Here is a 144,179-nt window from a genome sequence, read left to right on the forward strand (position 1 = left end):
GGGTCTGGTCCTAGCAGGTAGCATAGCTTTGGCAGCCTATCGAGTTGGCAGGTGGAGTGAGACTTGTTTGTCAACTCGTCAATTTTAAGCCATCAGTGTTGGGGGTGCTGCTGGAGAGCCAGGAGGGCTGCGGAAAGGTAAGAGGTGACCCGGGATGCCGGTGGTGGGGGAAGTCAAGTGGGGCCTCGAAAAGCTTGGAGGCAAAATTACAGTTTGGTTTCTGGTCCTGGCGTCTCTCCTGCCTTGAGTGCTGGAGAATAGTTTTGTTTTTAAGACTCAGTTTGGCTCCAGATCCTCCGTCCCAAGGGACGAAAAGCTTGTACAGGGGGCAGAGACCGCAGCCGCCCGCCGGGTGCGCCCCCCACCCCGGAGCGCCCGCCTTGGCTCCCCCCCCGCCCCCGCCCCCACCTCTTTATTGGTGCTGGTTTGCAGCGCTCGGCTCCTGCGCCTTCGCTTCGCTTTTGAATCTGGCTCGCCCCTCCGTATTATGTCTGCACTCCGCAGGAAATTTGGGGACGATTACCAGGTAGTGACCACCTCTTCCAGCGGCTCGGGCTTGCAGCCCCAGGGGCCCGGCCAGGGCCCGCAGCAGCAGCTCGTACCCAAGAAGAAGCGGCAGCGGTTCGTGGACAAGAACGGCCGGTGCAATGTGCAGCACGGCAACCTGGGCAGCGAGACGAGCCGCTACCTCTCGGACCTCTTCACCACGCTGGTGGACCTCAAGTGGCGCTGGAACCTCTTCATCTTCATCCTCACCTACACCGTGGCCTGGCTCTTCATGGCGTCCATGTGGTGGGTGATCGCTTACACCCGGGGCGACCTGAACAAAGCCCACGTCGGCAACTACACGCCCTGCGTGGCCAATGTCTATAACTTCCCCTCCGCCTTCCTCTTCTTCATCGAGACCGAGGCCACCATCGGCTATGGCTACCGATACATCACCGACAAGTGCCCCGAGGGCATCATCCTCTTCCTCTTCCAGTCCATCCTGGGCTCCATCGTGGACGCCTTCCTCATCGGCTGCATGTTCATCAAGATGTCCCAGCCCAAGAAGCGCGCGGAGACCCTCATGTTCAGCGAGCACGCCGTGATCTCCATGAGGGACGGAAAACTCACGCTCATGTTCCGGGTGGGCAACCTGCGCAACAGCCACATGGTCTCGGCGCAGATCCGCTGCAAGCTGCTCAAAGTGAGTAGATCTCCCCGTCTCCGCCCGGCGCCCTCCCGCTTCCCGGGGTACCTGTGGCCACAGGTAACCGCTTGGGGTGGGGGAGAAGGGCGGGAGGCGCGGGCAGGGATGGGACCGCCAGTGCGTTTCTCCCCGGCACTCCCCCTCATTTGTAGTCTCCCTTTCCGTTCACTTGTATCACTTCGTGGACTCCTGACGCTGAAGGAGTCAGCCATGAGCTCCCGGAGTCTTTAAAGAAATGCTCCCCCTGCCCCGCTGCCTAGAGCACTTTTGATTTGCTGTCAGCGCGCACTGCTCAATTAAAACTGGATGCTAAAATGAAATCGAACAGCTTTTCTTTTGAAGAAATAGGTGGTGAACTCCTCTCAACTTTTGCTGTGGGCTTGGCTTTCTGTTTTTTGTCCTAATACTATTAGGAGTAGAGTAATAACATCTGGACCCAGTAAACTGATCTTGATCTTTTAAACACTCAGAAAAGGAAACAGTTAATAATGGGGAAGAAATTATACCTGGTTCTCTTAAAATTTTATTTTTACCAAATATTTTCCTAGAGAAGCATTCTGCGAAAGTTTGAGTGCTTTGCCTGCAGAGCCTCTTGTTATTATTGCTCTTAATTGCCTGTTTCTATGACGCTTTTGTCAATTACAGATTTCACTTGAAGCTTTTCAGCATCCATTAAAGAAGATTGCTTCCTACCATCAGTGGTGTAAATGCTAAAACAAATGGCACATGGAGTGGTTATTAAAGCCAGGTTCTTCTAGTCGTTAGAGGGCACCACCACAAATGAGAGTTGCTCCTCAGTCACTCATACAGTTGGAGTTTGGGAAAGAAGGATTAAGGGATTAAAGAATAGTTTGTTTGTTTGTTTTTTAGGTATCAAACTTTTTTCTTGAGGGATTTGCTTTAGTGTTTTTCTGTTTATAAATTGAAAGCGATGGCCTCAAATAACTAACTCATAAATTGAAAATTATTTATCTGAGATTCTATAGTGAGCCAGATTCAGAATTTAGCATTAATAAAATGACAATCTGACAAGTTATTTAAATTGAGGTTTTGCCATTGAAATTTTAGTTGTCCTGGTAGGCATATACATTGGCTTACACAGCCTCTACTTATGTTGTAGTTTAAGAGATCAAATGTGCTTCAAAAAGTTTTCATGTTGTGTCATTTTCATTATTCATTTATAAGAACGTGTTTTAATTGCTCTTGACCAAGTTGTTCAGTAGTGTTTGCATTAAAGAAGTTCACTTGGTCTGTCACTTCGCGTCATATGAGTATTAACTACACTACTAACATTAAGGCAACCAGCTCTTTTATATCAGAGTTTAAAATCATCAGCCTGATTCTGGTGTACCTTTCAACTGATATAACCATGACCAAATAATTTTAGTGGATTATTTTATTTTACAATGAATGAACTGCATACAAGTTTTAATATTTATCTTAGTATATTATTTTGATGACTAATGTACAAATTAAGCAGGTTGTTGGGTAAATCTAAGCAGTTGGGTGCAGACAGAGATGATGCAGTAGTAAATTGTATGTGCTTGTTTCTACGCATAGACCAAGATATAACTTCTCTTCTTTATATTATGGGAAAGACAGGAGCACTTTGTTAGAATAATGCCAAAGTCTCTGTCAAAAAAATCCATGTTTCTGTAGCACTTTGGACTCTTATGGAAGAGTAATTTATCATATTCATTGGCCTAGTAGAAATTGAAATTCACACTTTAAAGGCTATTTAAATTCCATTTAATATTTAATATTTTTCACTTTTTCAAAGATATGATATTGTTAAGATGGATATCTTTTCCAGATTTTAGGTATCACCAAATCTTGTTTTAATAAAATCAGGCATAATTAGAATCAGGCTATTTATTATTTATGCAGATATACACTCAATTAAATAGAAGCACTCAGTCTCTACAGTGGGGAAGGTTCCTGAAAATGAGGTTTTCTTTCCCATAAGGCCATGGACCACATACATTATAAATAGTGTCTTGATAAAAATTTAAAATATTTTTGTTATTGACAATTTTGGAGCAAGGTGCTATTTTAACACAAGGTGATAAGTTTCTAATGAAAATGATAGACTAATCCTAAATGATTCTTGACTGCTGATTTGTTAAGATGTTAGTGCTGGAAGTCAAAATGATTGACATGTGGCAGTAAATTTACATTTAAACCAAATTATAGTGAAATTCTCCCTTGGGTTTGTGAAGGAAGAGGGTTTCCGTAGTAGCAGTTCTTCATAGAAGCCAGCTAGTGTATTTTGTTTGAAATTGTTTTTTCCTGTAACCATAGTAATTAAATGATTTTTTACAGTTCTTGTCATTTCCTTAGAATTCATTAAAATAATCATGCTTGATAGAGGAACTAATAATTTTCAGCAAAATTAGAGGGTAGATTTGCCTTTAATAGTTGCTCATTGTGTATTAGGGACCAAGATGAAGTGACCTAAAACAGTAAGCTACATTATGGGAGAGAAGCTATGCAAAATCTCAAAGTTTCAATAGTTGATTATCACTTTTCTACACCCTTCTCATTTTATGTTAGTACATATATTCAGTTTTCTATTTTAAATTCCACTTAACATTTTAAATTTTATAATGATATGTTTTTAATGAAAAAATATATAAAATTTAAGGTAACAAGAACTAATATAATATTTAATGATAGTAATTATAGTGCATAAATGGTCTTTATATTAACTAGTTTTACTGTTTTTGTATTTTCTGAAAAAAAATTTATTAGTATAAATATTAAAGTTTTATTTAATAATCATAAAGCACTTTCATTTCTTATGAAGAGACAACATAGATATAACTTTCTAAGTTTTCCATACGTAATTCTTTCAAATTTTCTTAACTTTTGATGAAAGATTCTCAATCTAATTTTTAATTGTGTTTTTTCCTTCTACAAAGACAAGTTTTATTTCAACTCTACTCCAGAATTCTCAGCTTGAGAATAATGAAATTACTTTAGCAACCAAATATAGAACATCAAAATATATTCCTGGAGATGTAAGTCCTTTTTCTACTAAAGATAATGTAAAATAAGTTAAATGAACTATAAAGGATGTAGTTTAAACTTGTTCTTTAAAATCTATAATTTAATTATGAAGTTGTAAAAGCTGTTTGAAGGTACATATTCTTTATCCTGCCTTCACCATCACCATATCACCAGCACCTCCCATCATCATAAAGTTTACTTGAATTATCAATTTATTTTAGTTATCTTTTTATCCTAGAAAATAGAAATTAATATCATGGTTATACTAGCTTAATGTATCATCCTGTAGAAAGTTTTAATAAAAGTTCTTGGATTATGGCTGAAATGCTAGAATCTCAAATTTAGGATTGGTTTAGAAGATTTGAAAATGTCACTTGTTCCTGTCTAAAGACTGACTACCCTAGACTTATAACCTATTATAGGAAGAATTAAGTGATCTTTGATGCACTATTCAGTAATTTACAAATTATTATCCAAATGCATATACTGTATGTATGTATCATTTATATAGTTACGTTTACTCAAATATATTTGCATAAAATAAACATGAAGCCAACTATTGTGGCATCCATAGTTTGAAAGAAACAAGAATGAACTTTCTCATGCAGGGAAGATGTTATTTCTTTATATGTATATTGATTGTTCATAGTCATCATCTTTCTGAGGTTAGCTATGCAACCTTTAACTTCCATTTCCTGAAAGATAATGAAGGGCATTTTCTTCTTCTTTTAATATCACACATTATTTTAGTACTTTTTTATTCTCCATTATATTCACACTTAAGTTGAATGCTTTGTGGTTTCTCATAGGAATGTGATCATGTGCAGTTGTGTATAAAACCGCTGAGCACTGTATCTTCTTTTTATCTTTTCAGTGTGAGGAATCTAACCAAAGGTCTTCAACATGCTCAGCAAATACTCTGCCCCTAAGATATACCCTCAGTCCTATCCTAATATTTTATTAATCTTTTAACCTCAATGATTCCTGGACCACAGATTCTGGGACTTTTCTTATATCTTTATTACCTTGAATTCACTATATATCTTCATTGCATGTCACCCATACAAAAAGTGACTATATTTTATTTGATTGTATATGACCTATTTTTTGACTGACAGTTTTTTGATCCAGTTGATCTTTGTTAATTTGAACTTAACTTCATTTAAAAATTATATATGTATATAATTTGTCCTGCAGCCATAGTCCAAGATGTTGGAAAATACATTTAAGGAGTGTATGATAGAGGACTTCAAAACTCTCAAGAGCTAGGTTCCCATATCATTTTTTGGATTTTTAAGTGGATTTATTATGTCTTTTAAAATAGCACAATTCCTTCATTTTCTTTGAAAAATAAACTAATTCTCTAATAAGTATAGACCTTGGGTTCTTTCTAAAAGCTATGATTATAATTCTTTTTTCCAATAGCAGTACTATTTTTTTTTTAATTTATTATGATTCCTGAAAAGTACAGTGTGCTCAGAGAATAAACTATAAACAGCAAAAAAGGGCTTGGAGACCAACAAATAAACAGCAGTAGGTAGGAACAAATGATAAAGAGAAGCAGGAGAAAGCATTTGATGGACTGGAGGGTGTTGGGTCAGAAGGAGAATGTGCAAGGAGGCTTCCAATCCCACCCATAGTTACTGTAAATTCCACAAAAGGCCTTCAAGGAATTATGAACCACTGTTTCATTTGAATGCTATAAAAGCCTCACAAACTGTGTTACAAGTCAAAATATACTTTATTCTATAAAGAGTGTTCTTTTCATAAAAGTGAACATACTGAATGATTAATTAATCTAACATTAAAACTTCTTTATTTTAGACTCAGCTTTGGTCAGTTCTTTCTCTATTTATGGTGTCTCTAGCACCAGGAGTCTCCATAAATGTACAGTGGTATTGCAAATTTTCCAGATGCAATTGCAGATTTATACTTTCTTCTTTCTATCTTAAATTTTGATCTGAGTGTCAAAGATATTATTTTACTACTCTTCATATCAAAGACACTTTTATTCTTGATCCTGGAACCTTGTATTTGCTTATTTCCTAATGTTACCTTTAAGATATTACTCTGATCTCTCTGTTAATGCAATTTTATTTCTGACTTCAATATATACTCACCAAAATATGCACAACGATACATATTACACATTTAAAGAAAAACGGTATTTTAGATAAAATGGAGCAGTGTTTGTAAGTAAAAAAAAAAAAAAAAAAATTGGCTTATTCTCTTCATCTGAGCCTCCTTTCCTTTTGGTCCTGATCACTGGCCTACAGGGTCTTTTCCAGTATAGATTTATGAGCGATGATAGGGCTTAGATCAAGCTTTGAATGTGTCAGAGTTAAATCTGGAGGGTCAGGTGATAGTGAGTAAACATCTTACAAAAAACACCCTTTGATTTACTCTTCACTAGGAAAAAAAACATAGTCAGAGGCAACAGATGGGAGAAAGGCACCAAAGACAAGCATTGAATTGGTGCATTGTGTCTCTGGAGAATGACTTTGGACTTTTGTCCAAATACCATCCAGCAGGAGGAGGCCAAATAGGAGTTTAGTGCAAGGCAGAGCTAAATGTGTGTATCATGTGTGTGTATGTGTGTGTGTGTGGGGGGGGGGGTGTATGCATAAACACTGAAGAGTTTTTCATGTTATATGGTGGCTATTTAGCTGAAATTACCTGACCATGATGCTCTTTTCCGGACACATGTAACTTTAATATTTTTTCCACCTCCTATCAGAGTCTATCTGTATTATCTTGTAGGACTTTCTGGATTCCTTTCTGGATTCAAAGTCATTTGACATTAATTGCTTCTTTGTGGCACAAGTGTACCACTATGTATAGAACTATACATAGAAATCTCATTGCATGTAAAGAAAATGTGTACTATAGAAATACTTAAATAGTGTATTTTATTATGTTAAATTAAAATTATTGCAACAATCTAAATGATACAAAATCATTTTCACAATATAATGCTGTTAAAATTATAATTATTTTTGGAAAGTGAAATTAAACAAATTTTGAGTTTTTAACTACCTCAAATTTTCTCACATTTCAACAAGTTTCCTTTAGTTAACTTAATAAGTAAGGGTTTAAGATGATAGAATGAATTCATTTTCTTTTTATGATTCCATAAAAATAGAAAAAAAATTGCATGGAAGTGATTCTCATAGCTTTTCAAATTATCTTTTAAAATAAAAAAAATAACAATTTTCCATTCATTATCTTTCCTCCCACTTTGTTTTACTTTCCTGTTCTAGAATATTAAGGATTCAAAACGATTGTTTCATAGAATAGAAGTCAAACTTTTATAATGAATGTTTTGGAAATTTAAGTGCTTTAGTGCATCAATCTGAACTTTTACCTATTGTTTTGAATTTGAAAACACTAAGAGTTGTTGATCTAAGCCACAGCTATCTAAACTCCTTTATCTAGGAAATTATCTTGGTTCCATATTCTCTTTGAAATTAGGAGGTTTGTATCTGGTAAATAAGATAATAGTAACAATAGTAACAGTAAGTGGTAAAAGAGATAAGAGTAGTCCTAACCAATATTAAAACCAGTCTCTTAATAGCATAATTCTTATGGTGATGTAATGAAGAAAAGTTAAGTTGTTATTTGTCTAAAAATGGTCTATTATCAAATATCCCTAGATAAAATAAAGTAGCTGATACCCAGGGCGATATCAGTGCTACTGTTTTATTACATACACAAGTTACAGATCACAGTTTAATTCTAGAAAACACATACATAATTCATCTCTTTCTTTTTTATCTTTCCTTTTTATATACATGCATATAATATATCACAGTTCCTGAAACAAAAATCTTTCTTCCTCCTCTAATGTAATTTGAGAGACTTAAAAGTAGCATAAACTTTGTTTTTTAACTTTGCAAATCTCCAAAATTGCTGCAGAATTAGGAGCTCCTAGATTAGAAGACTAGGGAAGACTAGGGAAGATTTCATGCGTTTCTGATAGTGCAGTTAGCAAGCATATGTAGGTCTCTGGAACATCAGAAGCATTTGGCTGAGCACTCAGCTCCCTTCAGGAGCTCATACTTCAAATGGTTCTAGTTTTCCAAGCACCTGTCGTACTGTAACTGCCCTTCACATCTGACCCAAGTCAAAGATTTCTGCTTAACTCCAGTTATTACCAGGCCTCACTGTCTATCACAGAGTCAAAGAGGAAAAAACTCAGAGAAATTAACATATTAAAAGCTGAAAATTGTAATGGCCTAATGTAAACGAAGAAGACTTGGATGATAAAATTGTGATATGTGTAGTGTACCTCACTCATAAAAAAGGTTAGATTACATACTGCTCCTAGAAAATAATGTTTAATTCACAAGTAGAGAGCATCGCTTATTTGAAAAAAAGAGAAAATTGGAAAACATCTTACAAAAAAAAAAATAAGTTATTAGTAACTTCTCCATAGTGTCACAGGAGTCTTAAATGCAACAGGGAACATAGCATTGGTGCTGGGGAGTGGGGGTGGATGGGGTCACAAAGTATTATTTTGAATACATGGAAGAAATACTGCATTTAAAATCAGTAAGCAAGTTATATGTGAATGGAACATATTGATGCATATTTAGGGTTTAAATTACTTATATCTGAATAAACTGTTTTGTTAAAAAGTCAAGAATTTTTTTAAGATTGGAACTCTCCTGGATAGCCTGCCTGTTTCTAGGCCACTTCTGTCTTCATGGATTATTGAATGATTAAGGAGCATAAAATATTATGCTTACCTTATAGCCCTTTTTTAAAAAGGGCTTACCTTAATAGCTTACCTTACAGCCCTTTTTTAAAAGACAGCTTTTAGTACTGATGTATGTGAAGTACAAGCATATATTATTTGGGGGAAATTATTTTTAAATAAATGAAAAATTGAGATTTTATGGATTTATCATTGTCAACATTGCCATGTAGTGCATGAAAAGCAGAACCCAAAATATTCAGTAAATGCACCCAAATTTTGGCAATTAATTGGAACTATCAGAATACCACCTTGTGTTTTTATAGCACCTGTTTCTTACTAGGTAAGGATACAATGACACAGCATTTTTGTTCTAAATTTTGCTTTGTGGCTGGTTTTCATTTTATTTTCTTACTTCTTTTTATACAACAGTAGCAGGAAAAATATTGGTCTCATCCATGTTTTACTAATTTGAGAGTAGGCTTAAAAATATAGATGAATTGAAAAATCTTCTCAGAGTAATTTTTCATTTCATGCTGACTTATAAATACCTACTTTTCTCCAACATAGGTTGTGAGAACTGCTGGTTTTGTTTTTGGACCATTAGATTTTTCCATGGAGTTTTTCTTTGCAGCCATAATCCCTTTTTTCTGTTTCTGCCCCCTGCTGTTCCTCTCTCCTCTTCCTCCACCCGTGTTTGCGCTCCTCTTCTAATGTTAAAAATTACCCACAATGTACAGAAGTAAGTTCAGTGATGTCATTGGATTTTCTTCTATCCAAATATTTCTGAGTGTCACTAACCTAATTGACTAATATTGCTACTGATACCATAGCAATTGCTGCCATGATAAATGGATAATGATTTGAAAATTTTCTGTTTTATCAGAAAGGAAATTTTACTAAACCACTTTCTCAGTGTTTTTAGACTCATTTATTCAACTTTTACAGCTAATGTATTTTAGTAAGGGTGCAATCTTTAAACTACCTTTTCATTGATCAGATAAGTGATATAGATTCAATTTTGTTTCTTAAATTCTCTTTCTGCAGTCTTTAAAAATAGACTATATTCTTCAGATTCCCATTTGCCTAGTATTATTGGCCCCTCCCAACTAAATTTTTCTTTTCTTTTTCTTCTCTTTATATTTCCCTTTTCTTTTCTTTTTCTTTGAAAATTTCACTATGCAGTTCAGGCTGGCCTTAAATTCACTTTATAGCCCAGGCTGGTCTCAAACTTGCAATGATCTTCTTGCCTCAGCATCCTGAGTGCTAGAATTACAGGTGGGCACCACCATGCCTGCATCAATTAAATCTTTTTGAAATGCAACTGCTAAATATACAAATTTTACTACTACCATTTTATAAACTAAACTTAGATATTCATTTATACATGATTATTGTCCATGAAAGATATGGAAAACAAAATGCAAATCAATGGAAAATGAGTAAGTTAATTTTCATGGTTTGTTGATTTTATGTCACATTTCATTTTCATTTAGAGTCTATTAGCATGTGGATAATTTATGGAATTAATCTTAGAGTGATTTATGTTAAAACTGAATACAACTACCTTATGAAAATTTTTCTAAACTATATTTATCAAATAAAACTGTTCAAAATCATATTTTAATTATGCAATATTCAGTTTAGTACAGTTTTGTCTGTGATTCAAAGTGAACAAATATATTACAGTTCATTCTTAGTAGTTTGAAAGCCATTAGCTACTGGCACAGGTCTTTTATTTTTATAAAGTGAACTCGCGTAGGTAACATAATTTAACCTGATAAAATATTCATTCTTCTTTTTAATTTACTTACATTTGTTACTTTTCAGAAATTCTGAAAAATAAATCATTGTGCTTTGCTTTTAAATATTTCAATAAGTATCTTCTTATGTGATAGTCCCTCTTTCTAATTTTAACCAACTCTATAAGGTTTGCTTATTTATTTGCTTTGTGAGGAATGAAAAATCTGGCATGCAGTGAGTTATCATGCAGTAATTTGTGTCAGGTAGTGGCACGTGTACAGTCACTTCTACAGTGTATGCTAACAGCCATTGTTGGGCCAGGCATTTCTCCAAAGCTCACGAGTTAGGGAATAGTAATTATAGCAAGTTGTATATTATAAATAATGCATGTATGTTCCACATGAGCTATGTGGGATTTCAGCCCATTTGCTAGAACATAGCCGCATAATGATTTGTTTGGATTTTGTTGCAGATGATTGATAGTGCAGAATGTTGGCAATGATGTAAATTACTGTTGGGCTGCCTTGAAAATTTCAGTACAAGTGGTGATTTCTTCTCTTTTTCTGTGTGCTTGTCTAGTCTCGGCAGACACCTGAGGGTGAGTTCCTTCCCCTTGACCAACTTGAACTGGATGTAGGTTTTAGCACAGGGGCAGATCAACTTTTTCTTGTGTCCCCCCTCACAATTTGCCACGTGATTGATGCCAAAAGCCCCTTTTATGACCTATCCCAGCGAAGTATGCAAACTGAACAGTTCGAGATTGTCGTCATCCTAGAAGGCATTGTGGAAACAACTGGTGAGTAAAATCATAGATATGCCATCAAGTTCTTTATGCCATGTGATATTGTATTATATGCACACTATTTGACATGAATTAAGTTTGATGACTCAAAGTTCACAATAACGGAAATAATAGCATATCTTTGTAAGATAAAGTTGGTACTACTTTGAAATTAAGATTTACTGTTTTACTGTTTTTATAAGATTTATTGTTTTATAATTACAAATGTTCACTGGGGAATAGGGGACTGCAGTGATGTCTTAGAGATGATTACATTGTTCTGTTTTAATTATAACCTTGAGTTTCCTATAATCATGATTTTTCTTTAAAGATTTAAGGCTTAAAAGATTCAGGGTAATTAGTAAGCAGACTGCACTCAATGTGCATATCCTTGCCTTGGGGTTAGTAATCTCAGCTTTCATTGACAGCACTTTGATAACTACTATGTGCAACCTCAGTGGAAAATTCCTCGTGTGTGTGTGTGTGTGTGTGTGTGTGTGTGTGTGTGTGTGTATGCAGACACACTGGTGAAAGCAGCTTTTTAAATTTTAAAGCAGGTCAGTAGATTTTTCTAGCTAAACCTTGACTATAGTTTTACTTAATAGAGAGAATTTTCTTTTACTATTTCAGTAAAGCTGTGTATAGCTTTATCCTTAAGATGCATATATCATGGATTGTTCTAAATACTTATAGTTTGGAACTCTCCAAGGACATCTAGGTCAGAAAAGAAAAGAAATAGTAAATATGAGTATATTATTTGGGCCACACATATTGCCCATTTAATTTGAAACCTACTGGATAATTCAGACTAAATATATAATGCCACTATAAATACATAAGTTATTTATATGCATGCATATGTGAGTGTATCTTGAATTTTGTGCTGTCTCCGGGTAATAAAAAAGCAAGAATTTCAAAAACTATACATGTAACTATATCAATACTGAAATCAACATTTGCAGTACAATAAACTCAATCTTTACACTAAGGTAGATGGTATTTGATTGTGTAGCAGTCACTTTTGTCCAAGGAACAGGCAAGTCACTGTAATTTTTCATATGTGTCACACTATGCCTACCTAGAGTTTAAAAAGACATTTAATCTCTACAAGTTTCTTTTGTTTCCTTTTAAAATGAGGACAACATAGCCACTTTGAAGCTGTTCTTTATTATTATTTTCATTACTAGGGCTTCAATTTAAATTTAAAAGTATAAAGGATTCAGGAAATGATTTATTTCATCAATCTATCTGAAAATTGATTTTTGTGCACTATTTGATAATTTAAAATTTTCATTCAATCTTTCCTTTTTTTGTTGTCTTTTTCATTTTTATCGGTATCGGTGATCAAACTCACGACTGCCTGCTTGCAAGGCAGGCGCTTATGCCGCTAAGCTAAATCTCCAGCCCCCTTCATTCAATCTTTCCACGTAAAATTGAATTATTATCATAGTGTTTTTCTAAAACATATTGGTAAGCAATGAAATCACTTTATCAAGGCTTTTAGTCCAAAAATTCTGTACATTTCAAAAGCAATTTTTATAAATCCTATCTATCGGGGCTGGGGATTCAGCTCAGCGGCATAAGCACCTACCTTGCAAGCAGGCGGTCATGAGTTCGATCCCTGGTACCAATAAAAATGAAAAAGACAAAAAAAAAAAAAATCCTATGTATCAAAGTAATAATGTGTTATCAGAGCTTATACCATAAAGGTTTCTATTTTTATTTCAATATTTCTTATAGCAGATTTTTGTCATCCATGTATCTGTTTATGGTTTACCAACTAATTACTATTATTTTTATCACTGACATGAGTGAATTTTTCTTTTACTTAACAGCCTTAAAAATATTTTATTAGATCTGTCTACCTATCTATTTGTGTAGCCATTAATCATTTTTGTAAATTTTTCTAACACCATGCGTATTTCTTAAAAGTAGGAATATTTACTTACAAAATCCTAGTCTAAACATGAAGCCCTCCATAGCTTTATTTTGTGTTGACTGTGTTGTACCTGAAGAATATAGGGCAAGTATTTTGAAGAGTATTTCTATTTGGATATGTCTGATATTTCCTTATTCATTCTTTTTAGTTTTCGACTTCTACATGTGTATCTTAAGTCAGGTTGTTTTAAAATTTCATTTATATTTTGGGAAAATAATAATTAGTAAATAATATCAAACATTAAAATCATGAATAATTTGTTAATATCAATTATTCATCGGGTAACAAATTTTAACATCCCCTTCCTTTTGTAATATCTTAAGCAACTGACCTATAATACTTTGCAGAGAAAATGTGAAAACTTGGCTGGGGGTTGAATTTCTTATATAGAGATTGGCTTTTATGGAGAAGAGTTTAAAGTCTGCTTTCTTTACTCTCTTAATTATTAAGCCTGTTTTATGGATCTCATTTAACAAAACAAACAACAAATTCATTGCTTATAGTTTACACAATTTATTTGTGGAAAATGTGTATGACTTTGTTTTGTCCTGGGGATGACATTCTAACTGGAGAGACAGTCCACAAAGCGCAAATAAGTAAGCACAATATTTTCAGGTAAGAGTGAGTCAGGAATAGAGACCAAAGCCAAGGAGGTGACATGTGAAGAGCACATGCAGATACTTTAGGTCAGTGGTAGGGTGGGTCTCTCTGAGGAAGTGACACACTGAGCCCTGAGTGTCAAACTTAGCTGCTTTACTTCTCAGGGTGCACGGCCTGAACAGCACTGAGGAACAGCTGGTGCAAAGGCCCGGAGTTGGGAATAAACCTGATTTATTCTGGGAGTGAAAAGATGGAGCTGGTTGGACCTAAGTAAACAATGTAGAGTGAGATAAGAAGTGAGGAGAGGACATCTCACTGTGAAGGACTGTACTGCATGTACCAACAGGAGGTGCCAGGATTTCACTTAAAAATCAAAGTAATAATTTAGTAATTTCAAGCCATATATAAATATATAACAACAACAGCAAAATCATATTATTTTTCCAATGCTTTTCTATGGTTTGCTTAGTTATTTTAATATCTCAGAGAAACAAGGATTTGGGGCAGGTGCTCCTTCCATGTTAGCTGTGCTCCCCACCTTGCTCCCTTATCCTCCCACCCTAACTCAGTGTGGCAGCCCTCCTCTAAAACTCATCTAATCTCATTCACACTGTGCCTTTTCCCTTTCCTGTGGTCTCAGCATGAATGATACGGAGAGGCAGGTGAGAAATTAGAAGCATCTAATTTCTATGAAAATTTCAGGTTTCAATCTCGGCAGTGATCTGATGCAAGAACTGTTGCTCTCTGGCAAGTGAGTTGCAGTTTCCTGCCTAGCCTTGTCTGTTTTCATTGATGCCCTTTGCATCCTCGCTCACACAGCAGCCTCCTGAACGTAGATTACCTCTAACTCTTGCTCTCTTTGCTGCTTCTCCCAGGAGAGAGAGCACTGCTGGAGGCAAACAAAGCATTGCAGATTTGGCTCATTAGAACTGGATGCTTTCAAACTTCAATCTGGTTTCTGCTGCTATTTGGCAGTCTTTTTAATTGTCTTTTCTGTACTCTCAGGCTCACTCCCTATGGGATCTATTTTAGACCTTTTCTCTCTTCCCATTCCCCCGGTCCCAGCTGTCCCATCCTTCTTTGGCAGATCATCTTTCCACCTATTCTATTAAAAACAATGTGACACTCCAGTTTTTGTGCATTTCTTTACCCTCTTTATCCTCTTCTCATGGTTATATTCTCTTTTTCCTGCTATCTGTGGGAGAAATCGCCTTTGTTCTTTGCCCAAACCATCTTTTTTACAAGTAGCTGTGCTGCTTATGCATTTCTCTCTGTTGACTGTGGAATGAAGTCCAGTTCCTACCACACAACTACCTGAAAATTCCACTGACTTATCTTTGCTCTGACAATATTTTCAACTCAACGCAAAACAAATAAATCAGAAGGGCATTTCAGGTAGAAGAATGGCAGATTCCAATGCCATCACTCAATTTCTCTTTTTATATTTTGAGTATTTCTCATGGGATTTAGAAACACAGTATTTCCTGTCTATTTCTATTTTTATCTTTCTTATTATTTTTTGGTTTCCCTTACACTCTAATTCACCACCACTTTTTACACCTGCCCATCCTTCCCAGCTCTTTACCTTTGTCTTCAGTATTTTCTAGTTTATATATTTAGTTTTTAATTGAGTTTTTTAAATCTCATGATTCCACCATTCTTTTATCTCCAGCTATGAAATATGCTTCCCAGCCATCGTCTTGTATTCTCTATAAATGTCAGGCAATTTTTTTCACTTGGAAATCATTCTAATTCAATTTCTGATCATCCAAATATGAAGTCATCATTATAATCTACTCAAATTTAATCCTCATATGGAAAGTTTCTTTGTATTAATGATGACTATTTTATCATAGCTTTCCCATTTCCTTTTGATGGCCTAAATTTTCATTTCATGAATATTAACCAAATTACTGTGATAGGCTAAACACTATTCCAGACCCCAGAGAATACATTAATTATTGAAATAAAATTTCTGGACTTGTGGATAGCTGTATTTTTAAGTGGAGAAATAAAAAAAAAGAATTGAGTATAGCATCAAGAATGGTAGAAAGTGGTAAGTCCTGTAGGGGAAAATAAAAGCAAGGTGACAGGGATTCGGAGGTAAGAGACCCCAGGGAGGAGTGCAAAGAGGAAGTGACAGTTGGGTTAAAACTCAGTATTTTGAGCAAAACAAATAAATCAGAAGGGCATTTCAGGTAGAAGAATGGCAGTTGTAAAGATTCCAAGGGGGCAGGTGACCTGGCTGCTTGTTTTTGCAATAATCTGTCTATTTAGCTGCTTCACGTTAAGCCTGCATAATGGTAGTTCTAAATCATAGTTGTTCAGTAATGAGCTTAATACCTGTGGAGTCTCTGCTTAGAAGCATGCTGAGTACTACCACCCAGTAAATTTACATGCTGCAATTCTTTCTGTTCTTCCTATAATACTCATCCAGTGACACTGTTTACCTCCCATATTTCTGATCATATTACTTTGCAATGTCTAGGGTAGTGTTTCTGTTTTTTTCTCCTGTAAAATAAGAGCAGTCATTTGTGTGTTGTTGAATTTTCCTGGGAATTTTAGTCTGTAGTTTTACTTATAATTCATTAAATCAAAACTTTTTACCACATAAGATCTATTAAGTACTCATTTTATGAAAAAAACAAAATATAAATAGCAAAAAAGTGGAAAATTTAGTCTTAATTTCAATTACCGCAATGTATATTGTGGTTAACTATTTAGCTGTTTGTTTTCAGATATATTGGTATTATGGCATCTATATTACTTTAAAGCTCCTCCTGGGACAGCTCATAATTATACATCATTAGTTTTAGTAGCATTATTGTATGGTAAACAATATATCTTTTAACTTTTTTCCCTTGACTGGGCTTTTTAGTTATTTATCTTTTAATAAGGCATACATTCTTATTGTTTGTGATTTCAAGTTAATTACTATAAACTTCTTTATTTTAGATAAAATTTTAGGGATAATTCCTGTGTAAAGAGATCTATAAATTTACTTATTTCTTGTTATGGTTATTATTACTAGTGCTATTGTAGTGCTAGGAATCAGTCTAGGACTTCATGCACTCCCTAGGCAAATGCTTTGCCACTGAGTCCTATCTCTAAGCTTTTAAGACATATTTCAGTGTTGCATTTCAGAAAGGCAATATCAGTTTACAGCCGCTTATGAGGTGTCCATTTCTTAATGCCCTTGTCAAAATACACATAGTTGTTTTTATCTTCACCAATATTTTGTTACCTTTGGTTAGTGATAAAGATAAAATTACTTTATCTGCCTATTGGCTATGTGTTCTATTTTTAAAACTGTCTATTGGTCATTCCAACTTCCAACTTCTTTATGGATAAATTGTTTGTATAATTAGCATATTATTAAGCAAAATTAGCCCCTAGTACCTTTGTCTTTTTATGACAACTAGTCTTTTTTGAGTAGATGATGTGTGCTTTATTACATCTTCAAATGATCTGTGAAATTCCAACATTGTTCAAGGACTTTGTTTTATGGCTATTTATTTTGTATGCTATCAATTGCAGAAAGTGAAGGTTTGACTAAACACATGTATTTTATTTTTTTTTTAATTTTTTAACTGATTTTCATACAGTTGCTCTCTTTCTTAAAAAAACTCATTAAATCAAGAATTGTTTCTTATAGGAAAGCAATCAATAAGTGCTTGTGAAATTACCATTTACTATGCTATGTTCAAAATAGTATAAGGTTGTTTGGGAGAAAGTCTATAGTCCTGAGAGAAGCGAGTTGAGCTAAATTCAGTATTTTACAATGCACTGAAATAAATGTAAATCAGGGTAGCACTGCACCCTAGAATGGTGGAGTTTGGATTCATCCTCAGGAAGGTCTGAGAAGGTTTTCTGGAGGTAGGGGATGGACTGAAACCTGAAAATGAAACATATCTTTGGGAAGGAATGGGGAGCTGGACATTTTGGCTAGAGAGACAGCAAGTGCAAACACTGAGGATTTATTTGTTAGAGGGATCACAACTAATGTAGAGTGCGAAAAAATAGAAAAAATGTATGACTGTTAGTTGGAGATGAGACCAGAATCATCTGTGAGTAATAGTTTGGAGCTAATTATTCAGACGATAGACCCTATAAACAGGAAGGTGCTATATTAGTATGTGCATGCTAGAAATTTCTCTTTGGCAACATGTGGAGAATGGATTGAATGAGGCTGAGGTTGGAGAAAGGTTATTCATTAGGCTATTACAATAGGCCAACCCAGAGATAATTCAGTCTTGCAAGTAATTGTGTTAGGTAACTCCATGACTTGAAAATGATGAAAAAGACCCATGGTTTCAAAGCCAATCCTTGGGATTAAATAGGAATAGGAGAAATGACTCTAAGACACTTCCTCTTGAATTTACAGACATTTAAGAGAAGCTGATACCCTTTAAAAATAAAAATAACTAGGATAATAAAATAGCACTAATGAAGCATTGATTCTTCTTATTAGTGAAAAGCGGTTCAAAATGTTCTAAAGGAATAAATCTTAGAGCAGTATCTCAGCCTGTGAACATTTCAGATGTGCCTATAATCTGCTCAGAGTATTTAGCTTTATTAATTGTAATTAATCATTACTACCTAGCAACCTGTCAGAAGGCAGTGGTCAGCAAACTGCCTCATGACAGCATAAATGAGCTAACACTGTACTCGACTTTAGTTGTCCTCCCTAATTGGGGATTGCTGAATAGCAAGTATCTAAAGCAGTGTTGTCTCTATTTAACTAGTACATGTTTGCAATACATAATATTTGCATTTCTTGTATGGCACTGTGTATGTACATAATACTTTAATTCCTTTCTTCCTCCCTCTCTCTGCCTTTTGCTCCCCTTCCTGTATGAGAAAGATCTATCTCCCTACTTCCTAATATCTGCCTTTTATTTTGTTGTTTATTTATAATTTGAGTTTCTCATACAGGAAAACCATGTGATGTTTAAGCTCATGTGTCTGATTTATATCACGTAATGTAGTCTCAAGGTGCATTCGTTTTCAGACAAATGACTCAAATTTATCTTTTTCATAGCAGACTAGTATTCAGTTGCATTTAAATATCTCATTTTATTATTCATTCATCAATTTCTTCCAAGATTTAGCTATTATGAGTCATGCTGCTGTAAACACAGTATGTATATATCATTGTAATATGATATCTTTACATTTTTGGGAAGATATGTAGAATAGGATTAACTGGGCCAAATGGAATTTGTAGTTTTTGTTTTTTGAGTAATCTCCATAGTGATTGTTTACATTTTTATTATCCAATAAAGTCAAAATATCCTTACTTCCAAAATTGATGTACAGACTTAACACAATTCCAATCAAAATACCAACAGCATTCTTCACAAAAACCGAGAAAACATGTAAAATTCATGCAGAATCAGAAGAGGTCCAGAATAGAAAAGGCAATACTGGGTAGCTAATGCAAAGCTGGAGGCATCAGAATCCTGGAATTTAAGTTATATTACAAAGCTACATTGATAAAAACAGCATGTTACTTGCACAAAAGCAGACATAAAGATTAATGTAACAGAGGCTGGGGATTTAGCTCAGTGGCATAAGCTCCTGCCTTGCAGGCAGGTGGTCGTGAGTTCGATCCCTGGTACCGATAAAAATGAAAAAGACAACAACAACAAAAAAAGATTAATGTAACAGAAGATACAGAAACAACCCCAAGCATACTTAACTCTTTGATCTATGACAAAGTGACACTAAACATAGAGGGAGAACAATAGCCTTTTTAATAAGTGATGTCTGGTTTACCTTTCCAGAAAGCTGTTACCTTTAAAAGTAACTACTGGTATTTTAGAGGACTGATACTTTATTGGGTAAAATTCAAAGACTCATAGATCTGCATAGAATGGACATCTCAATGTGATCTCTTTGCAGTAACTTCTATGGTTAGATGTTTGTTAAACATGTATTGCTTCTTAATTGAAATTAATTTTTCTCTTTTAGAAACACCTTATCAATAATCCACTGAGACAAATCAAAAGTCAAACTTTCAAGGTTCTAGGTCTCTTTAAAGAAACTTTTACAAACCACTTTGTAAATAAAATGTTCATTATATTCATTTGATAGGTTGTTACAGAAAAATTTTCAAACTTTGTAAAGTTAATGGCTAAATATTAAAAGCACAAAGTAATGTGGCCATCTATCCTGATTTACCTGTGACTGAAGAGGTTTCTGGGAAAGTGGACTTCAGTGATAAAACTAAGAAAATCCTAAACAAGTGGAGATTTTTGGTTACCTGTCCAACATCTGGGAATGTTAGTTCAGGCTTCCTAAACGCCAGCCTCAGTTTGAGATTTGCTTTACTGGTAGTGGAATAAATTTGTTTTAGTACCCATGTTTGATTTCCTCCCTTGATTCCCTTGTTCTACCTTTATGGACCTTGAAATCTCAAAAATGAATTAAAATATTTATACTTAGGTTGTTTTTAAATTATTTTTCCATTGCCACCCTCTTGCAAATTTTAACTAAAGCCATACTTAGCCTCTTAGGGTGGAAGTTTCTCATTTCTTGTGCAGAAAGTTAATATGGGTAAATTAATAGAGGCGAGATGGTTTGGGGTAGAGTTGATTGTATTTTTGTAACCTTAGACAAGGGTAATATAAGTAAAAGAAGTTTGCAAGCCTCTTGATTAAGTTAATTTTTAAATAAAAATAGCGAGGAACTGTATTTGAATAAAAGTAATTTTGGTTAAGGTGCATCATAGTTCAGTGATTTAAAAATCTTTATAATTAAGACAATTTATTTTAAGATATTTTTCAAGGTGAGGATTTAGAACTACTTGTATTAGAACCTCATGAAATGCTGAATGAAATTCTGGTTTATCATCTTTGACTTAGACTTTCACTGATAAAATATCTGATGTTTGGGGCTCGGGAAATTTTCTTGTGTATGTATGTATGCATATATTATAGCACTAGAGATTCAAACTGCGGCCTCATGCAAATTAGGTAAGTCCTGACAGCTGAGAAATACCCATTGACCTGAAATACATATTCTTAATAAACATACAGATGATTTTTATTAGAAATGTAGAAGTATAAGAATGACTTCACACCGCTACTAGAAGCCACTGATATTTATTGAATTGACTATTTAATAGCAGTGTATATAGACCTAACCTTTAAGATGGGCACATGGAAAACTGCAAGAGAACATATAGCTCCTTTGTGAAGTCTTCAGAGATGAAGCCTTGTGTTGACTCAGACTGTGCTGATCAGTGTAGCCAAATGCAAATCAGTGTGGGTAGAAAACAGTGAAAATCAAGGAGTATGAATTAAAATGCACTGCTATTCCTCATGATAACCAAGAACAAAATGTGATATCTATTGTGGAACATTGTGTGAAGATGTAATATAAGTGCCAAACAAGGATATTAGAGCCACTCACCAATAGGGAATTGCTACACATTCATTAGGTCCAGGACACTGTGTACAATTATTTACTATTTCAGATGAAAGAATATCATTATGCTTATGGCAAAGTTCAAAAGGACAATTTTCATAATTTTACACTGAGATGAATACTAGTTATTAGTCATTACAGCTAAACAATTTGAGGCCTTTTCTGGGTAAAATTTTGTAGATATAACAGAGATTAAATAGGAATTGTCTCTTTTAATAGGTGATGATAATGAACGGATAGGATTTGAGAGCCAGGTAGGTAAGTTTATCTCCAAAAACAAAGATTCTACACTCACTATGACATTGCTTCACTTTGATTAGTTTTCACTTGGTCATTCTATGTGTCCTAGGGTCTGTCTGAAAAGAGCAACTTAAGATCATAGCAGTGACATTAGCATTGGAATTCTAGTGGGAAATCATTGCTGCTGTGGTATCTTTGCTGTTAAAAATAAATGTTGAATGAGATAAAGTAATATAAAATTGTTTTGTAAAGTGTGACATCTTAATATTCATTAGTGAGTATTAATAGAGTAACACCAGAGCATTAAAACATTTTCTTATGGGTCAGAGAACAGAAAAAAGAACAACAAAAGATGACTTACCATTGGAACATAATCTTAATTGTGTTGATTAAACATTGGCCATGTTTTCTTAGACTCTTATGCAAAAAGTATACTCATAAGCTTGAGAAAAGTGGTTTAAACTGTTTCTGTTGTCTGCTTTAGAAAAGAGCATATCTAGACTACCTTGGAGAGATGATTCCATCTTAGAAGCCTTTGCAGAAAGACCATCTTAGACTCCCTTAAATTACTGTGAAATGATATTTTCATATGTCTCTAAATTAAATTTTAATATAATTTAAGCCCTCTATTTTGTAAATTTATTTCCATTTTAGATTTCTAGTCACTAAAGTTGGAAAATGGTCTGTTGATTTTGAAAGCAATCTTTAATGGTCATGTAGTCCAAACCAATGTGCCATTGTTTCCCACTGAGGGATAAAATCTAATTCTATGGGACGAAAACTTCCTCACCAAAATGTATAATTATGAGGGGGGCTTAGAGAGAGGAAGTGTTCAGTATGTTGTGAGGACTAGACAAGGTTTGGACCTCATGCACTGAACATACGTGTCTGTTTGTGGATGGGCTCTAAGTACTTTTTAGTGCTTTTCTGCACCAAGAGTTTACTTTCTGACTCATGCTCCTGATTCAGCAGTTCCCCAGAAATGGCTTCAATCCTTCTGTACTTGGCAGCATTGCTTAGAGAATGTAGAAGGAAAATGATAGAGCCTCTTTGTGCATGTGTCTGCATTTATTTAGATTAGCATTATCAACTCCAAAAATATTTTAGCATGTGTTATCTTTCTCTCCTTTTTTTTTTCTATTTTTGCTTTGCTACACATTTTTCACAGTGGTCTTTTTTTTTGAAAATATAGCTTATTACCCTCTGTTTTAATTTTTGTGCATTGCACTCAAAGCCTTGAACTTATATGGTTCTGTCTATTCAATTTGTTGAAGTTTCAACATTTTATGGCCTATAAATAATAGAATGGTACAGTCTCACAACAATTCTTTCTGAATACGTCTGGATGTCTTAAGTTTTAAAAGCCGATATGCTAAATTTGATAACACACATTGGTCTTGAACTGTTTATGTCTTATTCTGTGTGGCACACTGATAATCTCATGGTCTGTATTGGTTAGTTTTTTGTCACTGTAACAAAAATACCTGGGATAAATCAATTTATAGGGAGGAAAGATTTACTTTGACTCATGTCTGAGAAATTGAAGTCCCTGGTTAACTGGACCATTTCTTTGGATCTGTGGTGAGGTAGATTAGTATGTCAGGGGCACATGGTAGAGAAAAGCTGTTTGCCAGATGATGTGGAGGGCTCAGAGACAGGAAGTGGCCAAGGTTCCAATACCTCCCTGGAGGGCAAATTTTCATCTCCTAAATTCTTCTCCACTTAGCCTCATCTTCTAACTTTCTTTCCACGTCCCAGTAATGCTTTAGCTGGGACCAAGTCTTCAACACATTAACTTTTTGGATAATTTATGTGTAAACCATGACATGATTCTAATTGTTATTTAGTATTATCAAAATTGAGTCTACCGAGTGGCATTCAGTTTACCTTTAAAATGCGTCTGAGATGTTACAGAGAGAAGAGAAATACATTTTACAGTGAATCTTCCTGTGTTCTAGGCTCTTTTAGAGGTTGAAATACCAGATAAATCATTGTAAGTTATTTGAATTGATTATTTATAATCATAATAATAGTAGTTTAGTTCAGTAAGTGCTGGCTATAGATAAATTCCACTTTACTTTTGAGGAAAATGCATTTTCAATTGATCTCGGGAACTAAATGTATGGATAATTCAATTTTTTTGTTACAGCTAAAAGGATTTCATTTCACTGTGTCATCAAGGTCAGTGTAAGTCCTTACGCATTTCCCACTCACACAGTCATTTTTACTCAGTAATCAAAAGTGAGGACGGAGCATTACCTGTGGAAGAATTCTTTCTCACATTTCATTTCCTGACATGGTGGCCAACATTATTTGCCATAGAAATAGTTTTTTCCTTCTAGCACTAACTTTGCCATGCCCCAATATAAAACAGTTTTAATTTGGAAAATGAAGATTCCACTGCCTGAGAGATTGAAATGTGATCTAAGTGGCCAAAGTAAATTGTATTTTACATATACATAGTATTTTATTTTAATTATTTATAAATATAAGTAAAATGTTATGTTTTATTTTTAACATTGATGCATACCTTTGATGGAGACCTGAGATAGGAGGAAATGTTATTTTACTGAAAGGATGTTTTAGTGATTCATCTGGACTTTTAATGGTTCCCTTAGGAAATTCTTCTGCTGCTTAATGATGCATGTTTCAAAAATCATTTTCTTAGAGATTAAAAACATATTTTTCATGAAATACGACTTCATTGGTATAATGTCAACTATAATCTTTTTAAATTTTTTAAAGATAAAAATCTTTCAAAGGTGTTTTGCTCACGTTCTTGCAATGTCACTCTTTGATAAACAATTAATGTTCATTTTTGTCATTTTTTTCCATGCAGAATTCTTTTGGAGAATTATCTACTATTTTCTGATTTTTGTATCTTGCGTTATCCCAACTACCTGCATGCTGTGGGAAGACTTTTCTTTCAAAGTTACCTCTTTTTGGAAACATAGTAATAATACAATTCTACCTGTAACTTTCAAAGTTGCCATGAGCATTTAGAGATGAGGTATAGATATTGAATTGCAAAAGCCAAGTCTTATACAGGAAGATGTTTTCAAGCTCAGTGTCGTTTAGTCTTCCATTTTTTACCTTAATGCCCTGCTGTCACCTAAATAGATACATATCTTTCACAATTCTACTTTCTTAGAAATATTTGACAATTTTTTTATGTGAAACTTAATTTCACTCGTTCTTGACAATACTTCTGATTTCCCATTTTCATTAACTTACTTGGTATGATTTATGTAGATATTTTAATAATATGATAATCATTTCTATTTATGAACAACGAATTAGTGTATTCTTATGTACTTTTTAATGTTTACAGAATGTTGTAGATATTATTACAAGATTCTAAACTTCTAAAATCTAACAGTTGTATGTGGTGTTAACAGATGTCATTTAGAATGTTACTGCACCTGCATGGTCAGTTACTTTTCTTGAGAAAATGTTGGATTGAATTCTAGCTTTTAACTGGCCATATCATCTTTGCCAAATCAAGTAGTTTCAAGTAAAATATTACTTATTCACAATCTATAAATAACTATATATCCTAATAGTTGTTAAGAGAAAGATAATGTTTATAAAATTATTAATTAACATAGCATTCTGAAAGTGTAAGTTTGTGAATGAAGATGACTTAAAAATCTTTTTGTTATTCTCATCTTAGTATTTTATTGATATTATTGTTTTTCTGTCTCATTTCCCAACTATGTGTTTTTAATTTCAAAATTATTTTAATCATACTGCATATATATTAGAGATTCATTCTTAGTTATCCATTCTAACTCTATTTTTAGTGACAGCACAGTTATAATCAGTAAAACCATCGATATCCTTGACCACTGTATATTATTTACAGAGACAGCTTTGCCACATGCTTTTATATACCCTGTTATATACCTATCTTTATATATTTCTGTAGTTTGTGGCTCTGATTCTTTGATGGGGAGCCATACAAATGTCTGGACTCTACTTACTGATGCATGTTTGGAAGTGAAATATCTTTATACAGTGTGTGTTTTTGAAGCCGTATGGATGTACCATAAACCTTTTTCATATTTTGAGAATTGACATGTTTGGTTCCTGAAAACACTGGAAAAATCTGTTACGATTAGTGAAATGATCCAGTCTTTGCAGAACTGTTTGAATTTCTTATAGAACATGATTCCTAGTATTTCAGTTACTGACTTTAAAATCTGTGAGATAGGCTGCTGTGCTGAAAGAACTTACACATGCACTGATTAAAATCAGACTTCAGATTCATATTGCTTGACTTGAATCTCTTTCTGCTATGCATTATTTGTCTCATATGAGGCAATTTGATTCACTTCTCTGTGACTGATATTCTCATTGGGTAAATATAGGTAGATATTATACTTAGCTCAATTTCCCTTTGAAGGGTAGGGGAAATTAAATTAACTTGCATTAGCAATATTAAAATAATAACACGTAGTTACCGTGTGTATCCTTTGTCTAACATCAGCTGTTACTTAAGAATTACCCCGTAATCATTAAAAATTATTATTGCTATCATTAAAAATCATTAATACAAGATTTTCAGTGATGACGAACATTTTAGAGTTTTCAGTGATACAAACAGCCTGCTACCTCAAGCATATCATAGGATTGTTACCACTGATTTACTCATTTTTTTTAAGACTAATATGTATTAACAAATTTTCTGTGACCAAATTTTAAAATCTCTTAATCAGGAATGGAAGTTGTAGAAAATTATAAATTTATAATGAAATGTTGTTAATATTCATCAGAAAGGGATTTCTACTTAGATTAGCATGTTTTTAACTTCCCAGAGCAGGTTTAGCAGGACTATAATAAATTTAACATTGTATTTTCTTATGCCAGGTTGGAAGTATTGCATGCAAAAGTGATATATTTTATAACAAGCGTTGCCCACCATGTTATACAATTCTACCTATTCTTTTGTTTTAAATGCTGTAAAATGTCATAAAGTAATAAACAGGGTAAAAGGTCTTCTCCTTAAATGATTAAATTTTGTTCATTTAATTAAGTTCCTTTTGAACTGAATCATGACCTGAAATATAATTGTTAATGTTTGTAACATCCCTCTTAGATCTTAGCATATGAACAGTTGGATATTTCATTTCTAATTGTCTTAGGCCATTTTTCTTTCATTTTTGCTACATAGAATTTTTTAGAGTTTGTCTCAAGATCATTATAGACATTATCATCAGTAAAACAATGTAACACTTTGTAATATCTGACAAAAATTTTAATTATGACATATCAGCAATGAGAAACAAGACTAAGGACTGAGAGCTAAAGCAATACACTATATACATTGGTTTTAGAAACAATATTAATATGAATAATAAATGTTTTATTGCAAAAATCATAACAATGTAATTTAAATAATTAACTGTATATTGGAAGTATTTCGTTTATTTTTGCAGTACTGTTTCTAAATAATATTTTATGAGTTAGGTATGCTTTCAGCTGCAAGTAATAGAAGAATCCAACCAATGTGGCTTAAAGAGCTAGGTGTCAAATTTTAATTTTTAATGTGAAATTAGGAAGCAAGCAGTCAGGATGGACCAGTCACTTAAAGATGTCCTCAAAGAGTCAGATTTCTGCCTTCCTTAACATTTGTTTTTCTTAATTGGGGACTTAAGTTGGATGTTATGCATTTAGTCCTCATTTCAGAGTTATAATTATAAAAATTAAGGAAGTCCAAAGGGCCAAAGAGTTTTATCTAAGGAGGCTTTTTCATTTTATTCAGAAAAACACATTGCCTAGGCTTAGGCCTAAAATTTCCGTGCAGGTGCAGATTCTCATGTGATCAGATGGGTTGTGGAAGGTAACTGGAACATGAGGGCGATGCATGCATCGGTGGATTAACCCACTGATGAGTTCATGGCTGACTGTGCTGCTAGGTCTGGAGACCTGGCTGAAGAGGTGCCTCAGTGAGTGGGCTCAAGTTGTGGGTATCAGGTATTTTGTCCCAGGGATAGGAATGTGACTATTGTTCTAGGAAATTAAATCTTTATTGGATTGCTCAGATTTAATTCCTCCCACCCCCTGCTTCCAGCTGGAAGAGTTTTAATAATGAAGTATTTTTAACTTTTCATATTTTGTTGGACTAAATAAAAGTTATTTTATTTTAAATGGAGAGTAATGGCATATGGGAATGAACAATCTGAAAAAAAATAGAAACCTTTGCTCAGCCAAACTTTAGAAGTTATGTTAAATCAATCGTGAAAAGTGTTATTTTGTGTTAAATGTCTGAAGCTTAATAATTTAAAGCTTAAATAATGGAATGAAAGAGTTCTATATCTTTTCTCCAATGGCTAATTGAAATAAGGAAGCAATAATGATGGACGAGCATTAAAGCAGCTCTGCAAAGTGACCTGGTAATATCCTGTTTTCCTTTTTATGTGAAGTAAGGTTAAGCGTTAGATTTAAAGACAAGCAGCATAATGCTGTAAACTTTTCATATATAAACATGAAAGCCCATGTACAATATTATAAGACTGGCAAATTGTATAATCAAGTGTGCATTCATACAAGGAGCTTTTATCTTTCCAAATACAGTTTCAGCCTCATTATTGATTAAAAAGGTTTAAAGGGTAGAATTTTCATGCTGTAGTTTCAGTTGCCTTTCTTTCTGCTCTGTTTGAAAGATTGTCTGTGACAGTTTACCTGTGTCCTAAGTAAAACTTACCCGCTTATCTCTAAGGAATTTCTTATTCCTAAAACACATGATTTATATGTATTTGAGTTGTTGTGAAATAAGCCAGAAAACTTTTGTTTTTTTTTTAATATGTAATATGTTTTTGTTTATAGAAATAATGAAAGTATCTATGTATTATTGTCATATGAAAGTACATTTTCAAAAATGTGGTAGATGAACAGACTTTGCTCTGAAGAACTAATTCCCCCGACGCACTAATTCCTTTTATGGATCATCACATTGCTTTACTGATAAACAAAGATAGTATAGCAATAATGTGTTGATTCTAATACACCAGAAAAGAGGCTAAATAGCATGAAATACCTTAAAGTGTGTGTTTTATTCAGTCACAATCTCCCCGCCAGTTAGGTATTATTTTCTCATTGTAGATAAGAAAACAGTCTGAGAGTAATTCACCTTTTCTGTCAGTTTTAATTTGAACCTTGGCTTGTGTGATGTATGTAAAGAAATATGTATATTAGCTTAAAATGTGCTGATAAGGCAACTTATTAATTTCCCCTCTCAGGGAATTTGGGTTATTGCTTCATAAAGAATCAAGCTTGCACCATTTGATTCTGCATACCTGTGCATTTTTAAATCTCTTAATATCTTTTTCATCCCTTGACAACTTTGTTGCAGTGCAATTTCTTATTATTTCCTTTTGAGATTTTTCATTTTCTTAGCTCTTTTTTCATGACATTCAATACTTTTTTAAATGACTGGTGTTTGCATAAATAAAAGGCAATTGCAGGCTTCAGTGAATTCTTTAGACACAGGAAAACAACATATAGGACCATATTTTGGAATAAGATTCAAAGATTTCTGGCTTCAGTGTTTTTTGCCTTCGTATCACCCCTTGGTTTCAGTCTTCGCATGGACAGAATGCTGTGTTGACATCTAGAGCAGCTCATTAGCTGTTCATTTCTGCTTTCTGTGCATTGGTTCACTAACTGCCCATCAAAATTCAATGTGTAGCTTTTGGCCTGTTGGAAACAATCTGGCAAGTTATCATTCAAAAGCATGTATTATTTACAGATCACTTGAAAGTACAAGGGATTAATCAGGGATGCAAAGTGCAAAAACACATTTAGCTTTTATCAGTGAATTTATTTTATAAGTGGAAAATAAATCATAAATTTAATGCATTGCTAGGAAATGAGCTGATTCTGCCCAGCATAACACTAAAAAAGGCAAACAAACAAAAGTTTAGTATTATGTTTTTAACTATAAATATAATACATTTTATTTTTCAAAATCTGCTTTTCTTCAAACAAATTTAGAGATTAACCCAGCCGAGTTGCCTACGATAAGAATTAATTTTGGATGTTAAAACAGATTCTGTCTCTAGTATACCCTGCCTTACCTTTTTCTGTGTGTTCTTTTTAAATACTATGTTTGAATTAGGTGAAGTCATTCTCTAGTGACTATTATTTTCTCCCTTACTCTGTATTGATTTAAAATTTAATTTTACCTGTGTAGATTCTTACCTTGTGCAAATAATCTTCAATGTTTTGTTTTTCACTGATGAATAATACATAAGAATGAAAAAGGTTTTCTAGAAATATTAAAATAAAATATGAAATAGATTTATCACTTTGAATATTTTCATCCAAGTGATGGAAGAAACCTGAATTTGTAATATCAAACTGTACTGTCTGAAGTGAATCAACAATTGTGTAAAAGAAACTTCTAGGAAAAATTCCTTGTCTTGAAATCTCATGGTTGAATTTCTAAAGCTGAAATTCTTTTGACCAGTACGATTTATGTAGGACCTTTAAACAGACAGAAAGGAGGACTAAGTGATCAGTAACCTCTACTACCTATTGCTATTTAAAATAAGAATTATTAATGTAGGATATGCGAGTTTACTGAAATTCATTTCCCTGAGAGGCATTTCTCTATCTTTATTCTATAAAAAAACTGAAGAATACAAATTCTAATGAGAGTTCCTAAGAGAATTTAATATATGTGTGTCCATATTTAGGTTTGGTAAGCGTAAATGAATACATATCCATAAGCACAAATTTGTGGACTCTAAAACTTATTCACTATGGACAACCTTCTTTATATTTCTCTTGCAAATTTTACAAAGTGTAACATATAAATATGTTTCTAATGTCCTTGTTAGCAATTTAGAAAGTCCCGTGCTGGGAATCCTACAATTTAAACTTTTTTAATTTCATAATTAATCTACTTGTAGTATAAACTAACATTTGCTTCCTGCTGTCTGAATTCAGAATCATGGAAATTTAGTGATGTCAATGAAGATAAATTTCCGCAAGACTAAAAGCAGCTAATGAATCTAGCATTTCATGTGGCTGCAATGCCCTATTTTGCCGTCGGCTACCTGTATGCTATAACAAATAGTGCGGCTTCATCTGTCCTAAAAGAAGTCTTGCTTTAACAGCCTGCTTGGTGAAGAGGGAGACATGTAACACTATGGTACTCTGAGATGACCCTCTGTGATCAGTATCTGAGAAAAAAGTCCCTATAATTATAGGTCTCTTACCTTTTGCTCCCTGTAAAGCAAGCAAATTAATGAAATATCCAGAATTAGAAACTGTGAGTGGTCTTAAAAATATAGAACGAAAACAGCAACAATTAACATATATGTGTCATAAAACTGCAGTTTCCAAGCCTGGGACCACAGACCTATATGGTCCATGGCCGGTTAGGAAGCAGGCCTTAAAGCAGGAGCCGAAGGGAAGGCCAGGGGAATGAATCTCTTTTATGTTTTTGGCTTCTCCCTGTCCCTGTATTATGGCCTGATTGTTGTCAGAGCAACAGTGGCATTCTATAATCATAGGAGTTTGAACCCTACTGTGAACTGTGCATGGGAGGGATCTAGGTTGTGTGTTCTTTGTGAAAATCTAGTATAATAGAGTTAGAAGTAAATTATACAGTAAATGTAGCATACTTGAATTCTTCTGAAACCATCCCTCCCCTCATCTCATTGTGCCCTGCCTCTTAACAGGGGGTTAGGTACCAACATTTTAAACATTTTAGTTTATTGGTACATGTGTATAGTGTGTCTGTTCAGTTTTACGTGTACACATCATCCTTTCTTTCTTCATCTTTTTCTCCTGTCTCTCTCTCCCCTTCCACTCTGTCCATCTTTGTGTGTGTTGTGTGTGTGTGTGTTTGTGTGTGTATGTCTGCAGTACATCATATTTATATTCTTTTTGTGGAGTTCTTAGTAAGCCTGCTTTATATGACACATACACAGTGGTTGTTGCTGTGTTGTTATTTCTAAGATTCCTCTCAATTTCTTATTGCCTTCCATAAAACTGGTTCCCAAGAGATTGAGGAATGCTGATATAAAAGAACCAGCATTTGTTGTTTACAAGATTGAGGATGAGAACCACAGTTTTTGTTCAACAAAATAAAATTAAAGAAGTTTCAATATTTTACTTTGTACCATCATTTTCCCACTCCTATAGAACTTTCTGAATTTCAAAGAGTCAAAATATGGAAAGAAATGAGAGAGGCGATGTAGAGAGTCAAAAGTCAGACCATATATTCCACTGATATTGAGTGGGAAAAAAACCCTACCTTTGGTTTTGGGTTTGGACAAGACTGACCCTTTGATCTGAGTAGTGAATTGTAGTTATCATCAAAGGAATTTTTCTGCACTATTAGGTTAGTTAAAAGATCCAAATGTCAAACTATTAAAATATGAATATCTAGCACAATAAATTAAAAGATGAATAATACAAAAAAAAGCATTTTTTTTTCTTTATGCTTCAAGTTCAGGAAGCTCAGCAAATAAATTCCATTTATGTTCAGTGAACTAATACTGATGGCTTTTGCTAGCTGACTTTGTACTTACTGTTCTTATGGCCCTCTTTCCCGACCACTGGAATGAATATTGTACTCTATGTTGTTAACAAACACCACCTGAGAGGAAAGAATCAGGCTCACAGGGCAAAACCAAGTCTAATTATGTGGCAGCCTTCTGCTGAATATGAAGGCAAATACAGGAAATACGTTTAGTAAAATCCTACATTATTGTATTTCTTTTGTTGTCTTAGTCCATGTTTCTGCTGTAACAGAAAACCACAGACTGGTAGTCATAAAAACATAAGTTTCTTTTGGCTTATGGTTTTGGGGATTAGGAAATCCAAGAGCATGACACTAGCATCTTTCCAGTGTCGTCCCATGCTGGATTAATAAGTGAACTCATAGAAGATGCAGAAGGGGAGCTGAACAATAACAAATCCTGTTCTGTGATGAGAACATTAATGCATTCATGAGGACAGTCTTCAGACCTACTATGTTCTTTAAAGTCTTATGTTTATACTGGCAAATAAGTTTCAATATCAGTTTTGCAGGAGATATGCAAATCAAAAATCTAAGATGTATTTCTTTAAAATGCTTAAATTATTTATGCTAGTACAAAATGTTTTCAAATGTTTAAAAACTAAAAGATCCAAATTTAAAGATCAACTATGTATATATAGTTACATGGCTAGTTTGTTTGGAAAATTTAGTTTTTGTTTTATATGTTATCATGGATGGTTTAATTGAATTATCAGGTTAATATTTATTTACTATAAAATATTTAAAGTTTTTTGAGGAAATCTATATTTGAATGTTACCCATTCCCATTGTCTTTTAGGAGAAAAAAAAAAAGAAAATTTGATTTTCAATGACAAGTCTCACACGGTTTCAAAGCACAATACTGTGGCTTGTAATTTAAAGTTCTCTTTAGCTTATCAAACTAGGTCCCCTTTTTCAATATCACAGCCTGGAGCATGTACAGGCAGTAAGCTAAGGAAGTTCTAGTATCAGCCCATTTGCCTTCTGTCTTAGTGGCCTTGAAGCCTTATAAAATTTTCACTTATTAATTAGAAAGGCTTTATTCTGGGCTTCTTGATATGGAAATATTTGAAGCTATAGTATATGAAGTTTTATCCAAATATTTCAAGGAAAAAGACAGACACTATGGTAACTACTATTAAATCGGGTTATTTGGTGATGAAGCACGAGGTTGCGAAAACTGTCTTTTATCATCTACTATTCTCCTGAAAATTGATGTTTCATAAATTTTACTCTTTTTGTGATTCCAAATAGGAGACCATACTTTGTCTCCTTTATTCCATCTTTGCTGGCATAGACGTTTGCAATTTTCAAATTTATGTATAATTTAAGAGGGAAAATCTGTTCTTTACGCCCACATACATTACTCATTACAATTTGTATCGATTCCTTGAATATGTACGATGTAAACTCACAGGGTTGGAAAGTGCCATAAGAATAAGTTCATCAAGGGTGGCAGAGCCCAGTTTGAAGACGTTTTGTTTTATTGTTCCCCCCCCCCCCCTACAGCGAGAGTGACTCTCTGTCACTTTCGTTAGAATGAAAGATATTTCTTATGACCTTCAGTTTCTCAGAGTTTAATGTAGTGGCAGTTTCTAGGAATTAAAATGAACTGCAAAAAAGTTTCAAACTTATGTTTATATTTATTATACCAAAGTATGATAAGCTAAAGAGAACTGTCTATAGTTTGTAAGACAGAAAGGAGTATAGTAAACAGAAACTCCAAATAAGATTCAGAAGACACAGCAAGTTTCCAAAAACCAATCACAACTAATTTTAAGAGATACGGTTGCCTTTCTGCAATATTTAAAAATTATAACCCATAGCTCAAAACTGAACCTATTATAGACATTAATGTATGAAATTAGGATAGAATTATTTTAAAATTCCATTTTATTAATGTAATTAACATAATTTGTTGATTTCTTGAAATTTGAATGCTTATGCAACTGTTCGATGGCTGCTTGCCACTGTGAATTTTAAGAGCATCATTGCCTGTACCTGTGCTGTTTGGCTGCAGATTTCCAGTCTTCACATTCTGCTTCACTCATTCATGTTACCTCCTTGACCTAGTATTCGAATTTGCTACCTCTGCTCCAGAAAACAAAGCTGTTAGCAGTAAATTTCTGATTCAGCCTAGTTTTAAAACATATTTCACCCCTGAAAAGTCTGCAACCTTAAAAGCAAAATACAGTATCTTCTTTGATAAAAGTAAAAATCTAGTGGAAATAAAAAATCCAAATTCAGTAATTAATGATGACTATAAAATATCTTTTAATAAAAGATCCCTTTTGGGGAACATAAATTCTGTAGTAATGTTATTGAGTACAAAAAATTTTTTTTTCATTTCTAATTTTGTATATTCCCATTAAATTTAACAGTTTTCAGTATCACATTCATGTCAGTTTATTGTTTAAAAGAGAGATTTCGTTATTGTTTTTCTGCGAGTCTGCACTGTGAGTGGAAACTATTTTTAGTAAGGATTCTATAATAATTTTTCTGCTGGATCAGATGCTTCCTGTTAATGCCAATGATTAAGAAGATACTTCTTGCTTTCTTGGAGACTTGTTCAACACAAATTTTATATCCCATCCCACAAACCAGTTTGTTCATTTTTGTTAACAGAATTTTAGTAGTATAACTATTTAATGGAAGCCATTCTTCATTAAGCAGTGCACTTGTTTTCTCATTAATATTTTGTTGCTGTTGTGGTGGCTGATGCTTTGTTAGAGAGAAATTATAGGACTGTAATGTCACGCCCTAGATGAGACTTTCCAGTTTTAGCATCTGTCCCCTTGGCATTTTTCCTGGTGTTGACAGTTGGGTAAGAAGACACCCCTGGGTTTTATGAAGTCCTCCTGCTACAGATGGTAGGGTTTGCTTTCAGAGTGTGTTTTAGCAGACTCTTTTTAATCTCCTTCGTATATTTTTTGGTTAAGGTTTTACATAATAAAAATGATGTCTCAAATAGAAAATAAGAACAAAATCATTTTAATGCAGTACATTATGTGAAATCAAAACCACAAGTTTTAAATTGGCAGTATCTATCATTTTTGAACTCTGTGTTTGATTTGCCTGACATAAAATAATCTACATTGTAAAAAATACCAGGGCAAAGCACTTTGATTACAAAGTACCAAAATAATTGAATATTTTGCTTAACTACAGTATAAATTTCCAGAGAATTTTGTAGTTAGAATTAATCTTGATAGGATTCTAAATATATATCTTTGGATAGTATTATATTCATACTATTTAGGAAATAGCTTTCAAAAATCATAGAAGATATTCATCGAATAATTACCTAGTAGTCATTATTTTAGGTATGCACTATTATCATTTTCTATACTTGATGACTCTACATGTCTAATACTTCATGTAAATGGAATCATATAGTATTTACCTTTTTGTGACTGGATTATTTTACTTAAAGCTTCCGTGGGTAATCCGTGTTAAAACATATTTTGTATTTACCTTCCTTGTTAGGCCTGAGGGTAGTGTTCTAGGCCTCTGTGAGCCCTCACTGATGTGTCTCTCTCTGGGAGGTTGAGGAGTACCATCTTGCTTTTCCTCAGGTGGCCTCTACTGATTCTGTAAGAATCAGTAGTTGATAAAAGTCTTGTTCTCTGCAAGGCCTCCTCTGATACTACCTCACAGTAGGGTATGGAAGAAAGTCCACGCTTCCCATCTAGTCTCCACTAACACAGCAGGGTGGTATGGGTATGGGAGATGGAGGTCATTACTCTTTGGTAGAAATGGAAATCATGGTGCTCCAGTCATTTTTTCCTGAGATCTCCCTGGTGGGGATATTGGTATAATACATTATAATCTGACAACAGTGACAGGCAATGTTTGTCTCTTTGCCTTTGCTGATCTGTGTGTGGTAGGGTCAGAATTTCTTCTGTGGTGTCCCACTGGAGTTGAATGATTATTATCTGCAAGTGCTCTGTCTTGTTAGATGTCCTTTTCCTTGTTCTTTACCAAAAAAGATGATAGAGGAGTGTGTGTGTGTGTGTGTGTGTGTGTTCACTGGCATTCCTAAATTGTCAATTCCTTTAATTTAAACCTAAACACAGGCATACATATGAGGCTAACAGAAAATCCAATGAGTTCATCACTGTGTCCTCTCCTGAGTCTTGAAGTCATCTTCTGTTTTAATTTATTTGCATGCTCTAACAAAGTATAATCAAACACTTTTAAATAATTAAATTTTATTTCTAGCAGTTTCAAAGGCTGGCAAATAAAATGTGAAGGTATTGAGAGAAGTATATACCTCATACAGGTTGATTTTTGGTTCTTACATGGTGCCTTTTTGCTTGGTAGAAAGCCCAAGGGTAATGTTTCTTTTATTAGTTCATTAATTCATTCATCAAGGTTTTGTTCTTATGACCTTATTGTCTTGCACAGTTGTTTTCACATATTTCAAAATATGAAATTTGAGATATATTTATTTAGCAAAACTCATAGAAACACAAAAACTTTTATAATGTTTTAGTAAATAACTTTTAAAATGTTGTAGTAAATTAACAAGCATCAAACTATTTCCTATGTTTTTGCTGTATCTTTCTGCAAAATCAATTATGAAATGTTCCCTAAATCATTACATCATAATGATATGGACAACATTTTACCTAAGTGGGCAATGATAACTCATAACTTTGATCATATGAATAAAACTCATGCTACTTTTTAGAAAGTGACAATAATAACTTCTATTCGGAAAAGTATTATTGCAGTTACTGTTGAATGAACAAGAAAGCTCTAAGAACATTACTTTTATATAACAAGTGGTGAAAACCAAGGTTGCACTACTTTTTCATTGTATGAAACACTTTAGAATAGTACTGTATAATTATTAAAAAGTGAACTTAAAATAATGCCTCCCTTAGGAAGTCAGTTTTAGAACTTATAGAAAATATACTTTGAATTATTAACAAATATTTCCATTACTTGTTCTGTCTGCGATTTGGGCTATGATTCTAGTTATGGTGTTCTTATGTTTGAAATAAACGGTTGTAAGAGTTAAGATTTAGTGATTTTTTTGAGAAGAAAATTGAGAGTGAGGAATACGTTAGAAAATTCTCCTTCACTTTCAGTATATTTGTGCATATTTATGTGCATATGTGTGTACATGAGTTAGTGTGTGTGTGTGTGTGTGTGTGTATAACTAGGTATATTCTTTAAGGAGAAAACTAACACACATTACTGTTATCCTCCCATTAAGGATGAATGATACTACTCTGTTTTCTAACCTCATTGCCAGAAAGCAGAAGTGGGGCACATGATTAACATTTCTAAAATTTAAGCTCTTCATAGTACCTCCATCTGCTTTATACTACAAATAAACAACTTTTCTATTTCATGCCCATTCAAGATAAGAGAAAGGAGAAGTTATTGCTTTAATTTGAAATGAACAAATGACTCCACTTGGAGGTAATTTCCTGAGACAAATGGTCTCATATTTCTAGGTGCTAGAAAGAGTAAAGCCTTGGGCTCATAATCCTATAAAATCCACAGGAAAGACCAAACATAATGAGTATCTACTAGGAGTTGGATAGCAGAGTTCATGACTTTGAGATATAGCTTTGCGATTCTAGTGCTCAAGGCGAGGAAGCAGCCCATCTTTGAAGGAACTACATAGGCTTGATCAGGAAGCATCTTATTAGTGACAATTTTTCACCGAATCTAATATTTTTCTTCAAAATTTATGGATAATATATGCCTCACCAGGATTCTAATAGTACCTTAGAGATCATTGAGGGTCCCTTGTTTCCTCATCCCATCTCAAAATAAAATAACTGACCAAATAAAACTTTCGTGTAAACACTATGTGATAAGAAATAAACAATATTAGATTGTTTTTGTTTTCAAAAGCTGTAAAATACTTTTCTCCCACTTCAATGTAATTCATGAACAAAATGTAGATCTGCTGCACTTATGCCTATTAAGTTGCACTATTCTTTTGATTCATGTTTAAATTAAAATCATTGATCTCCTTTTTCGGTTTCATATACTAGAGATACATTGATCTACAAGTAAAATTTGTATAAGAAATGAAAATGATATGGCATCTTAGAGCCATGACAACTCCTGTTGATTTTCTCCTTCAAATCTAAACACAGAAAGTCATATGTGGGTCATATGTGGGTCATATTTCCTGTGTGGCCTGGCACATGTACAGAACACATTACTTCTTCAATTTTTTTCCTTCATGCTATTCCACTTTTTCATTCCATTCTACTTACCAAAGAACTGCGTTTCATTTTTTCTGTTATCTGTCTTTGTTTTGATCTTTATTTGTATTTTTAGTTTCCCAATGAAAACATAGTTAGGTATAGTGTACTAAGAAACAAATCTATATTTTTAAAGTTTTCAAGAAATACAATTTTTAGTTCGTTGAAGTTTTCCATTATACATTTGCCATTTTTGTCGATTTTTTCCCACTTCTTCTTGAGTTGATTGTCTCTGTTTTCTTAGTATCTTGAGATGAAAGAGTACAGTATTGATTCTTGCTTTTCATTAAATTCAAAATCCCCATCAGGTGGTTTTAGAAGTTTTGTTGCTGAATTTCCAATTTGAATATTTTAATTAATCCAATATTTCATGAATTTATAGACATTGCTTTTCTTAAGGAATCCATTCAACAAGAAAAACTGAGTGTCTGTAGATGTGTATCATAAGAGGTAATCAAATTCAAATACCTTTGCTTTACATTATTAGACCGTTCCTGGCCATGGTTAGCATTTGATATTCATAAAGTCTGTCAGGTAGACAGGTGCATGTAGACATTTTGTATAAGGATTTTCCCTCAAATTGTGCTCGGAATCCTGCTTTTCTATGTTGGTTAAAATTGAATATAAATTTATATTTTTGTCACTTAAGTATGGAAATGAAATTACATAGAATAAATGTAGACAGCATAGCAGATCATTTTATCTAACAGTTGTGTAATAGAGTACATAGCTTGGATTTGACTTCAGACTATGAGCTTTCTAATATTGAGTAAACTTTCTGGCATCTTAGAGCCAGTAAACTTTGCTCCCCAAAATATACACTTCAGCATTATATTGTATACAAAATCAGGGATTTTCCGTAGTTGGTGTTCTGGACAATTGCCAAAAAGAAGAAAAAAGAACCTTTGGATGCATTCAATTATGTCTAGATTTATATTTTAATTACCAGGATATTTAATTGCTTCCTGAAAAATGCATACTACATTTAAACTTTAACACTCAAGACATACATTAGGGTATATACTCACTCCCCTCTGTCATCACATCTGGCACCATGAGACTTCTGGCTCTGCCCTAAACTCAGAATGACCACAGACAATAAAAAGCAGTTCAGTACATCAAGGCTGTCATGATATGAAAGCTAAAGAAAGACACTTATGTGAAAAGGCATCCAAAACTGCTTCAGGAAGTAACAAAAATGATAGGATAAATACAATTGTATCTAGAGAAAGAGCTTTGAGAGGGATTCGGGGCAATGTGTCTTTTACTGTAATATTTTTTAAATTTAAATCATTTACCACATTTTTATTCATACCTCCTAAACTCAGGCTTCAATATTTCCTACCCTAATTGTAAGTCATGTTTGATATTTCAGTGACTATCAAAAGAATTCATATTTTTATGTTGCTATATTAGATATCCATAAAATTGGTCCCAAGAAGAGTTATATTTTCATTAAAAGTATTATGTGATATAGTAAAGTTCTTTTTTTCTTTTAGGTTTAACATTTTGGAAAAAGATTTAAAAACTTTAACACTCAAGACATACATGGTAAAAACACAAAACTTGTGCAAGAAAATTTTGACTGAAATCCACTCTTGGGAACATATGATCTTGGGAAAATTATAAAATTATTCTAAGCTCTTTCCAAGTGAAATGATTAAAAAATACGTGATAGTAATACTTTTATTAGTTATTTGAAATAAGTTAATACATAATTTAAAATGTTTAAGTATTTTTTACAAGTATGCATTTTTCAGGAAGCAATTAAATATCCTGGTAATTAAAATATAAATCTAGACATAATTGAATGCATCCAAAGGTTCTTTTTTCTTCTTTTTGGCAATTGTCCAGAACACCAACTACGGAAAATCACTGATTTTGTATACAATATAATGGGGAAGTGTATATTTTGGGGAGCAAAGTTTACTGTTGCAACAGCTGGTTCACGATGTTCATTTATCATAAATAGTATTTCTAAACATCAAAGTACAAAATATAAAAATACAGTTTTCACTCATGAAAATTCTTTGTCCTTTTTACCTATTTAAATACCTCTTTATACCTCACAACTTCACATGTGTACACAGTTTCCTCCTTTATAAGAGGCCTTATTAGTACAAGCTAGAGAAAAAAATTAATACTTTGCTCTATATTACAAATCTATTTTTAAACTCCTATATCAATTGTATCTTCAGCCCTTCTGGCCCATGAAACAAAATGCCTTAGACTGGGTAATTTACAATAAGTAGAATTTTTCTCCTCACTATTGTGAAGTTTGGATATTCTAAGATCATCATGTTAGGAGCTGTGGTACCTGCCAAGGGCCTCATCTCATCTTCAAAGATGGAACTTTTTTTGCTGTGTCCTCACATGGTAAAGAAGGTGAAGCAACTTGCTGGAGCCTTGTGATGAGGATGCTAAGCTTGTCCATGAGGGTGAGGCCATGGTCACGTTCTCACTTTGCAAAGACTCCAGCTCTTCATACCATCACACTGATTAGTCGTTAGGTTCCCAGTTAAGAAATATTGGAGGAAAATAAGTACTGTGATATGTTATCTCAGATATAATTCCTTATAAATTAAAGACATAAAACACAACATAGTAATGTATGAGTCATGCCAAATCAAATATGCTTGCATTTAATGCTGGATATCTTTGATGAGATTGAGTTCTTGGACACCAGATGGGACGTGCTGAGAAAAAATTCTCATATTCTTGACTTCAACGAGTTCTGAAACTTCTATTGTATTAACTGCTAAACTAATAGTACAGTCAGATAGTTCAGTCAACTGGGAACCAAATTTGTTTTGGTCTGTTTAAAGGATACTTCTAAACTGTTTGTCATGATAGTTCTCTTTTAGTTTTATCTTTAACAAACCTTATTTATTGTTTTAAATTTGCATTTTAGACTATTGATTGGACACTTGAATTTTCTATAGAAGTCTCCGACAGTGTAAAAACCATTTTCATAAGCAAAGAAATAACATGGTTGATGGAAATTATGCTTTTGCTGATTCAGGAACAGATGGTACTCCTAATCTTTCCATTAAATGCCCATTTAAAATCTTCATGTTTTTAGTCTAGGCAGAAAAAAAAAAAAAAAAAAAAAAAAAAAAAAAAAAAACCTCTTAGCTGTAAAGTACAGAATTGTGTAAAATTAGATTCAACCCTGAAACAAACTAAACTCACAGTTCTGAGACATAAATGTTCATTCTTAACGTTTTATATAGTCCGGTATCGAGGCTGAGAAGGACTTTGCACCAGGTGCACCAGATGCACCAGAAGCAATTTGCAATTTTGAAGGTATCTGATTCTAAAACTCTGCTGCTTCCCATTTGCACTGGTTCCCTTCACATTATATTTAAAGAGTCTTCTTCATATTTGTTTTAATTCAGTCAATATCATTTCATTTACAAAATATTTGAAACATATAGCTAAAAAATTCTGTACCTATCATCCAGATTTAACAGTTGTTTATACTTCGAAATATTTGTTTCAAAGTTTGAAATAAAGCTCAAAGTTTTTGTTTTAAACTATATATATATATATATATATATATATATATATACATACATACATACATATATCCTGCTTCTATATTAAACTGTGTTTCCATTGAAAGAGAACTGCATATGTAATCATCACAACTACCATTCTGTCCAGCTCTTCTTTTCCCCAAATATCTTCAAAACTGTATGTAATCTCAATTTTCATTATGTTTGTATGTACTTGGAAAATATAGATTTTACTATTTTTAAATGGGAGCCAATAATATCACTCTCAAGAAAAAAAATCCATTGCTGGATTTTTTTAACTTCAATTTATATTTTGAAATTTAAAATTTTGTTCAAGTGTTTTAAAAATTCTCTCATATCCCTTGACTGAATAGCTTTCATTTATCAGTATACTTCATAAATTGCTTGTATGTTTTCAGTTTTACATGTTGCCAGTTTACCTAGATTGAATATAATTTTGGGATTTTCTTTAGATAATACAGTGTTATGCAATACATAAAGACTAACTGAAATACTACCTGATGAGGAATGTCTATGCGTAGATTTCCTAAGTAGGGTAACAAATTACCAAATTGTCCTCCAAAGTTATGCTCTTACCAGCTTCTCATAATTTTATAAATCAACACACTTAACACAACAGTTGATGTAATTACACTATTAAATTTTGGGGCCAGTTAGTGATTGTGGAATGTTATCTTGTTATTTTTTTTAATTCTCATTTCTTTAATTGTGAGGAAGTTTAACCTTTTCCCGTAAGATTAAACACTATTTGAATTTTTATCTTATCTATTTCTTGAAGTGGGAGAGTTCTTTGATTCCATTTATGTTTTTCTGAGATGTGTTTCTTATAGCCATTTTTGCCCTGATTTGGCTTTACATATTCATGGAGGCATTATTGTTATAGTGTTGAGATTATTATTAAATTTATTGGCTTTTTGCATCAAATTTGTTTTTATTTGAGGTATGTGTTATTTACTATTGTAAGGACATCTTCTGTTTCTAAATATTATATATATATTTTTTGTCTTTTTTTCGTTTTTATCAGTACCAGGGATCGAACTCACGACTGCCTACTTGCAAGGCAGGCGCTTATGCCGCTGAGCTAAATCCCCAGCCCCTCTAAATACTATAAATTTTCACTTCTTACTTTTTAATCTACAATCCATTTTGAATTATCTTATATTATATGGGGTAATAATACAATAATCATTTTCACTCAGAAAGTTAATTTTATTACAATAAATAGAGCATTTTTCTTCACCCAAGTATAGTGCCCATTACAGATTCACAAATTTCTGTTTATTCTTGTGTCTGTTTTTAGGTTTCACATTCATTTTAGAAATATATATGTCTATTCCTACAGGAATATTCACCTATTTAAATTGTTAGAGTTTTAACATCAGTCATGTCATATCTTCCAAGTCTATGCCCTCATTATTTAAGAATGGAACAAAACGTTTACTTTCTACTTATGTGCATTAGATTTAAAAATGATTAAAAATAGTAGGTTGTGTAAATTTGACTACTAATGAATAGAATAAGTAGCTATTTTTTGGCCAAGTTTTATAACGAAAAAAAATATAACAAGCCAGCAAGGAGTTGAGGATAGAAAATTAAAATCTCCACTAGCCAATTTTACCATTTCATTTAAATTTTTTCTTTTCATTGACACTATTTCTAATTCTTTTAAGCTATATTTTAATAGGTCCAGCTGTAATATTTTATGATATATCACTATAATTTGTGAAAAATTACGTGAGAAGAAGCGTAAGAGGGATATGAGTTGCAATTTTCCTCTGATATGATATTAAAGGATATCGTAGGTTATGAATTTTAGAAGAAATTTTCATGAACAGGATCCATCATTATTAACAATTTTGATTTTAATCCGATGTACCTCTCTGCTAAAACTAAAGCCTAACCTACTATCTTTGGGTGATAGACCTTGCTATTGCATCTACCATAAGGTTAATATTCTGCTGACAGTTTATTAATATCTTTGGTGTGCTAGGTAAGACTTTTGTAGGAATTTATTTAGAATAGATTTTAGCAAATCATTTCTCATTAAAGTATGTCTTTTGCTTTTTAGTAGCTGTCATTCAATTGTGCTATAAGTTTATAAATGAAATGTTAATTAAATCAGATTTATTTCAGCTGAAAATCCAGCCCTAGTTAATTCCTGAGGCATGCTTTACTTTTTTAATGGACTCTATATTTTAATTCCAACAACTGTGCTTATATGAATGACTAAAGGTATAGGTAGAGAGGAAACTTTATGAATATCTGTAATTAGCAATAAACTGTGCTTTTCATGTTATTAAATCCTTGTTTATTTTACACATTTTCATTGGTATATGATTTCAAAATATAATATTACTGAACATTCAGCTATATTCATCTGTCAGATTTCTATAGTCAGAGACAAACCCACTTGTAAGAAATACCAGGGAGATGTAATGTGCACACTTATCCCCCTATGCTGGCAAATAGCTGATACTCTACAAATGGATTCCACATAAGCTAACTGTGGGGAAGTTCCCTTATTGGTTTTATTTAACTGTTATTTTTATTTGTTTACATTTGTAATATATAAAATTGCATTCATCTTGGGGAGTTTACATGTAGGCATACCGTATCTTATCATTTTTGCTTCCTCTCCCCTCCTGCCCTGCTATCTATCCATTTCCCCTAGTGTCCTTCCTCTTTTCACAAAGTCTGCCTCACCTTTTTGATCATGTATCATTTGATTTGCTCTTTATCTGTACTAGGAATTTTTCCTACAAAAGAAATGTGATATTTAGTTTTCTGTCACTAATTTATTTCAATTAGTGTTATGACCACAAATGATGCAAATGTATCCTTCTTTATGGCTGATTCATTTGTTGATGGGCTCATAGGCTGATTTCAATGTTTAGTTATTATGAGTGGTACACCATAAACATGAGTATGAGTTTAACATCATAATATAATATGTAACTCTTAAAAAAACTAAATTTGGTAGAGTTGGTCAAATGGAATTTCTATATCTAATTTTTTTGCGGGATATCCATACTGATTTCCATAGTTGTCATATTAGTTTGCAGTCCCACCAACAATGTAGAGGGATTCCTTTCAAAATCGATAGTTTTAATGAAGTAATTTTCAGCAAAAAATTCAAGTTTTGTAAATTGTATCTATATGGTGATTGTAACTTCAAAGTAGTTTTACTAGTCTTAGGAAAAGTACTGTGATAACACATTACTTTTCAGAAAGTTGCACACCTTTACCTTTTTTTTTTTTTTTTTTTTTTGGTGAGCTTGTCATTGAAAGACATTTCAAAGTCCATAGTTCTCAGCAGCAAATATATTTTCCTGGGAAGGAGTAGGGGGGCATGAATGATTAAAGTATGTTCTGTGCATGTGCAAATGTGTCAAAATTAAATCCATTTATCTGTATAGTCAATTAAAAAGAATTCAAAAAAAGAAAGCTCAGGATTGCACATATGTTTATATACATACATTATATAATGCTCGTGTTTTATTTTGTACCACATACTATTTCATTAGTGTGTATTTCCTCTAAACTTTGTTCTTTGAAATTCTGCATATTGTCACCAAACGGATTTGTTAAGAATTTATATTACTGAGACTTCTAGGAAAGATGTGTAGAATTCCCACTGGTGAATATTTTCCTTGTCCAAAATTCTACTTTACACAGCTCTTAGAAACTGGGAACAGAATTTTTGGCAGCTTGAAGGAACTAAGAAAAAGTATTTTTGTCTGTATTTTATTATTTTTACTATATTTTGCTTGTAGTGTTTTAAGGAAATATTAATCTATAATATCATTTTGTTCCATTGCTAGTTTTTTGATTTTCTGAATTGAGTTGCCTTCAGTCTATTTTATTTATTCTACAGATCATTTTTAAAAATTATTGTTTTGGAATATTGGGTAGTGGTAAACTAGAGGTGGGTTAGAAATCATAGCAATTAATTTTTATTTTATATCTTCTCAGAAGTCATTTGGTATGCCTTTAGTCTCTGCATAATACTTTCAGAAAAATTATTGAAACTATTGTTTTGAAGGTGCTAACAGAAGTTGACTTATGTGATAAATTTGTGACAGTAAAAATATTAAATTTCCCTCCAGTAATTGTAAATCTAATGCAAATAATATAAGCTATTTATTAAACATAGCATATACAGAGGAGGAACTGAATAAACTATTAATTGTATTTCCCAAAGGATTGCTTTATTAAAAATAAATCATGTTAGGACACATGAAAATCATCTGAATAAGAAAATGCATTTGGATTCATCCCTCATATTTAAGATAATTTGTAAACATATCAAATATTTAAATGTTAAAATGAACTTATTAGATGAAACTATTTGTGTACTGTGAAGACATTAACTTGCCTAAGGCGAGTCAGGATGTAGAATGTTTGGGCTGCTGAAGAAACAGGTGAAGAGATGATGGTGAGTAGGTAGAACAGAGAAGACGGAGAGGAGAGCTGAGAGACAATATAACAAGTAGACCACCCATGTTGTCATTTATTACATAGTTCTATATTAAACTCAATGTTAATTCTGTGCAACATGGCTAGAATGTTCAGAGCATCTCACAGAAAAAGAAATGCTCAACGCTGGTCAAGAAGTAAATTGAGGTTTGGAAAATGGCAGAGCCACATCTAAGTTTGTACAAGGCAGTGCACGGGGGACCTTGGCTCCTAAGAATGGTGGCTTCACACTAAGGAAGATTTTTTTTTTTTTTTTTTTGTTCTTTTTTCATTTTTGTCGGTACCGGGGATCGAACTCACGACCACCTGCTTGCAAGGCAGGTGCTTATGCCGCTGAGCTAAACCCCCAGCCCCTTAAGGAAGATTTTTTACTAAGTATCAGAATAATATGTTAGGCTATGTTTTGTTGCTTATGTTTGGGATTAATCAGAGGAATAAAACAAAGTCATGAATATTGTTGTATTCAGGGTTTGCAAGGTAAAGGATTTAGTACAGGACACATAATTTACAAGCTTCCTTTATAATATTCACCCAGAGTCAAATGCAAAAGATTGCAGGAAATCTGTCCACATACTAGAGATGCAGCTGAGGACTCAGATCCCATGGCAATGTCCTGCAAGAGTCTTACTGAAGGCCGAGGGCCCATGGCAATGCCTTATGTAAGTATGTATCAAGAATCTGCACTGGGAAGGTCCAAAGGTCAGACGTGGAAGCTAGAAACTGCACCAGCAGGATGAAAGATCTATGTTAGCGGGCTGAGGGATCTGCACTGGAGCCAGGAAGTGATGCTCAAAATAAGGACCACAGCTTCCCCTAAAAGGAACCACAGTTCAGTAAGGACCTGAGCTTCTCTGATGATGAAAACAGCTGAGTTCATATCAGAAAAACTAGAATGAGAAGTTTCTGCAGGAAAGTCAGCACCACTCCATCCTCCAATCCAGAGCCCGAAAGCAAAGCTCAAAGTCAGGATGAGAGCTCCTCCAGAGTGAACTGCAGTTATCCTCAGTGACAATGAGGAGCTTTTCACAGTGCAAACAGCTGAGTTTATATCAGGAACGTCAACACATTCAGCTCCTCCAGGAGAATCAGCCATGCCCCTTTACCCTCCAGTGCTCTTTGTTATGCTGTTGGAGACAATCCTTAGGTGGTCCTTCCACACCCAGCACCATGCTGATTCAGTTCAGTTGGGTGTTACAACCTGACCATAAATTAATCCAGAACAGCCAGTTAGTCCCACGTGGGCTGGAAACAAATGTAGAAATGAAAATGGAAGGTCTGGTATTAAGATGCAGAAATTGTATGAATTGATCCTGAGAAAAATAACCGATTTTGAAAGAAGCCATAAATCAACAATGGTGTTAACTAACCATCTCCTGAGGAAAATATGGATTTGAGGGAAAAATCTAAATTGTTATAAGAATTGCTCTTATTCTTTTGGGAAGATGCAACATAGTTTTGTATCGAATATTGTACTGACTGGTCATTTTTTGGCCCCACATATCTTTATTTTTTTTCTATGAGTTAGTGCATTGAAAAAGAGAAAGCAAAAAGAGATGGAAAGTGAGAATAAGTACAGCTAATGGTTTCTTTCCTAGTTTATTTATTAATTTATTCCATGTCACTGGAATATGTGAAAATGCAAATGTACAGTCCATAGAAATTTAATTTTATTCCATAGACTCTGAAATGATTGAAACACAAGCCATATATAGTATACTTTAACAGTTTGTTTTGTTCCTGAAATGTGATTTTTTTGAGAGCATCATGCTGGATAATCATCTTAACCTTTTACTTTCCTTGCTAGTTTCCTCCAAATTGGTGGAAAATAAAATTTTCTCTCCCAAATGTTATCTAAAACATTTGATTGAGTTTAAATATTAATCCAGGAAATCAGAGTTGTGTGAAGCCAAGAACCATTTTGAATAATTGTCCCCAAACTTCTGTTTCCAGAGGCCATTTCCTGTGAGTCTAAACAGAAAGGGCAGGAGCAGTTTTTTCAAGCCTTCTGCTTTAACCCATCTCAGTGTCTAAAAATCACCAAAGGTTTAATAATTGTGTTTTATCCAAATGCAATGAATGTTTTCTGAAAAGTAATTTTATTAACTCAATACTATATTAAAGTACTATTTACAAATTTGAATTCCATAGTCATTGTATTAAAAAAATCATTGCGTACTTAGTGCTATGTGATATATATAGATATAGATATATAGTTTGTGAGTCCTTACCCAGTGGAATGACAAATTCCTGTGACTAGTTTGAGATAAAGTGAATTAAATAGGGAAATACAGAGATATTTAAAATCAGGGGAAGGCATTTTTTTTTTACTTTGGAATTAATTATTAATTAATATTAATTTCTTTAATAATAATCATTGCAATTCTCCAACCCCAGGACCTCATGAGTGTTAGGCAGGCACTAACTACTGAATCATGTTCCCAAAACTTTTCAGTGATATTAATGTATTTTATTATTTTTAAATTGTAGATAGGTTGATTAATTTGGTTTTATGATGAAGAAACTTATTTATATTCACGTTGGTATGTTTCTATCTAAAGTTTGTGTGTTAAATACAAATATGAGTTAAATGGAAAATAGAAATAGAATAGCACTAAAATAGAATATTTCACAGAACTGATATTTCAAGAATACATGTTAAAAAGTAACTGCAAAATAAAAAAATCAAACTGCTTTGTGTCTGCTAGCATCAAATGCAACTAAAGAAATATAACCAGCCTACATCAATTCTGCTCTTAGGGTGTCAAAGTTGAAGAAAGAAAAACAAGAATATTGAAAAATGATGCAATATCTTTGTCTTTCTCATATGCAAGTCACACTAGAGTTTTAGGAAAAACATTTCTGAAAGCATGGAATACAGATATCAGATGGACTCAAGTGAGGAGAAGAATGAAAAGAGCCACAGAGAGGGCCACAAGGTGGATGGAGGGAGCTGCTTCCAGGAGGGAAGAGGAGGGCCTGTTACAGACACTCTGCTTTCAAATTCAGGATTTACTGCTCAGGGCAGATTTGCACAGAGAGGGAAATATCTGAGTATAAATCTGTTCACAGAACCACAATACCAGATTTATTTATTTGTTTGCCTGTTTATTATTTTTTCAGGTGTGTGTGTGTGTGTGTGTGTGTGTGTGTGTGTGTGTGTGTGTGAGTCTTCTTTTTTAATTTTAAAGAGAATAAAGGAACAATGAAAACAATACAGAATTTCAAAACAAGATGATAGGAAATTAACAATGATTATTATGTTGCATATAGCTGTCTTCAGAATAGTTGCGCAAATTACCAGTATACACATGCCAAATTGATCAAACAATATAAGTATTAACTGTTCCTTTCAATGAACTAATAGAATGAGTGGTACAGTTATCTTAGCTACCTTGTTTTATGTATATATATATATATATATATATATACACACACACACACACACACACACACACACACACACGCACACACTCGTTTACTTTTTAGTTCCTACCTTAAGGAAACAAAACAATGTTTATATATGCAAGTCTGATTTATTTCATTTAATGAGTATGGTCTCAAGTTGCATCCATTTACCTATAAAAGCCTCAAGATTATCCTTTTTATAGCTGAGTAATATTCCATTGTATAAAAATACTGTATCTTTTTTCCATTCTGTTGTTGACTGTTGGCTTTCAAGATTTAGCTATTATAAATTGTGCTGCTATACACATAGTTGCACATATAGTGTTGTGTTAGAATGTTTTCAATTTTTCTGGAAAATTACCCTGAAGAGGAGTAGGTGGGACCTGTATGAATGGAACCTGTAATCCTAGTTCACTGAGGAATCTCCACATGATTTCCATAGTGGTTTCACCAGTCTATACTCCCAACAGTGGAGAAGGGTTCTTTTTTCCCAAAGTCCCACCAGTATTTAATATTGGATGAATTTTTCATAATTGCCATTCTTTCTGGGGTGAGGTGGAATCTTAGAGCTCTTTGCATGTTTCTAATGACACTGAAAAATTTTGCATATATTTATTTGCCATTTGTATTCATATGAGAAGTGTGTTTGTCTCAGATACCCACTTTTGGACTAGGTCTTTCCATTTGGGGGACCTGATTTTTTAAAATTCTTCCTATGTTTTGGATAGAATTCTTTTGTCTAGGGAAGGATGACTAATTTTTCCCCCAATTTATGGGTTATCTTTTCACTCTTTTGAAAATTTCTTTTGATATGCAAAGTCATTTTAATAAGATAAGAACCCAGTTAATTTACTATATTTCCCCTGAGTATTATGTCATTAAATTGCCTTTCTTTTTTATAATTTGCTGTGATATAGCACTAAAACAGAAATTTAAAATCTCTCTCTCTCTACCTCTCTCTGTCTCTGTCTCTGTCTCTGTCTCTCTCTGTCTCTCTGTCTCTCTCTCTCTCTCTCTCTCTCTCTCTCTCTCTCTCTCTCTCTCTGTATGGATCTATATGGATCTGTGTAGTGGTAGTGAAGTATGGAATATCTTCTGAGCACGGGTAATTTTGCCAGATGATTGGTTTAAATGTAATTCTGAAAAAAGTAATTTAGAGGTAACTTATAGGCAACCTAGAATGTTAGGTGTGCAAGGTTTAGGAAGAGATTTAATGATTCTGAGATGAACTTTATTTTTGGAACACTTTCTTTTTTCCGACCCATGGAAAAATTCACTTTCTCTTCCACATGTGGAAACCATTAGGCCAGTCTTTTGAAACAGCGTTTCAATTAATGCTTTTTTTATTCTTACTTTGATATCACTAGTATTCTATATTTAGTGCTCTTCGAATAATTCAGACATATCCCACTTTGGCTTGCACATTTTTCATTATGCATTTACAGAAGTTTTGAAGGGTTATTAAATTGATTGAAAGTCTAACATTAATACTTGAAATCTTGTCTTAATATGTAAATCATATCTGGTAAAACATTTGTATAGTTATGAGATGTTAAATTTCCTTAATACTTTGTCAATGCATGATGTTTTAGGTATGAATTCATTAGTCTTCAACTATTTTTATACTTACTATACAACTATTAATACCATCCATGCATAATTATCTGGAGTGTTGCTCTTTAATTCTGCCCTTTCCTCGGGTTTCATTATTCTATTTAAGGCATCCCAGTGAGCAGCAAATGGGGACTTCAAATGTAGTTTTGACATGCTAAGTTGACCAGAGGTAGATATTACTCTCCTATTTTAAATTTTTAAATTTATTCAATAATAATTTAATATTTTAATCTCTTCCAAGTAGGTGGACTATCCTTTAGTGATTATAATTTGCTTCTAGTGCATAATTTTTGAAATGACATGTATCCTTAACATGTAACAAGTCTATGGTCCAGGGAAAATGTTTTACATGGAAATTTAGCATAGAAAAAATAGTTCTATAAAATACCAACTAATTTCTATGCCTGTAAATTTTGTTTCTTTTCCTCTTCCAGCTTAATTTTAAGGATTTGGATAAACAAGACTGTATTTATTAATGTTTGATCGCTTACATTACTTTTTAAAAAACATAGTAATTGATGTTCAGACGTATTACTTAAAGTATTTATATACCTTACAATCTTTATCATTCTTCTGTAAAACAAAGAAAAATATTCAAATAAAATACTGAACTAACTGGATGATATTTTTGGTAATATCTTGGATTTCTTTTAAGATAATGGTTTAAAATAATAATTATGAGGGCACATTTTTAGCCTTTAAAAGAGTAAAAGGTTTTACTGCTCCAAAGACCAATTGTGTTTTGATGAAATTTTTATATCAGTTGAGAAGGCCGAAATTCAAAGATTATGAAAACCAAGGATGTCAGTTACAATTATCAATTTTAATTAACTACTGCATGACAACAATTCTGTGCTACATGGAAAAAAATAAAAATTTGAATATTTTAGAAAGGGGAAAAAGTCAAATTAAAAATGATTTAAAAATCATGATGAGCATTTTAGGATATCATGTATAATTTTTTACAAGAAAGTTATATTTTATGACTACAATTTCAGTAGCTCAAAACTCAGTGGCTATTCCTCTATGTTTTCTTAATTTTTCCCATCGAATTCTATTTTTGCTAACCTGTCTTTGAAACAGATCCATTGCCTTCTTCAACATATTGAGTTAATATCACTAAAACTACAAATTACATATCTTTTCAGTTGAATGAAAGTTGAAAAAAATTAAAGAATCTTGCTAACTAATTTTGCTATTTAGAAACCACAATTCTGCAGAAAAGTTTGGGCTAAACTATTTATCTATGTTATTTATATCAGTTTGTTTTACTATTTTACTGTTTGCTTCTGAGAATTAAGCATCTATATTTTTGTGTTAAATATTTCCTTAATATGCATATTTCTTGATATATATATATATATATATATATATATATATCAAGAAATTCTTCTTCTAAATGTCTGGTTACAAATAAAAGGCTCAGTTTATAGCACATTTTGGAAAGTAATTCAACACCAATAACAAACAATATAGTTTTATTAAATATGCTTATTTAGTTTAGAGCAAATTTCTATTACTGTGAATGCTAGTTTTTATACAGTTCTGATTGTAGAATGAAAAGAATTCAGTGTATGACATTTTGGAAGTTTATAAAACATTTCTCCTAAACCTTTGTGCCTAAGTAATTGCATAAATCATTGGAAATACAAGGCCTTGCACCAAGGCAACCTTGAGAAATGGAAAAGAAAAATCCTTAATATATAAAGGAGCAGCAATCCTTTCCACAATATGAAGTGTACTTTTTTCACTTTATTTTATTGTGTGAAACAGTATTTTTATTTCTCAGATGATAAATATGTTTTAAAAGAATCCAGAAGTTGTTCTTTGTGTTTTCTCTTCTGTTCGTCTCCTAGTCTTCTGAAATGTTTGGAAAATCGTCAAGAAAGGGACTTGAACAAAGGCAGTTGTTATTGGTCATGGAAAAGCCATATACTGGAAAAATACATAATATATAGCTATACTTCTTATGATTTAATCAGCAAAGTATTTGATTGTATTAGTGGACTTGAACTTGAGCATTTCAACTTTCATTTTAAATTTGAAATCGCATTTAGTAAAATAGATATTTTATTATTAAAATTGTCATATGTCCAGTAAAAGAAATAATCTCAAAATTATACATCTGTAACCTTATAATATAATTAAATAAGAATAGATAAGTACTTTAAAATTATTCCTATGGCTATATTGAATTAATATCTTAGACTCAAATATATATGTATGATCTCAGTTACAAAGTGTCATTGAATTTAAACTATACGGCTCAGAAAAAAATGATAGTATTAGCCATTTAGCTATATTCCCAAGATGACTGAAATTTTATCATCTCTATTCTCTTATTTTAAAATTTCTCAGTGATCCACTTACTGGCACTTAACAGGAAAATACTTCGACATTAACAACAAAGGAATTTGAAAAGAAGATAATAATGTTTTCATGTTGTTTTTAAAATGATATTTTATATATATATATATATATATATATATATATATATATATAATACTGTTTGCTCATTCTCTAAATATTCCAAAGAAATCCTGTGCCTTTAACTTTTCCAGAATTAATCCATCTCTCTTCATGAGCAGTTGCATGCAGGCACACACACACACACACACACACACACGCACACGCACGCACACGCACACACAAGCACACACAGAGGCATAAAATCAAAGATTCAGTTGGAACAAATTATATTTGCCTGATGAATCAAAACAATTTATACCAAATCTGCAAACGCTTCTTTGTACATAATGCACATACACGAAAATGCCCTGCACAGCTGAAGCCTTTTCAATCTCCTTAGAGCACACATGGATAGAGTGCGGCACTTTTTTTTTTTTTTTTTTTTTTTTTTTTTTTTTTTTTTTTTTTTGGTCTTTTTCATTTTTTTATCGGTACCAGGGATCGAACTCACGACTGCCTGCTTGCAAGGCAGGTGCTAATGCCGCTGAGCTAAATCCCCAGCCCCCGAGTGCGGCACTCTTGTTATTGCCCTGTGACTATATCATATTCCCTAACCTGTGAATATTTTGTAGTGATCAGTGTGAGTTTGGTATACCTCTCAAATTTAGGCAATTTTAAAAGTTTTTCTTCCCTTAATGAACATTGTGCACATTTCTTTGTTTACCCAGGTTGACTTTGTCTGCTGTCAAAAACTACTGACCCAGTGCAAACTATATAACCATCAACTGTCTTGTGAATTTCATAACTTGTCTTCCTTATTTTCTGTCACTTTGACAAGTTCTATTTATCTTTTATTTCAGTTCACCTTTCCCCCTGTCTCATTCCTTGCCAGTGAACTGACACGTTGTAAAGTTCTTCACCATGTAAGATGCTAAAACTGGTAATGTGAGTTGAATCAGTAGCATTCTTTCCCTCCACTCTCAATATGTGGTACATTCTGTTTTATATACGGGCACTTTGGAAGTGTTTTAACTTTAATAATTTTTCCTTTGAAATGTGTTCTTTGAATAAAATCTTTTGAAAGGTTTAAAAGTGTTTTTTGGTTGTGTGTGTGTGTGTGTGTGTGTGTGTGTGTGTGTGTGAGTGTTGTATGTGTTTTGCATAAACCTGCTGAATTTTTCAATGTTAGATGCTCTGATATGTGACTCAGTTATTCCAATTTAATTTGTAAACTTAGGTGGCAATGACAGCTGAAGGAACAAAAGACATTGACATTATGGGAACACAAGGGAATAAAGCATGGACATAAATGTGGAAATTTAATGAGCTTTGTGGCAAAGTAATTGATATTTATTCTGTCTCAATTTTTCTCCACAATGAGGAAAGAACAGAAATCTCAAAGGGTAGATAATATTAGAATATTTGTGAAAATGTGTTGTCATTTAAATATTTATTGCAGGATATTCAGTGGTCTCTTCGAAGTTTACAGAACCAAAGATTTATTCATATTTTCCTATTTTGAAAACAGCTTATAAAAATCTATTCTGTACTTATTCATTTGTTCTTTTATTAAAACAGAGAGTTAATGATCAGTTTTGTTAAAATTAAAATGAATCGAGCGAACTCAGATATTTAAAGGCCAAAGCAAATAAACAGATCAAGTTGTATTTTAAAAGTTTTAAGACAAATGACTGATTTTCACTAGTTAATTTTTAACTAGTAAACTGAAACTGAGAAGACAGAAGTATTTTCTGCAGTATCAGGATAATTTTTTAGAAATTGACGATGTTAAACTTTTTGCAAACCTTTATGTTTTTATGTCATAATAGGATTGCAAGAGAGTTTCACATGGCTATGGTTGTGTGGGCAAAAAGAGGAGTTAAGATAAATTTTGCACAGGTAAAAATTTCCTATGATGAATGTGATCAATATGTATATCTAAATTATGCCTAATAAATTTAATTTAAAAAGAATATATAAGCACTATGTAGAAAATGTAATGCTTTTAGGTTCTGAGGTAATTTACATTTAACAATTATTCTTACTTATTATATCATGTGTGCATGTACTTAATTTTTGAGTAAGGAAGACTGAACCTAGGTCCTTGTGTATCTTTTGCAAGTGCGCAGTACCACTGAGCTACATACCCAGCACTTTTAAACTTTTAAAACAATTTTCAAATAGGATCTTGCCTAGTGTCTCAAGCAGACCTAGAATTCATAATCTTCTGCTTCAACTTGCTGAGTAGGTGGGATTAGAGACGTGCATCACCATGCCAAGCTCATATGCCTTTTTTGGATACTGACAGTCTTCCTTATGTAAGTGAAGCTGAGTTTGAGAAGATTCTTTCTTCTTTTCCCTTGGTCAGAGAATAGTTAGCTGCTAAAATATTTTTCCTCAGGCTCATTGTCAAGTAGAGAAGTTCATTGTTTGGGCATTTTTCAGTCACTGGAGAAGGCAAGCTTTGTGTCCTTTGCACTAAGGAGTTTGCATGTTGCCCTAAATGCTAGTTATAGCTTTTCTTAAAAAAAAAAGTTTATAATGTATCTTTCTGTGATACAGCATAGGAATACATGTTAATTATTTAGGATACTACTTTTATTTTTTCGGTACTGGGGATCAAACTCATGACCTTGCACTTGCCAGGCAGGCACTTACGCCACTGAGCTAAATCCCTAGCTGTCCCATGCTAATTATTTAGGAAAATGCATTGCAAGTTGGTTCCCAGGAAAAGTGATACTTTTTAATTTAGCAGTTTAAAAACTCCTGCTAAATAATGATTTATTCTACCTTTGTGTGGAACTGGGAAAGCCATAATACTGTGATGATTCATAGCAGTGTACAGTGTGTATCTTTACTACATGTGGCATTACTTGAGAAGCATAACTATACTGGCTTATGTAAAAGCACTTCTGTATTTATGCCTATGTTGCCACTGAATAAGTTTCTGCCACTATTGTTCAAAAAGGATTATTAAGAGAAGAAGCCCACAGGAAATGATGCTCGGGAGGCTGAGGCTAACCATCTTTGCTTTTCTAACAGACTTCCCACTAGTCACCCAGTTGTCTTAAATACTTGCTGACTTATAAGGCCAGCTATAAGATTTGGTATCATGAGTGTGACATTTGAAGAGTATAGTATTGCTTAGGACATTTCTCAAAATCAAACTTTCAGAGTTTTAACTCTTCAATGTGCTGTTCTAGGTTAGCACTTAGTGAGGCTTTGGAATTCTGTTTTCTACTACTTCAAAGTGTATCACTAAGAGTATCATCATCTTGTAAGGCAAAGTGAAATATTAAAATACTTATTAATTATTCTATTTAATAAACATTTTTAAGTGCCAATAAACTCCAATTATATGTTGAATATACTTAAAGATAATAATTTCAGAGTCCTTACCCTTGAAGGGATCAAATTTCAATCAGAGGGGGAAAGTGGAGAATGGAGAAAGGAAGAGAGAGAAGAGAGGTGTGCGTGTGTGTGTGTGTGTGTGTGTGTGTGTGTGTGAAATATATATATATATATATATATATATATATGAATACATACTAAAAATGTTACACTCTCTAATAAAGTGGTATATCACATTTTGTGGGAATACAAAGAAAGGACTAGCCTATCTTGGAAAGGTCAGGGAAGGATTTACTCAAGAAAAAAATATTTGAACTGGATTACACAGTTTTTCAGGGACATAAGGTGATTTTAACAAAGAAAATAAAAGCACAGAGGTAGGAAATAGCTTGACACATTGTGGGTACACTAAGTATTTCAACACCTCTAAGAGGTATATATGTATACCTCTTAGTCATGTGTGTAAATGTACATACATTCCTGTGTGCATGTGTTGCAAGAAAAAAGATTGTATGCTTCCGGTGATATGACTGTTCCATATTGAGACAGTAGCTTTTTTGTTTTTTGATTTATCAGTGTATGTTTGCAGTGCACAATCGTGATATTTGTTTTGGGAATTGGTACATATAAACAATATATCTTGAATGACTGAAGTTTATCTTGCAAGTGATTAAAGAACTTTGCAAGAATTCCAAGATAAGGGGACATAGAAAGATTTACAGCATACGAAATGATTCTGTCATTACTGTGCAGGATGTTAAAGAGGGAGACTAATATTATATAGAAATAGTCTGAGAAAAAAAATACCTCCGCCTCAAATGGAGGCAATATTGGTGGGGATGGGGAGCAGGAAGCTGACTGTCCATGCAGCGGGTTCACCGAAGAGACAGGGCAAGTCCAGGGACTGACACCTCGGGTCCAGCTTGCAGAGCATTTCAGAAAACAGGTACAGGAAGTTTACGTTTGTGATTTTTATCACATGTAAACACTATTCATCAGACATTCCTCTTTTTAATTTTTTTTCCTTTCTTGATCTACAGGGCTTTTGAATAATTTCTGAATAGTCAAGAAACAACAGTCCCTTGTCCTCTACAGAATAATGCCTCTAAAAGATGCTTACATGCTATCATTTCAGTGTATGAAAATGTTGCAATACCTGAAAAAGGAATTAATGCAGTAGATGGAATTAAGGGAGATAATCTTGAATTATTTGGACGGAAGAGAATCTCAGCATAATCAAAGAGGTCATTAAATAAGGAGGAAGAAGGCAAAAATGTCAGTATTAGAGTGATAGGAAGCAAAATAACTTGACTATTATTGGGTTTGAAGATGGGAGGCGTCATGCGCAGAACTCAGGCAGTGGTAGGCCAGTGTGGAGCCTCCAGAAAGGAGTTCAGTTCTGCCAGTACACTCAGTTCAGCCTGTGGGACCCATTTTAGGTTTCTGATTCAACTGTCAGATAACACATTTGTTTTTTGTTTGTTTGTTTGTTTTGTTTTGGTTTGGTTTTTTTTGTTTTTGTTTGTTTGTTTGTTTGTTTTGTCTTTTTCGTTTTTAGCAGTACCAGGGATCGAACTCACGACTGCCTGCTTGCAAGGCAGGTGCTTATGCCGCTGAGCTAAATCCCCAGCCCTAACACATTTGTTTTGAACTTCTAAGTTTGTAGCAATTTGTTACAGACAGAAAAAGAAATAAATTTACCCCTAAACACGAATAAGTGTGTTTTGGGTACAATATTTTAAGTGAGTCATCTTGCGCGAGTTATTTACAGAAAGATTACAAGTTTGCATTAATGTCAGAACATTATCCACAACTGTTTTTGTTTAAAGATGCTTACCTTTTTTTTTTTTTTTTGCTCTTTTGCTGATAGATAAAAACAGTCTCAGAAAGAAAAGTGAGAAGCAGTACATGATGACACAAAAGTATATTTGTAACAACGATGGAGAGTCTTCAGAAACTTTTATTTATGTTCATTTCAATTGCTAAAATGATAGCAGAATTTAATAATACACAAGATCTTTGTTTCTAATTGGCTTATGTTTTGGCTACTGATGATATAGAAAGTAAAAATATACCTTAAAGAGAAAAATCAGTGTTTGGATACTTCTTACTTCTCTGAACCATTTAATAATTTACTTATAATATCAATAGGTAATGCAAATAGAGATCATAGTCATGATGGAAACGTGGGGTATGTTTCTCATGTTTATTTCTTCCATTTGTATGTGCTTATTTCTACATTTAATGGGAACTCAGTAGAAATTTAATGAACAAAATTTTCTCATTCCAGTGTTTTAATAGGTCTGTCTACCAACTGATCAACTGGTCTTTTTTTTTTTTTTTTTTTTTTTTTTATGGACATAATATTCCTAGTTCTCAGTGTTGAGGACTATTCTTGTTTTACTTGATAGACTTTCTTGCCTTTTAATCTGTTCATGTAATTATTTTGCCTGTAAGTGATATTGAAGTATGCAAAATCATTGCTTAGTTTCATATATTTTAAGTGTTTCATCTTGCTTATTGGGAAGTTTATTCAATAAGAAAATTTTAAGCATCACGATAATATTTGAGAAGATGGAACAGTAGAGCAAAAATAACTGATCAAACTTCTTTGTCTAATAGCCACAGAATTTTGGTCAAGTTCTTTATCTTCTCTATGTCTTAGGTTCCTTATTCATAAATAGGAAGGAAATACTATTTCTTAGCGATGTTGTGATTATTATCATTATGTTGATGATGGTCAGCAGAACAGTGAGTGGACTATACTGTGTATCAATAGATGTTAAATAATTGTTAGCTATCATTTTTACTTACATGTGATGAAAATAGGTGAAACAGGCATTTTAAAGTGTCATAAAGCAATACAGTATAGTACAAAGATTCACATTCCTATAGTACACTGACACACGTACCATTCCCCATCCAACATGTTTTATAGATCAGAAAATGGGGGGAAAATGACATGATGAAATATTTACTAATAAAATGGTGTCCCCAACTGCCTATCTGATGGCATGGATGAAAAACTAATAAAATGTTACCTCAGAATCCACCTCAGTGAAAATATCTGAGAGATATAATTGTCTCAGAGTTTTCTACTTAAATTGAAGCAGCCCTAGTTTGTTTATCTTTTCTATAAGCCAGAGTGTGTAAAGAAACACAAAGAGAATAGTGATTAAAATTAAATTACTTAAAAATACATTATTTCCTTTTGGATGCAGAACTCTACGCTGAAATCATGCAAGAGCACTTTCAGTGTGTTTTGGTGTCAAAATACACAGATGAGACAATGGAACAACAAAATGTGCCTTGGATTTTAATCATGTTGATATAGTCAAGAATGACAGGGGATTTTGTCTGCATCCTCAGTGCATTTTGCATGATTTAATGAGCTTTAATGATGTTCACAAATATGTTCCTTATTTGTTGGCGCCTTCATTTCTCTTGGAATGAGCTAGAGGCAAGAAAACATGAAAAATATGCTTTCCTGTAGCACAATAAAAAGAGGACTCATTAGTATATGGTTATATGCCACTAAAATGTACAAAATAACCATAAAATTATAATTCTATTTCTTTTTAAAACATACATAAAACATAGCTAAATCATATTTAACTATTCTATAAATGTTAACTAGTTAAATATTCATAAAGAGCTCTATGATTTATATTTTATATCCACCTCTATTTTGTTGAAGAGAAACTGAGGCATGAAGAAATTTAATAATTAACCCAAGATGGCACAACTTAAGTGCTGGAGTAAAATTTGAAAATGAATGATTTTTAGCTTTGTAACTGAAATAGGTAGAACTTCTTTTTAATACAAGAAACTCGATGTAATTATTTCCAGTATTCTATTTTTTAAAATAGGTTTTAAAATTTGCCAAGTTTCAGTTCTACACATGCTGTATCTGTCTCGTGCACTTGAATTATTCCTGTTTTTGATTGGATTTTATTCAGAAAATAATGTTTTGATCACATAGTAGCACTGATTCATAATAGAAGAACATGATATTTTTGCATCTTATAAACTTTAAGTAAAAATCTGGTATTTCAGATTTTCTTAGTGGAAGATAAATTTAGAGACTGATGATATATGCTTAGTTTAGACGAATATAGATTTTAGTCTATATTACAATTGTGATAATAATATATATTAATAATTGTGACAAAGGTTTTTTTTTCTTTTACCAATTCATAATATCACAGAAGGATTTTCAAATAATGTGTAATATTTCAAATTTCTTATCTATTATAATAACCTTATTATGACTATTTCAAAATTAGATCTATCTATGTGAGCTTTTTGGCCTTTTTGATATTGTTTCAATATTGGTGTTATATGTGATATTGTTCAATATTGGTAATACAGCTAAAAAAAGTACACACAAAAATTTTAAGTTATAAGTGGACAGAACTCTTGTAGCAAATCCACAGGTTATCTCAGGAGAGTGAGCTAAAATGAAGATAGTTTAACTTTCTGTCTGGAACGCCCCATAATATAATGGTAAAAAGTAGTGCCAAAATGGACTAAGCACCTTAAATTTATGTCTCAGTTTTGTCATTTGGTCCACTTATTTAATTTCTCTGTGTCTGTTTACTAATTGATAAAGTGAGCCCAGTAATAGTGCATATTATGTAGAATCACTAAGAATAGAATGATTTAATATATAAAGCATTTAGAACAGCACCAATCACATGCTATGTGCTCAATAAAAGATTATATGGTGATGATAACGATAGTGAAGGTGAAGAAGAAGAAGAAGAAGAAAAACAAGAAGAACTAGAAGAACAAGAAGAAGCAGGAGAAGTAGAAGTAGAAGAAGAAGAAGGTAAGTTATATTGAACTCTGATCTAAATGTCCTACACTGTAGAGAAGACATGGTGGCAGTATGTAAGTAAAATGTTTTTCCAAACATAGCTGCCATCAGTTGTTTCTCATGTAGAATACATAATGGCCAAATAAAATATAACTGTTTATGTAAATAGCAAAGATATGTGGTAAAATTGTTTTGATTGGTAGTTTCTAGAACAAAATTTTTCACACAAGTTGTCATAAACAACAGGAATATAGCTGTCACAATTCAGGAGGCTCCCAGTCCAAGAAACAAATGCTGACGGGCTTTTGTATTCTTTACTCTTTCTCTCTAAAACGGGATGGCCACCTTCTCACTATGTCCCTCCATGATGTTTTCTTTGTGCACACATACCCTGGGTTTTCCCCTTGTCTGAATTTTCTCTTCTTGTAAAAATATTAAATTGAATTAAAACTTACTCTCCCACAGCTCATATTAGTTTAATTTCCTATGCAATTAGTACCTCCTTATTCAGTTACATTTTGATATATTGGGAATTAGTGCTCCATCGTACGAATTGGGAGTGTGAAGGAAAATTTACCACATTATTGTCATTTTTACAGCAAATGAATCTGAGACCTGTGACTAAATGCATCAACCAACCTGAAATGTCATAGCCTCTTTTCAATGTTTTCATTTTGAAACTGAAGGCTATCTTTTAGGACTACTATTATGATATGAATTTAATTTCCTTAGGAAATGGATTGATGATATAATCACTATACTCTCATGGATGTTACTGTAAAGGGTGACAAGCCTTATGGAAACATTTACATTTGCATTTTCACCGAATTTTCATAGAGCTGAAATGAATAATTTAGCTTTCTGTTTTTACGTCAATTAATTAATTTATGATGCACTTTTAACTTCTTCTTTTGATAACTGTGGAGCTAAATTATAAAAACTTCCCTCTGCACACTCCTAAGAACCAATGAGACATTGAAGGTGAGCCATTACTTGGAAAATAAGTACTCAAATTTATAAATATGTCACTTGTTGTGAGACACTATACAACAGATGTGAGAAATGATTTTTATTCTTTTTTTAGAATCAATGGTGCTATCTATCAAAGCCATATAACTAACATTTGGTAATTGGTCACTATGTGTATAAAGAATGAAATGTTGCTCCTCATATTAAGTTCAAATTGCTTCTTAGTACTTGATGCTATTGTATTTTGTTCCACTGAGACATAGACCTATTAATACCCCTGACCAAAACAAAATAAATTATTTTCTGAATATATCATGGCTTAATATGCATAATTAGTAAAGATGTTGTCATAAAAAATGTTAGTTAACTGAAAAAAAGTCCAGAGATAATATATACCTCTTTGTTTCATATGGTAGTTGTTAAAAATCAAATCAAAATTTATTATATTTTTCATTGAACACCAAATGAATTATTAAAATAGCTATGGATTAACTGAAAATAATGGTTACTTATATAGGGAAAGCAGATGATTTACGTAGTTATGTTTGCAAATATAATTCAGAAAATGTTAATTTGTTATTTTGATATTTAGCTTTTTGTATAATGTAGGAGAAGTGAGAGAATAAGTGGGAACATGCTATTAATGAGTAGTAACGGTTGGCATTATTGGTTAGAATCTTCTAACATTCTTTTTTCTGCCACTAGAAAAATGAATCTATGTCCATTTAAAAATAGCTTTAAAAATATACTGAAGATGAGAAATGGAGGAAATATTTCATATTTTGTGGTTTAATTTATGTTCTAGCTTATCTGACTTGAATTTTCAGTAACCTTTGGTATTAATGACATTGCGTTGCTTTTTGTTCATTATTTTTCCAACTACACTCACTAATGGCTGTTTCTCCTAGTGTTCTTTGGGAAAAATGAATTTTTATATTTTTATTGCCCATTTATACTCTTTTTAAATAAAACCTTTAGTAGAATTTCAATGTACTCACATAGACTTACTCTATGCAGACGTGACTCAGTCCTGAGTGCTCCCCCAGCTGGATCCCCAACACAGTGACCCTGAGTACCTCTTTAAAACTCCATGGGACCAAGATCAGAGCAGGAATACTATAGCTCCTAGCATCATAAAGGCTTTTATTTCCTCTTCGTTAGTTCTATCTGTACTCTCCATCATTTAAAAATCCAATTGCCACGATAATTAACAGTTAACAAATGTAAGACCATATCTAGTTGAATTTAGATGTAGATTAGTAGACAGACCTAACTTCATTCAGCCCACACCACTCAGCTTCCTGAGCCTAACCTGCTTCCTTTTGCCATGCAAATGTTTCCCCCACTATAATTTTCCCTGTTATTCCATTTTTCCAGTTTCTGCCTATTGAAAACCTGCACGCACGTCACTTGACAGTCATAACAAGTATTCCTTCTGAGATTCAGCAATATTTTCATGACAACTCTCTTAGCCTTCTTTATAATACAATCCAGTAGCCTCTTATATTAATTAATTGGTCAAAAACTCCTTGGCACATGAGAAATGTGTTTAGAAAGACACATAAACATTCACACACACTCATTTATTTAATTTGGAAAACTGGAAATTGAGTGGCCAATATTGCCACAAAATGCATGAAAAATAAGATGAAGAAAGGTGCTTGGACAGAGCATTAGTGATCGCCATCATTTAAAATACAAAAAAATAAAGTGATAAATGAGGGGAGGATTCAATTCTCTATTAATATGTAAGTAAAAGATAATCTAGATGGATACAGTTTATTCAAAATACATAGTTTATAATCTAGATGGGTAGTGTTCATTCAAAATATGTAGTTTACAAAATAGAAATATTGAGAAGAGGCATTAAAGAAGCTCACAAATATAATTGCAAATTATTCTATCTATTCAGTATTTAATAGATAAGAGTTGCTTACGTCTAAACTCAAGAACTGAGCAAGTGGTCTCAGTGTACATCATCCACATTCAGTATTCCAGAAATTGGATGAAAGTGCGCAATTGCTACATTTGAGAAAAATAATAGCCTCTTTTTTTCATTTTGCAACTTACTGGATAGAGATTTCCTGCATTTAAATGGTTGTTTTCATTTCATCTGAGTAACCCCAAAATCACTACTGCTTGTTTGCTAGTATGGATAATTATTAAGTAAATATTTTTGAGAAGCTTTTTGGGCACTAGTAATGCTTATTTTAATTTTTATTAACACTGGCAAAGTTCCACATTTATTAAAAGTAGGGGGGGAAAGCAGGAGGACATGGGTAAAGGGGATCTGAAGAGTGAGTTTGGGCAAGTAAAAAGGGAGGACAAAAGAAATAAAAACATATTTGAGAGCTTTGAGTAGGCTACTGTGAAGAGGATTGGCAGGTATACATATTTGATACGCTCACAAATTTTTCCTGTGTTTTAAACACTCATTTGAATTACAGTTTGCTTTGAGGCAATAATATTTATACAGATTGAGATGCATAGATTATCAGTATGTGACTTCAAGGTTTTCTTATGCAAATGTGAAATTTTCTATTAGAAGGTATCTGAAGAGATAGTTTTCAAGAACTGAGTCTTTTACATCCTTAAATGAGAATTCAGCAGAGAAAAAGCTTAACCCATATTTGCCATAGGGTAGGTAAGATGGGGCCAAAAATAAACTGTGTTATTTTCTCTGAAGTCAGGTTGGTTTATTACTCTTATTCTGGAGTTCAGTTCTAGGATATGAGAGACTTTAACCAGGTAGTCAAAAACATGTTCAGGTGTTCAGGTTAACTTTGGTTATTATAGATTTCTGTGTTGTATTGATTTCATAAATTATAATTTGCTGAAGGTACAAACATTTGATGAGAGATATTGTTCTTAGCTGCATAATATTATAAGAAGAATATGCTCAGAAATTTTTGAGTATTAGATTTGTTTCTAATCAACAAGCCCAGAAGCTACCAAGTACCTAGGGCCTAATAGTAATCAGGCTAAACTTCAAGTAAAGACAACAGTGGACACAGGGGAAATTAAGTCTACTGTCTCTTTGAATTTACCTCATTTCTTGCAGTATCATGGGAATTTTATAGGAGGGAAACACTAAGGATATTTACTTTATCTAGGACTGCAAATTGTATAACTTTGCTTTATGGAAGGCTTTATTAGAAAACAGGGAAACTAAAGAGCTTAGAAACTAGAGTTATTTTCCAAATATTGTGCCATTATTATACTTAAATACAATTTTCCTAATTCTCTGTCATCACATCACACAAACACATTTGTCACTCAGGGATTACATATTGTCATATACATTCTAAGTTTTTTTTTGACGTTTAGTTCAGATACATGTAATTTTGTTACTGAAACAATAAAACAAATACAAAAGACCTTATATACTCAAATATAAGAAATAGAGGCATGCAGAGAGTTTAAACGGAATTCAATAAGGAAAATAAATATTTGCAACATAATTTAAAGCAAAATAAAAGAATAAAAAATGAACATGAATCTTAGGGTACTCAGAGAAATTTTATTAAGAATGTTCTATAATCTTTGAAAATTCATAGAAATAAAGTTACAGTCTTGTTGACAATAAGCAGTAGTTGTATTACTAGTAGAAAAGAAAAAGAAAGCAAAATACGCGTACTTCATAATTGTCATTCACACGATGCCTTATCAAACTAACAGGTGCTATATACTATTTTAACAGAAGACATCCCAAAAAGTCACAGCTCTCGAGACAAGCTGACCTAGTTATTCAAAGGATACAAATTTCTAAAAAGTATCATAACGTAATTATTTTTATATCAAAGGTAATGCAGTGATGTATAGAACAGGCTTTAACTATTAAATCTTACTCTAACGGTGGAATCACTAGAAAAGTAGGGTAGCAAACTCCAAGCATAACTTGTACCCTTTCCTGACACTTCTGATCATTTCCTAGTTATATTGTTGTACACATCTCAGTTACATTTTTTTTATTTGCTTTCAATATTCTTTTTACTTACTTGTGCTAAATATGACACCCTGGAGTTACTCTGAGACCTTGAAAAGTATGATTAATAAGGTAAAATGATAGAATGATGATTACACTTATGTTTGTCTGTGTCTCTCATTTCTCACTGTAGTTTCATGTTGACATTGAGTGCTTTGAGAAGATTGCCCCTACTTAAAAATTGAACAGATTTATAACGTGTGGGCTACCCTAAGATGTAGAAAGGTTCTTTTTTGTTTACAAGATTGTGCAGTTTTTTTGGAATAAAAGGTATGTGCTTTAAAGTCCATAAGCCTTCACTGGATGCGATGATTCTAGCAGAAAGAGGGTGCAGTTATGGAATGAACAGCCAGAGCTGAGTGAGTGACCTGAAAGAGATTCCAGGGAGGCTTTTTCCTGTCGACAAACAATCAGGTGGGGCAGTGATCCCAGTAAGGAAAAAGTGTGTTCTTTGTGTAACTCTGTAAAGAATTCAAGTTACCAAACTTTGGACTTCAGCAATCTGTTACATAACACTGGTGTTATCCTCCCATTTGAATTTCATTCTTCAAATTTCTAGATCAAGGGCTGTGTATTGAGTACGGGGCTAGAGGAAGGTTTGGAGAAAGAGGAGGAGGAAAGAACACAGAGAAGACTGAGAACTCCCCCCCCACACACACACACGTTGTGGCCTATGGGATTTAGTAGTAGCATTGAGATAGGGAATTGTTCAAATTTTAACTGATCTAGATTATAGTTTTTATATCTTGTTATTCATTAAAACACTTCACTGATTTTTTAAAATCATTAGAAGACTAAAGGATATGTCCCAAAATCCCAAAAAGGGCTCCAAAGTTGATTTTTAAAAAGCGTTAGTGTTGGGGCTGGGGATTTAGCTCAGCGGCATAAAGGCCTGCCTTGCAAGTGTGCAGTCATGAGTTCGATCTCTGGTACTGATAAAAATGAAGAAGACAAAAAAAGTGTTACTGTTTAAAAAGATATCTCTTAATTCTTGTTGGAGGCTCCATCCAGCCAATTCTACAAACTGATTGTCTCAAATAAAGTCCACAATGTGGATTCTGTTATTTTCATTTGAAAAACGTGATTCAGTGTTTACAAAACGTGTCTGAGTTCACAGTGGACTGCCAGGATGCCTAGGTCAGATTTTGGAACCAAGCACACAGACAGAGAAATATAACCCTTTAACCAAAATAGACAGGTGTAGGAACGGTAAAATATGATGCAAAATTCCCTAAGGAGAGCAGAAAGAGTCTGTTGGAGTAAAAGACTGAAGTAGAGAAAGGGCAGGAGATTTAAACAATGATTTGGACACAAGAGCATCAAATCAGAGGCTAGAAAGCCACTAGTATTCATGAACAAGGACAGGCCAACATTGCATACATCCAGGGCGGTGACTCAAGCAGAAAATAGCCAGTATCCAAGTGGTGCATCCGTAGAAATCAATAAAATGTGACAAGTGAGCCAGCCAACCAAATTCACTTATTCATGCAAGGAAAATGTATTAAAAATCTTTTATTTTAGATGAAACCCTGACATTACATTAGGCAACAAAGTAAATGAGAGTCTCTATCCTCATTTGGCCTGATCAGGAGGTATAATAGAAATAGAAGTGAGTGGTTTACTTTTAACTACGTTTATATTTCTAGTTCTGAGCATATGACTTTCCAAACTTGACTGTATACAAAGCAATTTTCAGGTCTGCTGGCATGCAGTGACCATGGTTTCCTTGCTCTCTGGCATATATTCCTGAATGTGCCAAAATGGCGAGTCACCCCTGAATCCCTTACCTGCTTCTTCTCAGAGTGAAAAAATACAGCAGGTAACTCTGAGAAGCGAAGCAGTGCATGTGAGGCGAGCACTATGTAGTTCTGAGCTATTCTTGGCCTCTCAGTGGGCAGAACAGAGTCCTGCTTACTGCTTCTGCTAAAAGCAGTGGATGCTCTAAATCAGGGCTCTAACTTGGTACCATAACCTACTGCCTATCCAAGCTCCACCTAAATCTTTATCACTCCGTAGGAATGGGGAGTAAGCCCAACTGTGTGGATGCTTCCATCTTCCTGACCTCAGACACCTCTGTATTCTCAAATTCCATTTCTTGATGAGCTGACTGAGTAGCTTATAAGGCTATTTAATTGTGAATGGTTCCATTCCTATCTTTCCTCCTCAATACCACAGTTAAGTAAGGTAAAATTCCAACAGAATCCCAGTGACAGAACCACAGGTTACTTAATCAATCACTACTAAACTCATCGATGATATATGCTTTATTTGACTAGATAATCATTATTTTAGTCATAGCCAAGGCCAAGTGCATTCTGCTCCACAGAACTGTTCGCCTTGTTTATCTTTTGCTAGTTCACTTATGCTTATTTGTGTGTTTTTAGAAAATGAATATTTAACCCAAAATATTAATTTAGGTCCCCTCTTAGGAAGATGTTTTCTGAATAAAGCTGTCTCTCAGTAAGAATTATGATTTTCAGTAAGAATTATGGAGGTAGGAAAAATTAGAGGGAAATTTCACCACGTATCTCTAGCATAAATTTTCTGAAATGAATTTAAAATACCCTGAAGCAGTTTTATATGAAATGAAATTATACAGTTGCACTAAAAAGTACCTTAAAATGCTTCTTAATGGGTCAGCTTTATGTAAACAGAATAAATAGGCCATGGACTATGTGGTATATTTTTGACACTGTAATGAAACATAGGCAATAATTAAATTACAAAACACAAGTTTTATTTTCAGTTATGGTTTTAGAGCTTCCAACCCAAGATTGAGATGTGCTCATTTCCATGAGCTTCTGGCAGAAGTGCCAAATGGCTATAGAAGGGAGTGTGTGGTGGAGGAAACACACATTTCATAATCCAGAGAGGAAAGAAAGAGGGGCAGGGCAGGAAAGAGCCTTCCAGGTCCCTTCAGGTGTGTGTGTGTGCTGGTAACGTGAGACTCTCCAGCGAGGCCCCACAGTATAGTGCCATCCTGTGCATCACGCTTTTAACATTGGAGACTTTCAGCATCCAAACTACAGCAAGCTTATTCAAGATTTTTTTCCTCAAAATGTAATATAGCTGGTAAAGATTCAAATGACAGCATTTGAAAAAGACTTCAAGATACTACAAAAATGAGTTATTGAAAAATGCAAACCTGGATTATAAGTGTTAAATTACATTGGCAAATTTTTATTTCATTTTCCCCTTTAATTGAGGTAATTCAATAATTGCCATGCTCTTTGCTTCTCTTTGCTAATTCTGTTGAATAGTCAAAGACAACTGCCCAAACTGTATCAGACTTGTGGTTTTTAGCCCATGTTTATTAATTCATTATGGAAAGTGGAGACTGAAGATATGTATCCAAACATATGAAAATAGTATGGTATACAAATGCTTTGCTTTTAGCATCTTTTTCCCCCAAATATTATTACCGACTATGCTATAGTATATCAGAAAGTATGATTGCTTTGTATAACATGGATGCTTGACCTTCAATCTTTTTGTTTATATTCCAACATACACGCAATTTTAAACCCTGTTTTCCTAAAGCTGTATCTTTAGTTTAAGACAAAACAGCTCTAAAAGTTTAGATAAATATTTGCTTCCAAAAATACTTTATATACATACATACAGAGAGAGAGAGAGAGAGAGAGAGAGAGAGAGAGAGAGAGAGAGAGAGAGACAGAGAGACAGAGAGAGATGGAGACAGAGAGACAGAGAGAGAGAGAGAGAGATTAGAATTTAAGCTTTCAGAAACAAGGACTAACCTTTAATATGTACCTTTGTAAGCTCTGTAACCAGTACAAGGAGATTGGCACTTAATAAGTGTTCCTTGGTTGAATGAATAAATGAGTGAATAGTATCAAAAGAAATGGCTGAGGATTGAATATATGTAACTGGATTTAACGCCTCTAGGCATTGTGTCGCCGAGTCTGAGCCCAAACATTATGGTAATTTTTCCCCCTGAAGCAAATGCCTTGCTATTTTCAGGGACTGTTATGTGTTCATTTTCAGCAATGCAAAGTGGAGGTGTCTGGAAACTCCTCAAAGCCAATCTCTAAGGAAAGTTTAGTTTTGTTGAACTGGGAGCTGACATTTCAGATTTAATTGGAAGCTGATGATTAATATGTTCTATGATTTTATGTCGGGCTACTAAGCAAGAATTTCTATTGATTTATCATTAGCAGATATTATTAGGTAAAGTTTTCTGTCAGATAAGGCAATATATAATTTGTTGCCTTTTCTCTTTGATATTTTATTTCCTTTAACAGATTTTTTTTTAGAAACTTGTCTTATTCAGTATTTCCTTCCAATGTTCTTTAAAATACATATGCCAAGGAAAATAATTCACCTTGCAAAATGTTAACATTTTGAATTTTAAGTAAAAACTACCTTGCCAACAGTGTTATTTCAAAATGTTTGATTTGTCATGATATGTTCAGTCTATTTTTAAGCTTTTCCAAATTGAATTTTGAGGTTGGCACTTGTTCCGAGTTAGAGCTATGTGCAATATGTTGCAGGATGACTGAGTGGAAGAGAGAAAGAGATCCAGGAATAAATATATCTAGAAGAGTGCTCACATAAAAATTCTCTTTTCATTTCTCCAGCAAAGGGGATTAACCTGCCAAATGGCATTATGCCCTTAAAGTCATAATGAATCTTATTTATACACAAGAGGGATTGTTGTTTTTGATGAATATTTTCATTTATGTGAAGCACTAAATATTTTTGAACACTAAATGATTTTCTGGCTCCCTATTATTTTGAATCAAAGATGATTTAGTACTTAGTCATTCTTAAATGTGTTTGTGCATAGTATTTTGCACATTGTAGGTGTTCAATAAGTACCAGTGAATAATGATATGTTGAATATCCATAACATATGTCCCAATCTCTTCTTATCAAAGAACATTTTCTTTCCTAATACCCAACTCTCCACAGCAAGCATTGTATAATTGGATACTAAACAGCATGTAAGAAAACATTGCAGCAATCAGGAAGCTGATAATGAAGCTAGGAATTCTAAGGAAGAAATGTTACACAGGACATTAGGGAAATATCATCAAGCAAGATTATCCTTTTCAAAGCATCTTGAGCCCATAATGTTAAGTTAAATAAATCAGACACACAAGCTTAAATATTGCCTGGTTTTTCTTATATGAGAAACCCAAAATATAAATAAAGAACAATGTTAAAGATAGATGGTAAGAAACAGGGAGCTAAATTTTTTTGTGAAAAAAGAAGACAATCAAGAGATGGAGGGAGGGAGCAGGGGAAGGAAAAGAGATAAGAAAAAACAATTAAGATTTGGTTTGTACATGTACCAGCTTCACATGAAGAATGTAATCATATTCTGCGAATACGCACTAATAAATAAATAGGTAAAACAGTTTCCCCCAAACACAACTAACAGAATAATCTCAATTAAAACTTTGCCACTTTGGAAAATCAAAGTTTTAACTGATCATAATTTCTTTTTATCATCTATATTTGGATTATATTTCAGGTTTAACAAACAAGTAAGCTTCACTGAACAGTAACCTAAAACAATTTTCCTTAGCAAAGAAGTTGGATAGGATCAGTCTTTACTAGATACAGTGTTAAATGTATTGATTTTACCCACGATGCATCTATTTCTGCTTGTTTTGTATTATGTCTTAAGGAAACATGTTGATCTATTTGTTCACTTTAAATAATATTGATGCATAATTATGATGCATTTTCTAGTTTTTTTTATAAAAAATACACGTTCTATAAAGTTGAGTAAATGCGTAACTCACTTTGAAAGATAAAAATCAAGCTAAATTATCTTCTTGAAGCTGAAATTATATTTTATCATTTTAGTATATATGTACTTATATATGTACTAGAAATGGATGTATCTGTACATTGTAGAAAATGTTTTATTTAATGAGCATTTAAGGCCCGAAATTAATTTCCTGTGTTCATTGGAATACTTCAGTATAACAATATCATTGTACATTTCTGTAGATGTTTCAGATGTGTTAACCACCCAAACATCTTTCTGCTTCAATTGTCTTCACAAATAACATATTCTATTTAAGAAATAACAAGTTTTTTAGCTTATTAAAACATTTTTATAGATTCTACATTCTTGAGCCAATCTAATGACTTTACCTTTTTTAATTTGAATATCTTTTTATTTTTAATTTTCACATCTTAACTTTCCATATTTATAAGTTACAGTGCGACATTTTTATTCTTGCATTGAAACTATAATGATAAAATCAGGATAAGGTTTGTTTCAGAGATAAATCATTTGGTTTTTAGGGGACATTGAAAATCCTCTTAGCTATTTTGAAATATTTTTGACTATAGTTAGCCTATAGTGCTATAGAACATTAGAAGTTACTTCTGTCCACCTGCCCCCTGTACCTAGTAATAGTCCTCTGTCCATCACTCCCTTCTCCACACATTTGCCAGGGACTGGCTACGACTTGTTGATTTTGTAGTTATTGGACAGAAACTATTTTTACGTTTGATTTATTAACCCATATGGCTTATACAGAATATTGTGCTTCATTTTGATATATTAGCCTTTACTTTCAATGTTTAATCTTGATTGCCTAGTTGATTTCAAAGACGAAACGTATTATGAATGACAGTTTTTTATTCTATGAACTTGAAAATCAGGCCTTTTAGACCCATAAAAGAGTGGTGTGTGATTTTGTTTTTTGCATGTCTTTTTCCCTTCTGTTAAATCATTGTGGAGTGCACAGAATCATTATAGAGTAAGGAAAGACTTAGAGAATTGGATTTCTACTTGGGAAATTGGATTTTGAGGAATTGGATTTCCTCAGTAGAGTGTGACTGACAGTAACTCTAACTCATAGAGAAATGCATCCTTTCAAATATCCCTAGCCTAGTTCGCAAAACCCTGTGCGTGTCATGCTGTTTTTGTTTGTTTGTTTTTGTTTTTAAATAGATTGTAGTTTTTATTGTCTTTCTCCAGTTATCACATATAAACCATGGGTAATGGTTTAAAGCGTATCTCTGATGAGTATTGTGTGACAGCTATAATTACACAATCATGTGAGGTTATCTGAAGAATAGAAGGACTGTAAATGTCTACTTTTAAGGTAAGGGATGTATTTGGACTATGGAGAGACTCAACTGGGAATGCTGCTAAATAAATCCAATCAGAAAACAAAAATATGCTTTCCCAGGTGGACATCCTGGCACTCCTGTGTACTTATGTGGGTATAAAGTTCATGTGAAAAAAAGTATAAAAATATAGTTTCCCATTATGTTTTCCATATAATGTTTAAACACACCAGTTAAGTGGCTTTATCATTTTTGTTCAGTGATTTTATTGATATGCTGATACAATTTTGTCTTTTTTAAAATTTATATTTTATTATTACCTGTTTGAATTACATAAAGAAGGCCGCAAGTTTAGCTCAGTGGCATAAGTGCCTGCCAGGCAAGCATGAGGTCATGAGCTTGATTCCCAGTATACACACACAGACACACACAGACACACACACACACACACACACACACACACACACACACACACACACATACACAGAAGACACGGGAGAAGTACATAATGCTTTCACTCTCCCTGGGGAGTTGGCACATGTATATAGCCTCTCTTAATTTTTGTTCATCCCCTTCCCCCATACATTCTTTTTCCTCCATCTTCTGGTCACCTTCCCTTTTTTAGAAGACCTATCTCCCTATTTCATATTATCTATCTTTTATTTTAGTCTTTTCTTTATGCTTTGAACTTATCATGTAAGGGAAATTATGTGATATTTAAACTCTATGTCTGATTTTTTTTCACTTACCATGATCTCGAGGTTCATCTATATTCCTATAAATGACACAGGCTTACTTTCCTTTATGATGGAATAGTACTCCAGCCATGTGTTTTAAAATGTAACCATCCTACTAGATGAACTAACACCATTTGTTCACTGTTAGGATGAAGATTCTGGGTCACATATTTCCATCAAATGCAGGCAAAGCATTCAGCATTTGAAAAGATAATACAGAAATCTATGCTGCTCCTTGATGTTTGAGTCATAGAACTCAAATCATGCTTTAATGCTCTCTTTGTGGTACCAATTATGAAGAAATGAGTCTGTGCAACAGAGCCAAATGGCATGATGTCTAAAGCATTTAAAATAGGTTGCAAAGACTCCCGGTTGATTTTCTTGTTAGATGTATTACTGCTTATTACTTTAAATTTGTGAGTGTTTGAATCACAGAACACATTTGTTAAAACAAACAATGAAGTTCAATTGCGCGAAATAATCTTGTAAGGATAGAAAAGTTTTTTATAAATACTAGTTTAACCATTTTTGGTTATAGGTGGGTGAGCTATGTCATTTTATTTCAGACTCATCCTATCCCATTCTCACATTGATTGGGAAATGATTATTAGCAAGGGGCTCCCTTGTGCATGATATGGGAGGATAAAAAGATTCAAATTAGTTGAGATTCCTGGCCTCTAGAAAAAAGCCATCTCTTTTTCATGTTGTAGAGCCTTTACCAAGACAACCTACGTACCCTGTAAGATTCAAGGTGCTATTTTTTTTAAGCTTCCGTACTTGGGATTGAACTCATGACCAGCACTTTGAGGCAGGCACTTATGGTGCTGGGCTAAATCCCCAGATCTAGTCCTTTTCAAATACCATCAACACTGACTTTTCTTGCTCCAAGCATTTTTATTGCATTTTTCAAAATAGCTTTTGATATTTTTATTATCTTAAAAATTTAGGTATTATTTTTTATATTTCAGAACCTTAAATTAGGTGATAGATATATTTTATGCACTACAGACTCTACAATTATGTACACATATGTATTTAATTACAAAAGTCACATGAGTTTATAACACTACATATTAAAAATTAAATCCCTCCCCCCATATTCACAAATTAAGAGTGCTAGTTAATGATTTTAGCCATGATCATACACAGATGTAAACACTTTTGATTTTGTTGACAGTTTTCAATGTGATTGATTACTTCACAAAATGGGATAATAACTACACATAAAATTTCTTACTATATCTTGTTTTCTTTCTGAAAATCAGTGTTGTACACAGTCATAGGTGTATACTGTAATTTATTTAATGTGCAATGATGTGTTTCACCATTCCCTCTAGCTTGACTAAGTAGTCTCTACTTTTTTATCTTTAATGTTTTTAATATTTTGTGTTTGTTATGATAAGAACACTTGACATTTACTCTTGTAACAAATATGTAAGAGTAGCCTATAGTATAATCTATAGAAACAATGTTGTGTAGTGGATAGTTAGTATTCATCCTGCAACTTTACACCTGTTGAATGGCTTATTTCCCTCCCCTCAGAGCCTCTGGCCACCACTGTGTGCATTATCCCTAGTAGCCATGAGGCAAAAAATTGTTCCAGAATTAATGCATTAAATACATATGTGTAAGTGCAATTCAGTATTAGTCAACTTTAGAAAAGATATTAATTCTATTACACACCACAACATAGATAAGCCTTGAGGATATTGGACTTAGCAAAAACAAACCAAGATCAGAAAAACAAAATATATAAGGAAAATACTGAAGTAAGTTGTAACAAATATTGTAATTCATTTATCCTAATACTTATGGTGAATCTACATTTTTTTGAATGACAAATTCCTGCACCAAAGCCATACTATGTCGGTCATTGCAACCTTTCATATATTTTTACGCAAAGAAAGTCTACTCTCCTCTTACTAACCTCCTTTTCTTTGCAGAGTATCGTGACTGTTCTTGCAGGTTTTTTTTTTGTGGGGGGGGGTCCAGATGGACTTGAGAATCAACTTGGCAAGTTCTCCAAAAGAAAAAAAAATGGAGATTTTTATTAAGATCACACTGAATTTTAGATGTATTTGGGAAAAGTGACATATTTAAAATATTGAAACTTTTATGTAGGAATCTTTCAAATTTAACCATATGTCTTACATTTGGCATTGTAGTGAGAAAGTGTTAAAGCTGGAGAACAGGCTGTGCATACATGTGTATGTGTGAAATGCGTATAAAGTGTGTGTATCTACATATGAAGTGTGTGTGTGTGAAACGTGTGTATATGTATATGTTGTGTGTGTGTGTGTGTGTGTGTGTGCTTGGACAAGGCTGAATGCATAAAATGTTGAATCTGTGAATATTATAGGCAAGATTCTATGAATTTCAGAAATTTCATAGGCAAAAATTATCCATATGATTTTTAATTTTTTTTATTTTAAAGAGATTAAGACAAAACAGGGGGGCTGGGGATTTAGCTCAGCGGCATAAGCGCCTGCCTTACAAGCAGGTGGTCGTGAGTTCGATCCCCAGTACCGATAAAAATGAAAACGACAAAAAAAAAAAAAAAAGACAAAACAGGACATAACAAAGCAGATCAGAACAGAACAATGTAAGCAACACAGTATCTCACAACAAGACAACCCATAATTAACAGTAATTACCATAATGTCCCTTTCTTTAGAATACTTGAGCATAACTTCATACAGAATAGTATCAAACATAACAAAATAGTATAAAGCCATTCAAAAGAATGAAAGGATTACAGGACATTCAGAGACAAATAACAGAAAATGAACAATGACAACTATGTTATCTCATTTTCCATAGAAATTTTGTTTATACTATCACACACAACAAAATCCAATAAGATACAACATGATAGAACCAATGGAAACAGAAGAACAAAAGCATGGTAGGACTTCAGAGCAAGATGATATCAAATCAGCACTGGCTATTATAACGTCTTATTTTCTTCAAAATAGCTGTTCATACCATTCATACCATCACAGATAATAAAATCAAACAAGCCAGGATAAAACCATTCCAACTAATGAATGAAAACATTATAAGGCTCAGAGCAATGTAATGAGGAATCATGATTACTATAAACTCTTATGTACTGTTACTATTTCTTAAACTAGAGAGACTCTATGGTATTTATACATATGAGTTTGATTTATTTCACTTAAGAGTATGGTCTCAAGTTGTATCCATCTATTTATAAGTATCTCAATGTGATCATTCTTTATAGCTAGTAGTACTCCACTGTGTAAAAATACCACAACTTTTTTTATCCATTCCTCAGTTTAAGACACTTCTGGTAAACTGCTGAGAAAGAAATACCTTATAGGGAAATAGATATGTAACAGAGAACTCAATAGTTTAGTAAAGTAACAGTTTCTCCATCATGTTGGAATCAACTGTCCCCTCTTCTATATCATTAATAGTTCAAAACCACCATTGTGACTAGAATCATTATTAGACTTAGCATAAAAGTCTCTCATTTCCTGTTTGGCCCCAATCTACTGACCCAATCACATTCCTTTATATTCATTAAGTGTAAATGCTTGAGACCTAAAATTTGCTCCTGAGTGTGTAACCTGTCCTCCACACCCTTCCTGCCATGCCAATGCTCAATAAAATATGTATTTATTAGGCATCAGGCAGTGTTTTCTGCTTTTGAGATTTATCTTGACCAACATTTTGAAACATCCCCATTCTCATGGCATTTCTATTGCAGTGATACATAAAAAAATTATATAGTAGACTAACAAGTAGCAAGTTTTAAGGCTAAACAACAGCAAAGCAGGGTGAATTTAAAGAGCAGGTTGCAAATTTAAAAAGAAAATCAAAACAGAGTCAATGAAAAACTGACATTTGTGTTAGGAACTGAAAGTGACTTTATTTAGGTTCTTCCCATCCTTCAGCTCTAGAAACCTTACTGTTAAAATCTTTAAACATATCCTAGAGTGTTTTAGTTTTGTCTAAAAGAACAAAAAGTGACAACAAAGCAAAGCAAAGCAAAACGAGACACCCCACTTTTTTTGAGAACAAGGAAATTCCAGGCCAGTTCAGATTGAGTGAAAATATTTTATAGATTACAAATTTCAAAATTCATGTATCCACTTTCTAATAATAAATTCTATGCTATCTGAAAGGCTCTAAAAACAAATGAAGTTCACTGCTGGATACAATAATGAAAAAAGTTACCAAAGAAGTAACTAGTAACAATCTTAAATCATAACTTCTTGATTCTCAAAATTACATAGGATATTATCTCTAATGCACAGAGGAAACAGCCTTGTAAATTTCTTAAATTTTAAATGCTATATCAATAAGGAATTTTTAAAAATAAATCTTAGATGGAGTTTTTCTATTAAGATGATATGTTATTCAGGAAATTGAAAAAGTTATTTTTAATCAATAATCTACTCTTCCTGCCCTATGTGTTCTGGTAAATTATAAAATAAGTATTTGGTGAGATTAGAATTGAATTAAATGGGCATCTATTACAACATAAGATGGTAAATAGTTCTAAAAGTCCTCAAACTTGGATTTTTTGTAAGCTGACTCCAAATCAAAATTATTCAAACACACAAAAGGAGTCATTGGGGATAATTCAATGTTTTAATTTATCAAGTGCCTAATACAAGCATGATGGCAGAAGAGTAAAGTTTGGTAGCTCTACTCTTTTTCATACTATATTTGTTTTTGAATTAAATTATTCTGTGTCCTTATTTATTGCTTCATAATTGTAGGATTTACATTCTGAACCTAAAAGATGTACATTTACTTAGTCATGTGAGGATATTTTTTAAATTGATTGAAATGTAAATGAAAATAGTTATGAGACCATTTTATTGACAACATGTGTATAGAAATAAAGACAGTGTGGCATAACAATGAAATGCAGTCAAGATTAATACTGAATTTAACTTGATGTGAAATATAGAATAAGTCAGTGCTGGTTAGGCTTCGGGTGAATAATAGTGATGGTCCTACTACAGAGTATGATATTTGCACTATGACTTTTCAATTAAAGGGAGAGAATAAAAACAAAGGTTATAAAATTAACATTTGTGAAAGAGTCTTCTAGTATTTCAATGCATGATGTTAGAGTATTCTAATTTATTCTTTTATATATTTGATATTTATAAGAATGATTTCAGTATTCTGGATGTCATTTGAAAATACTTTGGGTTCTAACAGTTCTACTTGTTATGAAGAGTTTATACTTCACTGAAAACATTCTGTTATTCCTAAAACTCTGATCAGATATCTTTACAAAAATGTTCGTAATATATAATTTGCTTTTTCATAACCTTAAAACCTTTGTTTGCTTTCATCATCCACATTTGTCAAAATTATTTCTCAATTGGATAGCAGACATTTTACATGGTAATGTGCAGAAGTGGTCAAATGAACAAGATGAATGAGATCACAGGATCAAAGATGAATGAGATGGCAGGAGAAGCCAATCAAAATGAAATTATTTTGATTTAGCGTTTCACACGTAAGTGCTAGGTACTAGGTAACATGCTGTTTTTTGTGACATCAAACTGTGTAAAGTTTGTATTATTTGCATTTCTTTAATGAATAATGCAAGATAGAAAGAGTTAAGCAGTTTATCTTGTTCACATACTAAAAAATAATGGTATTTAAATCTAGGTCAATCTTTCTTGAAGCTATATTCCCAACTGGACCATGCATTTACTCCTATTTGACAAGTTCCCAAAATTTTAAAACATTTCTTATATATAACATGCAATAATTAATATTTATACATTATATTCAATATAAAATTCCAGGAAACTTTGAAATTACAAATGAATTATGTTCTAAAAGTTCATTTGAAAAGCAGATATTGGATTGTAAACATAAGAGATTCAGTTTGGATTTAAGGTTTTAGTTGACAAAAATTAAGTGTAATTAGAAGAAATTACGAAGGTAAAGCAAGATGTATAAACTGCAAAAGGGGCCTTCTTAGGACTTCAGTGTAAACAAAGGAATCCTGGGAAGAATGAAACAGTTTTTTGCATTAGTCACTTTCCTATTACTAAAGCAAAATACGTGACACACACAAGTTAAAAGAAGAAAAATGTATTTTGATTCACAATTTTCAATCCATGATCAGTTGACTCCAAAGTACAGGTGATAAAATGGAAAAACAAGGGAAAGCTGTTCTGCTTCACAGCTATGAAGCAACATAACAGAGGGGAGTGCATAGTCATATTTTGAAGGAACCCTGATTTCATAGAGTAATGAGACAGCTAAAGGGAAATGTTGAAGTATCTCAGTTACTTTCTACTTGTTATTGAGACAAAATACTTGACGCCCAAAATTAGGGAAGGAAAGATTTATTTCTTAACAGTTTTGAAGGTTTCAGTCCGTACTCTGCTGGCTCCAAAGCAGCATGGCATGGTGGGGCAGCCATTCATGGCTGCTCCAAACAGCAAGGCACCAACTAGCAAGACAGAAAGAGACACCTTCTTCCTGCCATTCCATCATATCCTGGCTCTACCCCTAGGTGGGTGTAGCACCCACACCATCAATCCAAGTGCTAGACAAAAACCATCACAAAACCATCACACAAAAGCATAATTGCATGAGGCTTGGGGACAACTGACATAAATCAGAATATGAAGATTTCAGGCAAAATAATTTCCTTTGGTATTGGTGAGGTTGAGCCACTATCTGGGATTGCCAAAATGGTGTAAGTAGCTTGACAGAAATTTCAGAGAGAGCAGAGCAAATGAAGGCTAAAGAAAAAAAATCCTGTGAAGTTGAACTACTTTGTACCATAAATAGCCTAACTGTAAGCTATGTTTTTTTTTTTTTTTTTTTTTTTTTTCTTCTGTTTGAGAACACTTTGGAATGATTTTTAAAATGCCTTTCTTTCTTCTTAATTATTGAATGGTGGTTCAGGGATAATTTCAAAGTTGGTACTGTTTTGGAATTCCAATTTGGAACAAAGGAACAAAAAGATTGTATTCTTACTTTGCAAATTCTTAACATCTAGACTTCCAGAACTTTTTAAAAGACTATCATTTATGGACATTTAAATTTTAAAAAGATATTGAATGAAGGTGATTTAACTTTCTTATTCAAATGAAAGATTATAATATGCAGCATGTGAACATATAATTGATTTGTTTTTAAAATGTATATTAATCACACACGAGTGAGAATATAAGAATCAGAAATAGAAGATTTAGAAGAAGCAATTACCTATGAAGTATGCAAGGGTTTGAAAAATTTGATACTTAGTTCATAAAAAACAGAATAACATAAAACAGATATGAAAAATTTAGTGAAGAAAATGTAAAATGTTTCACATGTTTGTAATTACATTAAGAAATATAGAATTGTAGGGCAACAGTTAAAGACATGTATCTATAATGCTTGATTCACTTAACAGTGGAGCTTCATTCTATGTAGTACCCCTTTTGTAAAGATAGAAGGATGAATTTAAATATTTTTAATCATTAAGACATTTAAATGCAATATATTTATATACCATTTAAAATATTTATAGTTTCCCTCAAGAATTAAGAAAGTGACCTTGGTGTGGTGGTACACACCTGTAATCCCAGCACTTGGGAGGCTGAGGCAAGAGGATTGCTGTGAGTTCAAGACCAGCCTGAACTGCATAGTGAAATTCTGTCCCAAAGAGACCAAAAAGAAAAAAAAAAAAAAAAAAGAATTAAGAAAGTTCTTAGATTTACTTTTACCCTACTAATAAGCTGACAAATCAAGCTTTCCCTGGCAGAAGACAGACTTGTAGATCAGAGATGAAGGACTTTGTGGCATACAAAGCAGCGTGAACATCAGCAGGCTTACCTGCATCCTGCTTGTCTCCCTAGTATAGCTGGGACAATTTGATGGAAGTAGATAGAGGCTAACAGGCAGTAAATTTGTTTTATAGCCGGCAAAGCCAGACTAAAAACGTAACACTTTTTAAGTGTACGTACTACATTGTAGCAAATGGAAAACAAGTATGTAAATTCTTTCCTGATGGGGAGCAAACAGGTTGTTGTACTCTGATTAACTTGACCTACTTAGTAGGTTATGAGGCTAGCTAGAAAATCTGCTCAAAATCTCCAAGCAGATGAACCTTGCAGCCTGTATAATAAATGAGAATACATAGGATGCTCAGAGCCCTGGAGAACTGTCTACTCGACCCAAAAAAAAAAAAAAAAAAAAAAAAAAAAATCCCTCAATTCTGTGTATAGTTAACCAAAAGCAAATTTCCTTGATTATGTGACTCTCTGGGTCATTTGATCAATCTTATCAATAGAAACGAACATAGATTAAACTTATTTCATGTAACATTTAATTAAAGCTATTATCAGTGTGATTCCACATAGGAAACCTGCACTATTGCCCTCAACCCTGTGGTCTAGGGTTCCAAGTTCAGCCAGCTAAATAACTACTACAAACATCAAGACATAAAGCTTTCTTTCAAAGTCTTTGCTTTGACCTTCTGTCTTCTTCAGAAGAATTAAGCTTGGTACACCAAGATACATTAGGGATTATGCAAGCTCCACTGTGGCCTCAAAGAAGGGTATAAGAACAATGCTCTCTTCAATAGTAGTGCTGGCCAGTGAGTCGAGGACGATCATATGTGTTCAAAGTGGTATTGTTCATAGCTTCAGCTCATGTCAGGGACACATTTCTTATTACTGTTTCTAATTGAATGGTCCTCATTGCAGAGGCAGCCAAAATAATGCAGTAAAGAGCAAGTCATTTATGTGTTCTGAGAGCCCATAGAGAGATTTGGAGATTCCAGGATATGCTGGTATTGTTGTATTAAATATTGGAATAGCTTTTATTAGCAACCTTCAAATACAAGCCATAGCAGTCTTGGATAATAGAGATGTTAATGACGGGATTCCATGAATGTAATGTAGTTCTGAGGGCATGTGTGTTACTATTGAAACAAAATGCTAAGTGTAACTGTTATTCACTCCAATCATGACCTAATAAGTCAGGGAACACCATTAAGCACTGACAAAGACTTCTAATATGGCTTCCAGGACAGTTTATAAACCTTAATGTACTCAATTCAGTTAAGCCTATGGCTTTTGTTTCAAACTTATTTTTTATTAGCACATGTTTGCAGTATATAATGGTTGCATTCCTTGTCGGGAGTTGATACATGTACATAACACCTCTTAAATCTTTTTCCTTCATCTCCCCACCTGCCTCTATCTTCAGGTCCTCCTCCCTTTTCAAAAAGTCTATCTTTCTATTTTCTATCGTTTATCTTTTTTCCTTTATTTATATTTTTGGTTTTTATTTAAGAGAAGCTATCCAATATTTAAACTTGTGCATGTGATTTATTTACTTAATATTATCATCTCCAAGTGCATCCATTTTTCTGCAAATCACTCCAGTTTATTCTTCTTGGTGATACAGTAATATTCCATTGTGTGTATATAACACATTTATCTGATGATAGGCAAATAGGCTATTTTCAAGATTTAGTTGATATGAATTATGCCACAACAAATTTCTACGATGATGTCTTTACCTTGTATATTAAATGAGAGAAAATTTTAAAGTTTTCTCTCCAAAACTAAAAACCAGCTACAAATATAGAAATAATGTAGTACTGGCACAAAAGCGTCTATATCTTTAGAAAGACTAGTTGAGAACAGTCACTCTGATCCATAATACTAATACAAATACCACCTTCCAGATGAAATCCATTCGTCCTTTGAGATGACCCAGGGAGAACAGTGCCAACAGGAATGAGAAGACATTTAGAGGTGGTAAAGGGCATTTTACATATGAACTACAGGAATGGGACCTGGCCTTGAGGTTTCTTGTTGACTGCTTGATAGTCTAGAGATTGGCTCTCTAGTTCTGGTCACTATGATTTGGTAGGGGACTGAAGATATTGAAATCATTTAAATTTAGATCATTTAATTTGTTAAAATTTCTGCCATTTGTGAGCAGCACTGGAATGTTTTCTCTAGAAGAAAAGCTCCAGGGGTTTCTTTGAAATATGGATGATCACTAGGATCCTTCCCTGCTGTATCCCTCATGGATTTTAAACTCTCCCCTCACTCTCTGGGCGTTGAAGTTGTTACTTTCACCAGCTCCCTCTAAAGCAGTCTATCCCATTCTAATAACTATAAACTCACTCTTATCTAGTCATCATGTATATTCATCCAGTCCTTTCATATGGAGCATCAGATGCAACAAAGAAAAGCTATTTTAATGTAATTTATACAGATTTATTAAACTATTTGAATATAATTTATATAGATTCATTATATTTCATCCTGTAAAGGATGAACTTTGATCTTGGACTCAGGAGAGTATAGTCGATACAATGATCATTATCTTTATGATCGATCCAAGACAATAACAACACAACTGCAGGTGGCTAAGATAGATCTCTCCCAAAAGGGAAGGGAATCAAGAGCTGGAGGAGAGGGCAAGGAAGACAGGCGAAAGTGATGAAAAAATAATTAAGATATGTTATGTGCATGTCCCAGTTCCCCATGACGAAAAGAGAAATGGAGGCTTTTTGTACTGTAATTATACTATTAAAATGTTTTTTAAAAACTTAAATTAGAATTCTTTAAGATCTCTTTTGGTCATGATACCACCTGACTCAATTACCTACTAGACTAATCTAAGGTTGCTATTAGTCATATCAAAAGAAGCACTGTGGCTAGGAATTAATCCCAACCTATCAAGATAGGTGTGTATTACTCCACTGCTCTTTCATTCTAATCATTAGCTAGGAGATGATGATGAAAAGATGAACTGTTTGATGGATCTACCATATTGTTACCTAACTACCTATACCATGATGCATACATGAGAAATAAGGGAGCTGAGGTCATAACTTTGATTTCAGTATGTTTTTAAAAAAGACTATGCCATTTAGTGACACCAGAATTGAAGAATGAAAAAAATTCACTAAATATTTTTATATTAACTAAAAGAATAATTAAACATTTTGATTGCAGGCTCACTGTTGGGTTACCTTTTAGAAAAAGAAGTTTTATAAGTTTTAGTATGATAAGTGATCTTGAAAGCTAAACACATAACAGTAATTTCTTGGGCCACAATGATGTAGCTGAAGGTGGCAGCTCAGACTAGAGTAATAATAGTTTCGTATCCCTACCCCTAAATTTACTCTCCTAGAGATAATATCTCAAGGCAGCCTTATGTAGCTGCTGCCAATATGGTGCACCTTGCCATAGAGCAGAGGAGTGATGTGAGGCAAAGCTTACGACTGACTCTTAATAAACTATGCCTTAGGTCCTCTAGACCTCCCCCACTACTAAAATAGGCAATACCTAGGAGAGGTTTCCCATTAAGCCTGAGATCTTTTGACATCCAGAAAGCAGAAGAGAGGGGTGAATGTCCTTACCTATAACAACGTCATGAAAAGGACTAGATGAGGCAGTTGGCTAAGCAAGTAAATCATGCAATTACCCAAAATGAAAGGCACAGTGAATTGTCTATAAAAGCAGTTACTAAAAAATTCATACAAGGCAGAGAAGAAGTAATGTTTAATGGAAATAACTATCAGGTCTTACAGAAAGTCTTAGTTTGAGGTTCCCAGAGAACTCATGAATTAAGTAAAGGGGTTAAGAGTGTCTGTTTATCTATGAACTTTAAACCAAAAAAATTAAAGGATTGGCTTGATACTTACATTGAGCAACAATGCATTTTTAGGTCATTGATTTCATTATAGAGACAAAGACTATAGTCTCTAAAACACATTGCTAGCCATTTTGATTACTGGGGTTTTAACCTAGTGCCTTCTTAGAAAGCTTAACATTCTCAGTCTTTAAGCATATTTATTTTCATTGTTTGGGGATATTTCTTTTTCTTCATCCTTACAGGAATAGAATAAAAAAGTAAGTCACTGTAGGCTTTCAAAAACTGTGCTTTCATCTATTTAGGCTTTCTGTAACTGAGTGATGAAATATAAAATGTCTGTCTGTAATTTGCCTGCCAGGTCATGAGTCAAACTGCCCGTGAGCAAAACTGGTAAAGGGCAGTAAAAATTTCATTATGAGCATTGTGAACAATAATCTTAATTAATACTTACTGAGCATTTCCTGTGTGTCTCATGTAGAAAGTGCGTAATATTCCTTTCCCTAATTAATCTAGGCTATAAATTTAAGAAAACATTACTGTCACTCCTGATTTGAGATACAGGAACCAATGTTGCTAAGGATAGTGTATTAACCCAGGTTGCTCAGCTAGTCAGTAGATGGAACTCATAGTCCTTTTCACTGTCTTAGGCAGGTGAAGAGTTTCATTGAATGTTAAGTACTCAGTAGTTGTGTAATTTTTTTTCCCAACTCATTTGCCATCATTAGTGACAAACTTGCAACCACTCCCCCCAGCACAGGGTCTTTTCCACGTGCAAATCAAGGAATCCCTCTGAAGCCACTATGTGAAGAATTGCTGATAGGAACCCACCACACAGGCTTTCTCTAACATAAAGCATGTTAGTCATAGGTGCCTGAGTTCTGCTCCATGCACTTACCGTAACTTTCGCCATAATGTTTTTTTTCAGCCTTTAGAATTTTCCTGTACTTTATTTTACACAAATTACTTCTAATAGATTCCAATGTTTAATCTTGTTTTCTCCTTTATTCTTATAGGTGTTTGTCTACTTCAATGAGTTTTGGTATTATATAGGTGGAAAAGTATATGCTAACTTACCATGTAGATGTTTGCTACTATTTGAAAAAGTTTTATAATATTCTCAAATTGAAATGTATGACTCTTGTTACTGATATTATAAATTCAACCCTTTTTGCTTAAGGACAAAATGTTCAAAGTGTGGGAGGACTTGAGCTTCAGACTCTGATGAAGTCAACTGCTGTCTTCTTCACATATAAAGAACAATGCATTACACTCCACTGAGTCACAGACAAATGCATTAGCCCTATAATCTTATGTTCCCACATTGGATTTACATGCCCCAGAAGAATAGTCACAACTTGTAGCCTTTTCAAATGTGTATATTAATCATCTCATTGTGCTGCCTACATTTTTGCCACTCTAGGCAATTAATGAATTTCTGCTTAACTAAACAACGTGTTAGATTATCATTTCAATACCTTTTCTCCCATCTTGTTTTCACTTATTTGAAAGTTCTTTCAAGATTATTTCCTATCATAAATTTTTAAACGTTTCAAAAACTGAACATAGTGATAGTTTTCTTTCCCTAACTAGCTTTTGAAATAAGATGCCATAAGGCTCTTCTGAGTTTTCTTCTTTCTAATGATAATGTTGTGTGATGCAATACATCATTAGAAGGCTTTTAAATATACATACAATGTATAGGTAGTAAAGTAGAACAATCCTCAGAGCATTCAGCAGTTGGGTATAAAACAAAATATCTGAAGGAAAAAATCTCTCCATGTATGAAGTTGCTAAAATTATTTTTGCTCACCTTTCCATCTTTTTCTTTCACAATAATCTCAGTGGAAATGTCCTCTAAGGCTTTCAAGTAAAAATTTATAATCAGTGACTGTATGTGCATTATTGTGAACAGCACCACTTGAGAACACTTTGTAATCATTAACTTCTAAGAATAAAGTGGTAGCAAAAGGTAGGAAACTTAACAAATAGTTATTTTAGAGAAGGAAGCAATTCTGGAGATCATAACCATATATAAAGAGCAGGCACCATAATTACCCAGCTGTGTATGCTGATTCTGCAAGAATAATTGAAACTACAGTTTGCAGGAGTCAAGCAGAAATGAAAGTTGGGTTGTTCACTTTTTAAAATTTAAGTGAATATAAGCATTTCCTTTAAAAGCCATGTTTCTATGTAACAATTTTTGTATTATTTTCTTCTTACTCGGCTCTTCTCACCTTCTTCAATGTATTATACTCAGTCCTAAAACAAAAATAAGTATACATAAGTATTAAGTCAGCCGTGGAGAATATGTAAAAGTTTTAAAATTCCAACAGTTAATTCTTCAAAACTCTTTATTGAAAATAAAATTCTGCTGTCTTTTCTTAGTTCATTATCTTCTTTTTTCTTGTTTTGAAAACTGCAGTCAACATTAGTATTGATTGTGTAGTCAGCTTTCAGTAATGTCCTGCTTTGTAATTCATTTATAGGCTTACCACAAATGTCCATGTCTACCCGAAAGAAATCAATGGACGAGACAAATGGAAAACATACATTGAAGTCAGTGCTGAAATTGTGTGCACTTACACACAAGCATAAATGAAGTGTTCATACAGTTTGATTACAGAGATCCCCATCCTGTTTTGATACTCAGTGTTTCCTTCTTTCCATGTACAAGGCCCACATGCCTCTTTCCTAATTTCTTTCTTAATTTCCCAGCTAAATTCTTAAGATTTGCCACCCAATTCCCTGACTGGCTGTCAAACCGAATGGCCTAGTGCTGCTCGTACACTTCAAGGATGCACTCATCTCAGTTCTCTTAGCATTTATTGTCTTTCATGAAAGATTATTGCAGTAGATATTTTTATGGCTTCATTTATTCACTTCATGCACATATTGCTCATCAGTATTTCTTGGCACCCAATGTGTAAATCTATGTCCCATCATAGAGTTTTATTATTCTATGGAGCACTGATAACTACCTGACAGGGTGTTGCTCAGTTGTTTTTTTATCACAGCTTTTAAAAATTGTGATTCCTTTACAGTGTAAATTTCATGAGAGTTTTATTTTCTCTAGCATGCAATAATTGATTTGCAAAGCTGTAAATTCAATATGGAAGAAATCTTCATTTGAAATTCAGAATATTTCAAATGTAAGAGACTAAATAGCACTATCAACTATTTAAAAATGCATATACAAGTAGCTGAGGTAAATGAGTAAAAATTGTTGGATTCAATATAACATGAAAGAGAACATTGATTGTTGGAACTTGATCAAAGCTTGTAAAAATTTGCATATTTTAACAATGGCTTCTAAACTACATCATGTATGGCAGTGATTAAAAAATAATAGATTATTCTGGTTCATTTGTTCCCGACCTTTTTCTCATGTTTCCTTCCGTACAACACACATTTTGGAATGTTTGTTATATGTTACACAATGTGGTATATGGATAAATGTGATCCGAAGCTTGTTTTCTAACTGGAAATAAAAGCACATCTAAAAATACTATTGAAGATATGTGAACTGTTGAAAACAGAAAGGCTCTGACAATTTCCCATGATAAGTTATATACATTATGTTTAATAAATATAAATAATTATGTTTAATAGAATCTCAGCAAGTAATAAAGAAATAAAGAAATGAATAGACAATAATAAAGAAATGGATAGACAATTCTGAATATATCAACAGATGCCATAGTAAGCAACAGTCACCACCAAATTTTCAGTATCTATTAGTTTTGAGAGAAAACATTCTCTGGAATTATGTTTTCATGCAAGTATTAGAAATACTCTGTAGAAATGTCCTAAAATACGAATTTAAAGTGCACTTAAGTATAGCTCTTTTATCCTTATTGTAATTTTTCATTGGCATTTAAATTAGTGACTAATAGTTTCATATCTAAAAAGTAAAACTTTTTGAATACATTAAACAGCTCAAGACTTAGTTTTCATTTGCCTGGAAAGTTACTTGATCTGGGGCATTATGTGATAGCTCTGCCTATGTTCAGTGATAAAAGTGATTAATGTCTGGAAATGAGAGAATATTACAATTATTTTAGGGCATTAATTGCATTCATGAAATAATCTCTTTCTTTCCCCTGATAATAAAAGCCTGTTTGGTTTTATTCCCATTAATTGTATAGTTCTTTTCCATTCTAATAATAACCTATGATCTGCAGCCTTAATCGTGATAAGCAGACTCAAATCACTTTATCTCATCACAGTGTTGGATAAACACTTCTGATTTAAATTTCAATAATTCTATATTAGCATTGCTGGTATGAGCATTAGATGCCTGATGGAAATTCTATATAGGGATCACTTAATAATTGGTAGTTTCATTGGCGTTTATGTTACTGCTGTGGTTAGCTGCGTGCCAGAAACACAAGCCCTAGAGATCAAGCCAGGCCCAGTTTGCATGATCATTGCTGCTCCCCTATTACAGATGTCATAAAAATAAAATCAAAGTCTCTCAAGTGAGTGCTCAAACTGCCTGAAAGTCACACAGAATTTTTGAATCATGGAAATTTCAAGATGGGACAGGTTTATTAGATAACCAACCTCCTGCTTGTCTCTTTCTCTTGAGGAACTATTCCCTCAGTGACAATTTTGATTGTTTTATCTAGCTACTGAAGTGATATGACTGTAAGACTTTTGAATATCCCCCAGGGCAATTTCTTATGCTCTAATCCATTTCATTATTGGGATGTGCATCCTAATTGCTAAATCTTCCATCCCTTAATTTTACACTATTCTCTTAGATTAACCTTTTTTTGTTTGTTTGTTTTCTTTTGTTTCTACCACACTCCAAATTAAGCATTGCATTTATTCTATTGAGATTAAAACCATGGGAAAAAGAAAATACATGTAAGGTAAAAGTTTGTTCAACTGAAATCATAATCAACTGAGAAATACTCTTACTTTTAATGCCTTTAAAAACCATTACAATCATTACACTGTTGTTTCTTCTTCCCTGTTTATATTAAAATAATGCGCAACTCATTATATTAAAATAATGAGCAACAGAGTTTTACTTGTACCCCCTTTTTGGTGCAGTAAAGGGCCAAACAAATATTCCACTGGTCAATATGAGAAAATTAAGTAGGTGTTTCCCAATCCATGGATTAGTTTGGTCTCCTCTTATTTGTGAGAGTACAACATAGTCTTTCTCCATCTCTAAAGTATTCCTGAAGTTGGGATCAACTTTGAATTAACCTTGAAAATAGTTTCTCATAGAAGTAGCTGGTGAGTGAAACTGGTTAGATTATTTTAAGAAATTGAATTAAATTAGGTTTTATACTATGTTGTGTGATCATTAGTAACATCTTCTCCACATGAAGAATAAAAGAATAATAATAGCAACACTATTACTTAGCATGATTTAATTGTTATCTGGATCAGACATTTTGCTAAGTATTTACATGTAGTATTTCAGTTATTTCTCAGTGTTTCAAATACTGTTGTTTCCCTTTTAATCAGGTAAAAGTACTAAAGCTTAGAGAAAGGCATAAGAAATCAGCCACCTAGTGAAAATATCTCATTCTGAATCCTGATTTTAACTGCATTGTTTGTTTCCTTTTGGTATTTATTTTTAAAAATAATAATTACTAAACGTGTGAATGTTGAAGAAACTAAATGGCCCTTTAATTACTATGTGATTACATGAATAAAATTTAAAAGCATTTCAAAATATTGTATGGACAAAATACAGCTATGCATTTGACATTTTTTTCTGTTGTATTAGAATTCAGAAGTCTATTGAAAATAATATTAATACTATAGCACCTGGACTTTAGTTCCAAGCACAGTTTAAATCTTCTTGGAAAATTTTCCTGCTGGTCTCAGTGTAAACACAGAGACTGCCAGGTAGCCTTTGCAAAAGCAAACTCAGAAGGCAGATATTATACCAAACAACACGGAGTGAGACCTAGATCTGAGCAAAGACAGAGATGTATCAGAGCTGGGTTCTGGCTCGGTAACCGGGCAAAAATTATGAAGCTTTTAAAATAATTATTGGTTGTACTTTGCAAAGATGAGTGTGGAGAAGATCTTTAATGAGTTCCTATAGATCCATTCTTCTTTCAATTAGTATCAGTATAAAATGCTTTTTTGGTAGGATTCAATCAAATTCTTAGCATTGTAACACTTCACTAATAATTCAATCTATATTCTTTTTAAGATAATTTGATTTTCTTTTTAAACATAATATCATTATCATAATCTAATAAAATTTGGCACATCTAATACTTGATTCAAGTTTGAATTTCCCAGATTATCTAAAAAATATTTCTTTTTATCCGACAGGTTTAAAACAGAAAACAATGAATCTACATACCTTGAATTTTTTACTAGTCTCTAATTTTTAAATTTAAAATTCTAAATAATTTTGGAAGTATTAATATTTCTAAAGTAATAGCTTCCTCAAGTATTAACGTCTTACTCAATTATAGAGCAAGGATCAAAATCAAGAATATTACACTGATCCCTTCTTTTTTTTGTACCGAAGATTGAACTCATGACCTTGTGCTTACCAGGCAGGCGCTTACACCACTGAGATAAATCCCCGACCCCTGACCCCAATATCATTAATATTATTAATGAATTTACTGATGAAATTCAGATTTCACCAGTTATTTCACTAATGCCTTTTCTTCAGGGGCCCAATCCAGAATAATTTGTCCCCTCAATATCATTTAGTTAATGAAAAAGTAGCAAATAATTGATGGATAAAATGTTCTCTCTTCTGAACTTATGTTGTTATTTCTGCTCGATATTATTGAATATGTATCTCTATGTATTTGTTCTAAGAATTGGAAGATCGATGAAATGATTTCATTTATTTGAAGCTCATCATTCTTGACACAAATACTTTAATGGTGATGTTCTATTGCATCAGGAAACACTGACTCATGTTCTTTGTTTTGCTGAGAAAATGCACCCTCTCTATGCTGATCAGGCTGCCCCTGAACTCCCTCTGTAACTCATGCCTGCCTCTGACTCACAGTCTTCCCTCAGCCTACCAACTGCTCAGATTTCCAGTGTGCACCACTGCCTCTGGCTTGGAAATATATATTTTGTCCCATTGCAGTGCTGTGTAGAGGTTAGAAAATGCAAATAGGTACAGTCCTGGTGTTGTGTTTTGAATTTCTCTGTCAGCGTGTTACTTTGGTCTTCGTATATGTTGATAATCATGGTCTGTATCATTTACTTCATTTGGAGTTAAAAATGCTATTGACATTCACTTGATTGTTTCTTTCAAAGCGTATTATCTAGAACTACTCTTTAAAGAAAAAATTTGACCTTAACAACTAGAATGACTTATCTAACCTGACTTGTAATTTTTCACTTTTTAATTACCAACTTTTAGAGAAAATAGTTGGTATTCTAGCTATCTTCACTGTAAATGAAAGATATGGTTTGATTTGAGATCTATACATGATTTTTTCATGTTTTCCTGAATTTTTTAGTTTTTCTGTCAATTGTACTCATTATTATTTTTCAAGCTCTAACCCCCCACTTTCTATACTAGCTGAGTCAAGCTAGTTACTGTGTTCTTTTCACATAGCTCTATTAGATACAGCCTCTTGTTTTGTTGCACAAGTTATCTATGTCATATCTTGTGCATTTCTTGCCCAGATCTATAATGAGCCAGTTTTTCAAAGGACTAAGTTCCTGTTTTTTTGTTTTGTTTTGCTGTTAAAATTGCATTGATGGATCAGAGACTGGACACAAAATGAAAACACTGACCCTGTTGCTTTGAAGTTTGCTGTTTTCTTGGGAAATTTATTAAGTAATTGCCAATTAGAAAGTAATTGACCACAAAAATTTAGAGGTTGGGAATATTATTTAAAAATGTTTTCTATGTATTCTTTCTAAACCAAATACCTACAAATCACTTTCTGTACATTAGTTTAAAGAACATGGTACTAGTTATAGCTTTCACATTCCTTGGGATGGCTTCTTAATTTAGATGAAACAATCTGTATCCAGAGCTTGTATTGATTGAATGGAAATTCTGGCACCAAAACCTTTCTCAAAAAGTAATAAAGATTATATACACATTTTTAAATAACAATGTACATCTTTTGGACATTAAAGCTGTGTCAAAGAATGCAGTAAGGTTACTGTTCTGTTTCTGGACTCACACACTTCAGCATTGTTACTGTTCACAACTGTATACTCATTAACTAAGTGATATTCTCCATAAAAAATATAAAAAATGAAGTAGCAGTATAATGTTTTTCTAACTCAAATAATTACTTTTGGAGTATATCTGCAGATATTTACAAATGAACCTGAACAGATTTTCAAATACCAGGGTGAAGTAAATCTTATTATATACATAATCACTGACATTTTTGATATACGAAAGTAAAACCACAATGCTAGAGGAGGTATTCATAATGCATTTATTTCTGACCTTTGTGCTTCTTATTTATCTGGAAGCACTGGGGCATTTCAGCTGGCTCTAGCTGACCCAGGATGGCATTTACATACATTTTATTCATTTTCTCTCACTGACAAAATGAAATAATAGTGTGGCAAATACTACAAGAATTAAATCAAAGAAAATCTAGCCATTCATTATTTTGAAGAAAATAGATATCTTTTCATTTGCCTTTAATTCACTGACAAAATGAACTGAAATGAGTTTAGCAAGGGTATTGTACAGCTGTATCGGAATACTTTACTCTCATAATGGGTACTATATTGTATTGGAAGAAGAGAAAAATTAGATTACAAAAGTAAGATTATAATTTCTCCAAGCAAATTAATTATTTTAGTCAGTATGAAAATCATACATATCTGTATTGAAATTGCTCTGTTAAAGTGAAACATAAGAAATACATTTTCCAAAAATCAGCAAATGATGGTAAAGTACAAAACACATTGGATAAGATAATCTGGTATAGAAGACAAATGAGCTTTGTGATACTGAAAATACAAATGATTTTCAGCTAAATTATTTGAATCTTTATGCAAAGTAGGGCATTTGAAATTTTATTAAAACATTAACATAAAAGTATAATTATGAATTGATCATGAAAAACTAGTATACAGTATATATACTAATATGTGATATTTTATAACATAACCAATATTATTGTTATGAAGTATAGATCATAATATCACTTGATTTCTCTTTTTTTTTTTCCTTTTCGTGACAGGGGATCAAATGCAGGTTCTTCAGAAACTGTGGAGCAGTCTAGCCAATGATATCTAATTTTAGACTCCAGAAATTTTTAACAGATATTTCTAACACTTTATGTCTCAAGATAATATTAAGGGGCACTAACAAAGTATGGTGTATAAAATCATGCATATGCAACAGTGAGTTGACTTTTAAGCTTTTACTGGTGTAAATTAAAGTTTTATATGAATAACAAAGCCAAGAAAAAAGATAATGGCAAAAGAGAGAGCAATTAATATGATAAAAAAATTAGAGCACAAAAGGGTGTTTCAATGGAGAAGAGAAAAGGATCAGGTGAAAAGGACTGAGGTACTAAAGTAACCTGTGTATACTGTTTCTCTAATACCTAATTAATGGCCAAAGTCCAAGAATAACTTATGGTTTGTTTATTCAACCCTTTATCTTCTCAACAAATGTTTTCCATTCATTTACCATGTAGTTAACACAAATACTCGAATTCATATAATTTCCTGTCTCTTACCTATCTGATGTCATCAATCCTTGAGTACACTGATTCCTTGTGTTTTACTGACCCTTCAATTACATAACTTATGTAATGTAAATTCTAATCATATATTCTTCTTTGCAAGTAGTATCCCTGATCATTCCCATTTTGCTCCATATTAATTATCTTCTTTTCTCTTTTCTCAATATTTCTCTTAATATTTATACACATGTATAAATTAATATTTTAGGGTTTGTGTAGTATTTGCTTATATGTTATCTTTCATAGAAGACAGTGATCTCTGTGCTGTGAGGGGTTTTATGTCACTTAATCATCTCTATTCTCATTACCTTTCAGTGTTTAAAATTAAAAAAAATTTATTACTCAGAATGGTTGCCTGACTGAATGAAAACAAAGAGAGGTTTCACTTCTTGAAGTAAAACCCATTGGCATGTTTAGTGTCTTTGATTCAGTTATAAGGAAAGCTGTGAAAAAGTCTGTCTGCTCTTAAGTTACTTTGATTTTGAGAATAAGTCATCATAATATGATTTTATTGATATTTAGTCATGATACTGTCATACCAGTCTACTTAAATATTAAATATTGGCTCTTCGTTTCAATAAAGTAAAATTTATGTTACACATCCAAGTCCCACTGTCTTAGCATTTTCAGTGTAATTTGAATCAACTGTTCCCTGAAGATATGTACTAAAATCAGCTCATGAGAGATATTTAAGAAGCTCAGGTAAACCCTTTGCTTGTGATAGCATTCTTTGTATTAAATATAAATGCATTTATAAAATGTGAATTTAAAAAGTGTATTTTATGCCACATGATTAGGCTTTCATGAATGAAAACCAGAAAGTAGAATCATCATATTTTCCTTATATTTAGTATTTTGTGCCTTCTTTCTAACTTATTCTCTTTAGTTCATTGAACATTTTTTTTTCTAGCTTCCATTTTGGGCATTTTGATAAACAAAACTGAACTTGAAACATTCTTGTATCCAACCCACCATTTCTTTATAATATCTGTGATTTACCAGCCTTGCAAATTTTACTGAGCTTTCTTAACTTTTCATGATCAGAATAAATGCAATAACTTTGTGTTCCAATAGGAACTGGGGCAAAGTTTAGCAAACTTTGCTGAAATATTGTATTTAAAATTGTATTTTTTTTTGTTGGAGTTTTAAATTTTCAAGAGTGGAGACCAATTTTTTTTTGTTCACCAGCTTATTTACCATCAATTCCTAGTGTAAATATAAATGCCTCATGTGCGAATAAATGTGCTAATGACCAACCTGAAAATATCAGATGTGTAAGTAGCAAGATGCAATTTTTGAGGCGTTAATCACAAGAATGAATACTCAGAGATTCTAGGACTTTTGTGATTTTTTTTGTTAGTTGTTGTTACTATAACAAATAAGTTTAGTTGTACTTGAACCAAGAGTATAGAGCTTAGACATGGTCAAAGGGTCAGTGGCAGTGAAGCTCATGATTTGCTCTTTTGAAACAAATCTTTACTAATAATATTTCTCTTCCTTTTTTTTTTTTTTTTTTTTTTTTGGTCATATAGGGTAGTCATGCTCCATACTTAGTTAACTCAGCAGAGAATGAGAAAGAAAGACACTGGTAGAAGCTCTTAACTAATTTTCCGATATCATCATTGGTGGCTTGGTTACTACTCAAGATTCAGGAGTTATTTTGAGGGCCAGGTTTGTGCTAAACTCAATTATAAGGAAAGGCACTGATGTGTAATATTTTGGATACTTTCTTTATTGCTGAAACAAAATATCTGACTTCCAAAGTTAAAGAAGAAATTGTTTCTTTAACTCAAAGTTTATAGAGGTTTTGGTTCCTAGATGGTTGGTTCCAAAGCAGAGTGACATGGCAGAGAGGCATCACAGAGGAGAGACAGTTCATGGTGTGTAGAAGAAAGCAAAGTTGCTAAATAACTAGGAAGCTAGCTGCAAATCTTGAATGACAACCCTTTTTCTGTTCCTTATAATTCAGTCAGGCTCTCTGTTCCTAAAGTGGGTAGCACACTCGGGTTGAGATACCTTTAATCCTACTCGGAATGATGCTGAACAAAATAGTGGAACAATTCAGTAATCACACACTCTTAATCCCAGAATCACATACAGTCTAGGTCTGGCCCTCTCTGAAGTCCCACATTTGACTGAAAGAGGCTTTGGGTACCTAGATAAGAATCTTAATAATAAGACACAGTGTTTCCAATTTTATATGTGAAAATTTTTATCAAGAGTAGTTCAGAGCATAGCATTTTGGTCAATCAAAGATGTTTTTTCAGAGTTGCTAACATGAGCAACTGAAAGTTTACAGAATAAAGCATGAAATGAAGTTTAAATACTAAACTTGTTTTCTTTGTATAAAGTCAAATTTGGTGAAGATATTTATTTGAAGTACAGTTCATGGAATTCTACTGATTTAGTTTAATATGGGAATAACTTTACATAACTTTCTATGAATTATCTTTAAAATTTGCTTTTAGACATAACATTAAAACTGATTTTACATTCATCCAAAATAACCACATTAAGATACTTCAAATCCCCATTTGTCTGACATAAGAATGCAATGAAATTACTTTGCTGAGAGAGGATATTTTGAGTATGAGCAGCAATGAAGACTTCAAAATGCTGTACTGTGCACTCACTGCACCACCAATCCTGTTAAACACATTTACGCAGGACGTTTTATTTGCTTTTAGATAGAACTACCTGATTGTGTGGTCTTTTAAAATGCAAATAACATATATATCACTAAACATGACCTCAAAATCATGAACTTTCATATACTTGTAGTTACTAATCAAGAGCAGCTCACATGACATGACGGTCTCCAGTCATCGTGCAGTTTCCTTCCCAAGCACAAGTCAAAGTGTGTGTCTCCATATCCTTCATGTGGTTGTTTAGTGGAGCAATTTCCTTTTTCCCTTGGTACAGTCTGTTCTTTAAGAAGCCTTAGTATCTCCAAATTCAAGCCTTATTTTTGAGCTTTTACTGTCATTTTTCATTCTGATAGCATAATATAAACATATTGCTTAACTAATTCATATCTTCTCATAATCTGAGAAAACCTAATTTCTACTGTTGATCAAATATTCAATGTATTGGCTTTTCTTTTGGGATTAAATTTTTAGTTCTCAATAATTATGTCATTGTTATGTTCTAATTTGATTAAAAATTCTTGAAAGGCCCTCTCAATCCTTCTGACATACATGTTGATAAAATGCATCACCATTCTTTGACTTCATGCTGGAGTGCAGTAATATCTCTTAAGATTTCTAAAAGATTTCAAATGCTTGGCTCACCAGCATAAGCACCTGCCTGGCAAGTGATAGATAGTGAATTTAATCCCTGGTACCAAAAAAAAAAAAAAAAAGATTTATAAAAGTGGTAATTTTCTTAAACCATTTGAATAGATGTTGTAATAAATAGGCTGCCTCAGATAATGAAATTGTTTCTCCTTGGCAGGTTTGAGGAGACCAGTTCTCCCTTCTGTGGATGAAACCTAATTTTTGAAACATAATTTGCTGCAGAGTTTAAACCACTAGAAGGGGCAGGCTGGGGAAATTTGAAGGACATAGGACAGAGAGGTCAGAGTAAACAAATTTAAAATAGATTTATGCAGCTGTGTTTTATAAATATTAAGAAATTTTTCCATTTTTATTAAACATGTCTGTTTAAAGACTTAATTCTTAACTAAGCTTTTCTATTTTAGTTCTATCTAGGCTATGTGTTTTAATCTATTGTGTCTTAGTAGACATTAGTAAATATAAACACATTTAATGATATATAGTTCATTGTATACATAATAAATCATTTTGTTTTCCAATATAAATCTTAATAATTGTAAGTACCAGATTCTGGAAGCCAATATATTTTCTGTAACTAACTCAGATTTTATTAGATGCACACAGATACTGTCAGATATCTATCCATGGGTTAAGTTCAGGAACAAACATTTTTGACTGAATTTCTGTGTTTGAATACCTTCTTATTATTTAGTTCATTTTAAATGGTTGGCAAATTTGACATTTGTATCATAGTGATGCTGAAATTAATCCTTGGAAGACAAGCAATCAGAGTAAATTGCTTATTCTCAAAATAATCACTATAATAGCTGATCTGTTATTGCCTATATTTTCAAATTATGAAGTATTATTTTCATATTATTGGTTTCATTGACAAGAACCCTCATGCCATGTTTTCAGTAGATGTTAAGAGCTTCAAATACTCTGCTAAAATTTTCAGTAAACTTAGCCCTCTCCTCCAACGGCAAAAGTGTTCCAAGATGTACTTTTTTTTTTTTTTGTCTTTTTCCTTTTTTTATCGGTACTGGGGATCGAACTCATGACCGCCTGCTTGTCCAAGATGTACTTCTATATAACTGATTTTACATAATATTAGATCTAAAGGAAAATAACTTTAAAACTACTAAAGAATGATATATTGTCTTTCACCATACCATTATGATTCTGTTGTTTTCCTCCTTGGTGAATTAGAGGTTGAAAATATTTAGTGAGGCCTCAGAATAGGTGTACCAAGGACTGAAATTCCAATGTTCTTTTTAAGTGACAGTAGAGAAAGAGACAGATGGCTTTTTCCCTCACATATTCTAATAGCAACCAAACTGTTAATTAGAATAAGAGGTAACACAGGGTGTTCCCTACACCTGTTCAGACAATTAAATTCATCTGGAAAATTTAGATACTATCTCAGTTCTCTTCATTTTAGTGCAAGAATATAGATTCCTTTTGTGTTATCTAGTCATTGGCTCTGTGTTACCACTTCACATTGCTGTTGTTGGTATTGTAATTAAAATCAGTTTGTATCAGGAAACATTGAAACAAGGTCAACACAGACACATGAGGCAACTTGTCTATGTCTCATTTTCCCTGTTTGTTTTGTCACAAGTCAAAATTTTAATATATGTTTTCTAACATAGGTTAAAGTTAAGTTGGCTTCTCCAAGTAAAATTAGCATATATGTCATTAATTACACTACTTGGGTAATACGTTTTCTTATAAGGGGCGCCATTTTTGTCTCAACAGAGCTTACTAAAGTAATTTTCTTTGCTCCTTTATTTTCTTTCACATTATTGGAAAAACTTGTTTTTGAACAACTTCTTATTGATTTTAAGAAGTGAATGATTATCATTTAAACTGTATTTTAAACATCACCAAAGATTGGTAATAAGTGTACAGAAAAGAACCTCGGAAGAACAATTGCATCAAGATGCACAACACATGCACTATTTCAAACAATTTATTTAATGTGATTAGTTGGCTGAGACCCAGCCAGTGCTCTGTCAGCAGACTGAGAGTAAAACCAAGAGGTTGTAATTAATGAAATTAATGCCAGATATGGAAACTGGAGGCTGGAGGTGACACTTTGGTCATAATATTTCCTTTTCACTTTGCACAATGGAGAGGCAGTTTAGTTGGAAGACATTTTTCTTAGCTTCATGGCACAAGATTATATGGGAATGGTTATTCTTCTCATGCTACTAGACGCTAGGATTGTTGGCAGGCTTGATGGTGCAACACTGTCAGATAAATATGATCACAAAATTCAGAAAACAAAAATGGTATTATTTAATTTGCTATTTTATCTTTCCTTTCTTAGAAGACATACGAGTAAAATCTCAGAGCTTGTCCTAATTGTCACTCTAAAAATAAGGAGTTGTTGGTAGTCAGTCTTTCTTGCTTTCTAAATTCAGTTGGTTATCAAATCCTTCTAATTTTTTTTCCTAAATATCTTTCTGATATCTCTATAGTCATTTATTTTGTCATTGTCTGTTACTTCCTCTTTCTACCTGGTCTACTTGCTTCATCCTGATCTAATCAGGTATTTTCTCCAAGGAGTGGCTCATGTTATCTCTGTAAAATACTATCAGATTGTGTCACAGTCTTTGATAAAGCACATAAACTACCCCCTACTGAATGGACTAATACTATTTTTCAGGTGATAGTACAATTTCTCTTTATATACAACACTAGCTACTCATCTCTTAGAGGTTTTCTTAGCATCCAAAGGAAATGGAAAAGATAACTTTTTAACATGGAAATTATTTCATATAAGACAACTGTAGTGTCAGAAAAATAGTTTAAAAAATAATTATGAAAATAATATTGATAACCACATTTTTATCAAGTATCTCTTGACAGAGAATGGAGATTATAAAAAAGAGTTTTAAGTCAGGATAAATTATCAGGATTTGTTGTTGAAGGCTGGGATAGGGAACAGATTGCAGAGGGAGATCAGGAGACCAGCTTAAGAACTGTGTGCAGTGTGCCATCAAAAGGGATGAAATGTGTTACGGGATGAAATAAAAAATGCACATAAAAGGTATACACAACGTGTGTTCTGCTTCCAAAGTTCATAAGAAAATTCATACAGAAAGTTAAAAAATATTTTAAAAGTTCATACACATTAAAGCAATACCATCGTGGTAATGGGAAATCATTTTTATTGCACATGCGGTATACTTCAGGGAGGCTTGCTTTGACGGCACTGTAACACTGTAGAAGCAAAAGTTTGGAATGGAAAGGGATATAGAATTATGATAAAAATATGGAAATGACTTGTACCAGAGAGTCGCTGAAGTGTGAGATGTATAGATATATTAAATGAACCTCTAGTAAATCAAAGTTTTAAGTATTTACTTTATGCTTCTCTTGAGATATCTGTACATTCCCCTGATGGAACGGTGATGGGAACATTACTTCACTAAGATTGTTGCATACCGCCACAAAACTATTGGACTTAGAACTTACAAAATATTGCCTTATAGCAAGCTTTACTTCCAGCATTCAGAGAGTATTTTATGTACATTAATTTAATGTCTGAAGGTAGATTAAGAAACAATGTATATTATTTAAGGGAAGAAGAATATTACATAGTCATGATAACAACCTACAAATGACTAGAAATCATCTGTATCAGGGAGAATGTGAAATAAAGTTAATGGCTTCAAATTAGAAAAGGGATTTTAAAATAAAGAATAGTTACATAACTCTATCTTTGTAAAAAACTTTGATAGTGGACTTAGCTAGGGAAATGAGCTTAGAAGATGTAGAAAATGTGCTCTCTCCTCCATTTACTTCATGGAGCATGGTGCTAAGGACATTCAAATTTTAAAGCAACAAAGAGTTTGACTATTGTATATGTTTTAGTTTGTCTCTTAATAGTATCTTTTAAAAAGGTTATAAAACTATGTATTAATATTTTTAATTATTTTTTAAAAAATGATACATAAAAGCATGAATTTTACATAATCATGAGGTCCTACGTTATGTTTTGATACTTATGCTTGCATTGCATAATATTTAAATTAGGTTAAGCATCTCTGTCTTCACAAACATTTATCATTTCCTCATGATGAAAGCAGCCAAAATCTTTTCTTCTAGCTTCTTAAAATATATAGTACATTAGCATCTTTCATAGTTACCTATTGTCTAATAGTGCACTAGAACTTCTTACTCCTGCCTAACTGAAAATTAGCATCGACTGACAAACGTCACTCCATGCCTCTTTTGTTTCTGTCTCCACCCTACAGTGATAACCATTTCCCTCTCAATTTATATAAATCAACAATTTAAATTCCACATATGTATGAGATCAAGTGGTGCATGTTTTTCTACTCCTGGGTTATTATATTTAACACAGTGATCTCTAGTGCCATATGCGTTATTACACGATTTCATGTTTTTATGACTAGATGGTATTCTGCTGTGGCTGTATACCACATTTTACTCATCGTTTAATAGATAATTAGATTGTTTCTATTTCTTGGCTACTGTGAATAGGACTGCAGTAAAAACCTTTAAATTATGGCTTCATGAATTGATATACTCAAAATTTTAAAATTGTTAGAATAGCAAATAGATTTAGTGGTTAAATATTATTTAAATATCTTTATTTAAATAGCTTTTAACTACTCACATCATGACTTGTAGGTGCACATTTATGACCTCAAATAATTCAAAGGAAAGAAATAAAGTGGTTCCTATGTTTCTGAGTGGTGTGAACTTTAGTAAGTTACATAATTTCTTTCACATATATGATTTTATGTTCATTTGCATATTTTATATATTTTTAATTTTTACATTTTTATATAGGAATGTTAGGTTCACCGCAAAGTTGCCCAGGAAGTACAGAGTCCTTAGAAATTTCCCTACCCTGTCCTAGCTTCCCTCACCATCAGCATCCAGCACCAGTGTTGCACATCTGTCATAATTAACGAGTAACAATGATATATACTTATCAACTGAAGACCATAGTTTACATCAGACTTCATGATTTGGTTTGAGTGTTCTGAAGTTTGACAAATATATGACCTTTTGAATCTGCATTGCGAGAGCATACGGAATAATTTCACTGCTCTAGAACTTTCTAGTGTTCAACCTATTCTTCCCTCCTTTCCTAACCCTTGGCAATCATTGATATGTTTCTGTCCCCATAGTTGCATTTCCCAGAATATTAGATAGTTGAAATAATACACAATGTAACCTTTCAGACTCGCTTCTTTTAATTAATAACATCCTTCATGTCTTTTTCAGAATTAATAGTTAAATTTTTATTATTACTGACTCCATAGTATCACAGTTTAGTTAGTCATTTATCTCCTAAGGGTCCTAGTAGCTTCCAAGTTTGGAGAATCATGCATAAAGTATTTCCATGCAGCTTCATGTGTGAAGGGAAATTTTCAACTTATTTGTGAAAACATCATGTAATGTTATTGCTGAGTAAGATGACAATATATAATGTATCAATAGTGATTTCTTAGCGTTACTATTTTTCTGGAATTTTATTATATTTCTACCCTCTTTTCTGTTTTGCTTTTTTTCTTTAAACAAAAAAGATCATTTATCTTTATTACTGAATAAAAGACAGAATGTTTGCCTTTATAAGACATTGGCTGTCTTCCAAAGTAGCTATGACATTATTGTATTCCTTTTCTCTAGCAAGAATGAAAGTCCTTCTTTGTCCAGCAGCATTTGTTGTTGAAGTATTTTGGAGTTTAGGCATTTTAAATAAGGGTGTCTGGTATCTCATCGTTGCATTAATTTGCAGTTACCTGAAGACATGCGATGTTGAACATTTTTTTACAATCTTTTTTGCTTTGTGTATATGCTCTTTGGTAAGGTGTCTGTTCTGATCATTTTCTTATGTACAGTGTTTCACAGGAAAATGAAAATATTGATCATGCTTTAGAAATTCTGAAAACAAAACTAACCACTTAAAGTTTTTAGCATAGAATATGTCATATGAAATTTTAACATAGAATATATCATATGAAGTTTTAGCATAGAATCCATGCAATAAATATTGGCGGTATTATTAAATATTATCTACATTGCTTCATAATAACACATTTGAAATAATACTAACTTCTTTCCATTTTGCCAAACAGCTTATCTTTCCATTTTAATAACAAGAATTGCAAAATTTTTCCTTATATTTTAAAAAATATTGTTACTATTATTGATTCATCCTCTAAATATAAATGCCTGCTATTTTATGTAAATTTCAGTTTGACCTTTGATAAATACATAATCAGCAGCATCAGAAAAATGGCTATGTTAAAATGTATGAGAGTTTAATCATACACAATACTTGCATTTTTTTCAAAATAACTGTAACATTAGCTTTTGATTTTGTTTATTAAACAGAGAAAAATATTCTTAAAGTAACCACATGGGATTACATTATTTTTGGATTCTTGCTTTTTGTCCTTTACTCAAAAAGTAATATATTTTAGGATGAACACCATTATTAAAAGGATATTTAAAAAGGCAGGAAATACAAGAATGTATTTTTTTTTTATTCTGAATGGCCTCAAATTGATGCCAGAATTGTGGATATTGTATGGTTACAAAGTTAACTTGTTTGTTTTTGCATTTTTGAGACAGAGTCTTGCTATGCAGTTCAGGCTGGCCTTGAACTCACTTTGTAATTCAGACTGGTCTCGGACTTGCAATGATCCTCTTGCCTAAACCTCCCAAGTGCTGGGATTACAGGCATGCACCACCATGCCTGGCTCAATTTTTTCTTAAATCATTATTGTTTTATCTAACATGTCCTAAGTGGAGATTTTGTTACAACATTTGATGTCCAATTTTACAAGTGGATCAACTCACTTACCTCCCTGTCCCCCAATACCCCTTTGTATTTTAAGAGTTGGATACGTTATTTTACAAAATTAAAAATATTGAATTTAAATTCTTTATAAGTCTTAGAATACTTTCTTTTGTAATATTGACAATTCTGTTCATAAATACCAAAATATTCTGGTATGATAAAATTTCCGCACAAGGTCACCAGATCATGTGAGAATTTTTCTCTGAGACATTGAATCTGTATATTAAAAGAATGACTTCAGATAGATCATTTTTAATTTTGTTATCTGGAAGATAATCTAAGATACCCTAGAAATTGCACTACGTATCAGGAAGAGTTTGATTATCATTTGCTTTCTGAAAATACGATTTTTAAGCAAGTCATTATGTAAGTAAAAAAGAACTTCATATACTATTTGCCTTATCACTTTAATATCTTTGGCTTTTTAAGAAATTTCTGTATTTTCATAAATTAAGGTAAATTATAATATCTAAGGAGTTTCAAAGTCTTATACTGTATGGAAACTAAAGAATTTGACTTTAAATACTGATCTATATCATACTAGAAACTTAAATCCCTTTATAAAACTTGCTTATAAATGTTAAAACCAATTACTTGTTTTTTAAAGTGTGTATTTTAAAATACCATATATTTGTGATTATTCCTTTTTATACGTAAAATAAGAGCCACTCAGAAATAGTTCCCATAGAATTATAGAGATTACTTTTCATTTACAGTATATATAAAGCATAATTTCATTTAAAGTATATATAAAGCATACTAATAAAATTAGAATCAAAATTCGCTGACCTTTTACTGCAAAGCACAGAGCCAAAACAACTGCTGAATTGCAAATATTTATTCAAGCTCTGTTCTAAGCCTGCAAGCAAACAAAGTATATTTGAGTTTCTGCCAAGGAGATGTTAAAAAATAGCTATAGTTTGTGATTGAAAAAGATGTGGCAGTCTATATAAAAAGTCAGAGTCATAAGTTAAGAGACAAACACATTTTAAACTGTCAGATTAAAAATGGTTGTAAAGCATTTTATAAAATGATTAATGCTAGTTATGTGAGGGATAGAAATTTCACAAAAACAAGCTCAACATAGATCAAATATTCAACTACAACAAAATACCTTATTAATTGTTCTATGGTTTTGTGAATAAATCCAGATAAGCCTCAACTCTTAGTAACTGTCTCTAGAAATGCTTCTGTGAGCACATAATTTCACAGAGGTTTAAAGAGAAAACTAACACTTTATCATTAAGTGTGATTTATGACCAAGTATATATTTCCTCTCCGTTGGGAGTTTTTGATAATTTATATAGTATTATATGTAATTTATTTTGACATTCCTCTTTACTAGTAGCATAAGAAGCTCTTATTATAAATGTTTCAAAATCAATTTTGAGTTCATGGGTCAAAGCAACTAATCCATCATCATTTAGGAATGGAGATGCATCTCATTGGCAAGTTAGGCATTCATGGGGTCGTGTGTTTGATACTAGAACTATAAGGCAGAATAAAGATATATTATCTTCTGCAGAGCATACAAATTAATCGGATTGACATAGTGCAGGTATCTGTTATCTTAATAATTTCATCCCTTAAGATTTTGTTATAGTAGTGGTGAAGTGCATTGATAACAATTATATGAGATCTGAATCATACAAAAGTCTGCTTCTACTCCACTAGTATTTTTAACTTCATTACTATTTTTCTGTTTCTCTTACTGTATCTCTTCAGGAATATACTGAGCATCTAATATCTAGAAGACTGTTAGGTAGTACTGAGTAGGTACTGGTAGCTTATTACTAGTACTAGTAAGCTTATTCTGATGTATAATGGAGTTACAGGGAATTAACAAGTGAAAGCCATATTGTAGACTCAGATGCAGCTAATTATGCCTTTGCATATGCGCTGTTCCCATCCCAGAACATTATCTCCACATTGTGAATATGAACCACGGTTCATCTTTCAATATTAGTTTTAAAAATAGAATAATGAAAATTGAAAAGTTTATTCCTTCACTTCATTCCTGAGGCACCTTGAATTTATGCACGTGGAAGAATACCTGGCAAAAAACAGATGCTTAGTAAGTTAATAAATTTATTGTTGATAAAAGTTAACTTGTGTGACAGTGAGACACTTAAAAGTGCCTACTGTGAGAGAAATGTGGGTGTATGCACTCACGTGTATATGTAGTGTTACAATCTGAGGCATTTAAAACATATTAAGTTAGAGTAGAAAAATCAGGGAAGATTTGGTAGAATTAAATGTATGTGATTTGTGCTTTAAATGCAAGCAATCATCAACAGGTAGAGATATAGGAAAAAATTAAGCATTTGAAACATCATAAACAAAATAATATAAACAAAAACAGTGGTTCTTCCCAATGAAAATGTTCTTCATCTAAGACACTTCACCAGAGCACTATAGATAAAACATTGGCTGTAGAATTGAAGGGACTGGGTTTGTATCTTGACAGCACTGTCTCATGTCATATGATTTTGGACATACTATTTTATCTCTGGATACCCTAGTATCTGCATAAGTTATCTGAGAAAAAAAATAACAATATGACTGTACTTCATTGCAACAAGGAAGAATTGTATGACAATATGCATACGCAAGATTTATAATATGGCGAATGTTTTTACTACATATTGTAATTACTGTTGTGGGTGAAAAGTTTTGAAGAGATTGTAATGGCAATTTAAAACTAGACATTAAAGGAAGTAGGAAAACACGTTAGAAACTAATTTTATTTATGTTGGTATCACATTAGAATGTATGATGTTGTAAAGCAAGCTTTTTAGAAATAAGGATCAATCAAAGCATTTAATTGTTGTAATTTGTATGTGACATCTAGAAAAAGTTGACATGTATTTTACTGCTTTGTTTAATATTTCCAAAAGCTTGCCCTTCTTTATGAATGTCAGTAATGTTATCCAACATAATTAGATGCCAGCATCTCCTAACAGATATTCCTTTTGCTGTTTCCTTAAACTAGAAACTTACTATATTTTCTTTTTGAAAAATAACCTTTTCTGTTCTTGGTTTCGTAATATGGGGCCTTGTCTAACAATAAATGACTTATACTTATGCAATTAAGGTGTTTTAGAAACTAAAACCATCTTGTAAGGAAAACAAACAAACAAAAACAATAATGTGAATATACTTAGATAACTTTGGTTTTCATTGTATAATTGGCCATGCCAGAACACGTTGTAGCAAGTGTGTGATTAGGAGAAAATAAAATGAAAACACTGTGACCTGTGAAAGGAATATTTTCAGTGTAAGTCACAGGGGTGAGAGTTGGCTGAAAGTGAATTTGGAAAATTCTTTAACACTCCCATAAATGACAGGGAGACCTGAAGGCAGCGCCTTGTCAACACTGGGAGAAACTAATTGTATTTGTGCATAAGAGTTGCTACATAAAATTAAATTATAGTTGTTCAGAGAAGGCCAAGTTGATAGTGACATTAGATTTGGCTCAGTTCACAAAGTATGTAATAATATACACTTCCTCATACTTGAGGTGATTATAGATGACATGATCTATAGTAACTTGCAAGAGAGTAAAAGGGAAAATCATCTCATTTGTTGATAGCAGATTCTAAGAAAAAGATGATCATTAAAGAATTATTTAAAACATATCTGAGATGATAATTTAATTAATTGGAACATCAGTAGTAATAATAATTAATAGTCACCAGTGACCCAGACTTTGTAACCTGCCAGCTACTATGACACACCCCTAAGTGAGGTCCAACATTTATGTTCATAGTCTTATGAATTGATTATTATTAAATTTGGGAGAGGTTTTTGAGACAAGGTCTCTCTACATAGTTCAGGCTGGCCTTGAACTCACTATGTAACCTGACTAGCTTTGAAATCATGGTGCTACAACTGCCTTAGGCTCCCAAGTGGTGGGGTTACAGACATGTGCACCACACCTGGCACATCATCCTTTATTATTAACAATATATTATAGAAGTTAATGCTCAGATCATTTAAATAACTCATCAAAGATCTAAGAGTGCAAGCAATAATAATTCACATATCAGGACTCTTATAATTTCACCTAATGCTCCTCTGTTCTAATTATATTTTTAGTATGAACTCTTTGTCATATTATTATCTGCACTGAACCTTAGCATCTGCACTCATATTCTGTTTTGGAAGCCTAACAATCTGTTCTGTTGGTCATTGTTAAAAATCTGTTTTTCTCTTTTGTTTTGGGAACTCAGAAATTGAAGTATTATTTTTTTTTAAATATTAGTTATTAAGTTTCTCTTTAAGGCTTAATTTTCTAACAAATATAGATATGCTTTTCTTCTATTTTTATTTTTAAAATTTCTTTGACCTACATTGGGTAATAATGGTAAACTGACATCTGAGAGCACATTGTAAGAGCAAGTACTTGTAAATAATAGAGGATGTTATTGGGTTGAATACCTGCCAGAAGCTTCTTTCTGAAAGTCTGGCTGCACAAAATACTTTGAGCTTTAAAGAGATTCTATCTATCTGGAAACTACAGTTTGTGGAATCAATTTATGTATTCTTAATGGCTTTGCAAACTGTATCCCAATAGAAACCTAATTCCAGTAGTAGCTCTAACATTATTGAACTTTGGAGTACAGAGTGTATTTGTGTCTTATAAACAAGATTTTAAAATTCATAAGCTCCTTCAGAAAGTTTATAGTTTAAATTTAGGTTCAGCTCACTCTAATGCAATAAGAGAGACAGAGAATGCCAAATGAGCCTCAAAATTACTCTGTCTTGGTGCATGGGTAAAATTTAGGAAACACTTTAGAAGAAACAGTTACAGACCTTATTCAATAATCTTCAGAGGGGGGTGAACGAGGAAATTGTTTCTTGATACGCAATATAATCTGTATGCTAAGTTATCAGTTGATCAATTATAAAATCAACTACCTACTTGAATAAAAATATACAAAGTAGATTTAAGGAACAAAAATAATGTGTCATTTAGTTAAATACATTAGCCTTTTGTGAGTTTGTGTAGGTGTGAAAAATAAAATATACAGTCATATAACCCTATAGTTAGGGACTTTTCTAGAAGAAAATGACCTGCATTTATTGTGCAAGGAATTTCAGGACTTTTCTGGGAGAAAATGATCGGCATTTATTATGCATGAAATTACTTAACTTCATTCACTTCTCACAACACAAATAAGGAATCATCAGGATAAGGCTCAATTTATAGGTGATAAACTATAGTTTAAAGTGACTAAATAGTTTTCTCAAGGTCACACATTAATAAGTATTGGAGCTGGGATTCAGTAATTGGTGAAGTCTGGTGTTCAAATCTATGCTTTGTGCTCTGAGCAAATGCCCTCTAGGGAAAACATGACCTGCTTTCTTTAGACACTAGTAAACTAGCAATGATTGTTCTACACAACTTCTTGATTCAGATCAGTGGGGAAAAACCTAAAGATTTTGTTTGCTTAGGAATAAAATTGTAAAACATATTTCTTTGTAAAAATGAACAATTTTCCTACTTATTTCAAACATACATGAATATATATATATATATATATATATATATATATAATATTTTTAAGTTCTCTGATAATATTCCTGTACCCTATGATTAAAAAAATCATGAGGTGGATTCAAAACTTAGATTTAAATGCTAGTATGAATTTTAGTACTAGTTTTGGGTAGAAACTGGCTGCTTACTTTCTCTTACGTGCATTTTCCAAGATCTAATATTCTCCCTGAAATATAGAAGTAATAAAACCTAATTCAGAGGATGGCAAAGATGGTTAATTATATAAATATGGAAAGTCTGTTCAATGTAGTGTTTCACATATGGTTAAGTACTCATTATATAGTAAATTTTGTCATTATTCCTTTATTGTTAATAAATAACATTTTAAACCCATAACCTGGAGTACATAGGCAACGATTTTTTTGCAGAGGAATCAAAATATGATTCATTCATTACTTTAATTCTTAAAGGTTTACTGATATTTTGATTTTCCATGCTTTTCTGTGTTTTCTTAGCTACAGTAATAATCTGATACAGTAATTAGCTGATAGTTATTCAGACAATGCCTCATATTGCAAATAATGTCTCATAAATCTATCTTAAACATCCTGGGACAGAAATACAGTTATTATCTTAATTTTAATCAATAGAAGAACTGAGATTCTGAGATTCAAAAAAACCTCCTCAAAGTTCAATAAACAGTATAAGAAGTAGACACGGTGTATGATCCTAGGATTTTTACTCTATGGGGTAGAATAACTCATTTTTGGTGTTCATCTCGGTACATATGTTCATTTTGTTACGTTCTATTTCGTCCTTACTATAGTATATTGGGTCCTCCAACCACAAAATCACATTTTCAACTAAATATCTGATAATATATTTTTAATGCTAAACTGACTCCTTTTTTCAACTATGCAGTACAACTTGAAACGAAAAAAGTGTAACATAAGTACTAAAAGTATAAATTTTCAAGCCAAATTTCTTGAATTCTGGTTGTAGCTCGTCATCCCAATGTGACCATACCCTTTATTAACTGTTCTGTTACTCCATTGCCCCTCTAACAATCGAGAAGGTGGTAATGGTAACTTTATCAAAGTATTATGAGGGTTAAAGATAACATGTAGTAAGAGCTTTGATAAATGCTTGACACAAATCCCATGAATATGTTACTGATACAATGTTTGTGGCTTAACTGAAGGAGATTTTCCCTTTTTAATATTAGGGAAAAAGTATTAGCCTGAAAGTCAAAGTCTGCTCTTACTGTTTACTATCACAGTGTACTGCATTGCCGATCTCTAATGCATGTATTTCCTATATGATTATCAGAAGCTATGGAAAAGAACAAGAGAACTCCCACCAAAACCCTAAATAAAGGGGTAAAAATGGGAGAAATAATACCTAAATTTAACTTTGTAGACTTGAGCTTTGATTATTAAGATACTAAAGGGGCTACAACATCTACAATGTAAACGGACATTCAGATGTTCAATTAAAATATTTGTAAACATTGTTAGTAAAATATCAGTGTATCGTTTTGACTGAAAAGAAAGGTAATAATTGTACCCCACTGCATGAAATGAACTTTTCTTCTTTCTACAGCAAACTGGTACGTATGAGGTAACTGCTTTACATATTTGAAAAATGTATGAACTTAGTTACTAATTGCACTACTTATAAGTTATAAAAATTAGCTACAGCTCTCTGGAGATTTTTTCTTTTATAAACTAGCACTCCTAATACTCTCTTTTATAAACCTATTGTAAGTTTGAAAATTCAGGCACAGCACTATAGCTTGTGTTTAGACAGTAATTAAGGGTGACTGCTGTATCAACCGGACACAGTGGTACATGCCTGAATTCCCAGGTACTCCAGAGGCTCTGGCAAAAATCTGAAGTTTGAGGTCAATCTTTGTAACTTAGCAAGGCTCAGTGTCAGAAAAGGGGAGCGATGCAGTTATAGCTCAATGGTTGCAGTGCTTACCTGTCTTGTTCAAAGTCCTGAGTTTAATACACAATGAAAAACAAACAAAACATCCAACCAACCAAACAAACAAAAAACCCATTGTCCTCAGTTTTGTATGGTGATTACTGTTATCTTTGTTTCTCCTGAAGTTCTGTGATAATGGATGGATTAATTCCTATGGGGAATTTTAATATGTTAGTAACTTGCCATATTAGTGGATGAAATTAAATTTAGAAGTTCTTGGATATCCGCAATTCTTTTTAAAAATTATCAGACTATATGTATTCAAATGATTTTAAAAGATAGAAAAAAAGTAATATTATTCATATTTCCAGTTTTTAGGGTTTCTCAACATTTTCTGCCTTAGTATGCTTAATGGCAGGGGAGACCACAAGTACGTGGGACATAGTAAGGAGACTTGCAGCAAGTGATTGAAATAATTTTGGGGGAGTATCTTAATTCTACTAAGAAATTTTGTGAGAACGTTAACCTTTATTTGCTTTTCTGCTATTTCTTTCACAATTACATCACATGTAGGTATACAGATAGAAGATATTTCCAATCCATGATCATTGTTTTGTTTTTAAATCTAGTTTGGTTAAAATCCAGTTTCACCACAGTTTTTAATAATTTGAAGTCGATATATAAATATCAATGTCAAAGCTTTATAAATTGGAAAATAGAAAACTTTCTATCATTGCCAGTCTGAAGCTTAGATAATACACTAAGATGTAACTAGGAACCTACTTCTTTTTGCAAAAGCTATTCTAAAATGGTGTTCAAAAAATAAAATGTAAATTTTAATTGAGGAGCTTTAAAGTAGATATAATTATGTTTTCTAAGAATATGCAAGTGCCATAGCATTATTCTGTATAGAATGCTTTATCTTACAGTTGTTTTTCTAATTTAAATTATTTTAAGATAAGTCGTGCTTAATTTCGTACCTCAAAATATTATTTGGGTTGAAGTGAAGGCAGGTGAATAATACTATTGAAAGGGCACTGTGCAATTGCACCTCTTAGCTGGAGAGAAGACTGTTTGCATGTTTCAACCAGATTCCAGACTGGAACAAATGTGAAAATCAACACGAGCTCATCTCTGTGGAAACTGGCAAAGCAGCAGATGCTGCTACTGGAAATAGCTGGGACTTCTGAGTCTTTAGATGAAAAACATTTTGTGGAAAAAAATTCATTCCATGCATTGATTCACAAATTAAAAAGAGTATGTATTATTGTTAAATGTGCTGTATTCCAGCAGCAGTGTATCTATTTGAATGAAGCAATGCAGTCTAGCCTCTTTATTTTTGACATTTTTCTTTTCCTAACTTTGCCTTACACCACTCTAAGTTTCTCTCTTTGACGAAATTGAATGTTCATTCAGATAACAGATTTAAAATGTTTTTAGTAAAAATAGCAAAAGGAGTTGTTATATGACAAGTCCATCATTAAATTTTCAAAATACCTTTAGCTCAGTTATCATTCATTGTTTCCTTTAGCCAGAGATGGTACGTGGATCATCTACCTGAGTATGTTGTGCTAAAAACAATATAACTGAAAGCTACACACACACACACACACACACACACACAAAGACTAAATGCCATGACACAGCAAATACCATATATAATCACATCTGCACAGAAGTTTTTTTTTTTAAAGAATAAAAATGATGATACAGAATTTCAAAGCAAGATAATAGGCGATTAACAATGGGTAATATATTGCATGTTGCTATCTTCAAAGTAGCTGCTCATATTACAGGATATGAACATGAAAACTTGACCAAACAGTGTAAGCACAAACCATTCTTTTCAATGAACTAATAGAGATTAGTAATATAATTATTATAAATATATATATAAATATAATTTTTCTGTCTTTTTTTTCCTTTTCCTTATCCCAGTTATTCTTTCTTTTTGAGCAGTTTCTCCCCCTTCTCTTTCACAAAAGCTATTGTACATTTTTGATCTGTTTTACTTTGTCAGTGTTTTATACTAGTAAGTCAATGTAATGTCTACATATAAGAGTGACTTGTATCCATTTGCCTCTAAAAGCCTAGAGTTTTTCCTTCTTTTTAGACTCTTTATCTAAGCATTATCCAATAAAGGGTGAAGCAGTGCCATTGATACAGACTAATGGTAGGAGAAGGATCAGTGTTCTCCTGTAATGAAGGCTGTGATTATCAATGTTCCCTCAAAAAGACAAAACAGACAAACCAAAAAGATAGATTGTGATGATCTCATGAAATTGTATTTCAGTATTTACTAAATTGTTAGAAGCAATGGAGCAGAGTTCATACACTGAATTTACTCAGTTCTCAATATTTTTTTATATCCATCAAAAACAACTACCATACATTTTAAAATGCAGAAATATGTGACTGTGGACCATTGTGTCAGGCAATTTTGCTTATACATTTTTTATGAAATAAGTTTTATTCCATAAATTTGTAATGGAATAAGACTCTTTAAAACAGCATTGTAAGGGCAATACCACCACTTAATGGGAAAGCATATTTCTGATTTTTTCTTAAACTGAAATTATGTACAGAATTTATGCATTTATAGAGTGGTTGCTCTTAGACACAAGTTTAAGGATATTTCAATGTTATTTGTTTTATTATTTCATATTTTAATGGATAGGAACAAGATTCATTTGTCCTCTAGTTTCTTCTATCAGGCTTTTTTTAAAAAAAAATTTATTTTGACAGTAGTAAAAATGCAACAGCACAAGACAGAACAAAGCCAATCGAGACAATGCAGTGAAATAGGTACAAGATTTGACAGTAGGATATTGGGATAGTAGTAATAGGTGCTGTGGTATATCTCTTTAACTTCACAATAGTTGTCTAGTCAATTAGGTATAGCCAAATCACACCAAAAATAGAACATTATAAAACCAATTGAGAATAGTGAATAGAGCAAAAGAAACGTGACAAAACAAAACAGTGAAAATAACCTTCGCCTTCAAACAGAAGATAGAAGGAAATCCCCCATATTGGCTATACTGCATATGGTCATCCTCCCAAGAGATGCTGAGACATCTATCCCCAGTAGCTATGGGGATGGGGGTGAGGGGAGCTGGGGGAAGGGTGCTTGATGTTCAGCCTGCGTGGCAGTAGGTTCACAGGTAATGGTTCTCCTCCAGACCCACGCTGCAGGCATTTACCAAGAGGGAGGGTATATAAGCTACCTGAGTCCCACCAAGGCCAGATCTCAGGAGTTCTGGTTCTCCTGCTGGCCCTCGCCACAGGCGCTTACGAAGAGGCAAGTGAATAAGCTGCCTCAGGAATGTTTTTTTAAAAACTTAAGAAATAGATGTTTAATCATTTCTGATGAAGAGGTGATTGTAATTACTTCTTTTGCAATATTTAGTCAGAGGTTAGGAAGCTGAAAATGCACAGTGGTGCTGGGTGTGTGCTCATAAAATTTACAAGCAACTTTGTAACTAGTTTATCTTTCTACATATGTCAGTGCTTCAATGACTATTCCTGAGTGAATACTTATTAGGAACATTGATAGTTGGTCACAGAATTATTTGAACTATGCAGAGTGATAATTTGGAAATGGACTTTTAAAGGTTATAGTTATCATGCAAACTAAAATACTCCTATACACAAAAAGAAATTAGAATGATATCAGCACCTTTTATCTAGAAAATCTGCACCCAAGAAAAATACAGTGATTTAATCCCTCTGAGCACTGAATTCCTTTAAAATGGACAAAATAGTGTCTTTTTTAAAAACACTATATCAATGATGAGAATAAAATAGAGAGTATGTACCGAGTTTACTCCTGCCCACATGATAGGCTTTTATTTTCTATATTCTTTTATCTTTAAAGATGAAATGTAATGATAACCAATTGTTGTATAATATAGAACTGATAATATTCATTAAGCCAGATTTTAGAGAGATTTAATAAAGCAAAAACTTATGATCAAGTTAACTTTTTAGAAAAACTTTATGTGGTTTTTAAGTTATATGTATTATTCTTACTGTAAATATTGTATTTGCTATTATTATTCAGGGAAGTAACATAGAATATTTCTTTATTCAGAGTATTCTCACTTTAAAATGATAGAAATCACTGATGTGCTGGAACAACTGAAATGAATGAAGGGAGAAACTGTATTTACCTGTGTAAATTGAGCTTAATTATTGAAAGGATGAGTCTTATTGCATCTATCATTTTATATTTAATAGTTTGTGATATAAGTCTGACATTAAGGGAAAAGAAGGTGTGAATTTTATTATATTACAGAAATGTATGTCTTCTGATTATTATAAGACTTAAATTTAATTCATAGTGTTAATTTATCTATGTTCAGTGGTTCCAAAAGTGAGTATTCAGAGAGTAATTGATTTGATAATAACAGTTTAATTAAGTAAATTTTGAAGATAATAATCTAAGTGATTTCAAAGAGAATAAAATTTTGTGAATCAGATCACCATGATGTAGATATAGCAAATTTCAAACTTGATATCCTGGATCTAGTTCCAAAATGCTAGAGCATGTCAATTGGCCGAAATTACTGATTTTAGCATTATAGATTATTAAAAATTGAGCCAAAGCTTGTGGCCTTAGTGGTCCACAAGAACAGAGTGACCATGGTAACTTTTCATTAACTAGTGTAGAAATATATTTACCTTTTATAAATTTAGGAGAATTATTTTTGGTCCTTTGGTCTTTTGTTGTATATTTTTTCTGTGTGAAAAGAAGAAAGTGATTTGTAATTTATTAAGAACTATGTGTAGATGTTACATGGTACTCTTCACTTTTCTGTATGTGTTTTTTTATCCATTTTCACCAAATGACACAGGCATTGTTTTATGTGCTCTAATTAGAGGAAAATGATTCTCAAATATCTTACATTTACAGAATAGGAAAGAGTGGATTTGGTACATTTTATTTCATATATCATATTGCTTCTTGAAAGATATTATTTTTCCATATAGCTCCATATATATATATATATATATATATATATATATATATATATATATAATGAGTTCTTTTGGTTTATGTCTACAAAACTGTTAATTTTTATGTTATGATATATTACCCTTATAGCATGGTCAGTGTGTCAGTGTGAGTATTTTGTTTATCACTGGAACAAAAGTATATGTAGCAAAGTTAACATATAGTAAAATTTTTATCATTTAGTCTACTTAGATAAATAAGTGAGCAAAATGAGTTATTAATCTCCCTTTACATGTGTTTGAAATATGCATAATTCATCAAAGTTTTGGTTTTATTTATTTATTTTTTCTGCTTATAGGAATGACCTGTCAAGCTCGAACATCATACACTGAGGATGAAGTTCTTTGGGGTCATCGCTTTTTTCCTGTAATTTCTTTAGAAGAAGGATTCTTTAAAGTTGATTACTCTCAATTCCATGCAACATTTGAAGTTCCTACCCCGCCTTACAGTGTGAAAGAGCAGGAAGAAATGCTTCTCATGTCATCCCCTTTAATAGCGCCAGCCATAACTAACAGCAAAGAAAGGCACAATTCTGTGGAGTGCTTAGATGGACTAGATGACATTACTACAAAACTTCCGTCAAAGCTGCAGAAAATCACTGGAAGAGAAGACTTTCCCAAAAAACTCTTGAGGATGAGTTCTACAACTTCAGAAAAAGCCTACAGCTTGGGAGACTTACCCATGAAACTTCAAAGAATAAGTTCAGTTCCTGGAAACTCAGAAGAAAAACTGGTATCTAAAACCACCAAGATATTATCTGATCCCATGAGTCAGTCTGTGGCTGATTTGCCACCAAAGCTTCAAAAGATGGCTGGAGGAGCAGCCAGAATGGAAGGAAATCTTCCAGCCAAATTAAGAAAAATGAACTCAGATCGCTTCACTTAACAAGACACCCCCTTAGGCATTATTTAATGTTTTGTTTTAGATATAGTCCAATATTTGGCGATGAGATAATCCTCCCTAAGAAATTTGAAAGATTCATTTCCCCCCAGTTCATTAAGCATATTTGAGAACTCTCCTTTCCCAAGTTTTGCAACTGTGCACAAAACAAAAGTTAAGAAGGGAGGACATCACGAGGAAGTTATTAATGGGCATGTATTATCACATCAAGCATGCAATAATCTGAAAATTTTGCATTTAGTTTTATGGCATGATTTATATATGACATGTTTATAATGTACATTCTGAAAAAAAAATATATATATAAATATATATTTAAAGGAGAGGTACTCTCCCCATCATTTCTAAAATATGTATTAAGCCAAACATGAGTGGATAGCTTTCAGGGTGATAAAACTATACATATACATACACACATGCAGACATTTATATATACATACACATATATATCTGATACAATTGTGATGTTTTGTTCAAAACTGTAGTTTTTGTGCATGTTTACTTTATTAGACTAGAAAGGCTACTGGCATTAATGATCAATACCAAATATTTTAGCCTTAAATTATTTGTCATTTTAAAATCTAATTTAATGTACTTTTTTTTTTTTTTTTTGCTGTTTTTAAGGTCACAGATTTTCAATTGTACTTTATGATGAGAAAGTCATGCAAGTTTGTGCTATTTATGGCCTTCCAAAAGTATAATGATACATTTAACTTGTTAAATTTTGAGGACTCCAATTATGCTATATCATTTAAGTTTCTCAGTTTGTTCAAAATTGCTAGTGCTGGGGGGAATTAAATGTTGATTGATTTGAGAATTTGTCCATTCCTGGACTAATTAAAAATCTGTAAATCTGTTTTGTAATAACCTAATACAAATATCAGCTCTGAATAAATAATTATTCTAAGTCAGTAGTCAGGTTATATTTGAATATATCAGAGTTTGTGAAACTGCATAGTTAATGGTCTTTATTTCAAATTGAATCAATTAGAAACATATTTACTCTTCTTCTGGTACTTTCGTTCATTTAAAAGACCCCAAAAATATATCTTTAAGAAGACATGATGTTAAAATGAAGCAAATGATAAATACTTACACTTAAAATATGTATGTCTATTTGAGTGTATTTCTTATGCTGTTCTCTTGTTCATGGCATTTGTTGTAAGCAGATAGACTTTTATTTCACCTGGGAACCCCAGCCCAGGCACGTCATTCACAGTTAAGGAAGACTGTTCCAACAGGCCTGAGAGATTACAATGAAATGATTTGAAAATATCTTATAAAACTTTTGCAAACACTTATTTTATTGGTGTTTGGATCTACCGTTTATTCAAATAATTTTAGCAGTACTATTTTTTTAAGCCCACTGTCTAATAATATTCATGATTCATTATTGGAAATCAAAACTATTGGTCAGTAGAAAAAGATTTGGAATGTAGAGACTTTTATGAAGGTGTAGAAGGGCTTCTTATAAATATACTACAACTTTTCCTATAAAACTTCTTTGGGCATTGCAATGTAAATCTGTCCAGAATCAATCCAGTTTTCATTAATATATAAATAACTAATAACTGGTTTTTAGTCCCATCATTTCCTACTCTCAGCAACCTAGTGATAATTTTATTATTGGCAAATTATTACATCAACAATTCCATTATTAACTATAATAATATCTCTGGCTACCTCTGTATTAACCAAATTCTGTAGGTGCAAACATATACCAGGGAATCATTACTGGCAAAATGATCTACTGTGAGCATTCATCCACTGTGAATAGAGTGCTTGCCCTATCAACCCAATGGTTGCCCAATCAATTTTTCTTGTTTCCTAAGTGTAGGAAATGAAATGGAAAAAGAGGGACAAAGGGCATAGCGTATCAATTAGCAGTGGAAGAAACTGCATAGATCATTGAGTCCAACACCTTAAAACTAAACAGAGCCATAATTCATTTTGGAGAGTCATTGTAATTTGTTTTTGGTACCAAGAAGAAGAACCAAAAACAAACTCTCCGAATGTATTCATTCATTAAACAAAATCTTTGCATGCCTTCTACGTCTTAAGCATTATTTAGTTCCTGGAAATTTGAGCATGGCCAATATAACTCTTCATGAACAGTGCATACCAGTAGAAGAGTTGGAAAGAGACACCAAACACAAGATACACTACCAGACAGTCAAAATCAGTTAGGTGAAAAAAGGAGGGCATCATGGAAAACATAGAATAAGACTCAGTTATTTTAGAAGACATGACTAACTTAGGGAGGTGGGTAATATTGTAACAGAGACATGAAAATGATAAAAAGCTACTGTTGCCAAAATTAATTGATGTAAATGATATTATTTTATCTTTTTCCACACATGTGTGGGAAAGGTATGATTTCTGCATGTAATTGCAGTTTAACAACTATTTCTAGGTTTCAGTCTACCCAGGAAAATTCCAGTTTACATATGCTGTATTTGTGTAATTAGTGGTACCCTTTCACTATTGCAGTGTCTTGGTTTGGATGATATGTGGTAAAGTTTATGTGCAAATTAACTAAATTATGAAGTATAATATATTTGGATAAAAATAAAGAATTGTTTTCTTCTCCTTTTGCTGATTTATTTTGACACAGATCACTCCAGGCTAACTCATCTGTTTCATATATTTCAGCCTGATGGACTTCTTTATTTAAATGATTTCATGTAACATTTGTTCAGTCTGTATGTGACACGTCTCAGCAGTGAAAAGTTATGCTTTTTATTGAATAAAGAAAAATAAACCTCAGTATTTCCCTTTCAGGAATTGTGAGAGCTTACATCATGGAGAGTAAAAATCAATTTAAGTCAAGATAATGTTTAGTCCTTCAATGTTGCGGTTAGCAGAAAACAAAACAAAACATAATGTATTCAATGAACTTCCTTCCTCTACTTGACAACTGGAAAAGAAACCCTTTTTATAATATTTTCATGAGATAGCTCTTGTTACAGTAAAATTTCATTCTATTTATCAAAATATTGTAAATTTTAAAATGTGATTATTTTGATAATGCCTATCTTCAATTTAAATATTTATTCTTTTCAGCAATATGTGAGTATGCTTTGTAAATATATATCAAATGAAAAATAATATTTTATCATTAATTATTTCTGAAAAAAATTCTTATGCGGTTTTAAATTCATCTACCTATAGATTTAAATACTATGAAAATCATTCAGTTGTCTCAGTATTTAAATGCCTTTTTTGACAAGATGGGTTCACATAATATTCTATTGGTGGGAGATGGGGGTCATGGTGAAGTCGAATTACATTTTATGTGTATTTTGAAACCTTCTGCCAGTCCATACTATGAAGAGGGTTTAGCTTGACTGCATAGCATGTCTATGAACTCGACTTCAGAATTTATGCTTGAATTGCATTGTACATATTCAAATTAGTATCAAACTGATTGTAATTTTTGGCATGCAATCTATAATTATTTAAATGTACAAGACCATTTACGTTACAAAGGTATAAACTCATATTCAGTACTGCAAGTTCAGTTTTATAAAATCTATTAAACTTTTGAAACATGATTTGGTTTAATTTCTACAGTGTGCTTATCATTTTTCTACTTTTCTATAGCAAATTATTCACATCCTTTGCTTCCTTTCGTTTATCCTAAGACACTTATCTCCAGAAAGAGTATGATTCAATGCTCTACGAGTTAGTCCTTCAGAATTACTTCTGTGTTTGCTTCTATTGCTGAGATGCTTCAGCAGGATGAAACCTGAATTTAATAATGTTGATTACCTGAGACTTGCATTTGTTGGAGGAAGCTTCGTAAGATCTTACCCTTTATGAGCTGATGTTTTAAAAGTCACAGTAAGTAAAGCAGAAAAAAGTATATTTCCCTAAGATTTTTAAAATATGTAATCATATTTTACTAAGATATTCCGTTGCTTCACCACACAGTGTTTCATGTAAAGAAATGTGTTCTTGATCTTGAATCAGATTGGTTCTGAATTTGCACTCCACTCCCTAAGTGCTAACAGAATTAACTTAAAATGCTAACTTGCAATAGCCTGTAACTTAGGTTCAGAGATAATAGGCCTCATCATTAAGTGAAATTGTTGGCCTTTTTTTCCAAATTTGGAATATTTTTACTTGTAATTTGTGAGCTCATGGCCGTTTCAGTGTCTACATTGCTTATGACTCTTGGATGCTAAAGAGAACAAGTATGTGAGGACCCACCAGACCCTCACTGCTTGTAAAGAATCAAATCTGTACTCTAGTTTCTCCTTTGCTAGCACTGAATGTGTCAGGCTACTTGCATGGTGACTGCTTACATTACTTGAATCCTTGGAACAACTCCACATGACAGAAATTACCCTCCTGTAACAGTGGAAGGAAGTTATTTCTCAGAGAGCCCTCTTACTGAGCTTTTAAATTAAGTCCACAGATGTGTTATAGTCTGTACCTCTCTCAAGTCTATAGAGAATCTTTTTTAAAAAAAATAATTTAATATTGCATATATTTTGAATGCTTGAACAGAAATATTCAATGCCTGTTTGCAGTGGTTTCAGACCTGCAGGATGCCCTGTACAGTCAGGTTTGCGTTCTTCCTCGTGTGATTTGGAGGCCTGCCAGGTGGAAGGCACTAGAAGCATAGGCAGTGCATGTGGTGAGGATTGTGTGATGCTTTAAGGGAAAATAAAGGAAGGAGAAGTTTAAATAAATTTAAAGTGATATGGAGAAAGGTAGAAACTTTGGCCTACAGAGATCTACATAAATAGCAAGAAGTTAAAAAACTCTAGCTAAAAAATCAGTTCACTATACTTAAAAAGATTATAAAATATTTCAAGTAATCAGAAAATTTCCTTATTCCCATAATGTCAGATCTAGGTGTTAAAAAAAAATAAATGATATTCTGTCGTATTTGCTTTGTGTGAATTTAATAGTATAATGTGATATAAATAACTGAAACAGTAGCCTCTTTTCTTTCATAACCTACACTATTCTATTTCTCTCCCTTTCTCAAGGGAAATCATTACTATCTGGAAATTTATATTATAGTTATCCATGGTAGTTACTATATATGTGTGCGTACTTATATTTGGATATATATGTATATATAAATACATATATGTTATCTAATATAGATAGATGATAGATATAGATAGATAAATTTGTGCTTCACATAAATATAAGTTGATAGATACCTAACCACAAGTTTGCTTGGAGATTTGTTGCCTTTTCTTGGATCATACATTTATTTGTCCATTTTATAAATTGACTTTTTTTATGTTAGTAACCTTAAAACTAAACCTTACATACATGATCTATTGAAATCTAAATTTCATTAACATGTTGTCATTAATTTTAAATTTAAATTTTATTAACATATTTCCTTTTTTTAAAAATGAAATAAAGATGTGAGAACAAGTTAAATTCAATCATATACTCTACTGGTTTCTTTCTTTCTTTGTTTTTGAGCTTTTGGCTTTTTTTTTGTTGTTGTTGTTTGTTTCTGTAATAGTGGAAATCAAACCCAGTGTTTGTGTATTGAGATTTATCCCAATTCTTATTTACTTATTTATCTATTTATTTATAGGTAGGCTCTCATTACGTTGCTATGTTCCCTGACTGAACTTAAACTTGTGATCTTCTTGTTCAATCTCCCAAGGCTTGAAAGCTGGAATATACCACTGTGCCCACTTTTTATGTTATTTTTCTATGGTGGTGCACTTTTTTCAGAATATTTTAAATAAAAATTATTCGTGATTTTTAAACTTGCATTTTTTATTAGTACTTATATATTTTTGGATTCCTATATGTTCACTCGTGTTTCTTGGTCTTCGATTTTTTTGTTCTCTTTCTTCTCTCTCTCTCTCTTTTTTTTTTTTCTTCATTATTACGTCTTTCCTCATAGTGAACAACTATGATGGAAAATATTTGTGGTTAACTATTCATTTGACACTTGATTTTTGGCCTGTATTTTTAATGAAAATTCTACTATATGTTAAATATTGAGAGAGGTATTTGCGTATTTTTCTTTATCTGTTTATTCTTTAGTTTCACTATGGTCTTGTTGGTCAGAAGCCAAATGACAATGATTTCAGCATTTAGAATACCTTCAAGGAGATATGCATAACTGCATAATATTTAGCTTTGAGTTTGAACATTTCCTATGATATCTTTTCCCTGTCCATATGCCTGGTCACATCTAAGCTTCCTTGTCACTGATCCATGAAGAAGCTTTTGTTCTCTGATAGTCTAGCCAAGACTGTAGAGTTATGCAATAGCTGATTTCCTGTTCTACAGTATCCAAAACTTCATGTTTCCCACTCTGGATACTAAAATCTCAGTCCTCCAAATTAGCATCTATACCCAAGACTAACTTTCCTGGAGATACACACACAAACAGAGACACACATACACACATTCACACACACACACACACACACACACACACATACATACACTCACACACAGACTTTGTTTATGGAAGAAATCCTTTCCTTTTGAATTTCAAAATGTTATTCCACATATAACCATACATATTTCCATATACATGTACAAAATTTTGTGTATATACCCTATGTACATAATAGAAAGTAAACATGCATTCACTGTATGAATACTATTACAGGCAGCTGAATTAGTTTGAAATATTATAGGCAATCAGACAGGGATAGGCCCTCAAAAGAACCAGTGTAGCAGATCTTGCAACACTGGAGGAAACAGACACTTCTGCTGAGGGCCAGATCTCAAGACAGAAGGCAAAACAAAGGCAACCACACTCTTAAGTGTAAACATCAGAATTGATATTCTAAATAGGTACGGATCACCTTGAGAAAGCCAGGAATCACCAGCCCAGCCCCCTGCAGGAAGATGCACAGCTCTTTAAGCATCCTGCTTACTCTGTGACTGGCTTCCTCATTTGTTCCTGATTTGGTCAGGTTTACCTGAACATGGTTGACTATAAATTTGTCCTACCTCATGCCTATCTTGCAAGTTTCCATGTTTTCCCCATCTTGGGTCCATCTCACCTTGTAGTTTTGCTCCATAAAGATCCTTGGGGAAGACACAGTCTTTGGCAACCCACTTGGAACACCTTCTGTCTTTCGCCCAGACACAAGCTTTCTTTCTCTCAATAAATATATTCTGCTCTTAACCTACGTTGTTCCTAAAATTCTTCTTCAATTTTAGAAAACACGAACTTATATCGGACATCTAATAGGTGAGGAGTTTCATTCCCCTGTATCAATACTGCAGAAAATCATACATGCATTAGACTAAAGATAATGGAGTTAAACAAGGCTGTTAAATCAGTCTCCATTCTCTACTTTCTCCTTCCATCTTCTCGTACACAACACAATCTTCCGAGTGATTCCATCATGATTTATGTGCAAATCTCTAAACTTTCTTTTATTGCTTCCTCTTGATACTCCAGAAAAAGAGATGACAAATAAAAGATAAAAGGAAAATAATATTTATGTTAATTTACTTCATTTCATGTCATTCATCTTCCAAGACATATTTTTGCTAGGTTTAATTTTCAAAAATATTTTTTGTTTTCTAGGTACTTACTTTTAAAAGTTTCCTTCTTGTTTCATTAATGCATGTTTTTAACTTCTAAATTATTAATACTCTAGTATGATTTCAATATTTTTTTCTTTACATCAATTTCAAGTATCTTTTTACATGTATGATTTGAGGTCTGTCATATTCAATAATTTTCAAATCTTTCAAAAGAATGTTACATATTTGTTCCTATTTAATAATTAGGAAATTGTAAAGTCATTGAAGATTTATCCAAATATATAGTAAGTCAAACCCTGGTCTTTCCTGCTGAGTGATACCATTCAAATATGTACCTAAAATTACTATGTTAAGGCTTCTCCTTTGAGAGTAACTTTGCCTAGGTAAGATTCTTAGTATCTCTTTTGCAAGCCATGTGTTATAGGTAGCTCATCACCAATCTCCTAACAGTAAAGGTTCATGAAAAGAATTTATTCACAGTTCAGAACAGAATCTTCATGTTTATGTGTGCTTAAGGTTTCATATTTTATACATGGTTTTACTGTCATTCAACACAGAACTAGTTTTCTTCTAGGATTTCAGAGAAGCAATCAGCAGATTGAAATGTTTAAAACAAAAGGATATTTCTAGGGATCTCTTTTAAAGCAAGATTTCAATGAATTCTTTTATTGCATCTACTGTTGTGTGTAAAAAATCTCCCTTATTGCTTCAGTAATTTTAGAAAGCAACAGAGATAAACATTTATATTCAATACAGAAAGACATTTATATTCAATACGTTTATATTCAATACATTTATATTCAATACAGATAAACATTTATATTCAGTACAGAAAGTTGAGCTCAAGTGTGTTAATTGTCCATCACTATGTAAGACATTAACACATATTTTTCATCTTAAATTATACATGCACTATGTATGTAGCTAGAAGTCCCCATGGATCTCATTCAGGGTTCTCAGAATTAAACTCCCACAGTGACTGGTGAGGGACAACAACCAGAAACATCCATGGTCAGGAAGCTATGGTCAGGTCAGCAAAGGACAACCAGAGGGTTGTAAACTAAATGACTCACAGCTTACTCCCATGACTGGAGGCTAGACTTAGCCTGAATTTCTGTGGATTTCCAAATTCCAGCACTGCACCCTTCCCTTAGCCCACTGGCAACCTCACTTACTATTACCAACCATAGATCAGTGCTCTCCTGGCTCCTTCGTCTACCAGTGAAAGCAGAGCCGCAGCTTGAACTGGACACAGCTACAAAATTGTAGCACCAAGAAGATAATGACGGGCTTGAAATCACATGCAAGTTTCATTATTATTTTTGTTTGCCTTTAATTATTTATTTATTTATTTATTTATTTATTTTTTGGTTTTTTGTTCTTGTGCTTTTCTTTCCTCTAGACTTCTTCACCAGTTTTCTGAAGCTTGGGTAGTCTTCCTTTGTTTTCAGCCTTGCTTTTAATCTCTTTTGCTTATTTCTCTATTTTCACATCTTCTCCCTTTTAAATTTTCTCTCCTAATTACTTCTGTCTTATTTTTGCTATTTTTCTTAGCCCATTTTTTTGTTTTATATGCTGTTTCTTGCCCATATTTTCATGTACCTTTATCTAATTCTATAGACATACAATTAGAATTCTACTCCCCAGCAAGATCTTTTGTATGGCTTCTCTCTCCTTCTCATATCACAGAGCTCATGGTTTCAAACTTTTATTTTTGCATCCCTGATTCCAAAATCCTAAATCATTAAAAGTAAAGCTATAAAGCTTTGCTGAACATTTGATCATTAACTTTGTAAAAATAATGTTGAATTCTCTTCTACCATTAGCAAAGATATACTTGTTACATTTAGAAGACATTATCTATAAATCAATACCGAGGTTCCTTAACGTTTACATCATAACTGACAGATTCTTCTTTAGGAATGAGGGTGATACATAATTGGTTCTTATGTTAATATCTAATTTGTCCTGGTCACTTGGTATTAACAGGGTCACATAGTTGTCATGATTTCTCTGTAAACCAAGACTTAGGTTACCTTTGTGACAATCATAGTACTAGAGTAGGTTTCCAGAGAAATCAGTTGCTGGGCTAAATGCTCTCTACATCTTCCTTTCCCAAAAAACCAAGGTGGTTGAATTTTGGGGCTGTGGCAAAAGATTATAGCTAGTCAAGCCCAAAGTAAGTTAAAAATAGTGTCTTTTAGCAGGTTTCAGAAGAAAATTTCATTGTCTTATTTTTTTCTAGTTTCTACAGGTTACATACGATTATTGACTGCCCCTTCCCTCCATCATCAAAGCCCGCGAAAGGGCCTCTGTGCATTTTTCCCATAGGCACATCTTGCTCTGAATGTTTTTTATTTGTTTGTTTGTTTTTTAACTTTTATCTTACACTTAACGGGAACATTATGATTACACTGCAGCAGACAATCCAAGATAATTTTTATCATTTTAAGAGCTTTAAAGTAAACACATATGTTATTTGATACTTTGAAAAAGATCATATATTTAGAAGTTCCAGAGATCAGGATGATGTCAAGTTCTTTTTGTTATATTTTTGCTTGTTTATTTATTTATTTGTAAATGTTTACAGTATAAAATGTTCACAGTGATGTAGATTTCTTCAGTGGCAACTACCCTGCCCACCTCAAAATCCTTTCTTACTTCTCCCTTTTTCTAAAAAGAGAATATATTCTTTAAAATTGTTTTCTTTCCTAAATATATTTTATGTAAATGAAAAAACAGATGTCCAATCTCATAAAGTAACATAATCAACAAAACATTTTTTTTTTATTTAGAGAAAAAAAGGGTAGAAATAATACGGAATTTCAAAAAAAAATAATAACATTAAGAAATCACTAGCTAATTAATTATATATTGTCATCTTAGAAATAGTTGTTCAAGTTACAAAATCAAAGCATAGAAAGTGGACAAACAATGACAGTGCAACCCATTCTGTTTGATGTTCCAACAAAAACTTAGTAGTATGGTTATCTTCCACACTTAAACATACATGCAGTTATACCCTTCAGAGCATTTTTCCCTTTCATTTTCATAATATCTATTATACATTTTGGATATTATTACTTCTGCAGTTTTTATTATTTTTATACTAGAGAGACACTGTAATATTTACAAATATGTATTTCACTTATGTTAAATTTAACTTAATTTGCCTCCATTTACCTATAAAGGCCTCAAGATCATTCTTTTTATATCTGAGTAATATTCCATTGGATAAAAATACCACATCTTTTTCATCCACTCTGTTGTTGATAGGCATTTTAGTTGTTTCCAAGATTTAGCTATTACAAATTGTGCTGCTATAAACATGAGTGCACATGTTTCTTTGTGACATGACCTTTTCAATTTTTCTGGGATGATATCCAGGAAGGGAATAGCTGGATTGAGTGGGACTTCCAATCCTAGTTTTTTTTAGAAATTTTCATATTGATTTCAACAATGGCTGCACCAGTCAACACCCCCACCAAAAGTGGAGAGTGTTCCTTTTTCTCTGCAGTCTCACCAACAAAACATTTTTAAATTATTTTGTTAAAAATCTATTTTTATCCAACTCTGTGAGCAAGCATCTGAACAAGGTTCATTTTACACTTCTTTCATAATGAGAAAAAAGGGGCTGGGGATTTAGTTCAACGGCGGCATAAGCACCTGTCTTGCAAGCAGGCGGTGGTGAGTTCAATCCCCGGTACCGATAAAAAAAGAAAAAAAAAAACAAAAAAAAACAGAAAGTTATAACCCAAAATGAGAAAAAAAAAAAAAAAAAAAAAAAAAAAAAAAAAAAAAAAAAACATTCTAAAACAAAATAGAGTGAAATAGATTGAAAATAACATCTACAACTTAAATGTCCTGAATCTAAGCTTTGATATTAAGCCCACTTTCTCTTGATTAGATGCTCCATTCTTTGGTTTTAAAAGAACTCCATAGAGGATGGGACTAAATTTTAGTAGGTTATCCTAAAAGCTGTTGTCAATATTTGTTGTCAGAAAAATATTACTGCTCTCCATAGGTAGTATATATAAAATCTGTGGCCTAAACAGTAATTTTAGAAATAAACTCCAATGTACTTTAACCAGATGATCATTGAATTGTATGCAGTTTTTCAGTGAGTCCCTGAGAATACCCTGCTTTATTAAGGTTTAAATTTCAGTGGGTGATTGAGTAAGAACAAATCAGAAAATGTTATTTACATAAGCCTTTATTTTTATAAATAAAACCCACTAGCATTTCTCATTACTGTGTCTTGTCATTTAAAAAAAAAAGGAATTTTGAAGTTGAATATATTTTATAATTTTATTCCTTAATAAAAATTCCTAAATAAACATTAACTCATTATCAAATTTTATCTCTTTTCTGTGGTGACTGCTGGAATGATTTCTTGGTTTCCTACAATAAGCTATATAATATTAAAAGGAAATATGAGAGCAAAATTGTATGTGTTTGGCCTTACCAGCTTTATTTTCTCTATATACAAGGTTTATAGGATAAAATATATTTAATTCCAGTCAATGCTAAAATTCATACTTCACATTATCCAGTACATTCTTTTAAAAATTTAGATTTGGACATGGCTATTAAATGTCTCATCCAACCATATAGGTGTTTTCATTGAAAGTGAAACCTACATAATTCCAATCATTTGTCATTGTGTATCATAGAGTTAACATTCAACTATAAACTAGACAGTTAGTGAAAAATATTTAGTATATTCAGATCTATGCTGTGATAGGAATATATAGTGTTGTAAAGAATGCATTGATCAAAACTCTAATGCCTGTGAATGGATAAAGTAATTATTAATAATCAATTTAAAGAAAAATTTTATTATGGGAATTACCCATTTTACTTTGTCATTTTTACCACACATAAGAGAACCAAAATGTTGTTTATGTTTGGCATGGAGCACAAACTGTAAATTACCAGTGCTCAAAATTTCTATTACTATGAGGCAATAAATTATCTTGCATTCACCATTAACATATTTTATATGTTTTTTTTTCTTACCAATATGCTCCTATTAGTTTCACAATACTAAATGTCCCTTTTATATGACATAAGGTATTACCTGACTTTCACTGTTTAATATCCATGTCACTTCTTTTCCGGGTATATACTATGCCTCATAAACAACTTGAAATCAATTACAGATTGAAATCTCAGAGGCTTCTCAACTTAAAAGTTTTTGTTGTTGTTGTTAGCACAAAACACTCTAGTTTTAGCTGAAAGAAAATGGAGAACTCTGCCATGTTGAAGGATAATTTTAGCTTAACAATTTAAAAACTCTTGTTGAGCTTTTATAGCTGTTATTGTAGCTTTTTAGCCTAATCAAACCATAATAGTGGTCCCCTACAAGTGAAGCTAGAGACTAGCAGGGGTCAGTACAGACACTGAAGCTCCATTTCTATATTTAGCAAATATTATTTTTATTTTTTAAATATATTTTTGTTATGGTTTTCTGCTGGGTATTTAAAGCCAAGTTAAAGTGAGATTTGTGTTAATCAAAATTGATGTCTTGCTAAATATATTAAAGTAAGTTATGTCTCTTCAGGGGTTACATTTAAACTTCTTATTTTTAGAAAAATAATTCACATAAGGTGGAAAAATATCCTACTAAAAGAAATATCAGACTCATAGATAACCTCCGTAAATAAGGCCCAGGATCCAACTAGTATAATCTCCACTTCAATTGCTTAAAGATAATGTCTAAACTTGGCTCTTTCCACAAATTGTCTCTTCATTCTGGTTCTTATGTTTAGAGTATATATTTTGATCTCTTGGTAAAATGTGTTTCTTCTCACTTTTTTTTTTTTTTTTTTTTTAAATCGGTACCAGGAATGAAACCCACGACTGCCTGCTTGCAAGGCAGGTGCTTATGCCGCTGAGCTAAATCCCCAGCCCCTGTTTCTTCTCACCTAGAAGCTGTCAGACTCCAAGTTATCATAGAGATGGAGACAACAATGAATGTGCTGGACTCTTTTTACTGTGATCCACTGGATTGTCCCCCTAAAGAGATTCCATGGTTGCTAAACCCTATTTATGTCCCATATGAATCCATTTCTCATAACATATGTTCTTGTATTCTTAAATAATTTTTATTTACTGGATATGACATGCCTTTTAAAATTTACGAGATATAGTGCACCTTTAAACAGCAGTTCATACTTCCTCCTTTCCATATCTTTTATCGTTATCTATGTAATTTCTGTGAAGTTCTTGAAACACGTGAGTATCTTTTACTATATATGTATTTCTGCAAAGCTCTTAAAACTTATTAAAGTACCTTTTACTATACAATACTTTTATTTCCACATCTTCTATAAACCCACCAAAATCTCACATCAAAATAAACTCCATCACTTTCCCCATTATTCCCATAGCATATTGGAAGCTGTTTTGCAAAGAACACTTTATTTTCATTTCCATCACCTTTAGTAGGTTTGGTGCTTCTTATCCTTTATTATTTTCTATAACTTTATGCTATATCATAAACTCAGCACAAACAATGGCAGAGCAAATAATTATTGATTTAAAATGTTACATATTTTATTGTGAGGAGAGTTTTATATTGGAAACAAGAAGAATTGCTCCTGCATTTCCAATGGGGGTCCTCAGCTGAGTAGCCTCATGGCCCCCAATCAGAGCTAATTGTAAGTAAACAGAGCACAGGAATTATGCAATTGTTTCATAGTCATCTACTATAGGTGGCTCTGGGTATTAAAGTGACCAATTTGGACTCAGGCTCTCTAGCCCAGTTCTTTCACACAGTGTTTAAAGCAAATTGAGATCTCAGGAAGAAATAAGTTATTTTACACTAGAAGACCTCAAAAATCTAAGGAGTAGGTGGGCTGTATTTCATGTTAAAGGAAGTTCTTTATATTTTAAATTCTCAAAAGTCAGGAGTTCGGTAGGTGATGGTACCTCTCTTTAAGTACAAGAGGCTTCTTTTCTTATTGTCTGAAGAATGTTCATTCCTGGTCAAATCCCTAGTTCACTGTCTATTCTAAATTTTATGAATGTGACCGGTCATTCCACTGTATTTCACACCTTTCCATTGGTTAGGTAAGCTAACTTAAGGAACTATTTTCTAAATCACCCTGGCAGTCAGCGACATTCTTCAGCAAATTAATAAAAGAGTTCTCAGATAAAGTCATGTTGGGGTTTAGGAGCAAAGGTTTATTTGTCCCATAATTTCAGAGGGCTGAGTCTACAAATGGTTGGCTTCATGTCAGGAACAGGGTAGAAGGGCATGTAGCAAAAGAATTCTGATTGGGTCATAGTGGCTGGGGAACAGAACAGAGGGAAAGTATCAGACAGGAAGAGGCCAGGAACTGAAAATAGTAATCGGGATCTTATTTCCACTGGTCACTCAGATGCACACAGATATGTGCTTTACTAATAACTTAGGTAGTTGAATGAAGATGGATAAATATGTGTGGAACACTGTAATGGTGCTGTATTATATGGAATGGAATGAGATGCTAATTTTGAACAAAAGAGTGACATTCATCCGATTTCCTTGATCACAGCGCCTGCTTTCTTGGAACTAAATTCATAAGGAATAAACAATTCAAGGTGACTTTTTGGAAGGCTCTCGGGATCCTCTACATAGCAGATTCTGACAAAGGAATCAAGAAAATAGCTGCAACTTTAGTAAGAAGTGCTTGAATTTTGGATTATTTTCAAAGGTAATTGATAGGATTCACTGCCAAAATAGAATACAATTGCTCTTATAATTTTGGCAAATCCAACTATCTACATATCATTTGTAAATTTAATACAATACCCCAAAATTCATCTAAATGATCATTGTCAAATAGGACTGAAACATAAAGGTAGTTAGAAAAGAGTTTACTTGCAAAGCAGCCTCACAAGGAAGACAGAGTACTGGCTTATTAAGTACAATTACTACATTGAAAAGAAAACCAGGAAAGTCACAAAAACAAGTTATTGACTGAAAATGGGTGTTGATGGAAAGCTTCAATTTTCCTGCGTGAGTTTCATATTTACCAGGCTGCCTATACATCTTCAGAAACTAAAACAGAAGTCAAATGATGATTTTGTTGTTGTTTGTTTGGTTGGTTTTTGTTTGTTTTTTTTTTTCTAGTGGTGAGATCAAGAAAAGCTCCAACTCATTTATTTTGGAAGACTGGTAGAAGGTAGAGATAGAGTAACTCTGAAAGCTTTTTCATTTACTTATTTTGATTATTTTGAAGAAACTTCCTGTTGCCTTTTCTCTAGCTTGATTTCTAATGCATTGCTATGTTGAAGAGTGGGCTTGGCAACATGTTAGTTTTTTTTAACACAACTCACTGTATCTAATGGTAAGTGAATCACACATGCTAAACTCTGGAACTTATGTCCTGCCCTGTGTTGCTGCGTGCTTTGTGCAGTGGCAAAGGGGCCCCGCATATTCACCAAACCATTCTCCAGATGAGAAGACTTTTGTTTTTTTTTCCTTGCACTGGGAATCAAACTCAAGACCTCATGCTTGCCAGGCAGGCGGTGTGTTGCTAGCTCTATGCCTGGCCCAAGATGAAAAGACCTTTGATTGCGTTGCTCAGTAACAGACTTTTTCTCTAGTATGTCTTTCCCCAGAGAATTTCTTTTTCCTGATTTTCCACACAAGAAATCCTACATTCTGAAGTTAGATTTTTGAGAGAATCGTATTTACTAAAGTACGCCTGATCGTTGGTAAAAATCGTACTTTTGTCCCCACATTTATGGCAACAGTTGATGATGAAAGAAAAATGCTCTAAGGTGAAAAAAAATATGCAGTGCACTTATATTTTAATTAATTATGAAAGGGATTACATATGTTTTATTTTATAGCTGTTTTGTCTTTCCTGTTAATATTTTTCCACCAAAGTTTTTTTCCTCTGTCAATATTTGCATCGTCTGTTGAAATAAGTTTAATTATGCAGATGGTATATTCTACTTTTGTTAGATTATCTGTAGAAATTCAATTTTAGCTTGCACTATTTTGCACAAAACAATTACAGGTGCTTAGGACACCACAGCTCATTTTATTGCAGCGCCTACTGGGCACAAGGATCTAAATTTGCTTCATGTCATAATACACCACCACAGGAGAGCCCCACAAGGGTTTTTTTTGTTTTGTTTTGTTTTTTTCTTTTTTCTTTTCTTTTTTTGTTGCTGTGTCACTGGAGATGATGTCTCAAGTTGGATGCTTGGGTAGGTATGTAAACTAATGTCCCTTTTAAGGAATGCCATGATGATCAAAAATCTATGAATAGAAAGGAGAAGCAGGAAGCAGCATCGGGCAGAAATCAAGCAGTAATAGGGTCCCTTGATTTGTCTACTGACTATTCAGAGAGCTCTGGAACCGCAGTGACTTCAGACGCTGGACCCAAATGTGCATTTAGTGATCAAATATTGGATGCAGACATCTTAAGAGACACATGTTGAACTGAAGGCTGATGCACCCGAGCAATGAAGGCAAAAACTTCTTCACTCAGGAGGAACTGAATGGATATACAGTGTCCATAGATGGGAGCAGAGATCTGATAAATATGTGGAAATGTGATCGCTTCTAACATTGCTGTAATGATCTTTTAAAGTGCAAATATTTATTTCTTTGCAATGAATAACAGTTGAGTGGTATAGATGTATCTGAGATGTTTTACTATGCTTAATTTCATTGTTTAGTTTTTAGTATTTTTCTTTACTATAAACGCAATAGTTTTCCACTGCTGAAAGTCTGCATAGTTGTCCTAAGATTAAGAAGTTCCTCCTTTTGGTTTGGACACAATGTAAATACAAATTTCACTGAGGATAAACTCCATTAGCCAATTTCAATCAGCATTTGTCAGTAGTACTAGAAATATGATGAAGGTCCTTTTTTCAATTAAAAATATTGAAGTAGTTGAAACATTAAAAATATTCAAAAACTTTTATAAATGAAGCAAAGCAAATTTTTATAAATGAAGCAAGCAAAATTTAAGAGGAATTTAGAATAAAAAGCCAAATGGAAACATTTCTGAAGCAAACTTGAAATAAATCATTAGAGATAAGGAATTAATGTGATTACCCAGTCAGAATAATTATTTTATTTACATTTTTGTTAAATTATGAAGTAATTACAGAACTTTTTATACTGCTTTAAATATACAGGAATATATAATTTTGTTTTTTGAGATAAAAGAGATGAAAAATAGAAATAAACTTTTTCATGGAATTTTGTTTTTTAAGAAACAATTTTAGTTTTAAAATGTTTGAAGTTTTAAAGTGTACCAAATTAATGTATCATATTTACTGTTTAAGAAAGAGTATTTGAACATGTTGTAACTATATTTCAACAGGACCTTCAGTGTTGAAGTGTCCCAGATAGGCTAATGATGTTGAAGTTTTGAGAATTTGAATTCAGAGGCTACTTCTACTAGAGCCAACATAATCATAAAATCTTTATATCATGTAAGAGGTATACATGTTTTCAATCTATTAGCAATATTTCCAGTAAATTTAGAACAATGGTATATGATTCAATTTCGCACAAAAAATTATTGGATATCTGATTATATTTTAAAAACGTATTTATACATGTATGATAATAAAATATATTGACATAATGTTTAGCAAATAAGTTACCTATAAATTAAAGGGTAGTACAAACCAAGTACAAAAGAGGAAAGATCAAGCAATTTCTCATATTAGTAAGATGCGAAATTAGGGGAAGGTTTACACATAACTATTATTATAATATAGAACTAGAGTATAAATTTAGAAAAAGACAAATGATTTAGTAGAAAGTACAAAAAAGCTGATTTACCCAATGCTCTACACACATCAGTTTGGACTCCTATTTTTCTTTCTTAGTTGAATTTGGCCAAGTGTCTTATTCTTACAGATCAATATTTCATACAGTGTAAATAAAAATATGATGGAATTTCACAGCTAAGAGAAAATAACAATTCTAACACTGATGAATAAGATTCTAAAAATAGGCTTAAGAAATAGCTTTGCACATGTATTATATTTTGCTATAGTGGGCAATTTAAGCATTAATCATGACTAATAATTCCAAAATTTGGGAATTGTTTAGTAGGTGTTCTAATTTCATTGTGACTTAAACTACAAGTTGTAAAATAATGAATTTGTCAACCAATTCTATTTAATGTTTGACTATTAAACATGTATAAAACATGCACTCATGCATTAATTAACAAACCGCATTATGTAATTCATGATATGGTGAATACATAATAATGGAAAGTAGTTAATATTTGAATGAAATGGAAACAACACGGTTATTCATATTTATAGAATTCATTTAAAGCAAAGATAATTTTATGTATTTTTAAGGAAATTAGCAATCGTCACTAATATTGCATATTTTTATCTTCAAAAATAGTTGCTTAAATTACAAGATACAGGCATGCAAAACAAGTTAAACAATATAAGCTTATCACAGCTTTTTCCTATAAGCTAATAGAATTAGTGGTACAACTATCTGAACTATCTTGTGTATATATGTGTATACTTTTCCCTTCCTTCTTTTCTCTTTTTCCCCATCCCAATACTTCTTACCTTTTGAGTAGCTTCTTTTCCTTTCACATTATCCACTTTTTGACTTTGATGTACTCTTTCATTTACTTATGTAAAAGGGACAATACGATGTTTACACATGTGAGTCTGATTTATTCACTTATGAGTATGGTTTCTAGTTATATCCATGTATCTATAAAAGCCTCAATTTTAGTCTTCTTTATATCTGAGTATTATTCCATTGCATAAAAATACCACATTTTTTTTATCCATTCCTCAGTTGATGGACATTTGAGTTGTTTTCAGGGTTTAGCTATTACAAATTGTACGGCTTTAAACATGGGTGCACACATATTGCTGTGGTAGGAAGTTTTTTAATTCTTCTGGAAAAATACCCATAAGGAGAATAGTTGTGTTAATTAGAACTTCTAATCCTAGTTTTTGAGGAAGCTCCACACTGATTTCCATGGTGGCTGCACAGTCTACACTCCAATTAATAGCAGAGAAGGGTCTGTTTTTCTCCAATATCCCTGCCAGTATTTGTTATTGGTTGATTTCTTGATGATAGCCTTTCTTTATGGCATGAGAGGGAATCTCAGTGTAGTTTTGTCATTTCTTGAAAGACTAGTGACATTCAACATTTTTTTGTGTATTGATTAGTTATTTGTATTTCTTCAATGGAGAAATGTGTCTTCATCTCAGATGCCTATTTTTGGATTGGGGCCTTGAGTTTTAAAATTATTTTGTATATTCTAGACCAAAGCTCTTTGTCTGAGTGAGAGTTGGATAAGATTTTTTTCCCAAACTATGAGTATTCTTTTTACTCTACTGGTGGTTTCTTTTGACATGCAAGACTTTCTGGTAAGAGGAAATCCTAGTCATTGAATGTTTGAAGTATTTCCTATGTAGTTTGGTTTTGTTTATGAACACGTTTTACCCCTATAATTTTAATAAAGGCAAATAGCAGGAAAAATAATTAGAACTAATGATCCAAGATTCTTAGAGAGTTATAGTGGAACAAAATAATACAAAGAGCATGAAAGAAACTATAGAGATAAAAACATGATCTCGTAAGTCAGGAAGAAAATAAAAGTGGAGGTAGTGAACCAGTTTAAAAACTTAACAAACCTCTGGAAAGACTGAGAAAAGAAAAAGAAGCCATCAAAGATATACTAAGAATAAAACCATGAGCATTAATGTAAATGTTGCCATCAATATAGTAAAATTATAAGATACAACAAACCATTCTAAAATAATACCTTCAAAAATTTAGACCAAATGGATCATTTTAAATCTTTGGTTTTAATTATATAATAAACCACTGCCAGTCATAATTATTGCAATGTATTGTAAGTCACATCTTTAACAGACTGTATGATTAATTAATTAAGATTTAGTAACATTTTCCATCAATAATGGTAAAAATCATAGCAAATACCATGAAAAAGTTCCCTTTGTCAATTGAATAAGGCAAGAGAGGGGGGAAAAGGAAGGAAGGGACAAAAAATAGAAAAAATGGAAACAAGTCTTTCAAATAAGGAAGGAAAGTGGGGTTGAAGGGAAGAGTGGGGGAGAAAAAAGAAGCAGTAGGATATGTCATATACAGGAACAAATTCCCCATAATGAATTTGATCACTATGTGTTTCTAAAATCTATCAGTAAAAAAGAAGAAAAATATACTATGAAAAAGGACATGAATAGCTACAAAAGCTTTAGTAAATCTTTTACAGTTATGAAATACTGAGGACATCTTCTCTGAGTTAGGGAATAAGAGAAAATTGCCTCATATTATCATGTGCAGTCAACAAAATTCTTAAGGACTTCATAAATACGGTAAGACAGAAGAAGTAAATGTAAGTTATAACAATTGGACATCTCTGATTCCTTGAGTCCTCCCAAAGTACCTACCACATTGCCCAACAATCTTTTCAGAGTTCATGACCTGAGCTCACAGCAGAGTGGCCTTGGCGTCTAAATTAAGAAACTGAAGCATCTACATTGAAGGTTCAGCAGTCCAAACTGCAGGGCTGACCAGTTTGAGCAGGAAGCCTGGAGATAGATGTCCAAAGGCAATGGCAAATACTGGAGGTCCTTAAAAAAGAGAGAGAGAGAGAGAGAAAGAGAGAGAGAGAGTTGCTTCTTTTTCCCCTTTGTATTTCATTTGAACTATAACTCTAATGGCTGGTGACACCCTACCTCGTGGGGAGGGTCTTCCTTCTTTAGTAATTCAGTATTCCAGGTATACCCAGAAATATGCTAAACCAGTCAGCCTGGAGTTTCTTACTCAAGTTGATACACCAGTTAACTATAACAGTTTTTATTCTGGGTGTTTCATACTAGAGATACCATGCAACATTTAACTTTTTGTGACTCACTTATTTCACTTGGAATTATGGTCCTAAATGCCTCCCTCAAAGGACTCAAAACTATTTTTATGGCTGAGTAGTATTCCATTGTTTACATCCCATTTTCTTTATTCACCTATTAATGAGCACAGAGGTTACTTCTGCCTCTTAATTATTGTGAGTTGTGCTGCTAAATGTAGATATTCTTATGAGTGCCTTAGTTTGATCCTTAAATTGTTCGTATCAGAGTTCACTAAAGTAATGGATTTAATTTAATGATGATGATAGCATTGTGCTCACTTTGAAATAAAGGTGTTCTTTAGATTTATTTCTCCTATGTAACCTTATGACCTCTGTTAAATAAATATGCTACTAGTGGTGAAAGTAGACAGATTGCTAAAGGAAAAATGCTTTGTTTAAACATTTCTTTATCAGTTAAGGATTTTTTTTTTTTTTTTTTTTTTTTTTTTTTTTTTTTTTTGTCTTTTTGAGACAGGGTCTTGCTATGCTGTTCAGGCTGATCTTGAGTTCATGTTGTAGTCCAGGCTGGTTTCCAACTTGCAATGATTGTCCTGCCTCAGCCTCGTGAGTGCTGGGATTACAGGAATATGTACTATGTATAGTTTAGTTAAATATTTTTAATAATTACTGTGACATCAAATAATAACAATAAAAACACAAGCACACATGAATAGCTCTCAATGGTGTTCATTTCTCAATGCACTGTGTGTGTTTGCCAAATTTAAAATAACTCCTTGTAAAACCTGAGAACATAGTCAATTATATGTATGTAAATATAACCATGTATGGAGATATACTTATTTTTTTAGCTTGCTAAATGAAATTGTAGACTGTCCTAGATGTCAAATGAACAGAAGAGTATATATACTCCTGTCAGAGTACACCACAGCTGTGAAACTCTTTCATCCCAAGTGTAATAGTTAATTAATTGTGTCAGTTTGAGTAAGAAATGCCCTAGTAAATCAGATCAGCATAGCTCTGAGAGTGGCTGAGGGATTACTGAAGATAGAAGACCCACCCTAAGATGGCTTACAGCCTAAGGGTACCCTTCTCCTTGGATGTCAACTACTGGCTAGAAGCACAGATTCTTTAGCCTCCCATTGAAAGCCCTACACAAAGCCTGCACTGAGCTCCAGGCCTTTGACGGGATCTTTGGAACTCCAGTGCACAGACAGACCATTTGTAAACTTCTGGATGCCTCTCTGAACTTCCTGTGCTCTTAGGTGAGGCTTTTCAAAAGTGGTTGATGCTTTATTGTGTAATGCTTGATAAAGGATGTGTGCTTACTAAATTAGTTCACTGATTGATTAATATAGTTCTGGATGTGGATAATGGAAAGGCTCACTTTGGGAGTGGGTAGTATCCTCCAAAAGGCAGGTAGTTTGAAAGAGATAAAATGGAAAATCTGCTTTTTTTTCTTGCTGTTGTTTCTGTGGCTGCTGTTCTAGTTATGTGCAAACTTCTGCTTCGCCTGCCACACCATAAATTGTTTCTTGCCTAGTCACTTGTTCCACACAATGCAATCCACTCAAAAAAAGAAAAAAAGAAAAAGGAAAAAGAGTCCATTTTCCATATACTTTGGATGTCTCCACTTGGTATTCACCTAATTTTCCTTAGTATCTTTTGTTAGACTTTTGTTGAGGTTCTTCTGCTAAAGTATAAAACACAAAATGTAGAGTAATAATCTATAAAGAAAATTGCATTTCTCTAAATACACCTAAGAGCTTTACATGAAACTATCAAGTGTCTTTCAGAAATATGAATGTATTTTATGCAGCATTTTCTGGATACGTAAGCAGAATTTTTTTACTAGCTTCCAGAAATTATAATGTTCATTTCTATGTTCCTCTAAATTACTTTAGTAAAATATAAAACACATAAAATTACTGTCCAGTGGAATATGATTCTGGCAAATAAAAATTTTAATATGCATATGGATTCATCTCCATGGAAATAAAGTCCTCAGTGAATTAAGTTGGACTTACGCAATTTTCAAATCTTTCCATATTTATATCTGCTTGGCAGGCCACCAGTATATATTTCTTGAATGAAAACAAATTTCAAGCTAAGAATAGTAAACATACATACTAAAAAACCAAAGTTTTCTTAAGTATGATGTTTTTGGAGTATGCAAACTTTAAGAATACAAGGTTAAAATTAATTTAAATCATGTACATCCACAATATGAAACAATCACAAAATCATTGTTATATAATATACTGTGTTTTTGTACTGAATTCAGTGATAATGCTGTGTTAATGTAAAATTTACCTCATTATTTTGTTGACACATAAGTTAAACACATAAAACTAATTTTAGATTTTCAGTTTAATGATGATTAATAAATATACAAAATTGTATAACAATCACCAAATTGAATTTAGGAATATTTCCATTATCCTTGCAAGATTCCTCATGTTCATTTGTAGTCAGTACTTTTTCCAAGCCATAGTTAGCACTGATCTCTTTCCTGTCTCTAGAGTTTGCCTTTTTTTCTGGACCTTTCATATGTGTAAAACATAAAGCATGTGTCGGGGCCAATTATATATTTTTCATGAAATATGTATTATAAAAACTCTCATTTTTATTCAGCTGTTTGTTTTTGTGTAATTTGATATATTTTTTGTATCTTAATTGCAAATTTTATCCCATTGTATGACTCAATTTTTATTTCTTTAATCTTTTCTTTTGAAACATAAATTTTTAAGTTTTACTAAATCCTATTTATAATTTTTTTCAGGGGATTATATTTTCCACCATATCTTAGAAATTATGAACTCCAAGTCTTAAAAAATTTATCCTGTGTGTTGTGTTTTTTAGAAATTTAGAAAATCTTAGAAATTTAATAGGTTTTGGCTTTTATTTTGAGGTCTATATCATGTAGTTAAATTCTTTCGTGAGGATAAACATCTGCATGTGGATCTCTAGTTGTCATTGTATCCTTTACAAAAAAGTCTTTATCTCCATTTAATAGCCTTGGACCTTTTGATGAAAATAACTATATCAGAAATGTAAAACTTGATGTGATTATCCAGTTTAATAGCCTTATGTTGGTTATCAGTTTGTCTAAATTTCAGGCACGTATTTTTTCTTCAAGATGGTCCTAAGTTCAAAACGATAAAAATATTTTTAAAAAATGGTAAAAATTTTATGAAAAATTATTTTTCCTTTACTTTTCTATATGTGTACATGTGTTGTATGGCAGACAGCATTAAGGTGTACATAGTATAAACAGGGATGAAAATACTTCTTAATCTTATTA

General features: G+C 32.8%; 1 protein-coding gene across 1 annotated transcript; it reads left to right on the forward strand.

The window, feature by feature from the left end:
• Window positions 1–397: 397 nt before the first annotated feature.
• Window positions 398–119,856, forward strand: Kcnj3 (potassium inwardly rectifying channel subfamily J member 3; the record flags this gene model as incomplete). Its single annotated transcript, NM_001173044.1, is given in 3 exon segments — window positions 398–1,189; window positions 11,220–11,436; window positions 118,930–119,856. Coding segments are annotated over 3 exon segments (1,506 nt in total). The 3' UTR covers window positions 119,517–119,856.
• Between the last annotated feature and the right edge of the window lie 24,323 nt (window positions 119,857–144,179).

The sequence above is a fragment of the Cavia porcellus genome, unplaced genomic scaffold (assembly GCF_034190915.1).
Source record: "Cavia porcellus strain 051 isolate PalLab524CR breed Dunkin Hartley unplaced genomic scaffold, mCavPor4.1 scaffold_12, whole genome shotgun sequence".
Classification (NCBI taxonomy): Eukaryota; Metazoa; Chordata; class Mammalia; order Rodentia; family Caviidae; genus Cavia; species Cavia porcellus.